The 144,179-nt window shown below is 38.6% G+C and overlaps 2 protein-coding genes across 7 annotated transcripts in view; both read right to left on the minus strand.

The window, feature by feature from the left end:
- Window positions 1-708: 708 nt before the first annotated feature.
- On the minus strand, window positions 709-70,076 carry rnf4 (ring finger protein 4). Of its 6 annotated transcripts, XM_028801630.2 has the most exons (8): window positions 69,921-70,076; window positions 63,571-63,729; window positions 45,222-45,351; window positions 25,643-25,719; window positions 23,141-23,153; window positions 16,678-16,816; window positions 4,226-4,277; window positions 709-2,640 (listed from the first exon to the last, which is right to left on the minus strand). In XM_028801630.2, the coding sequence occupies exons 2-8, from the start codon at window positions 63,577-63,579 to the stop codon at window positions 2,491-2,493; spliced, it is 570 nt and encodes a 189-aa protein (XP_028657463.1). In that variant the 5' UTR covers window positions 63,580-63,729; window positions 69,921-70,076; the 3' UTR covers window positions 709-2,490. The 6 variants fall into 6 exon arrangements, with proteins under 6 accessions (XP_028657463.1, XP_051784363.1, XP_051784362.1 ...); XM_051928403.1 differs by lacking the exon at window positions 23,141-23,153 and having other exon boundaries at window positions 16,678-16,835; window positions 25,649-25,719; window positions 63,624-63,729; XM_051928402.1 differs by lacking the exon at window positions 23,141-23,153 and having other exon boundaries at window positions 16,678-16,835; window positions 25,649-25,719.
- Window positions 70,077-92,152: 22,076 nt separating this feature from the next.
- LOC127527999 (cilia- and flagella-associated protein 99-like) overlaps window positions 92,153-144,179 on the minus strand; it is a 52,369-nt gene continuing 342 nt past the window's right edge. The window contains exons 2-7 of the mRNA XM_051928537.1: window positions 138,246-138,511; window positions 126,001-126,142; window positions 120,973-121,124; window positions 101,666-101,871; window positions 100,354-100,525; window positions 92,153-92,449 (exon numbers count right to left, since the gene is read on the minus strand). Coding sequence (XP_051784497.1) covers window positions 92,339-92,449; window positions 100,354-100,525; window positions 101,666-101,871; window positions 120,973-121,124; window positions 126,001-126,142; window positions 138,246-138,511 — 1,049 coding nt within the window. The 3' untranslated portion in view covers window positions 92,153-92,338. The remainder of the gene's footprint in view (window positions 92,450-100,353; window positions 100,526-101,665; window positions 101,872-120,972; window positions 121,125-126,000; window positions 126,143-138,245; window positions 138,512-144,179) is intronic.

Here is a 144,179-nt window from a genome sequence, read left to right on the forward strand (position 1 = left end):
CATTCATGCCACAATATAAGACCAATTTTTACTGAATTAAGAATGTGTATTTTTTTGCTTACTTAATTCAACTGTTTATGATTTACTAACCATGTTTTCTGAAACACACATTGCCCAATGTTCTGATATAAAACTATACATGGAATCATCTCCAATTCAGGAAAGCTAAAGTTTGCAACCTGAATGAACTTCACTGTTCATTGGTCTCATTTGTTCAAGTTGTGCTACATATTGTTAGAACCTGTCCTGTTAATTATTTTCAGGCTTACAAAAATAACAAAAAAGGTTATCTGCCCTGCTAAAAAGGGTCTCCTATAGTACAAATTGTATTTGCTTGCCTCCTACACTACATATTATTAGCCTTGCTTTGGTGTTATTCTATTCTGTTTTGTTATGGTGGTATATTTCATTGGCATTGGCAAAAAGAAACACAAGTGGATCACTTATATAGAATATCATTGTTAAATAAAATATTTTTGCCTTACATTGGCATCACTGCTCATTGATCAGAACTGACAGTTAAAGAATTGCTTCTAATGTTTACATTGGAAGTAAAAAAAAAAAATTCAAAACAAGTTAATTAATCTAAATAGCACCCGGTATTCAGGTTTCTTCATTTCAAAAGTCAGCTGGTAAAGGCCATTATGAAAGATGACAGAAAATGTAGACTATTTATAAACAGTGACAAACTGATGACTAAGACAGAACCCAAACAACTTAACCCTTTTTATTTTTAATCCCACTGCATTTACATTTCTTTATAAAGACATGAAAAATACAAACACATTAGTAAAATAAAAGACAACTACAATCAAAACAAAAAACAAAGTCACATTTACAAAGCAACTAGTGGCTGGCATCTTTACTTGGAACTTTAACTTTTTTATTTTAAAGATTCATTACACATTTCAGTTGTGATTATATCTCAGTGATGTTTTGCACAGGAGAAAAAAATATATGTACAACATTCAAAAGAATTTGCATCAACTATAAATGGAACCAGACACAAATAATTTTAGATGAGCAAACAATATGAATTTTGAGACCATCAAATCAAGCAGCTGTAATTCAAATAAGATCGATGAAAAGACTGTTATATACAACTCTTAAAGGTTATTATTGCTTGCTAAGGCTTTAAACTGAGTCAGCTAAGGAGAAATGGTTTATAAAAATCGACCTCAGAGTTACTATGAAAGATTAATTTTGAAATATGGCATCTCTGTATTTCCCATAAACGCTACATTAGTTAAGCAAGTCAAAATTAAAACTAAATTTAAAGACAAATTTTAGGCATGTTTTAATGCACACAATGATACTGTCAAAAATCACATTCTGTATAACACCATTTCAAAATCCTGCTGTAAAATAAACAATCATTTTATTTTTGGATAAAAGATTTCATTAAACATACATCAATGAGTGGATCTGGATTTGTTATTTTGCTTTAATTATCAATTTAAATCCACCATAATTAACAAATGAATGGATAATCGTAAGAGAATTTTTATTTTGATACAAAAACTTGATTGTTTCAGCGTACCTACTGATGTAAGAGTTGTACATTAACAAATACCTTCTAAAATCATAATCCAGAGTAAGTCATGTTTTTAAATTGTAATCAAACTGTGAAAATACAAATACATGTGCAAAGGGTCATAAGGTAACTTAAGCTGGATTAAGTTATAAATACCCTGAAATAATTTAAGACCTTTACACAAGACCATAAGGCAAAGCACATGTGAATCTTGCTTTGAAGAAACAGAGGCTATTGCTTTAATGTTTCAAAGATGTAGGTACAAGATAAATTATAAGATAAATCTTTTGACATAAAGGTGTAACACCAATCACTACAATAAAAATGTATAACGAGTTAAATTATTCAAACAGCTGTACAGCTGAACTTGTCATGTTTTTCTTTTAAGGATTTTTGTTTCCCAAATTACAAATGTTTTGTGTTATCTTTCAAAATAAGTATATAAATACATAAAACTAAAAAAGCAAAATTAAGCAAATCCAAAGCCATATACAAATACCACCAGCAGTCAGGAATTCACAATTTGGTAATGCATTTCATGATGTCTGCTTCCAAAACTACGAATCTATACTGCCAAATAAGTGCTTCTAAAATGGTACTGGCCTTTTCTCCTTAACAAGAAAATATCACATTAACTGGAGGTGTTAACATGAAATTCGCATTAAGTAAAATATTTCATTAGTGACACATTTTATTTATATCATGAAATACATTAGCAAATGTGTGTCAGTCTATAAAAATGGCAATTATATCATAAAATGTTAAGGGTAAATATGACTAATTAAGCAAAGATTTTTGCAAATACAAAAATCCAACTATTTCAAAAATGGTGAGTACTGGAATATTCCAATTTTTCAGTTACATAGAACATTGTCAAAGTTCTGTTCCATAAATATCTTAAGTTACCAGCTCTGATAGTTTAATTTGTAAAGTTCTTGCCAGCAAGAAAAATATTGCTATATATAAATTGGATGGTACTGTTTGTGATTTAGCTTCATTCTGCAAGTAGGGCACGTGTGTGCTTGCTTGATTGCATCACGAAGACACTGACTGCAAAATAAGTGTCCACATTTTGTAGACACTAACAAACGTCCACTTTGAATAATCTAACAAAGAGGTAAATAAAAAAAAGACAACAATTAACTCAATCATCTCTTATTGTGCAATCATAGTATAACATACATTCAAAATGAGGTTATCCATGTTAAAAATAGATCCCTTCACTGTATATACACTGCATTCAGGAAAAAATGAATTTAAATGATTTTAGCCTAAGGCTGTATGCAGCATAACAAAATATAAAAAAGTGAAGGGATCTCAATACACTGGTGTATATATATATATATATGTGTGTGTGTGTGTGTGAGTGTGTATAATATATAGACACACACACATAATACTGTATTACTATATACTATATTGCCAAAAGTATTGGGCGCCCGCCTTTACACACACACAAGCTTTAATGACATCCCATTCTTAATACATAGGCTTTAATATGGAGTTGGTCCACCCTTTGCAGCTATAACAGCTTCAACTCTTCTGGGAAGGCTTTCCACAAGGTTTGGGAGTGTGTTAATGGGAATTTTTGACCATTCTTCCAGGACAGCATTTGTGAGGTCAAACACTGGTGTTGATCTAGAAGGTCTGGCTCATAGTCTCCGCATTGATTCATCCCAAAGGTGTTCTATCGAGTTGAGGTCAGGGCTCTGTGGAAGCCAGTCAACTTCCTCCACACCAAACACACTCATCCAATTCTTTATAGATCTTGCTTTGTGCACTGGTGCACAGCCATGTTGGAATAGGAAGTGGGCATCCACAAACTGTTCTCACAAAGTTGGGAGCATGAAATTGTCCAAAATGGCTTTGTATGCTGAAGCATTAAGAGTTCCTTTCACTGGAACTCAGAGGGCCTAGCCCAACCCCTGAAAAACACCCCACACCTAATTCCCCCTCCACCAAACTTTACACTTGGCACAATGCAGTCAGGCAAGTACCGTTCTCCTGGCAACCGCCAAGCCCAGACTTGTCCATTGGATTGCCAGGCAGAAAAGCGTGATTCGTCACTCCAGAGGACACTTCTCCACTGCTCTATAGTGCAGTTGCAGTGTGCTTTAAATCACTGCATCCGATGCTATGAATTGCACTTGGTGATGTAAGACTTGGATGCAGTTGCTTGGCCATGGAAACCCATTCCATGAAGCTCTCTACGCACTGTTGCTGAGCTTTTGGAGGTCTGTAGCTGTTGACTCTGCAGAAAGTTGGCGACTTCTACACAACAGCATGTGCTGCCCCCGCTCTGTGATTTTACATGGCCTACCACTTCATGGCCGACTTGCTGTTGTTCCCAATTGCTTCCACTTTGTTGCAATACCACAAACAGTTGACCGTGGAATATTTAGTAGCGAGGAAATTTCATGAATAGACTTACTGCACAGGTGGGATCTTATCACAGTACTACACTTGAATTCACTGAGCTCCTGAGAGCTACCTATTCTTTCACAAATGTTTGTAGAAGCAGTCTGCATGCCTAGGTGCTTGAGTTTTATACACCTGTGGCCATGGAAGTGATTGGAACACCTGAATTCAATTATTTGGATGGGTGTCGCAATATTTTTGGCAATATGTGTGTGTCAGTTGGGGGGTGGGGGTTTAAAGTAAAACATGCAAGAGTTCTTGTTCTTTACTTACCTCTGTATGAGAATCCATGCAGATTGGACAGATAATGTTTCCTGGTGTGGCCCTGTAAAAACATTATCAATTGTTTAATTTTGTGCAAGAAATAAGAGTAACGTGAACCCTAAATATTAAAAACAGAAACTGAGAAATTGTGTATGTACTGCATAAAAAATTAACACATTAAAAATTTCTGGGTTTTTTTAATACAACACCAAAATACGTATATTAAATTCGGTTAATTTGACTGTGCTTCATACTTGTTAATGAAGCAGCACTAAACGAATACAAGTCAATAGTAGTAGCAGTGTAGCAATGCCATGTAGCTATATTGTACACATATCTGTCTTATGTGTGCTGTTTGTTACTGCCTTTTCTTTCACACATTTAACGTAAAATGAGGTCTTTAACAATTTTTCTTAATTGATTTGTAACAACCTCTCTCATAACCTGCTACACAAACCATTTTGTACAACAACAATGCCTATCTTGATCACTGCATGATAATACTGTGGACACTTGTATCTTAAAGTCATGCAGTCTTGGCAACTATAACAATATAGCTCAGCTTATTACACTGTATCAAGCACAAAAGTTAGGAGTTTGCCTGCTGAAGTGAACATAATATTTTCAGACTCTTTTCTAATCCTTTTGAGTTCAGTGGAGATGCCAACTAGGATGTCACCACTGATGTAAACCAGAACATAAATAAGCATGATTAAGTTTTCTTTATATATTGATTACTCAAAAAAATATATAAAATACAAAAAAAAACACCTGAACAACCACTGAATTAAATGAACATGAGAATTTAAGGAAAATTGGGCTAAAATGTGGGTTTAGCAAAGAGGAGAATACAATCATGGCTCTAACTTACTATACATTCAAGAGGTTCATTATGTCTGTTACATATCTGTAATAGATCCGAATAATTTTATTGGATAACAAATTAAAAAAAAAAAAAAAAGTAATCAACAAAGCAAGGGATATACTTCTGCTCTTGCAGATACTACAGTAACTGCAGATATACAATGGATAGACAAAAATAACAAAAACACCTATTAATATAAAGGAACCAAAAGAGTATGAGCAGACTGTCTTTAAAACGGCTTCAATCTAATTTGGAATACTTAAATACTTATTTTTGTCCAGAATTATGTTTAGTGGGATACTGTAGCATTCTTCAGGAAGTTACTTGATGGGTGAAGGAGGCAGAAACATAGCTTGTACTCTGTGTTCCAGAACTAGAAATCAACCTTATATTACTCATTTTTGAAGCTGATTTTGTAATTTACTTTCTTCAAAGTTAACTTCTTTTTAATGTAGTGTTTGTTATTTTGTCCATTCTCTGTAATCAGATCTCAATTTAAATGTATAAAAATAAGCAACGCTTACAGCCCGCATGGAATCAACTGTAAATTTGTTCTGCACGTTTCAATAGTCTCTTTCATTTGGAAATGATCAAAAATTGTCCCAGTACAGCACACTAAAGGAAATTAATAATCTATTCCAGCTGTGTTCTCTACAGTTCAACTGAAGCATTTTGAGCAGACTGAATCAAAATATTTCTCGCGGGGTGCAATATCCAAACCTGTATACTCACCAGTACAGAGGATACGTTTTTAGGTATTATTTAAATATTTTATGTAACTGCACTAACCCAACCACAGGGGATGCACAAACCAGTGTGTTTCTTTGTGCTGGTCCCAAGCCCGGATAAATGGGGAGGGTTATGTCAGGAAGAACACCCAGTGTAAAATTTTGCCAAATCAATATGCGGACAACAATACAAATTTCCATACCAGATCAGTCGAGCCCCGAGTTAACAATGACTGCCACCAGTACTGTTAGCCAACAGGGTGCTGGCAGAAATTGGGCTACTGTTGGCCAAAGAAGAAAGAGGAGAAGAAGATGGGGGAGACGTGTCCAGAGGCAGGAGGAGAGGAGGAAAGTAAAGAGTGGAACTGAGGGTAGGAACTTTGAATGTTGGCAGTATGACTGGTAAGGAGAGAGAGAGAGTTAGTAGATATGATGGAGAGAAGGCAGGTTGATATATTGTGCGTGCAAGAGACTAAATGGAAGGGGAGTAAGGCCAGGTGGATCAGAGCTGATTCAAATCATTCTATCATGGTGTGGATGGGAGGAGAAATGGCGTAGGAGTTATTCTGAAGGAACAGTATGTCAAGAGTGTTTTGGAGGTGAAAAGAGTGTCAGGCAGAGTAATTATTATGAAGCTGGAAATTGGAGGTGTAATGATGAATGTTGTTAGTGCATATGCACCGCAAGTTGGGTGTGCAATTGGTGAGAAAGAAGAAATTTGGAGTGAGCTGGATGAAGTGATGAACAGTGTACCCAAGGAACAGAAAGTGGTGATTGGAGTGGATTTCAATGGGCATGTTGGTGAAGGGAACAGAGGTGACAAGGAGGTGATGGGTAGGTATGGTGTCAAGGAGAGGAACGAAGAAGGTCAGAGGATAGTGGATTTTGCCAAAAGGATGGACATGGCTGTGGTGAATACATATTTTAAGAAGAGGGAGAAACATAGGGTTATGTACAAGAGTGGAGGAAGATGCACACAGGTAGATTACATCCTATGCAGAAGAGTTGATCTGAAGAAGATTGAAGACTGCAAAGTGGTGGCAGGGGAAAGTGTAGTTAAGCAGCATAGGATGGTGGTCTGTAGGATGACATTGGAAATCAAGAAGAGGAAGAGAGTGAGGGCAGAGCCAAGGATCAAATGGTGGAAGTTAAATTTTCTTGATTAATGTTAAGAAAATAAATGATGGTCATTTATTGCAGAAGAATAAAGATAATGGCTACAATTACTCAAATAATATGCAGCAAGCTACTCAAATTGTAGACTGAGAAAAAATGTTATCCCATAAATATTTAGTACCCTAGTTGTTGATAAAATGCTCTGCCTAAAGTAAAAGAAAATTCAACAAAGGCTATATTTCTACATAAAATGAATTAATCTGATGTTATTTTAAAGTTTTTCATGTACATTTAACTGTATTACAAAGAGTTCTGTCTGTGGAATGATCTATGATTTCTGAAAAATGCAGACTCAAGATGGAAAAAACAACAACACTGAAACACAAATCAAGTGACAAGAATACATGTAGTGCTTGAGATTAATTAAATCCTTGATCATATTCTGCACTATAAACTGCGATACAATACACAATTGCTCTTTTCTTATAACTACAAACCGCATGGCCAACAGAGATGATAATTGTCCCTTGACTTTTCAATATTTTAACACATCTAAAAATACACAGTAACATTAGGAAAATAATTGGCATTTTACATATCAGTTGAAAGTTAGCAATCTGTGGGTTAGCTGGCAATTTGAATTAAAACTTGATCTTTTACATTTTCTATGTACGATATACAGTAGATTTTATACCTACTTGTCACTTTACCACTACTACCTGCTGGGGTTGAGGAGACACCTTCCGTTTGTTTTTGTTTTTTTTCGGGTTAAAAAAAATTACAATGCTATGATTCTTTATGCCTTCTTAAAATTCGTTAGAAAAGGTGATACTGATTTGTTTCTGGAACTGTGGTTTCATTTGCTAGCTATATGCATTTAAAGAAGCTTTGTTTTGGGTAATGTCTTATTTTTCTTATTTTCTATACTTTACTGTACACATTTGCATATACACAATGTGCAATAATAGTGTGAATGTGTCTTATGCCATTCAAGATGATTATTTTAAGGCTAGTTATCTTGGCTCTACATGTTTATTTGCTTATGAAAGAAATATATAGTATTAAAATAAATACAAATAAACATTGTGATAATAAAAGTAACAATACTGTATTGTGCTTTTAGAACATATGCCTTTAAAATAAGTGGTTAGTGAAAAGACTTGTGTTTTTCTTGCAAATAAATTTGCAAAATGAATCGTGTTTCACTTCCAGGAAAACATGCGTCATTTACACAGGAAATGTGGTGAGTTACTTTCTGGAATCATTTTCATGCATTAAGTCCACATGTGTTTGCCTTTAATTTAGTATTTAAATAAAAATCTCTAGTGACGAAGGGGAGTGGAGGAAATCAGTGGACTTGTTTCCTGTCATGTGAAGATACTCTGATGCCATTTCAGCTGTGTGTTGTGGTTCTTCTGGATTTATATCCCATAAATTATCACTTTGTTAATGATGACAAAAATCATGGTGATCGCAATCTTACAATAGAAACAAAAAAGAAACTCAGGGCACAATTTTACATGAAGTGTGCATATCCTTAACCAGGATAAGGTAATTGCCAGGCAATGGCAACTTTCCATGTACTAAGTTTGTGGAAAGAACATGGTTATGTACATGATTATGCATATAAGTGTGCCTTCATAAAAAAAAATAAATAAATAAACTGAATTGATTTTACCAGTGTGTGCCAGATTACAGGCATTACACAGCTGCTGAAAAGAACACAGGTAAACATGAAAGTGTGAGTAAGGCTTTAGGAAACAATATTCCTCATTTTCCACCAATAAATAACCCTTTAGAACCTTAAATTATTTTATTGAATTTTACATTATACAATTACTAAGATCAGTTTTACAAAACTCTATGAGAATTGAAGCTTACCTGTTTCGCTCATCATTACAATTCAGGGTTTCATAAGGCCTCCCTTAGAATGCAAAGCTGAAGCAATTTTCTTTGCCATGCTGCTGTATAATATTTTTCAAGTTTCTTCCATAAACCTTTTTTTGACTATGGCCACTTTTGTTCTTTTCCCTATCCAATTATCTCACACAGCCTCAATTATTTTAAGGTCACGCTCTAAGGCACCCTGTTTAATACTTTTAGTGTTCCAGAATAAGACGAACAAATCCAAGTAGATTTTAATTGTGTGCGTACTGTACTTTGTTTCTTTATCAGGTTGTGAACCAAATTAGATGCCAATAAAATTCAATCTATATTTCTCACCCATTATCATTCTGTCTATTTTGACCTGATCTCCTACATTGCTGGCTGAGATGGACAATAATACCATGACAATGCCGCCACCACCACCTCAAAGCAGGATGCACAAAGGAATCAATGCCCTTCTTTATACATTGGTATAACGGAACCAAAAATCTCAACTTTGCACTTATCACTTTGAAAGACTTGGGGTGTGCCCTAAGCAATAAAACCTTTATTGATCCAAGTACAGTGCATCCGGAAAGTATTCACAGCACATCACTTTTTCCACATTTTGTTATGCTACAGCCTCATTCCAAAATGGATTAAATTCATTTTTTTCCTCAGAATTCTACACACAACACCCCATAATGACAACGTGAAAAAAGTTTACTTGAGATTTTTGCAAATTTATTAAAAATAAAAAATTGAGAAAGCACATGTACATAAGTATTCACAGCCTTTGCCATGAAGCTCAAAATTGAGCTCAGGTGCATCCTGTTTCCCCTGATCATTCTTGAGATGTTTCTGCAGCTTAATTGGAGTCTACCTGTGGTAAATTCAGTTGATTGGACATGATTTGGAAAGGCACACACCTGTCTATATAAGGTCCCACAGTTGACAGTTCATGTCAGAGCACAAACCAAGCATGAAGTCAAAGGAATTGTCTGTAGACCTCCGAGACAAGATTGTCTCGAGGCACAAATCTGGGGAAGGTTACAGAAAAATGTCTGCTGCTTTGAAGGTCCCAATGAGCACAGTGGCCTCCATCATCCTTAAGTGGAAGAAGTTCAAAACCATCAGGACTCTTCCTAGAGCTGGCCGGCCATCTAAACTGAATGATTGGGGGAGAAGGGCCTTAGTCAGGGAGGTGACCAAGAACCCGATGGTCACTCTGTCAGAGCTCCAGAGGTCCTCTGTGGAGAGAGGAGAACCTTCCAGAAGGACAACCGTCTCTGAAGCAATCCACCAATCAGGCCTGTATGGTAGAGTGGCCAGACGGAAGCCACTCCTTAGTAAAAGGCACATGGCATCCCTCCTGGAGTTTGCCAAAAGGCACCTGAAGGACTCTCAGACCATGAGAAAGAAAATTCTCTGGTCTGATGAGACAAAGATTGAACTCTTTGGTGTGAATGCCAGGCGTCACATTTGGAGGAAATCAGGCACCGCTCATCACCAGGCTAATACCATCCCTACAGTGAAGCATGGTGGTGGCAGCATCATGCTGTGGGGATGTTTTTTCAGTGGCAGGAACTGGGAGACTAGTCAGGATAAAGGGAAAGATGACTGCAGCAATGTACAGAGACATCCTGAATGAAAATCTGCTCCAGAGCGCTCTTGACCTCAGACTGGGGCGACGGTTCATCTTTCAGCAGGACAACGACTCAAAGCACACAGCCAAGATATCAAAGGAGTGGCTTCAGGACAACTCTGTGAATGTCCTTGAGTGGCCCAGCCAGAGCCCAGACTTGAATCCGATTGAACATCTATGGAGAGATCTTAAAATGGCTGTGCACCGACGCTTCCCATCCAACCTGATGCTGAACCTGAACCTGGTGCTGCAAAGAGGAATGGGCGAAACTGGCAAAGATAGGTGTGCCAAGCTTGTGGCATCATATTCAAAAAGACTTGAGGCTGTAATTTCTGCCAAAGGTGCATCGACAAAGTATTGAGCAAAGGCTGTGAATACTTATGTACATGTGATTTCTCAGTTTTTTTTTTAATAAATTTGCAAAAACCTCAAGTAAACTTTTTTTCACATTGTCATTATGAGGTGTTGTATGTAGAATTCTGAGGAAAAAAAATAATTTAATCCATTTTGGAATAAGGCTGTAACATAACAAAATGTGGAAAAAGTGGTGCGCTGTGAATACTTTATGGATGCACTGTATCTCACAAAATATCAGAATGTTTTTGTAAAATACATTTTAATTTAATTTTACTTTATATTTATTTTTATTTTCATGTCAAATACAGTTTTCATGAGAAACTAAACACTTACAGGTCATTAGTGGTAGGGCTGCTGGCTAGCAACAAGAGACCAGGTTTCAGGTCCCAGGTCATCCCTACCTGGACAGTGCATGGCCTTCCTGTGTCTGGCTGGCTTCCTCCAACAGCTGCAGCTTCCTCTCACAGCCCAAAGATGAGCATGTTAGGTGAACTGGTGATTCTAAATTCAACCTTGTGTGTGTGTTCACCCTGAACTGGCACCCTGTCAAGGGATTGGTCTCTATGCAACCCTGCACCCTGCTGTAGATAAGAGTTTTGAAAATGGATGGATGACTGGATAAGCACTTATTAGATAATTAGCTTTAAAAATAATTTTCCTGGGTGACCCAATACTTTTGCAGAGAAAGGAGTTTTAACATTTAAGGAAAACACCATTTTTTTTACATAATTCCTGTGAGCATTAATGGAGTTTTTACAAAGTTCATTAAAACTTTTCTATGCCACCCATGTAAATCGTTTCTTCTTGCTTGAATAATCACCCTTCTTTAGCTGACTTGACTACTTGATCATTGGCATAGCACAACCAAAAGAAGCATCCATTCAGATTCGGGGAGAAAAAAAGGTGGCAGTCACATGAGGTCAAGCCTGGAGATTAAGCTGGATGTGCCATCTCTTTGAATCCACAGCATGTCAATACTGCAAAACTTAATTTTGTGCCATTTTATACTGTTTTGTGCTAAATGTTTTTTCCAAGTTGAAACTAAAAGTGTACTGGGCATCACCTAATTGGATAAACAAAAACCAGTTTAGTTGACATTTTTATCTTAACTTTTGCAGAACTTCAGGTTACTGTCATAATGATAAACTTACTGTAAACAGCTGTGGGTATGTAAAGTCACCCAATACAAATTCGTTGCCTTTCTCAAACACAGCATACTGGTGTTCTCATTTGTTACAAGTCCTTCAGTTGATAAGCACAGCTTTTTAAGTAATAAGTGACTAGTGCCTCACTCAGAGCTGGAGTGGTTCCTCACTTGGTGAGACAGTATAGTCATACCAGTAATGCAATGTGTAGCCAATGATTTTCTTTATTATACCAAATATTATGGGATTTCAAGCAGTGTTCATGTGGTAAACAGGAATCCCATTACAGCTCACTGTTTGCTCAACAGTGATATCTTACTCTGGTACTATGAAATTTAGAGAAAAAAAAAATAAAAATCAGGTATGGGGAATGCTGTTAATTATGATATGCATATTTGGGGTTGATGAACTGCACTGTACATGGATATGCACTCTACAATCAAAAATCATGCCACCTTGCATTTCCGACCATCAAGTGTAACATACATTTTTCATGATAAATGTACACTTTGACAGTGTGAGTGAAAAACAACAATAGCTCTACCATAATCCTTTCCTCCAGCTGCAAGCCAACTAACTGCCCGCCAAAGGCTTCTTCCCATCAACCCCTGCTTAACTCTTTTAGGGCTAATTTTTTTTGTTTCTTCTTCTCCCAGGGCTGAATATTTTTTCCAAAAACTAACTTTTTTTAAAAAAAAAACACAAAGCAATTGAAATCAACAAAAAATATTTACTTTTGACAAATGTTACTGTCTTGCATGTTGTATGAGCCTGCATACTCTATGATTTCACATACATATCACATACATTTACACAGCAAAGTCCTGCAAAGCCTGATCTCGCTCAAAGCAGCCAATTTCAGTCATTGCCACATTGCACTGCTTACAATATGTGTTGCTTTGGTGCCTACTTTCAATTGTCTGTTGCTGTACTTTCTCACATATATTGTTAGTGTGTACTGTAGAGAGACAAGTCACCCGTTTGCCATCGTGCCATGCCACTGCCACCAAGTTTTCTGAATAAAACTTTGCAGCAGCATGTACCTATCATCACGCGGCATAACCTGTCCAAAGCCACCAGGGGACAAGCACGTTTGGACCAATGCTCTCTGGAAGTTATATCACCAGTTCTGTCCCATCTCTATTTGTAATGCCACAGCGCGCTTCATCTCGTCTTTGTTGTGGTTTCCACTTTTGAAAAATGAGAATGCGATGCAAGCGCAGCCCGCGATTCAAAAAATTTCTCTGCCTACCTGTTTGTTCTCATCTGACAGTAGCTGAAAAGCAGCATCAGGAGAGAGGGCAGCCTGAAGTAGTTCAGCAAGCTGGTGATCTGTCGTGTCCAACAGCAAGCCATGCCGTCTTGTGAAGTCCGGTAGCCCACGGATCAATGTCTCTGTATTCCTCCCACGCGAACTTTGCCGTAGATGCATTGGCTGCACGAATTGTTCAGCTGGCAGCGGATCAGCTGGCGTGGCATCGGCTGGTGTCCGATCAGCTGATGCCGGCTTCTCACTCTCTTGTTCGATCTCCTGATCGCTGTCAATAAAATCCAATTCTGAAAAATCAGAGTCCGACTCCGCGATAATGCGCAAAACATGGTCTGCCGAGTGTTTTCTTTTCTGCACTCGCTTCGCTCCCTTGTGACATGTCGATGCCATCTTGCCTTTGTTTACATTTCGCAACTCACGGCACACGCAAGGATTAGTTTGCCGAGTCAACGAGTCTAGCATTCCTCCAAGCACAGAGGGAATGCCTGCGACGTGACAGTGAGTTTTGTCGCCATTAACAGCTGATTGTCGCCCTCTATCCCTCTATGTCGACTTTTGTCGACATTCGCCCTCAACCCCTCCTGTCGACAAAAGTCGACATCCGCCCTAAAAGAGTTAATCCTGTTGGCTGCAACAAACTTAAGTTCTATCAGTAAACTATCACAGATTCATTGTAATAACCTCTTGTATTCATATATGCTGCTAAAACAGGTATGACAGCACCACTGCAGCATCATGACACTCAAGAGATTAATATGCAATTGTATATTTATTACATTTATACACCCAACATAGCGGATTAAAAATATTTGAAAATACAAATTGTACTATGCTATTGTGTTCAGAGATCCAGTTAAGTATTTTGTAAGTAGAGTATTTTTATTCAACCATAGTTTTGAGGCCTACAACTAGTGACGGGCAAACCCTAAGGAACTTGCTTTGCCAAGAGTATGGGTAATTGTGGAATTGTTGAGGATTTGGCAAAATCCATTGAAGTCAATGGGGAAGGTGGAACTAAACTAGTTCTGAGTGGATTATACTACTGCAACGGTAACTGTTCATGGACTGATCACTGTGGCCAAAAATCTCAGGCAGCAGTGCTAACCACAAACAAAACCCACAAACTAGCAGTTGGTCTACAATAAATAAATAGTTCCTACATTTTGATGGAAGAATAAACTACAAAAAACAGAAGTGCCAAGTAAAACTTGTTTGCTATTATTATTTCACAGGGTCTCATGTGTTTTCTAACTCTGGGAGCACTGGGATTCTTTAAGAATTGTTTTGACTAGGCACCCCGGCACATTGCTAATTGTGTATGCATTTGAACACACCCCCTTCCCTAATATGGCATAGCTGCTGCCGGCAACAAACTAAAGATGTTCGCAAACCTAGATTATTAGTGCCATTTTTTCAAACTCTGATGAGATCTACCCAAAAACTCAGTTTGTTTATGTTGACATGAACATGACAATCAAAGTCAAGTACAGACCAAAACCACCAGACCAAGATCCTTTGGAAAGGGTGGTCTGGTGCAGTACCAAGCAAACCCTGGAGTGGTTCGATTGACATATGCATGTGTTCCAACACAAGACCAATTTAACTACAAGAAATACTGCATTACGGTTAACTCCGAGTATGCTGTGGTAGTCACGCTAAGAGTCTGCTGTCAGTAACCAGCAAAATTCATTCACAATAGTTTTGAGGGCTAACAAGGAAAATTAAAAACAAATAGAAGGCAAAAATAAATATGCACAAAGGAACAAATGTGACACAATTTGCATAAAACTCCTCACACAATTACCAGTCAATCAGAGCAAGCATAAAACCTGATATATAACCTTCGCACATGAGATGCAAGAAAAAAAAAAAAAAAAAAAAGATGTAAATTCACTTGTGATCAGGTCAATCATGACACATACAGAGGTGGCACAGCAGAGCTCTGTGAGAATGATGATCAAACCACACTGGGCATGTCTCTCAATTTGTTCATATGGTGGCAAGAGGAGTGCATGTAAATAGCAACATCACACAATTAAATGAAACTCACCTGACACATCTATTCCTACAAAGAGAAGAACCTCAGTGTGTAGCCTCAGCAAAAATTTCACTCTTTTGTACACTTAACTATTTAAAAAATGCCCCATGTTTAGTAGTACATAATGTAAGAACTATTTTCCATTTATCCGATAAGAGGTGTTTTGCTCAAGAGCTGTGTTTGGTAAATAAACAAATAATTATGTAAAATGCAGCAGTGCACAAACACAACTATGGCCAACCTTCTATGATTTTTTTTCGGGAAAAATAAATTCCCTGCCCAATAAAAGAAGCCCACAACACATCCACGGGATGTTTAATGATATGTTTAATTTGCTTGAAATTTTGCAGTGTGAAACACAACCAAACAAAGTAATCATTACAGAATTCGAAATAAAGCAAACAAACTAGGAGTATAAAAAACGCCTTAAGATTGGCTTGCACTACTCTGTACTAGAAATTCCCTGCTTGAGTACTGGCAGATCTGTACAAGTGCATAGCAACATACCCAGAGAGCTTGTGATACCAAGGGATCAGCGTTATACATTCAACAGTCTGCACCTGTCATTCACCTACTGATCTACGCTACATAGAGAGGAGCAACACATGCTTAATACAGCAGTGAATATACAATGTACAATGAATCTATGCAGAACTTTCATAATATTATGGTCTGCAAAAATGACCCTCAAATGAAAATAAAGCAAGGTTTGTTTAGTTTTTTCAAATGCATGTGGGGTGCAAATTTGGCTAGAGTAGTGATGTCACGCACATGCAAACCAAAACAGGAAGCAAGATAAAATATGCATGCTTAAAATATGCACATATGAAAACTGTGTATGGCTGATACAGCTCTGTTATGTCATGCTGGCCTCACAAAGCATCATGAGTCTCTGGGGGGGTCAAAAAAAGGTTAATCTTTGCTGGCTGCATGGCACATTTCAAGGAAAATATGCAGCAAACAAGGTCACCAACAAACACAGCATATTCACTAGGAAAAATTCATTTTTCGACAATAAAAATTACCTACAACTTTTCTGTCTGATGACACATTGCAGCAAGTCTTATGGTAAGCCTCTTCATTCTTCTCTAATTCCTGCTAGTGCAGGTTAAATATTATTTAAGCATTATTTCTTCTTCATACTGGTAGTATCAGTCAGATATACTTCTTTTGACCAAGTAAAAGCAGGCTGATGGAATTACCTTCTATAGAAGCTTTTACAGTGCCACAACTTCAATAATGTCTTTACCAAACTATCAGGATTCATCCAAACTTTATCTTTCCATCTTTGATGTTATATTTAATCGGTACACAGGGAGCTACAAATCTTATTTTAAATCTTTCTCTAATATACTTACCTACTTTTGAGAAAGAGACTAACAAACAGCAATACAAAAAATATATATTACTAAAAAATATTTTCCTGTATACCTTGAAGTGCTACTGTACGTAGGTGGTGGAAACTCAAGTCTTGGTCTATCTGCCATATAAACCTCTTCTGCTGCAGTTTCCTCTTCATCACTGCTAACAACATAACTTTCACTTCCACCGGACCGTCTGCTCCTGGGACCTAAAGAAAATAAAGTCATCTCAGTTTTAAACCTTCTTTTACGTTCATATAATTTATAAAAATATATCACATAATGTAAGGGAGGTGAGAGAGTAAATAAGTTACCCTTTTATATTTATTTCATGCAGTTCAAGTCAAAAAAAAAAGTGTTGGTACAGAAGGACTCTAGAATCAGGTTCAATTTTATATTATACTAGTTATAACTCCATATTTGTTCCAAGTGTAATTTATAATTAAATATAAATTGTGAAAAGCTCAACTGTTGTGTAGTGTTTGCTTTTAAATACAATGTAGGAAGTATTCTTGCATTTTATTAGCAGTGGAGAATCTAATAACATACAGGGCTCTAAGGTGGTTCAGTATTTATAAGCTTTTTACTCTACTAACTGAAAAAGTTACTTTACTTTATTATTCTTTCTTTCCCGTTATCTTGCACAATCTCTGTAAAGAATCACTTAACCATAAAATAAAACAAAATTATTGAAGACAGATTAGTTCTTCATATGACAAGAGGCTGCACTAGTGGTTTAAATCCTTCAGATGAGCATCTACAAAAAGCAATTTTGACCAACAGTATCAAATACCCAGACTTTTCTTCTTGTCAAAACAAAAGGTGTGTTTGTGTCATTGTTTTATATTTTCATTATACTAAATGTACAGTAATGTTAATAGCAATATTTCAAAGTGTTTAGTCCATTTAAAATTACTATAAAAGAAAAAAAGTCAGATTGTACATCTTATTTTTCTTTGCTTTTTACAGGGTGTTTGAGGAAACATATATGATATCAAAAGTCTACACAACATACATATACTGTAGGTCAAGTTAGTAAGATAGATGTTCCTTGCTGAACTTTCAGCTTTTGCTGATTTAAGAGACAAAAAGCAAATTACACAAACAGAGGCAGAATGAATCCTAGTAATAACAAGACCAACAAGACTTAATTCAATTGCATGTGTCCTGTGGTGGGTTGGCACCCTGCCCGTGATTGGTTCCTGCCTTGTGCCCTATGTTGGCTGGGATTGGCTCCAGCAGACCCTCATGACCCTGTGTTCGGATTCAGCGGGTTGGAAAATGGATGGATGGATTAGAGAAACTATGATCAGAAATTAATTAGAAGACTATCCATATGAAATTATACCAAATAATAGCCACCATATGTTTAGGAGGAAGAGATCTAGCCAAACTAATTTGTTAAGACTTTTCTGAACAGGCAAAGGCCATGCAATATATTCTGGGCTTTCAAATATCCTCTGATACAGTTCCACACCAAAGATTAGTTTTTAAAACTACAGGTCATTGATATTAAAGGTAACTTACACATCTGGATTTAGAACAATACATTGGGTGAGGTCACTACTGGAGCTACTGAGTGGTTTGTGATTGGCTTAAATGTTCTGTTTATTGTAACAATGAGAAGTCAATCATCTTGCTGCAAAAAGGGGCCTAAGATGCCTTGAAATCTTGCATATGTAATCTGTTTATTACAGGCAATAAAAGGTGTCATTTTGCTTGACTTCTCATTGCATCCATAATGGGTAACATGGTACAACACCCTAGTACTACTGTTTTATTGTACAGAGAGAGAGAGAAACTCTGAATTGGTTAATAAACTACTAATACATAACTGATGAAACAGACCTTTATGAATTTGTGTTGATACAACAATACTCTCTAGATAAAGTACATAAGTAACTGAAAAGAAAAATAAAGGGTGATAGATGAGACCAAAAAGGTTTACACTTGACCTATTAAAAGTAACAAAAAAGTTTATTTTTTAACATCACCCCTCATAAGCACGAATACACTTGTTACAATATTCACAAAGCTTCAGTTTCAAAATTGGCTTCTAAACCTATTGCTCAAACTCAGAAGTTATGTTATAAAGGAGTATGTGAATTTCCCCTAGGGATTAATAAAGTATCTATCTATCTAAAAGCTACTGAACATAAATCAGTAACATAATAGCGTAACATCCTTGTGCAGTATTCAGTTTTATGCATCACAAGGCATACACTATCAAAAAAAAATACTACCCTGTACTATCACATGGTTTAGATTGATCTAATGTTAATATGTGTGTTTTATACATGCTCAAATGTTGTAAAATGTTCATTAATACCCATGAGATGATGCAGGCTAATATACTGTATAGATATTAAAGAGTCCTAGTAAACCCAAACTCCCTGGAAAAACATTAAGCATACAGACCAGTTTTCTAGCTAATTTAGTTAGCACATATTATTTCTATTTGCTATAAAATATAGGTAGGTGGCTTATTTCCAAGACAGTACCTTACAAATTGCCCCATCATTTGCATATACATTAAAAAAAGACTTCCTCTACCTCATTCAGAGGTGTGGTGACAGGACAGGACAGGACAGGCTAGGCAGGCAATCTCCTGGGGTTCCACAAACCATAACAATCCCAACCCAATCGGGGTGGGTGCGGGGGGGTAGTGGTTTTAGGTATTCAATTGCAGTGGCAAATTTACAGGAACCCCCTTTAAACTTAGCATCAACACCCTACAACAGCACTACGACTAGGCAATTACTTGAATTTTAATTTCAATTACACATATGGCTTGTAACAATTATGAAAACAAAACAAACAAGATAAAATGATTATTCTGCCACATTTCATTTTGCAATGATGTTCCAGTTTTGTCTTGTGTTATAAATCCAGTACACTCCTTTCCAGCGGTGCACTTTTGCCCCAGCCTATAAAGCACAAACTTGCTTTCCACCAGGCTGTGGAACATTTAGTTCAGCTCAAGCCAAGATGACTCCAGTCTTTGGTTACCAAGAAAGGTAAAACCAATTCAGTTGGTTGAAAGCAATTCGGTCAGGAGCAACAACAAATTCTGTACAAGATTTGTTACAAGGAGATATTTGCACCACCGGCAATACTATGAATTTGGATGATCCGCTGTGGCAACCCCTAACGGGAGCAGCCAAAAGAACAAGAAGAATAATTGACAATTCAATTACAAAGTGGTCTATAACCAAACAATAAAGGAACAAAAAACAGAGGAAAGAAAAGCCCTGTTGACTTCTTACACTGCAACACAGTTATCGAATAATGACACAAATCATTATGTAAGCGCTGGTGCCATCTTTTCTAGCTCTCAAACACAAAGAAGTAACAGATGCCTTCTCACTCTCCTTAGCTAAAGACGTGCCTGATTAACAATGTTAGCAACCACGGATTCAAGAAACTGGTAAATACTTTGGATGTGTTACGCAATGCCATCACAACACCATTTCACCAAAGTTGCACTGCCTACTCTATATAAAAAATTCTGTGAGAAAGATGCAAATGATTTGTCTACAGCCAAATACTTTGCCACCACAATAGACATATGGTCAAGCTGCACCGTGAATGGGGCTCCTATGCTTTTGGCACAGGCATCTGTACGATTCCTTCCTCCTTATTATTTTTACATATTGACTATATAAAAATTGAGTTTTCAGTAGTTTGTGGAGTGCCTTACAACATAGTTGATCTTATTATTTTCATTTACTTAAACATATATTTATTGCTTATTTATCAATTTTTTTACATGTACCTGTATTTTATATTTCTCAGCTGAATTATACTTAAGCGTTCAAGGAATTCCATTGTTAAAAAGCTTTTTTTTTTTTTTTCCAATAAATGCATGATATTTCCAAATAAGTAATCATTGTAAATAATCATGATCTCAACACTGACCAAAGTAATCGTGATTATGATTTTTGCCATAATCAAGGATTCTTAAACGACACGGTTGGGAACCATCCCTAAGTGGGGTCCAATCTCCATTGTGTGTTTGTGATGAAGGTTACTTTTTAAATAATATAACATTAAATGTAATCAGCATCATTTCCAAAAATGATGTAGAAGATTTATATGTCTAGAAGCAATAAGTGGAACAACAAACAAGAACAGGAGCCATGAACATGAGCATATATAATTGGTAAAGGCTGGAACACAACTGAGGAAGCAGATTGTTGCGGAGTGGAAGCAGAAGCACAGGAGCATCTTAAACACTCTGAAGAAATGGATACTGACAATAGTTGATAACTTAATAGGAGCAAAAAATTATCTGAATCTGTCAGTAAAACAAAAATTACAGCTGGAATAAAAGCCGATATCTGACTAAGAGAAGAAACTAACAGCCCAAACTGAAAACACTTAGGCAACGATAGAATAATCTCAAATGTGAGTTTGTTTACTGCCTGGAGAGTACTTTTAGGTGTTTTGTGTCCTGCAGCATGTACAGCTTAGGTTTTCTGCCTGACAATAGATGCAGCCAAAAATGTAGAATTAACTCAAGAGCTGGATGGGAAAATACATGCTTTGGAGGTCCTTGTTAGGAACCTTTCCTCTGGTAGTGATGAGGCAAACTGATAACTGGATTTGTAAAGTTCCGGTAATACCTTTATGAGCCATTTTTTGGTTTTGAAATTTCTATTATGTGAATGATTTTCATATACATTTTAAAATATTATGATGTGCAGTCTTTATTTTTTACTATTGCGTTTTTACTTATATTTTTAAAATGTACTTTATATAATACTGTACAGAATATAAAATATAGAATATTCTTCTTTTGGCTGCTCCCGTTAGGGGTTACCACAGTTGATCATCTTTTTCCATATCCCCCTGTCCTCTGCATCTTGCTCTGTTACACTCATCACCTGGACATCTTCTCTCACCACATCCATAAATCTCTTCTTAGGGCTACCTCTTTTCCTCTATCTGGTTGTACCATCCTTTTCTCAATATATCCAGCATCTTTCCTCTGCACATGTCTAAACCAACACAATTTCATATCTTTGACTCTCTCTCCAAATTGTCCAGCCTGAGCTGAACCTCTAATGTACTCATTTCTAATCCTGTCCGTCCTCCTCACACCCAACGCATATCTTAACATCTTTTAACTCTGCCACCCCCACCTATTTCCTGTTTTTTTGGTCAGTGCCACAGTTGCCAACCCATATAACATAGCTGATCTCACTACCATCTAGTATACCTTCCCTTTCTTGCCGATACCCATCTGCCACAAATTATTCCTGACACTCTTCTCTACCCATTCCACCCTGCCAGCACTCTCTTTTTCAGCTCTCTTCCACAATCCCCATTACTCTGTACTGTTGATCCTAAGTATTTAAACTCATCCACCTTCGCCAACTCTACTCCCTGCATCCTCACAATTCCAAAGACCTCCCTCTCATTTACACACATGTATTCTGTCTTGTTCCTACTGACCTTCATTCCTCTCCTCTCCAGAGCATATCTCCACCTCTCCAGGGTCTCCTCAACCTGCTCCCTACTATCGCTACAGATTACAATGTCATCAGCAAACATCATAGTCCACAGGGACTCCTGTCCATTGCAAATAAGAAAGGGCTCAAAGCTGATTCCTAATGTAATCCCACCTCCACTTTGACTGCATCCATCACTCCTATAGCAGACCTCACCACTGTCACACTTCCCTCATACATATTCTGTGTAACTCTTCCATACTTCTCTGTCACTCCTGACTTTCTCATACAATACAACTCCTCTCTAGGCACCCTGTCCAATGCTTTCCCAAGGTCCACAAAGACACAATGCAATTCCTTCTGGCCTTCTCTATACTTCTCTATCAACACCCTCAGAGCAAACATCAAATCTGTGGTGCTCTTTCATGGCAGGAAACCATATTATATTAAACATATTAAACAGTATTATATATTCTATAATTTTTATTGTTTTTTAATTTACTATACAACTGTTGCATTTATTATATTGGTTTTAATTATATAATCTGCTTTTCATAAAATCAAAATAAAGGATTTGTGTTTCTTAAATTCTTTCTGTTGATTTTATCAATTTAAACTTTGCGCTAAAGTAGTAATAATAATAATAAATTTTACCATGTCTGGACTCTGGGTATGGAGAGTTGGAAGACCTCATGGAGTTTTTTGTCTGGGGCCCTCAGAGTCCCTAGAATCGCCTCTGACCTTAACTTACAAGAACAACCTCCTTCTTTCACCTTGCTGTCAGCACAAATTTTCTTGTAAATGATATCATCAGTTCTAACTTAAAGGAAACGTGCAACTAAAATATTCTAAATAAAATATTATAAGGTTGAAACATCATGTTTTCTCTAGAACCAAATGAAGCATTGATATTAGGATCTGGTTAAGGAACATTTCTTAAAATGTATCAACAATTTTTGCATGAAATGTCTTTTTTGATCTCAAACACAAAAAGAAAGAAAAAATAACTGAAAAATGACTTAAAAATATACATTTTAACCTTTGCTATTTTTCGAAAGTCCATAAGTTAGTACAACTTACCTTCATCAACAATCTTCAGAAATAAACGAATGACGCAAGAAAAAGAAAAAAAAATTAAAAATTAAAAAACTTAAGAACAGTACAATATAAAAGCTATATATAAAATACAGCATAAATAAAATATTACTCATATAAACAAGCAGTATTCTGTAGGAGCCAAACTGCCATAAAATAAATACAAAATTAGCATATAATGGCAGAAAAATTAAACATGATGGCTCATTCAACACAAAAATACTATGAGCAAAGAAAAACTTTTGATCAGGAAAAACATTTAAAAAATCAAAGGAAGTTAGCATAATTTACCCATATATTTTATGATCCTCATCAGAATAATTATGGAAATTTGATTAAAAATTAAAGGAACATTTCAGCCAAATTAGTTAGATCACAGCTTCCAATCTAGGAATAAATTTACAGTGCAACTTTTATAAAGAATGATACGATTACTTGATTTTGACATATGGACATGTCACATTTATTAAATGACATTTCCATTTGGCAAACTTTTAAAATGAATATTAAGAAAATTAGAATCCAAAAATTACTACAACAAAACAATGTGAAAAACTAAACACCAAGATCATAAGGAACGGCCGGCAGTTTATCCCGACTGGGATGCCCCAGTAACGGAAGGTTTGGGGAAGGCAGCTTATCAAGGACACTGCCTCCCCCAGGACGATAGATGGAAGCTTCCCTTGACTGCAGCAGTACCCCGGATGCCCACAAGGCTGGGTACAGTGGGTGCAGCCAGGAGATGCTGCAGGGAGACTGGGGAATTCCCTACTGTTTACATAGCCCGGAAGTACTTCAAAGTCACTGGGACGGAAGCACAGAAATACTTCTGGGCTGAAGAAATAGCAAATTCTCCATCTGACCTGGAACTGCTGGCAAATCACGTAAGTGGATGAGGAGAAGCACTTCTGGGTCAAGGACTATATAAAGGACTGCTGAAGACCCAGCAAGCGAGCCAGGGTTGGGAGGTAGAGGACAGAGCTTGTTGGGAGATGTGGAGGAGAGATTTGTGCGTTATTGTGATTATTAATGGTATTGTATTGCCTGTGTATGGTGGCGGAGTTGCTTCAGGGCACTACAAGAAAAAGAAAAACAATTAAAAACCTTCTTTGTGATTTTACCGTGTTCAGTTTGTCTGTCTGTTGGGTTGAAAGGGGCAACAGTGACCCCTAGCGTCTTATAACATACAGTATCATTTACAACACCTCATTACAACTGTTTTTGTAATAACACTGTTTAAATACTGCTTATGAAATACTCATGTTGACAGGTTTATGAAATTTACTGGTGTGTGCCAGAAATGCTATTGATTAATGATATACAAAGGACCATTTAATTGACAAGTCAAATTAATTAAAATTTGAAATCTTATGGATTGCTTAATTTTCCAAATCATTCCCTTCATCTCTCCCTGCTTTGGGGCAATCTTTATGAAATCTAACTTGTCAATTTAATATCAATCCATTATTTCAGAATGCCTGTTAAAAACTAAAGACTATTTCACTAAGTTGTCAGATGTTTTCTATTGCACCTACAATTGAAGTGAGAGGTTTATATACACTTAGGGTGAATTCTTTAAAACTCACTTTATAACTCCTCCACAGATTTTATACTTAAAAACTATAAATTTGGCATATAGTTTAAGACATCTACATAGTGCAGGGCAAAAGTTATTTTTTCCAACAATGTTCACAGATGAAGTATTTTACTTTTTATTGACTAATTTTACACTTTTTATGGACTTTCATTTTCAGCTTGGTGAATGATTTAGTGCTGTTCTGTAGGTAGTTCAATAAAAAGGAAGGTATTGATCTGAGTTTAACATATTGTAAACAAAATGCCTAAATACGAATATAGCAACAGAGTTGCTCTTTACTATAAACCTATATGACATTTTGTATGCTGATCTTGACAAGAGTTATACTATACTTTATAATATCTGATCAAAGAATGTTTACTTTTTTATGGAAGGCACAATTTCTCACCAATAGTATTTCAAAATTACACAGGGATGGAGGCATAAACAATAATTATATCAAAATTACATACTTAACTTGGTAAATTATTTGTGTCCTAATTGTATAAAATTACAATCTTCAATTGGGCATATGATGCAGGACAACTTAACTTTAAATATGATGTACAGAGATTTCAAAACAGTATGTTGAATCAGGACATAAAGTATGCATACTGGGGTACCCTACCGCCATTTAAATCAAATATCTAACTCAAATCTGGTTTCCATTCATCATGTGTAGAATTCTCCCTTATGAGCCTATTCCTGATAAGAGCATGTGTATGTGTGTGTGTTAACTCAGTTAGATTAGCAGGTTTGAAAATATTTTATTAAATTGTGGCTTGTCAATATTCAAAAAACACATTATACATTTGAATTTCCTTTATTAAAAAAAGAACCTGAACATAACAGCAGGTTCTAACACACTCATAGTAACATATGCAACAATTCAGATCTTGATTTAGACTTACCACAACAGAATCATTGTTAGTGAGATCTACAACCACTGGCTCAGATGCATCACGCGTAAGGTCAACAACTTCTGCACCTATCAAAGAAAAATTTTTTAAAAATCTACAGTCACATATATACATAATTTGGTATATCAAATTGTACAATAAATCAACCAATAATATTTACAGTAGCCTGTTCTTGAATTAATACAAATCCATGAAGAACTTCAGCACACACATATCTCCTTAGAATTAAAGCAGTTCTGAAAAAACACTTTCCGTAACTGAATCAACATGATCTATTGCTTAAAATCGGGGCTTGACAGTAACAGTTGCCTGGCTGCCACTGGCAACTGGCAACCACCTTTTGGCTCCTGGTTGCCAAGAATGTCATCCACTTTGGTGATGCATTGGTATTTCAGAAATGGATCAGAAAGGGTCAGTTTTTGCTCAGATTGGCATATGACTTGCAAATTGCTGGTCGATTTTATGATTAAAAAAAGTAACCTGCACACATGTATACTGCACTTCTTGGGTTTCCTTTATGCGGGTAAAGCAAGTTAAAAAATAGCGTGGTCACGTAACAGGAATATTAAAAGTTTCCTTTAGAGAGATAAACGTGAAGGGTTGAAGTTCCATAGAACGAACAGACACTAAAATATGTCAGCTATGTAGAAGTATGTGAAAATTTGTGAAGATGAAAGATATACTAACTGAAACATTTACTGAGAAAAAGTCAACCTTGATAGAACGACTGTAAAGTGAAGACATTTGACACTACAAATTTGATGAAACATTCAATATTACATCACACAGCAGCAGGGTTAATATTGTAAATGAAAACTAAAACAAAGATGAAAACAAACTAAATAAAATAACAAAAGCATGATGAATAACTAAAACTAAACAATTAAAGTAGCTGAAAAGACTAACTGAAATAAAACATAAATAATAAAAAATAATTTCAGTTTTCAGTATGATTGGCTAGCCTTGGCCACAAGTGCACTTTTTAGTTTTGCATCTTTGTTATGTGAGAACAGTTATAGTCTCCATATTTAATTCTATGAATGACATTTTACCTTCCACATTTGACTTTCTAAGCTGACACAAAAAACAATTTTAACTTTAATTGTATATTCTCACTCCAGGCCCCCAAATTTAAAGAATATATACATTTCCATCATTCTTTATAGGCCTAACTTTTGCAATTCTAGACATTTGTGATCATTATTAAAGGCTTCGGCCATCCTGCACAATAAATAATTTCTTCTCAAACATTCTGGTAAATTGTACAGGACCAATATCATTCACACATCTGGATTCAGAAATAGTTTTAAAACTCATGACAGATGTTATGTTCAATCAGTGCTCATGCTAGCAAATTAATGAGCATACCTGACCTCTGTTTCCAAAATATCATATGATATTTACTGTATGGTGTTGCATTTAAGGTATTTACTGGTATTACACTACTGAAACTAGTCTGTGAGATACATGAAAGAAACTAATTGTACTTATTGTGTACATATGACTATAAACATCTCATGATTTAGGACCAAGGTAATGTAATAAGCTGAAAGCAAACCACATTTTTAATACAAATGCTTCAGTCTAAAGACAGCCAGCACCTGTTCAAATAATAGTGATAAATCTGCTGCTTCTGAAGGAACAATCACACTGAATCACACTGAAACTTAGTATAGAAACAGTATTCACACATAATGGTCCACATCTGACCTTTTAAATCCAAAGTATCTCCAGACAACAGACGTGACTCCTTTTTCCAGCAAAAGTTCTTCTGTGTCATCATGTTCAACTTTATCGTCTGCTACAGCTTCAGTTTCAGAATGTTCTCTGTCCATTTTCACCGCGGAATACCTCCACTACCACATGTACTCTGTTGTATGCTTGTTTAGCGACGTAGCAGTGAAAAAGAGCCCCTGCGCAACACCTCCACAAACGCATGTACTCCATTGCATGTGTTCAGCGGTGTAGCAGTGAAAAAGGTCCCCCTTAAACAGTTTCCCGCTGCGCCACGTTCTGAACGTTGTTTAGGCAATTTAAACTAGTGTTGCGGTATAAGAAAAATCCATATCATAACAAAAATAAACAGTTTTCGGTATGAACCGGTATACCGCCCGGCACGAAGGAAGAGATACTGAAAAGAGTAGATAAATTTAAATATCTAGGACTAGTAGTAGCCCAAAATGGAAAACTAGATGCAGAGATAACCAATACAAGGCATTGTGGATCGAACAACTGGAAGAAGGTATCAGGAGTACAGTGGTGCCATGGTTTGGGCGCATAATTAGATCCAGAAACGTGCTTGTAATCCAAAGCACTCATATATCAAAGCAAATTTCTACATAAGAAATAATGGAAACTCATATGATTCATTCCACAACTCAAAAATATTTATATAAAAATGATTAATACAAAATATAAAGTAAAAATACATAAAACAAATTAACCTTCACTTTACCTTTGAAAAGAATCGTGACTGGTGTGAGGGAGACAAGAGAGAGTAGAGGAGGGTTATTGTGTAGGACAGGGGTCTGCAACCTTCACTATGAAAAGAGCCATTTTGCCCCCTCTTCCTCCAAAGAAAAATAGTCTGAAGCCGCAAAACATAACACAGCTGATAAATTTTTAAAAGTTTTAATCTTTTTTAAGATTTTACATGTTACAACCACGGAATACAACAAACAGAAGTGCAGTGTGCATGTGTAGGGCTACTTTGAAATAAATTAAACTGAACTATGCAGGCCTATTTGGGTCCTTCCTATACCTGTGTAAAATTAAAATAAAAACTAGCCCACTTTAATATAAATAAAACATTTAGCTGTAGCTTAGCAGCTTTAAAAAAGTAAACATAAAATTCCATTTCAGTGTGCTGAATCAACTGAAGCACCTGAACATACAAAAAAACCTACATCAGCTCCGGGTCCGAAATGAATGTGTTTTGTTTTTCTGAAAAATAATAGCTTATTAAATGCTATTGTTGTCACCTGTTTAAAGTGACTTCTGTTTCTGAAGTTCGCTGCTGATCATCTCTATGTCGGGGCTGTACAATGTGACTTTGACCTTCACACAGGACTGCAGGCTCTCATGTGTGAGGCGGGAGCGATATTTGGACTTTATGAAGTTCACGCTTGAGAAAACTTGCTCACTTAAGTATGTTGAGCCAAAGATGGACAGGACTCCAAATGCATATTTTTTCATGTTCATATACGTTTCGGGAATGGCACTCCATGTGTCGAAAACAAATTTGTCGGGTTTGGGGAGGTTTTAAATATCACTCCATTTGTGCTCTTTAGCGAGAGTAGCCTTCTGACGGGTGACTTCTTCAAGATCCGCTGTCAGGCATTTGAACTTGGACACCCATTAATCTTTATCTGCTATGTCGTCCAGTTAAATTTCTAGATCGGGATTACTTACTCCTGTGAATGCGGATGTGTTCAGCAGGGATGGGTCGACGTCCAGGGGTGTGACAGGGAAGGAGAGAGTGTTTTTTTTTCTTTCTGAACTCACTGAATCTTTCTCTAAATGCAGCTTGCATTTTCTGAACAATTTCCCGTTTGTTTTTAAAGTCGGAGAATAGATGCTCTGATATTTTTATGAACGATTCTTTCATGTATTCTCCGTCTGTGAACGGCTTACCCCTCCTTACGATCTCTTGAGCTGCCACAAAACTAGCGGCTGTAGTTGACTGTGTAGAAGTGATCCACTTTTTGAAAGTATGTTTGCTCTGTTCAGCTTTCCGTTGCAGTTCCGAAATTGCTCTCTTTCGCTTATCTTTTCGCTTATTTTCAGTGAATGCTGAGAGCTTGTTTTGAAAATGTCTTTCAACGTTACATTTTTTGTTGTTCGATAATTTATCGCCACATATTAAGCACACCGGTAAGCCAGCGTCGTTGGCGGTGAAGGCAAATGCTTCTGTCCACGCAGAATTAAACTCTGTAAATTAGATGTTAAAATGTATAACAGTAGTAGTAGTAGTAAATAAACATATATATATATATATACACAAGTTAAATTAAGAAATTGCCATCATTCATTTTCATGGTTTTTATTTTTTTGTCAAGGCCAAAGGGAGCCACTACAAGGAGGCTGAAGAGCCGCATGTGGCTCCAGAGCCGCGGGTTGCCGACCCCTGGTGTAGGATGACTTTCACTATAACTAATGGAATCACTGTTATTTGTTGGCTCAATGGAATCTTTCTTTTTTTTGCGACTTTAACTAGGAACCTATCCCATGACAACTGCTTTTGCCTTCTCTTGAGGATTTCGCAGAAATGTGACACTGCATTGTTGTTAAACAGATTCATCGCTCGTACGCAAAATTAAAAAATGCTTTACGCACACACATATGGTCACAATGCTATAGTAAACAGTATATGCTCGTACGGATTTTTGACTATACGAGTGAGGCACGCCAACTGAGACCAAGCATGGGAGATGATTACCCACAATCCTGCAGAGAGAGAGAGAACCATCATCGGCTCAGTTGTGGTCACATGATACTCGGCAGACAAAGCGTATACATACTACTCATATTACAAGACATTGCTTGTTTATCAAGTTAAAATTTATTAAAAAATTTTTGCTCATCTTGCAAAACACTCGCAGACCAAGTCATTTGCAATCCAAGGTTTTACTGGGGTAAAACAAGCAATGATGTATGGAGTTAAAACATGGGCAATAAAGGGAGCACAGGGAAAAAAAAAAAAAAGATGTGTGGAGTCACAAAAAAAAGGACAGAATAGGAAATGATATAATCAGAAATACAACAAAACAGGCAGAGATAACTAAGAAAGTACAGGAAAGTAGGTGGAAAAAGTATGGATATGTGAATAAGAGACCATGAATATGTGGGCAACACAGTGATGGGAATGGAACAGCGAGGAAGAAAAAGTGAGAGAGGCCAAAGTAAAAGTACATGAATAAAGTAAAGGAAGATCTGGAGGTAAAGGGCTTGACTAGCAAGGAGATGCAAGACTGAGCTGTTTGGAGAAGGTTGATAAAGCACATTGATCCCATATAGAAGTGGGAAGATGAAGAAGAAGAAGTAGTTACATTAATCTTAAAATATATACAGTGATCCCTCGCTATATCGCGCTTCGCCTTTCGCGGCTTCACTCCATCGCGGATTTTATATGTAAGCATATTTAAATATATATCGCGGATTTTTCGCTGCTTCGCGGGTTTCTGCAGACAATGGATCTTTTAATTTCTGGTACATGCTTCCTCAGTTGGTTTGCCCAGTTGATTTCATACAAGGGACGCTATTGGCAGATGGCTGAGAAGCTACCCAACTTACTTTCTCTCTCTCTCTCTCTCTCTTGGGGGTGTGAGCAGGGGGGCTGTTCGCACACCTAGACGATAGGGACGTTTCTACCTTCTGTGTGCAGCTGCTTCCTGAAGGACATGCTGCACAGTGTTTCGCATACTTAAAAGCTCAAAGGGCACGTATTGATTTTTGACATTGTTTTACTCTGGCTCTCTCTCTTTCTCTCTCTCTATTTCTCTGCTCCTGATGGAGGGGGTATGAGCTGCCGCCTTCAACAGCTTTGTGCCGCGGTGCTTCGCATACTTAAAAGCAAACAGCCCTATTGATCTGTTTGCTTTACTCTCTGTCTTTCTGACAGACTCTGCTCCTGACGGGCACTCCTTTGAAGAGGAAAATATGTTTGCATTCTTTTAATTGTGAGACGGAACTGTCATCTCTGTCTTGTCATGGAGCACAGTTTAAACTTTTGAAAAAGAGACAAATGTTTGTTTGCAGTGTTTGAATAACGTTCCTGTCTCTCTACAACCTCCTGTGTTTCTGCGCAAATCTGTGACCCAAGCATGACAATCTAAAAATAACCATATAAACATATGGTTTCTACTTCGCGGATTTTCTTATTTCGCGGGTGGCTCTGGAACGCAACCCCCGCGATGGAGGAGGGATTACTGTAAAAGTGGTTGTTTTGGAAAAGATTTTGGCACTCTTTTTTTTAAGAACTTGAATCCCAAATATGGTCATTGTCTATGACCTGTTTTCTGTATGTCTAAATGGGATTTCCAACCACCTCCACATCCAATACATGTATACAGTGCATCCGGAAAGTATTAACAGCGCATCACTTTTTCCACATTTTGTTATGTTACAGCCTTATTCCAAAATGGATTAAATTCATTTTTTTCCTCAGAATTCTACACACAACACTCCATAATGACAACGTGAAAAAAGTTTACTTGAGGTTTTTGCAAATTTATTAAAAATAAAAAAACTGAGAAATCACATGTACATAAGTATTCACAGCCTTTGCTCAATACTTTGTCGATGCACCTTTGGCAGCAATTACAGCCTCAAGTCTTTTTGAATATGATGCCACAAGCTTGGCACACCTATCCTTGGCCGATTTTCGCCCATTCCTCTGTGCAGCACCTCTCAAGCTCCATCAGGTTGGATGGGAAGCGTCGGTGCACAGCCATTTTAAGATCTCTCCAGAGATGTTCAATCAGATTCAAGTCTGGGCTCTAACTGGGCCACTCAAGGACATTCACAGAGCTGTCCTGAAGCCACTCCTTTGATATCTTGGCTGTGTGCTTAGGGTCATTATCCTGCTGAAAGATGAACCGTCGCCCCACTCTGAGATAGCTCTGGAGCAGGTTTTCATCCAGGATGTCTCTGTACATTGCTGCAGTCATCTTTTCCTTTATCCTGACTAGTCTCCCAGTCCCTGCCGCTGAAAAACATCCCCACAGCATGATGCTGCCACCACCATACTTCACTGTAGGGATGGTATTGGCCTGGTGGTGAGCGGTGCCTGGTTTCTCCAAACGTGACGCCTGGCATTCACACCAAAGAGTTCAATCTTTGTCTCATCAGACCAGAGAATTTTCTTTCTCATGGTCTGAGAGTCCTTCAGGTGCCTTTTGGCAAACTCCAGGTGGGCTGCCATGTGCCTTTTACTGAGGAGTGGCTTCCGTCTGGCCACTCTACCATACAGGCCTGATTGGTGGATTGCTGCAGAGATGGTTGGCCTTCTGGAAGGTTCTACTCTCTCCACAGAGGACCTCTGAAGCTCTGAAAGAGTGACCATCGGGTTCTTGGTCACCTCCCTGACTAAGGCCCTTCTCACCCGATCGCTCAGTTTAGATGGCCGGCCAGCTCTAGGAAGAGTACTGGTGGTTTCGAATTTCTTCCACTTACGGATGATGGAGGCCACTGTGCTCATTGGGACCTTCAAAGCAGCAGAAATTTTTCTGTAACCTTCCCCAGATTTGTGCCTCGAGACAATCCTGTCTCGGAGGTCTACAGACAATTCCTTTGACTTCATGCTTGGTTTGTGTCTCTGACATGAACTGTCAACTGTGGGACCTTATATAAACAGGTGTGTGCCTTTCCAATTCATGTCCAATCAACTGAATTTACCACAGATGGACTCCAATTAAGCTGCAGAAACATCTCAAGGATGATCAGGGGAAACAGGATGCACCTGAGCTCAATTTTGAGCTTCATGGCAAAGGCTGTGAATACTTATGTACATGTGCTTTCTCATTTTTTTATTTTTAATAAATTTGCAAAAATCTCAAGTAAACTTTCACGTTGTCATTATGGGGTGTTGTGTGTAGAATTCTGAGGAAAAAAATTAATTTAATCCATTTTGGAATAAGGCTGTAACATAAAATGTGGAAAAAGTGATGTGCTGTGAATACTTCCCGGATGCACTGAATGTATTAAATTAAAGGGCTGTTGGCTTCGCCTTCTGTGCAGTGTTACATGCAGGTTTTATAAATCAATTTTAACTTGTGGCCTTCATTGTGGTTTAAATAAAAGTTGTGCTATGTGGCCGAATAAGGGTGTTACAGTGCAGAACTACATGATTCCAGTCAAGACAATGAAGCTTGATTTCTGCTTGAGGCTGAGCTTTTGCCCCATGCATCCTTGTGTTAGACTTCAATGACTCCAAAAAAAATGGATGAAAAATTGTTTAAACTATTTATACTTGTTACAACAGAATATATAAAATACACAAAAACAAAAAAGGAACAGCACTGAACATAAGGTAATAAACATCCAAGGCCAGATCAGCACACCATTAACACAGTGAACTGGCAGGCTCTTAAAGGATTATGGGGTCTGCAGCTTTGAACGATGACACACAGAACTGCTAACACTTTTGTGAAAGTCTGCCTTGGTTTAAGTTAATGTGACTAGTAAAACTATGCTACTCATCCAGTGTTCATTTTGCTAGCATTTCCTTGTGGTATATGTTTATTACAATTATCGACATTATGCTATAAGAAGATCTATTTCATGCCCTATGAAAACTACTGTACAGTTAAGACACAGAATGCTCAGCACACAGGAATAACAAAGAGACCTGATGTATCCAAATTTAATGGAACATTTAAAAATGGATCTCCACCTCCACCATGCTCTGGTCTATAAGAAAACAAACTCAGTTTCTTCAACATACACACACACGCGCAAAGTTGGACAATCCCAAAACACTTAATTCAACCAAAAGTCTGTGGTTGGGTAAGAACTGAAGCATCGAACCCAACTGAACCCTTGGTTCCCTTTGTACAAAACTGGAGAGTGTCCAACAGCCTCACAAGTTTGAAATTTACATTTTTTTCATTAGAGAGAGAAAAAAGTATTTTAAGAAATTTTATTTAATTCAGTAAAAAGTTTTATTTGATGCTCACCAAACAATAAGCCTACAATATTAAATTTTATAGAATTTAAAAAAATATTACCTGTGGTCTATAAGTTTATTTTAATTGGAAAAAAATGCTAACCCTAAAAATCTGATTGAAATAACTGATGCAACGTTATGTACAAAATCATGAAGTTGTTGTATATTTAGATTACTAAAAAAGCTCTAATGCCTTACCTTTACTGCACTTAGAAGAGTAAGGAGACTAATGGCACTTCTAGATTACATAAAAAAGCTTTAAGAACCTTTTCTTTAATGCATTTAGAAGAGTAAAGAGTCTAATGGTACTTGTATAATATTTTTTTTATTCTTTAATATTTTCAGAACCCAAAAGATACCTATTTTTGTAAAAGTATTCTGTTCTCCCTTTTGTGTATAAATTGGGCCAATTTTGTTTTCACTTTTCACTATCTTTGTTGCATAAAGAAAGAAATATTTGATTTGGTATCCTTGTGGTCATTCCAATTGAAAAACTACCCTCCTCCTCCTTTCTTTGTTACGGAGATCTGAGCCAAGTGCTCACATACATTATCCACTGACGGAAATAAAGTCAAATGACTCACCATGTCTGTGGTGCAGAAAAATGGCAGCAGGTGCTTTGAAATAATGAAGCAAAATTTTAAACTTCTGGCTCTAACAGAAGGCAGTTTGCCTGCCAAGGACTCGAGAGCAGTACATGGATAAATGTCTGTAGGCAACAGTGAAGTACGTTGGAAGCCCCCTGCAATTTAGAGACTGCATATTTGTAAATTGTTTTGTCAAAATTGCTGGTCCTCTCACTGCTGAGAAGTACAGGTAAACTCTTATCCATCCTGCAATACCATCAGGGAGGCATCTGATCGAGGACAACTTCATTCTACAAAATAAAAATGACCTCAAAACAAACAACCAAAATCGTAAAAAGCTATCTGCAGCAAAAAGAGGAACAGTGAATCTCACAACAGATGGCATGGCCTTATGAGCCCTAATTTCAAAATCCTCAAACCAGTCTTGCATTACTTGTGGAGACAGAAGCAAGTGACAGATAAAGTCTACAGTGGGATTATGCTAAATTCTCCAAGATGCTTGAACTAGTACCTTCAGAAACTGCACGGAAGCAGATGTAAGAAAACTGCTGCTGTTTCAAAGGCAAAAAATTAAGGAATTGCCAAGAAAGTTTCATTTTTTGATAGCAATTGATAACTTTTTATTAAGATACGATTAAACTGATTTTAAAACAATGCTAATGCATTACTAGTGTTTCTACTGGCTATTACAGCTTGAAATGACTGATTTTAAATGTATTAATCACATATGGTATCAGCCACTCCAGTATTCTAATGGTAAATTCCAATTAGCTTATTTTAAATACTAATTGGTTATTAGAGAAACCTGTGTAGTTGCATTAACACAACTGAAACCTGTTAATTTGTTCAATAAAGAAAGTAAATGGTCTTTCCTTGGTTTGCAAGGCACTGGTGAAGAAAGACTCACTGATCTTGACTTAGCTGACGAATGCGCTGATCTTTACTGAGTCAATAGAGGCTCTGATCAGGGCTCTTGAGAGGCTGAGTGAAGAGTCGGAGTGTCTGGGCTTGAGAGTGTCCTGGATAAAAACCAATATCCAGGCCTTTAATGATCTCTTAGGCACAGCTATCAGCAAAGTGTCTGTCTGCGGAAAATGTCAACCTTGCCAAGAGGTTTACTTACCTCAGCAGTGACATTCACCTCTCTGGTGACTCTACTTATGAAGATTGGGAAAGCATGGGTGGTCATGAGGTTGCTGAAAAGAGGTGTGTGGTGGTCCCGATATCTATGCAAAAGGATGATGGTCCAAGTCTTTAGTGTCCTGGTGCTTCCTGTACTGCTATATGTTTGTAAGACAAGGACGCTATCCAGTGACCTGAGACGAAGACTGTATTCCTTTGGTACTGTGTCTCTTCAGAGAATCTTTCAGTACTGCTGGTTTGAGTCTGTGTTGAATGAGCGGTTGTTCACAGAGTACTGAATGAGGCACATTACCTGCATTGTGAGCGAGCGTCAGTTACGGACGGCACTACGGCCACGTGATGAGATTCCCCAAGGGTGATCCAGCTCGGACGATCCACATTGTTGATGACCAGAGTGGCTGGACCAGGCTAAGGGGACGCCCACATAACACCTAGCTGCGGCAGATAGATGGTAATTTCTGGAGGGTGGGACTGGACCGCATGTCTGCCCGGGAGGTTGCCAACCAGGATCCTAAGCTGTTTTATTGTGTAGTTGGTGAGGCAATACGCTGTAACACTGCACGCTCCCCAACCTAACCTGACCTGACTTTTTATCTAGAGTGACTGCAATAATAAACCGAAAATAAAGACACCCGTATGGGAGGCAGCCACAATACCTGCCCATGGGGTTTATCAAGGCTAAGAGGCCGCTGCTCAAAAGAAGAGACAACTGCAGTAAAAAGCAGGGCATATTGTTTGGTTGATAAGTGGCTTAACCAAAAGAGTTGCGCTTTTAACTGTGTAGCAATGTCGTCAGCGCCGATGATAAGTAAGTTCTTAATTAGAGACTCCTATAGAATATTGTGAGATATATTACCGCTCCATTGTCTAATTCAGGATATTTATGCAAGACTACTGTAGAACATTGTGAGACATATTCTCCATTGACATATTCTCCATTGTCTATTTAAGAATATCTAAGTTTGAATGTGAGGGGGTTCTAAGTAGAATGTAGGGGTGACTAACAATTAGGTTTTCACCTATGTGTAAGTGTATCTGTATGTGTGGTAATCTTAAGGTGCGTGAGTAGACCAACGTAGTAATGGACTTGGCGAGTCCTATAAAACCCATGATAATACAACATAAGAGGAGAATTACATTATAGTTTGAAGCTTTGAGAAAAAAAAAACACTTTACAGGTCCTTAATTGGCTTTTTCCATAAATACACAACAAAATACCAGCGTCATAGGCAACAGCCCATAGATAGTTCCAGGATGCTAGCCTTAGAGGCACAGTTTCAAATAAAAACACAAGTATGAAGTTGGTAAATAAAAAGGTAAATGAATAGAGCGCACTGTGATGCTTCATTTGCATAACCCACCCCAGTTCAGAAAGCTTGCTGCTCATCAGCTATGCAGCTACATGGCCCTCTGAACTGAATTGGCAGCCCAGACATTAAAATATGTTTAGTACTTAAAATATTTCAACATAAGAATGTCTCAAAGAAATATGAAAAATACAGTTGGAAACATTTCCTGAAACCTTAAACTTAAATCTGGAACTAACTACACATCAAAATGGTTGGGGTAATAAATATTTTTACGATATGCAGATCAATTTAAACAGTGTGCGCAATTGTAATGGTGCAGGTCAGCTCCATGCCCCCACTCTTGTTTAGGAGACTCTTGAACCCAATACCATTGATAGTCATGATGGGGTAAGTTTGGCAGAGGACAAAACACATATATAGCAAAGGGATGGTGTAAAAGTACTCTTGTGCTTTTATTAAAAAAACAATCAAACAGTGTCCCAAATCAGTGCAGTACAATGATCAATAAATAATCAATCCATAAATTAAGTGATGGTAGAGGTTAAAGCCAACCCCATAAATAAAGCCATTAAAATGAGGTTAAAAATAGTACAGGAAGCTGTCCTTAGAAACATGAGCCCTGGTGTACTTTTAAATTGTCTGTCTCCTCAGTTTATCCTGCCTGGACCTTGCAGCTCAGGGGACAGCTATCCGACTGGCACCTATCATTCTATGGGTCAGGGTCCCTGCCACTCCATGGCTGTATCAAGGCACCCACTCTGGACCCAAGGCTTGAGTCCCCAAAGTCCATGGAGCTCTTAATGGGGCTCCACATCCAACCCTCACTGACTTCTGCAGTGAGCCACCTATACCACCTGGTCACTCCAGCTCCCAAGTCACTCAGCTGGAGAGATCCTTCACAACAGCCCCCTGAGTGGTGGACACCTGCTCCCTGGAAGGGCTCTCCTCACAGCTGCATGCCTCCTGGTTCACTTTCACTCACTCTTGGTCACACTTGCACTGCCTCTCTCACCCATCTTCCTGCTTGCTCCTTTTTCTTTCCTTTGAACCTCAGATATATTTATGTCTTTTTTTTCCTTGTTTTTCCTTGTTTCTTCCCTCTCTTTCCTGCACTCCCCTTTGAAAAGCCATTGCAGGTACAATCACCTGATTGCTGCCCCAAGTTGATAATGAGACAATCAGATTGTCTGTACGGCAAGGTAACGCGAGGTAGACTGACAGCCTCATGCCAGCACAGAGAGAGCCATCTTCTCAGTCAATCACTCGCATCTGCTCCACTCCCCAGCGCAAGCATATCCAATTATTTATTTCAAGTAGACACTTTTTTCTGAGCCACAGACCCGTTATACCACAGTAATGTATATCCAAAACTGCAGAGTAACACTATTTAGTAGGACTTTTTCATTACTCTTTACAGAATCACAACGATTAGGCTTAAACTAGTTTGTGTTTGTTCATCAAATAGGCTCGGGAAACTGTTCTTTGTGAACTCCAGCTGTGTGAAAATGTTGCACTTGTTAATACATTAGAACACATTCATCTTAACTTTTCTCATTTTTACTACAAATGCCATTTCACACCCGCTGGGTTCTGAGCCCATGGTAGATATTAGGATGAGCAAGGGATAAATGCTTGGAAATATTTGATTCATTTCCTTTACCAGTACACGCCTTGTAACACCGTTTGTGGGCAGACAGTGTTGAACCTTCAGGTTCAGCTTTTTAATTTGCCTTACAAACAAAATATTTCTGAATCTCACTTTAACCACTCTATTTACCAACAAGTCAGGGAAGTTTGGCTTTATCAACAGTTTCAATCTCCTTTTTTGTAACCGACTATTACTTGTACAGCAAAGCTCAGCTAACGTGATTTGGTTTTCTGGTAGTCTAACAGTTGGAGAAACTGCCATACAGTTGGATCACTGCCAAAGTTCTATGCGTGAGCACCACTCATTTGGTAGGCATCTAATTCCATACACACCAAGAAGAGAATCGGCACATCTGCTTTGTGCTACCCAACCCTTTTATTTATTTATTTATTTTTTAAAAGAAACTGCTTACTTTTCAATAAAGGTAGCATAATGCAATTTCACTCATTTTCATTTAGAAGGACTATCAAATTTTTCATAATGCAGATACAAGTACAGCAATTATATACAAGAATATCAAATTTTGCATAATGCAGATAAAAATACAGTAATTATATACAATAATTTGGTAGTTTGGTACTTTTTAGAACAGATATACCACACAACGCTAGTAGGGATAGAGGAAATCCACTAGATAAGCCTGTGCAGACCTGTGCAAGGCTTTGAACACAGATACTAATTTCACAGGGAGCCAATGAAAGGAAGCTAACACAGGTGAAATGTGAGGTCTTTTTTAAGTGTCAGTCGAGACTTGGCAGGACCATCTGAAATAAACTGTAGTCGAGATAGAGACGAGTGGCAAAAACCAGTATAAATGGCATTACAGTAATAAAAACAGTATGAAACAAAAGCATAAATAAGCTTTTGCAGATCATTAAAACAAAGAAATGGCTTAAACTTAGTCATTGTCATAAACTGGGAAAAACTACTTTTGACCACAGCATTTATATATTCATCAAATGTGAAATCATCAAAAATGAAGCCAAGGGTTCTATCCTGATGTGTGGAGTTAATAGACTAAGGTTGCTGTTGATACAATTAATGGACAAGGAAGGACCAAAAGGAATAATCTCTGTTTTAGATTAGTTTAGTTGAAGAATGATTAATGCCATCTAAAATGTAATATCCTCAAGACAGCTAGAGAGAGTAATGAGAGTATCCTTATCATTAGGTTTCAGAGGCAGGAAGATTTGGGTATCATCTCCTAGAACAGTCATATTAAATGTTGTATTTATTTTGAATAGTGCAACACAGAAGCAGCACCCTTGTCCCTGTCGTACCTAGAAAGTAACAGGGGCTGTAGAAGGCGATAAGTTGCCAAAGTTGATACTAAGGGACCTTCCCTAAGGAATTCTTCATCACTCAAGGGCAATATCCCAAATGCCAACTCAATGTTCACATAGATCAATAAGAATATCATGATTGACCATATTGAAAGCAGCACTTGGATCCAGCAGAATTTAACAAAGCACAGCTCTCAGAATCAACTGGTAACAGGTCATCTGTCACCCTCACAAGGGCAGATTCAGTGCTATGAGGTGGTCTGAATCCAGAATGAAACTTATCAAGACAGCTACAGTATTGTGAGGTAAAATGGGCTGAAACTGACAGAAAGCATCTTTTTCAAAGTTTTTAAAAAGAAATGATAATTATACAGATAGGACAGAAAATAGTGAGAACTGAGGAGTCAAGATTAGACTTTTTGAGCAAAGGTTAAATTATGGCATGTTTAAAATAAGATGGAGAAGAACCTACCGTTAAAGAACCTTTAATAAAAGGCACAAAACTAGGCTTACTTCAAAAACTTACTCCAAACATCTCTTTAAAAACGTAAGTAGGCATAATATCAAGACAGCAAGAACTTTCCTGCAAGTGAGAGACAAGGATACTCAAGTAGGAAACAGATACTGGTTGAAACTGACTGAAGCAATGATGTATGCTGAAGGTGGATGTTTTCTAAGCTGACGTCAGAACACTGTGTAATGGAAAAGTATTCCCCATGAAAGCTTTATTTTGCCCTTTGGAAATGTATTGCTACAGCAGAAGAGTTTACATTAAAAATACTGAATGGAAAAATAAATGTGTACAAATAATTTGTCAAGGGGATTGAATACTTTTGCACGTCACTATAATAAACCTAATATTGTCAATTTTATTAATGAAAACAATTAAGAAATCACAGCCCAGAAAAGACATATAAAGGATTAAATGCAGCATTAATACTGAATAAAACTCATCTTACTGGGAGGCAAAATTTGACATCGATTGTGAAAGAACAGCTGTTTATTTTATCTGCACTAATTTCGGTATCATGTTAATCCAGACACACTATGAGGTACTGTTCTATTTTGCAGATGCTTTTGTACATCTCTTCCACATGCAATTAGCCTTTAATGAATCTGAACAGCTAGCCTGGTATCATTATAAAATGAAATTTTCTGCTTCTTAAGTAGTACTTATTGCATTACTCTGCTTCTGATCCCGTTTACAATGGACTTCACCATTTTCATTAAGGACACTGGATAAATAACTGCCATATTTCTGATTTCCCTTATGTTATTATAGTAGCTTTAAAATCACCAATTTAAAAAGAGTATTTTTCTAATGTCAGCAATAGCTAGGTCGATCAATGGATTAAAACAATGCCTAAAACAAAGATAAAATGAAGAATATGAATTAAGGTTTACTGGTGTTCTATTTTTGTTGCCACTGTAAATGGGGAAAAAAATGCAGTTTAATTAAAGTACATGTTATTCCAGGACTGCTGGCTCCTGTACTATAAACTTATCAAATCAGGTCTGCAAAATGTATCTTCCACCTTTAAAAACTAACTGTAGCATATGCTTCTTTTGATTTGTCTTAAAATGCCACTTTTTATAAAGAGAAAAAAAGAAATGGACAGTGACCTTGCATCTTTTGTGCTCAAGGAGCAACAAGCCACATAATGGTCAGGTTGGGGTTTTATAATAATGACTGCACAAAATGTGTTTAAGTAATCATGAGAAATTTTTGCTTGGGGTTCACATATGCATTATAGGCTGTACAAAATGTGCCTGACTCCTCTTTTCTCTTTGATTATATCACTTTATATGCACAGAGATGGGCTATGTTTTTAAGTGTCAATTTTGTATGTTTTAAAACAACAGTGCACAAGTCAGAAGAACTACATGCTTTGCAAGCATACCACAAGCAAAAAGCTAAAAGCACAAACAGAAATGAAGCATCTAGATTTTTTAACGTACGCATGAGCATATTTGATATTTTTAATATAAATAAGAAACACTTCGATGTATGGTCAATGTGCCTCCCGCAAAACACAGCACCCCAAGTAACTCAGCTGTGGTTAAGGAAATGACCTTCAATGAAGGCTTACATATGTCATTGCAGCTCTTTATAGATTTCTTTTACAATGCTTGTTGTGTGACCTCATGCATTTGTATGTACACTTTGTTTTGATTTTTCGGTGAGCAGCTGACCTATGGAAAGCGCTTGACTGTCAGTGTTGCGCACATGCGCAGTGCAAACAATCATTGGGCCTGTGCAATGTACTTCACTGTCTGCTCAGCTTAGCACAGCCATTGTATTCTTGTTAGTTAAGGTATGTGCATATATTGCTACTGGCTGTGTCTTTGCCTGAGTGGCTATTGGTTTCCTGTCAGCAAAGGCGTAATACCACACATGCACTTACCATGAGAAGGAACCGCAGTCAAATTTCGCAACTGAGGTACCCCTGAACAGCCAGTTCATGAGTCGTACTACACATCACAGCATAAACTCTTGACTGGAGACCAAGATCATGATGCAAGGCCAGGGGTGCAAGAGTTTTTCCATCACAGACAGACAAATATTGACCTTAATGTTTGGCTAATTTTAATGCCCTAATATTAACTGGCCAAAATCATTTCTATGCAGTTACCTGAATAAAACAGCATTGCCCCCAGCAACACATCTTTGATTCTAAAAGTACTGGCACATTCCTTAAACAGTCTACAATCTGTCTCCCTTTTTACCTAAAATAAATTGCAGGGTATTGACCACAAGAGGTTAAAGAAGGATTTTAAGCAAAGTTAAAATATCCAGCATGTTTTGACATGGATAAAATCCCAACTGAAAAGTGATATGTGATGAAGTTTGTTGCAAAGGAAAGTGCCTGATGCAGACAACTACCCTAGAATGAAAGGAGAGTTTCAAACATGAAGCTGCAGCAGACCAGACAGTATGAGATCGTGGGTGGCCACTGTGAAATGAAAAGTAGGGAAGTTAGGAAGATTACCTAAAAACCTGTAGAATATATAGTGTGTAAAGGAAGATTAACCAGGATATTATTTTGAATTCTAGCACATTTTAAGGTGAACAGTGCAAAGTCTACTTCTGGCTTGTCTGGAAGCTATGCCTAAAACATTAGGAAAATATCATTATTGTTTTTAGAGGTAAAAACTGTCCAGGCTTCCTTCTATTTGTTTAACCACTAAAAGTTGAGGAAGTATTAAGTGGTTTAATGTGTAATTTATCTGGCATAAATTAAGTCAAGTCCCAACCTATTGTAAAAAGTTACACTTCTGTTGATCATGACATTCTAGAGATGCATGTATAGTTGCTAATGTTTAACAAATTCATATAAATAAGTTTCAGCAATATTAATTTAAAAACCAAAGACTGCATTTTGAAATTACTTTAGATCAATAATGGAATGCAAGAAAGAAGAAAGAAGAAAAAAAAAAAAAAAAACAATACCACCACTGCCATATGTCATAGCATATTATTTACTAGCATAAAGGCAGACAAGCACAGCTTGGAAAATAGTGATTTCTCTGAATGATACTAGTATCAGAATCTATTAATTTTAATAATTCCAATTACTAAGTCTGGAATTACTCTATGCATATGTTCAGCAAATGTGTAACCCCAATTATTTTATAAATCTAGTCTGTGAGAAGAACGAGCTCAACTATAAAGACTAAATCACATATTTCTAAAGTAAATTAACTGGTGAGTAATTTGGCACTGCTCAGTAAGAGCATTGTTTGTGCCGGTGAAACAGACTACAATTCCTAAAATGAAGGGACTTTAAACTAAAGCTCTTGCTAAACTCATTCTTTAAAATCTTGCTGCATGTCTTGTTAATATAAATAAAGAAATCAAATATGTCTGACTCTGAAAAAATGCTCACAGTTTTCTGTACTTTGAAACTGGAGCAAGTTACTTCCATTTACACAACATCAGATTTATTTCAGTTAAGAAATTATACCCATTTTTAACAATATGACTGTACAGTATATGCATAACTAAAATATTCATAAACCGTTCTTTCAAAAAGCATATTTTTGTTAACTAATGACAATATAGTTTATGCAATGTTTTTACATCACTGGATTTCCTGTGGAACATAAGATTATAAGTGAAAATGGGCATAATAGCAAGTCCAGTATCTGTGTAACAAAATGACAATGTAAACTAAACATACATTTAATAAGGTACCCATGACCATGTATAAGCACGTCCGAATTTGAGCATGGCTTTAACGGAGTGATGGGGGAAATTAAATAACACGATGTTCAATTGCTAGTGGTAAAATTCTCAAATCCTTGCTTAACATAAACCCCTTACATAAGCTAATTAAATGCATACAGAGCCCTACAAGTCGAACAGTATACAGTCATTTGAAAATTTAAGTAGATCCTCTTTCAATTAAATGGGTCATCAACAAGCATGAAAATGAGATAAATCTAACATCTGGTATACAACATGAATTTACTTTGACATTTTTTTTATTCTATATTAAATAATATGGTAATTTATGTTATACTAAGGTTTACTTTCTCACTGTTTTATATTGTATTTTATTTTACAATAACTTATTAGATCTTCAATTAAACAGCAAAATAAAATTTGTGCTGTTGCAAAAAAAGTGCTATTCATAATACCTTTGACTTATAATTTATGTTAAAAGTGTATTTATAAACTAACTTTTAATTGATATGTTAAACTTAGGAAACAACGCACACAAAAAATTAAAATTACTAAAAACGGACATTATAACTTATTTATTAATACTAAATGTTAAGAAGATGATGGTGATAAACTATGTCTCAAAACAGCTTTTTCTTTTTGGATACAGCAAAATAAGTGAGCACCTCTACTCATTTTGAAAACAATGTTCACTAAAAGAGCCAGATAAAATCTTACAATACATTCAGATGGTCTATATTATACTTACTATCCAACATACTATTGTCTAAAACCTGTACGGTTTCATTTTCCATCCTGGAAGATGTATATCTGTGTCGTCTTCTTTTACTTGTCCGCCTGGAATTGGAAGATGTTCCACTATGTCGTTTTCTTTGAGTCTAAAAAGGAAAATGAGGAAATTAGAGCAGGGGCGCTTCAGACACAAACCCTCACCAGACCCAAACATCTTTGGGGATGTAAGTGGAAAAACAGACTCCAGAAGAAACTTGGGGAAAGCAAACTTCCCACTAACATTTTTTTTCCTTTATAAATGGTTTAGGTAGGTTCAACAAGTCTATATAATTATTTGCAAATTCACTTGCTCAAGGCAGAGGAAGACTCCTTACAGTTCAATTAATTTCCAGATGAATTTACAATTTTTTTTACATTCTGATGCCTGGGTTTAGCATAACACATCTAGGTTAATACTACAAACCATAATTAAATCTTTTGCTTGGATATAAAATAAATTCTACCTTTCTAAAAAATGTTTGCTAAACTATAGGAAATATGCATAACAAAAAAAAAAAAAAACAAAGCACACCATTGTTTTAGCATCTTTTTAAAGTTCCCAAGAAACAAACACACACTTGTCTGTTACTATTGAAAATAAGAAGCAGGTTGCAAGTGCAGAACCTAAAACTAAACAACTTCTTCACTTCTGCATAACTTGCTTTCACTGTGCCACAGAAATACATGGACAAATTTGTTGGTAAACCTCCATGAAAAAAGAACCCACAATTGTTTATGAAAAAACAAGATATTGACAAAAGTAATTGTTACCCATCATTGTTTATTCTATATTTAACAAAAAACACACACTAAAGGTTGTGAAACAAAATATTAAGTTAAGGGTCCCATTATTTTTGTCCATGCCATTTTCATGTGTGTTATTTGAAATATTCTGTTGAATAAAAACTCTAAAGCATTCACTGTAGCACTGTAATTTGACCCACTCTTCCAGTCTATAATTTTCCTTCTGATCCACTCAGACAACTCTCCCCTTTTCTTTATCTGGTCCATGTTCAGTATGGGACACACAATGATACCAAATAGCAGAGTGACTATTTCTCCCAATTGAAATAGGCTGAATGACTGATTAAACGATTGAAGACATGTAATACATGTGGCAGATGATGCTCAAGGGGTTGATCTGCTCCAGCCAAGTGTCCAGGTGTAGGAGTGACCAAGGTTATTATAATTAACAAAAACTAAAATTAAAACAAACTATTATTAAAAAAAATTTTTGTAAACTGAAATAAAATAATTAACAATACCAAAATGAAAAACTAAAACTAAATGAAACTATTAAAATAACTGGAAAAACTAATAATATACCCAAAAATATTTTTAGTTTTCAGTTTTGAATGAATATTCTTGACAATAGTCTTAAACCCTTGTAACTTTTAACTCTAAAACAGAAAGTCATCCACCACGAGCCGCCCACACATTCATCCAGTGAATGGCAACTGGTGAAAGAGGGCGACTGTTCACACAGCATTTGCGGTGACAGAGCAAGCTGAAAACGCATGTAAAGCGTGTGGAATAGAAAGCAATTTATGTGCCACCTTTCTTTGCACTTGTTGATTATCAAGATGTCATTCAAATGCCTGAAATCGGAATGTGCTGGTCAACAAAAACTTTAACGTATGGACAGAAAAATCATGAGTGAGTAATGTTTCAGTTTATTTCTCAGGTGCCTGCTTTTTGTCGACAGTAATTCACTTGCCACTTCTCACACGAAGGATAGAGAAAGTATAGTAATCATAAAAAAAATCGACCGAGATTTTGACGAATGTTGACGTTTTAGAACTCCCCGAGTCCGAAAATAGTTTTTTGGAATTATGTATGTTTGTGTATATATAAAGACGATAACTCAAAAACACAACTAAATAGATGGATTAACCACCAAGTTACACCAAAACTGTAGATCTGTATTACGTTTTGGGCCAAATCCATCAACAGGAAGTGGTACTTTACCTGAACACATACTCAATTTTTGTTTATTCATGCGACTGCAGAGTCCGATTTATTCAACTTTACTTTTATAATAATTACTCAATACATTATTAATTTGACTTGATGTTGATGGTTCTTTAATGTACATAATATAATCATTGTCTTGTTGTTTACTCCTCAGATATCCATCCCCATATCTGAGTACACAAGAAAGTCTAGGGGAGACCACTTCACATTTCTGAAAACACTGATCGTGACACTAAGTCATCATGCAAGATCAGCATATTGTTGCTGACCAATTACATTTGCTTTAAAAACATCGTTTAACAACGAAGCCATACAAACCTTGTAAAATTCCGGAATTGTCTCTGCTGAACTACAAGTAGGTAGGCGAAGAGCGTCTGCCAAGTGATGAAAAGCTAAACATAGTAATGTGTTTTTGCATTTATTCTATATTAATTTCTCTTTTAGTTAACATTCACAGCTCAAAATACCTGATATTGTGAAAATAATCCAGTAGCAGAATTGTGTTTTAAAATATGAGAACTATAAGATAGTTGAAATCATCACTTTTTGTTCTTAACATCAACCATATCATACGTATTGCACACCAAGGATTTTTCCTTCCTTGTATCCAGATCTGCTGGGGCAGGTTCCAGGTTTCCCCATGATCCTGCTCTGGATAAACTCGTTTAGAGAATGTGTATATATACAGTAATCCCTCCTCCATCGCGGGGGGTGCGTTCCAGAGCCACCCGCGAAATAAGAAAATCCGCGAAGTAGAAACCATATGCTTATATGGTTATTTTTATATTGTCATGCTTGGGTCACAGATTTGCGCAGAAACACAGGAGGTTGTAGTGAGACAGGAACGTTATTCAAACACTGCAAACAAACATTTGTCTCTTTTTCAAAAATTTAAACTGTGCTCCATGACAAGACAGAGATGACAGTTCCATCTCACAATTAAAAGAATGCAAACATATTTTCCTCTTCAAAGGAGAGCGCGTCAGGAGCAGAGTCTGTCAGAAAGACAGAGGAAAGCAAACAAATCAATAGGGCTGTTTGCTTTTAAGTATGCGAAGCACCGCGGCACAAAGCTGTTGAAGGCGGCAGCTCACACCCCCTCCGTCACGAGCAGGGAGAGAGGGAAGGGAGGGAGGGAGGGAGAGAGAGAGACAGTTTGTTTTTCAAACAAAAATCAATACGCGCCCTTCGAGCTTTTAAGTATGCGAAGCACCGTACAGCATGTCGTTTCAGGAAGCAGCTGCACAAAAGATAGCAACGTGAAGATAATCTTTCAGCATTTTTAGACGAGCGTCCTTATCGTCTAGGTGTGCGAACAGCCCCCCTGCTCAATCCCCCTACATCAGGATCAGAGAAAGTCAGCGCAAGAGAGACAGAAAAGTAAGCCGGGTAGCTTCTCAGCCATCTGCCAATAGCGTCCCTTGTATGAAATCAACTGGGCAAACCAACTGAGGAAGCATGTACCAGAAATTAAAAGACCCACTGTCCGCAGAAATCCGTGAACCAGCAAAAAATCCGCAATATATATTTAAATATGCTTACATATAAAATCCGCGATGGAGTGAAGCCGCGAAAGGCGAAGCGCGATATAGCGAGGGATTACTGTATATATATATATATATATATATATATATATATATCGTTATTAATCTCAGATGCGGTCGCTGTCATTATGTGCCTGTCCATACTCTTATTAACTGCTCTTGCTCCACCCATTAAGGGTTTACCATTCTTATACATTCTTATACAGTACATGGGCTGTTCAAGTCTCACTGCCCCTAACCTTGACACTACATGCTTGTTTTTCTTTATTTCCCTCAATACATCTAGGTGGGGTCTGCACACTGATTCAAGCATGTTCAAGCTTGTTCTTCCTAAGCCCCTAAGATTTTTGAATGCAATATTGAAGGCATTCATTGTGTGGTGTAGACATTTACAGTAAAAAACCCTCACACCTTAAAATTCACCTAAATTTTATTGCAAATTGGCCCATTCTGGGCAATAAAAGAAAAAGAAAAAAGTGCCAACAGATTTGTTCAGCACAATCCAGTTAAAGAAGTGACAATGCCTACCAGAGGGCATCCTCTGCAGCTGAGAAGACCTCATAAAGGTGAGCTACAGAGGTTCAAAATCTGTAGGACACACTGGGGGCTCAGGTCTTTAATAGTGTTTTATCCAGTGTTTTTAACTGTGATTTTAATCGCTTTTGGATTATTCATTGACTGGATTTTAACTTCCATTTACACACTGTTTACATCTTGTATTTTCCTTGATTGACTACATGGCAGTTTTTGAGCATTTTGAGGAATAAAAAGCATTTTGCCCTTACCTTTGCTTGTTAGGAGTTTTTATTGCATTGTCTCATCCTCTATGACAACAAATTTCCCTGCACAAGGAAGTGACGTAAGCTATAGCCATCAAGGACACCTCACAAACTTCTGTGGACATTTCATTTTATCAAAATTATGACCAAGTATTTTATTTCTGTTTAATTTTCTTGCTTTTTAGTCATTCTGTGTGTATGTTCAGAACATATTGTGTGCATGCTGTATATTTATTATTTTTTATTTATTTATTTAAAGAGCTTCTGTAAAAAGCCAAATTTCCCCTTGGGGACAAATAAAGTCCACCTACCTAATCTCTTTTATACAATTTGTGTATCAAATGAATGTTGCATGTACAAGTGATATTAATGAAAAAACATTTAAGTAAATTGTACTTTTTGTATGGTTACTGAACCATAAGACTATAGTTTGTTAATAAAAATAATGAACAGGCAACACCTGTAATCTGCAGTTTATTTTACTTGTAGAAAAAACAAGGATTAACACTTTAATATAAAATTTCAAGGGTAATTTTGAAATTGTTCAAGTCAATATTAATTCTTCAGAATCATGGTACTGCATATATTAATTTGCCACATGAAATTGTGTTTTAAAGTGAACCATATTTTAAGCATTTAAAAAAAATTGCCTGTTCTTGCATTTTAAAATGGAGCTAATTATTACCAGGTTGATATCAAATGTAAAAACTAGTAGCAATAAAAGTAAACTAGAAACAACAAATTTTACCATGGATACCTGGTAGATTTCTTGAGTTAAGGTTATGTTTCTTGCTCAATTGAGAGCTTGCAGCAGGTGTTACTCCATACAAAATTCTGGATTATATATACGGGTGATGAAATGAGCCACTTCATTCGTTAATAACAAAATAAAATGTATTCATTGTTTCAAAACACAAATCACTGCAATTATGCAAGTTAGCTGAGTAGACAAAATGGCTTAATGCACTGTTAATTGCTAATGTGCAAACACTAAATCTGTATCATTCTTTTGGTTTCTGAAGCAAGATTATTTTCAGATTTCATTGGTATAACCCCTAACATGTACTCTTACTACATTCGTCATAGGTCATATATTTGAAAGATAAACTGCATTACATATGCCTGTGTATGTTACAGTGCAGATCCTGTTAATACTATAATTCTGAACTAGTACATAGCCATAAGCAACAAAGTCTGATCACTCATGTAAGACACCATGAAAACGGCACAAGAAAGTCTGTTTTATAAGTGTTCTGAAAAACTGGATAAATGTAAAACTGATAAGTTTGGTTTCATACAAGAAACCTTACAGCTTGGACAAATGAAAAAAATTAGGGGCAGATATTGAAAATTAAATCACTACGATTGTGACATTTGAAAATGGAAGCAATTTGACTCACCTGCTAAATATTACTCTCATAAATCTTGTACTAGTGAATGTTACGAACCTAACAGAGAGATTCTCTGACAAACCAGATTGCAAAAGCATGTAATAAGAAAAAAAAGGTTTGGACATGTTTGTTAAATGAAAACATCCTAGTTAGTCTTGTAATTCACCAATTCAACAGTACAAATATAACAATGTTTGGATTTTTGTTTTTATTATCGATTTTAAGCCTTATTTTCAGCGTCTGCAAACAAAACAGAGAATAAATTTGGGATATGCAAATGGTAGTCCATGATGATATCAACCTTTACAAAACTTTGTTTTTTTTATTCAATTTTAATTTCTGGCAATTAGTTTTTAGTATTTGTCACATTTTTATTAGTTTTGAATTACTAACCAAAAATGTTGACACAGACACAGTTTTGTAAGTGTAAAAAGTCAGTGTTCTTTATAGTTTCTTGAAATGTATATCACTCATGTTGTACCAGTCGACTTAATACATATAATCTAAATTTTCTCATGATAATGCGATAGTTCAGATCTTTCAGTATAATCAAAAAATGTAAGAATCAAATAATAAGCATAATCTTATGTCATTTGTTATGTTAATTTGCAACAAGTTTAAACAAATGTGTTTTTTTTTTTTATATATCAAAAAGGCTTTCCCCTTAGCAAGCACTGCAAACAAATACTTTTTATTTTATATATAACTTTGATATCTCCTGATGTTGACTGTATGTCAGCTATCCATTTCAAAGTGCATTTTTTTAGGGGACTTTATTTTTGCTTATTTTTTGAAATTCAGTTGAAGTCACTACTTGAACTGTGTTAATAACAATAAACAGCAGAAATAGAGATGAAAGTTTTTCCATGTATAAAGTGCAGTTCTACAAGCATACCATTTACCTTAAATAGTGAACATCTGTTAGAGCAACACCTTCGATCATTCACTTATTAAGCAACATGGCAAAACCTGGGTAGCTCTCTGTGAACCTAAGCTGTTAAGATGTAAGTAGTGCTTGGCGGTATACCAGTTCAAACCAAAAACCGTTTATTTTTCTTACGATATGGATTTTTCTTAAACCGCAACACCAGTTTAAATAGCCTAAACAAGGTTCAGAATGTGGTGCAGCAGGAAACTGTCTAAGGGGGGGGACCTTTTTCAATGCTGCACCGCTAAACACACATGCAACGGAGTACATGCGTTAGTGGAGGTATTGAACAGTGAAAATGGACAGAGAACATTCAGAAACTGAAGCTGTAGCAAACGATAAAATTGAACATGATGACATAGAAGAACTTTTGCCGAAAAAAGTTGCTGTGTCTGTAGTCTGGAGATACTTTGGTTTTAAAAGGTCAGATGTGGACCATTATGTTCAAATGTGTGAATACTGTTTCTATACTACTGGATAATACTGCAAGCCAAGTTGTACTTGTTTTATTTTTTTTCCAATACTGTGTAATGTACTTGGGTACTGTGTAATGGTGTGACGACATGTTGACTTTATTCTCGACGCTTATGACAAGAATAAAGTCAACATGTTGACTTTATTCTCGGAATTTGTTATTAAAGTAGAACGTCGTAAACTAAACTTCATCTTAAAATGAACATTTAATTTACTAGATTTTCTCAAATCCCATCATAAATTATGCAGCACATTAAATGCTTTGTGTTAAGTGTTCCCCAAGCCATGTTAATCGCTATGTGCTTCTTAAACTGACTTCCTTTTGCACTAAGAGGAGGCATAGGCAGCGATCACCACTATATTCCTGCTCCCTGAACATTTACAATGCTAAGATAAATACTTGATATTATTTTCATGATGAAATGCATTAAACCATGTATTAATCATGTGGGGGCACGGTGGCGTGGAGGCGGTACTGATGCCTTGCAGCAACAGGGTCCCGGGTATTCCCTGCATTGAATTTGCATGTTTTTCTGGTGGGTTGACTCGGCGTACTTCAGTTTCCCTTCAAAGTCATGTAGGATGTGGGGTTTTGTTATGCTATATTGACGCAAGTGTATGTATTACTCGTATTCACCCTGTGATGTGCTGGCGTCCCCTATTCAGGATTTGCTCCTGCCTTGCACACAATGCAGGCTGAGATGGGCACAAACCTGAATAGACGGCATAATTAAACATGTATAACGAAGATTTTTTTAAAGTTCTGAACACTTCGTGGTCTAAGTTTATAACTAATTTTAATTTCATAAAGATGTTTATCATGTGGTGATTGGTTACGTGGAGAAAGAAAAAGGAAGGACTGGAACTGGGGGTTTGGTACGTCAGACAGAGACAGCATGCATGCAATAAAGAAAGCCCACTCAGAAGAACATCCATTGAATTCTGTGTTTGTATCTCCGACCACCAGATCACAAACCCAACATTTACACAATATTTAAGTTAAACCTGTGCGATACCCATTCATACATCCAGTTTTTGGAGCCTCGTCTCACATGCCATAAAGTTCTCTACACTGAACATACACCTGGGGACCCCTTACTGCGAGGGAGCAGCACTACCGCCACACTAAAGCAGGTATTAAACATTCACAGTAATGCATTTCATCATGAAAATGATATCAAGTATTTATCTTAGCATTCTAATTTTTCAGAGAGCAGGAATATCATGAAGTGAATGTATTCTGTGCGGCGATAGCTGCCTCCGCCTCCTCTTAGTGCAGAGGAAGTCAGTTTAAGAAGCGCATAGCAATTAACAACTGGGTTGGGGAACACAACACAAAGTATTTAATGTGCTACAATAGTTATGACGGGATTTGAGAAAAGCTAGTAAATTAAACATTGATTTTAGGATAAAGTTTAGTTTGTGACATTTTACTTTAATGACAAAATAAACTATGAGAATAAAGTGGAAATGTCGAGAATGAAGTCAGCATGTTGACTTTATTCTCGACATAGTTTTTTTTCTTCACTGTCGCCCTAATACGCTTCCGTAGGGCTATACAACAAATAGCATTATAAATGCAAGTTGCTGTTTTATTATTTATGCATATAGCTTAGCTTGAAGCAAGGTCCATATTAATGCAGTTTGCCTTAATGATGGTTCAGTTGGTAAAGATGTCATCACCAAGTTGCACTTGCTTTTATTTTATTTTATTTTTATTTGGTGAATACTGTGTAAAGCACCTGGGCTTGAAGTCTTGAAATTATAGCATTATTACTGGAAGTTGCACTATTTATTTTATTATTATTTATTAGTTTAAATATTATGAAGTTTAATGATGGTAAAGTTGTTTAAAAAGTCAGTTTAACGTGTCAGTGGACAGAGATTGTTAACATTAACAGAAAGTGTAGTTGGTTTACAAAAAATATTTAGTATTTACTCCTTTTCTAAGACATGTTCAGTGCAATACAACTTTTGACAAGCACCCCTGAATACTTTACTGATATCTAAATACCTCTTTGGATGGTTGAAAATATGTTGTCAAAATTATAATTTAAGTTGTTTGCAAAATTTGTTCAATAAAAAGGTTCTATATTTTGACTACAACTGTCATGCAATGGGATTCCTTCTCTTCATTAGTGCTACCCCCTTGAAAACTATCAATTTATGGGGCTATGCAAACCTGTATTAATACTTGTGTGCACAGTAAAATGTCTTTTTGTACAATGTATAATTCTCATGACAGTGGATTGGTTATTCTTAGCCAGTCTACTGCAGTAATTGCAGTGGACAATGTGGTTAACATCCACTCATGCATGGGGAAAAAAATACTGTGGAATACCGTGAAACCAGCATAATTTTGAAAAATACCATGATATAGAATTTTGGTCATTCCGCCCAGCACTAGATGTAAGTTAGTAACTTAACAACATATGTAGGAAAAAACATTTATTACAAATTGAGAGCATTTAAAAATATATGAGGTTAAACAAACTCGGTTCACATATGACTTGATGACTCTGGCGCCACCGCAAGTGGCAGCTTTTACAGCAGCTCCGTGTACGACTTTATCTTTCTACCTTTTTCTCTATTTCACTGATCACTCCTACCACTCTCTTTTATGTGGACTCGTTTCTTGGACACTTTTTACTACTTGGACATGGATTTTTACACGGCGGCAAAAGAGCAGTACATGAGGAAGCTGGAGCAGAAGTTGCAGAACAACAGCATGAAGGAAGTTTGGGACAGGATGAAGATCATCACTGGCTGCAGCTCGAAGCGGGGTGCCACCATCGAGAGAGACGTGGAGAGAGCAAACCAGATGAACAACTTCTTTAACAGGTTTGACCACCCTAACCCACTCTCACCTCCAAGTACTTAGTATAGGAGAGGGTTTCCCCCCACCCACAATTACAGCACCTCAGGTAAGCAGAGAACTGAGGAGACTTCATGCCAGCAAAGAAGTGGGTCCAGATGGAGTATCGCCCCGACTGCTGAAGGCCTGTGCGCTGGAGCTGGGGAGTCCTCTACAGCACATCTTCAACTTGAGCCTGTAACAGGGGAGAGTCCCCAGGCTTTGGAAAACATCTTGCATCACCCCAGTCCAAAAGGTATCACATCCTAGTGAGCTGATTGACTTCCGGCCTGTCGCTCTGACGTCACATGTGATGAAGACCATGGAGCGGCTGCTGCTACACCACCTGAGGCCACAGGTCCACCACGCCCTCGGCCCTCTGCAGTTCGCATACCAGGAGAAGGTGGGAGCAGAGGATGCCATCATCTATATGCTACACCGATCCCTCTCCCACTTGGACACAGGCAGTGGTGCTGTAAGAATTATGTTTCTGGACTTCTCTAGCGCCTTCAAAACAATCCAACCTCTGCTCCTTAGGGACAAGCCGACAGAGATGGGAGTAGATTCATACCTGGTGGCATGGATCGTGGACTATCTTACAGACAGACCTCGGTATGTGCGACTCGGGAACTGCAGGTCTGACATTGTGGTCAGCAACACAGGAGTGCAGCAGGGGACTGTACTTTCTCTGGTCTTGTCCAGCCTATATACATCAGACTTCCAATACAACTCGGAGTTTTGCCATGTGCAAAAGTTCACTGACGACACTGCCATCGTGGGCTGCATCAGGAGTGGGCAGGAGGAGTATAGGAACCTAATCAAGCACTTTGTTAAATGGTGCAACTCAAACCACTTACACCTGAACACCAGCAAAACCAAGGAGCTGGAGATGGATTTTAAGAGGCCCAGGCCCTATTGGACCCCGTGATTATCAGAGGTGACTGTGTGCAGGGGGTTCAGACCTATAAATACCTGGCAGTGCAGCTGGATGATAAATTGGACTGGACTGCAAATACTGATGCTCTGTGCAAGAAAGGACAAGGCCGACTATACTTCCTTAGAAGGCTGGCGTCCTTCAACATCTGCAATAAGATGCTGCAGATGTTCTATCAGACGGTTGTGGCGAGTGCCCTCTTCTACGCGGTGGTGTGCTAGGGAGGTAGCATAAAGAAGAAGGACGCCTCACGCCTGGACAAACTGGTGAGGAAGGCAGGCTCTATTGTAGGCATGGAGCTGGACAGCTTGACATCCGTGGCAGAGCGACGGGCACTTAGCAGGCTCTTGTCAATCATGGAGAATCCACTGCATCCACTAAACAGTATCATCTCTAGACAGAGGAGCAGCTTCAGCAAGAGACTGCTGTCACTGCCCTGCTCCACTGACAGACTGAGGAGATCGTTCCTCCCCCACACTATGTGACTCTTCAACACCACTCCGGGGGTGGGGGGGGGGCCTCGGTAAACGTTAACATTATATAAAGTTATTGTATGTTATACTTGCATTTTTATCACTCTTTAATTTATTGTTTTTTATCAGTATGCTGCTGCTGGAGTAAGTGAATTTCCCCTTGGGATTAATAATCTATCTACACATGGAGAGAACATGCAAACTCCATACAGAAACTACCCATGCTAGCAATCAAATCTGAACTCATGGCACCGCATAATAATAATAATAATACTACATTTAATTTATATAGCACCTTTCCCATGCTCACTGCACTTCACAAATAGTCAAAGAAATTCAATAGGAATAAAAGCAAAGATAACCTTTAAAATGCAGGATGCAATCTAATATCAAACTTTAAAGAACACATGACAGGCTGCTTATGACAGCCAGTGGTACAGAGAGGACCCCATATTCTCTTTTTTAAACTCCAACAACTCTAAAACACACCCTTTTTGGACTGCAAGAACAGCCTCGCTGAAGGCCAATACTTGTATGTGTTGGGACTTCTAGCTCACTACGATGTAGAAGTGCTCATTAAAATCAGAAAATGAATGCCAAGTTTCCGTTTATCAGGACTGTGTAGCAGACTGTCTTAAAAAGCAATTCATCTCTTTATGAACTAATTCCATTATGGAATAAAAGTGGCAAAAAAAAGAGTCTGTGCGTGGTTTATCTTTTCTTTTGTTAAAATAAGTACAATTCCTGTGCTGAAATTCTACTGCCTCAAGCTCAAAGCATTTTCAGACATGACTTCTGCAATTTGTCTTTGACATACAGTCACATGAAAAAGTTTGGGAAACCCTCTCAATTCTTTGGATTTTTGTTTATCATTGGTTGAGCTTTCAAAGTAGCAACTTCCTTTTAATATATGATATGCCTTATGGAAACAGTAGTATTTCACCAGTGACATTAACTTTATTGCATTAATAAGATAGATAGATAGATAAGATAGATACTTTATTAATCCCAAGGGGAAATTCACAAATATGCATCATAACAAAATTACACAGATACATAAATTTGGGCACCCCAACACAGATATTACATCAATACTTAGCTGAACCTCCTTTTGCAAATATAACCACCTCCTATAGCTTTTGATGAGTGTCTGGATTCTGGATGGAGGTATTTTTGACCATTCTTCCATATAAAATCTCTCCAGGTCAGTTAAATTTGATAGCTGCCGAGCATGGACAGCCTGCTTCAAATCATCCCATAGGACTGTGACGACCATTCCAGAACATTGTACTTCTCCCTCTGCAGGAATGCGTAACTTCAACTTTGTGACTGATTCTTGAACATTATCCTGAAGAATTTGTTGATATTGGGTTGAATTCATCCGACTCTCGACTTTAACAAGGGCCCCAGTCCCTGAACTAGCCACACGGCCCCACAGCATGATGGAACCTCCACCAAATTTGACAGTAGGTAGCAGGTGTTTTTCTTGGAATGCGGTGTTATTCTTCTGCCATGCAAAGTGCTTTTGGTTATGACCAATGTGGCACGCGGCTGGGGGTGGCACCCAGCTGGGACGCCCAGGAAGACCGGAGGAGGGCTCATGCCTCCTCCAGACCACGAGGGGGCGGCCGCCCTGGTTCCTTTGGGGGCCACGGGTACAAAACTGGGAAGCTCAACCCTGTAGGGGCCCGTGGTCACCACCAGGGGGCACCCCCATGCCTGGAGAACCCTGAACCCCAGCACTTCCACCACACCAGGAAGTGCTGGGGGGAAGAAGAGTGGGGACACCTGGAGTGCTTCCGTGTACGCAGCCGACACTTCCGGCAATCTCCCACTGACACGCCCCAGTGTGGCGGAACACACCTGGAGCACATCCGGGTGCTCATAAAAGGGGCCACCTCCCTCCACAGGATGGCTGGAGTCGGGTGGAAGAAGGATGAGGTCTGTGAAGGGAGACAGAGGAAGAAGGAGGCGGTCTGAAGAGAGGCATAGTGTGGTTTGGCCTGGACTTCGGGGGAGTCTGTGGGTTGTGTGGCACTTATAGTTGTAAATATTAGTGTATAAATAAACGTGTGGTGGTGATTATAACATGTCTGCCTGTCTGTGTCCGGGGCTCGTTCCACACCAAATAACTCAATTTTTGTCCAAAGCACTTTGTTCCAAAATGAATCTGGCCTGTCTAAATGAGCATTTGCATACAACAAGCGAATGTGCAGAAAGGGCTTCTTTTTCATCACCCCGCCATACAGATGTTCTTTGTGCAAATTGCGCTGAATTGTAGAACGATGTACAGATACACCATCTACATCAAGATGTTCTTGCAGGTCTTTGGAGGTGATCGGTGGGTTGTCTGCAACAATTCTCACAATCCTGCACATATGCCGCTCCTGTATTTTTCTGGGTCTGCCAGACCTGGGTTTAACAGCAACTGTGCCTCTGGCCTTCCATTTCCCGATTACATTCCTTACAGTTGAAACTGACAGTTTAAACCTCTGAGATAGCTTTTTGTAGCCTTCCCCTAAACCATGATACTGAACAATCTTTGTTTTCAGATCTTTTTAGAGTTGCTCTGAGGATCCCATGCTGTCACTCTTCAGAGGAAAGTCAAAGGGAAGCACAACTTGCAATTGACCACCTTAAATACCTTTTTTAATGATTGGACACACCTGTCTATGAAGTTCAAGGATTAACAAGCTAATCCAACCAATTTGGTGTTGCAAGTAATCAGCATTGAGCAGTGACATGCATTCAAATCAGCAAAATTACAAGGGGACCCACATTTTTGCACAGCCAGTTTTTCACATTTGATTTAATTTCATAGAATTAAATACTGCTTCACTAAAAATCTTTGTTCTGGAAACACCTCAGTACTCAGATGTTCCTAGGTAATGAGACATACCACTGTTATCTTTTTGTTGAAAGTAGAGTAAATTATTATGCAGGCTGAGAGGGGTTCCCAAACATTTTCATATGACTGTATGTTGATGCAGTGCTTTATCATCAGCAAAGCGAGTCACTTTCATATGTAGTTTTTACCCATGATTTTCTCATGTAAATTGATCTGTCTACAGTACGATAGAGCTTTGGTATCAATGCACGCCCCCTGACAATCCTATATATTTCCCCTGAATTCAAAGTAACCAAAGTTTAACATACTCATTAACACATGCACTATGTACAGCACATCACTTTTTCCACATTTTGTTATGTTACAGCCTTATTCCAAAATGGATTAAATTAATTTTTTCCTCAGAATTCTACACACAACACCCCATAATGTTAACATGAAAAAAGTTTACTTGAGATTTTTGCAAATTTATTAAAAATAAAAAAACTGAGAAATCACATGTACATAAGTATTCACAGCCTTTGCTCAATACTTTGTCGATGCAACTTTGGCAGCAATTACAGCCTCAAGTCTTTTTGAATATGATGCCACAAGCTTGGCACGCCTATCCTTGGCCAGTTTCGCCCATTCCTCTTTGAAGCACCTCCCAAGCTCCATCAGATTGGATGGGAAGCGTCGGTGCACAGCCATTTTAAGATCACTCCAGAGATGTTCAATCGGATTCAAGTCTGGGCTCTGGCTGGGCCACTCAAGGACATTCACAGAGTTGTCCTGAAGCCAATCCTTTGATATCTTGGCTGTGTGCTTAGGGCCGTTGTCCTGCTGAAAGATGAACCGTCGCCCCAGTCTGAGGTCAAGAGTGCTCTGGAGCAGGATTTCATCCAGGATGTCTCTTTACATTGCTGCAGTCATCTTTCCCTTTATCCTGACTAGTCTCCCAGTCACTGCCACTGAAAAACATCCCTACAGTGAAGCATGGTGGTGGCAGCATCATGCTGTGGGGATGGTATTGGCCTGGTTTCCTCCAAACGTGACGCCTGGCATTTACACTAAAGAGTTCAATCTTTGTCTCATCAGTCCAGAGAATTTTCTTTCTCATGGTCTGAGAGTCCTTCAGTTGCCTTTTGGCAAACTCCAGGCGGGTTGCCATGTGCCTTTCACTAAGGAGTGGCTTCCGTCTGGACACTCTACCATACAGGCCTGATTGGTGGATTGCTGCAGAGATGGTTGTCCTTCTGGAAGGTTCTCCTCTCTCCACAGAGGACCTCTGGAGCTCTGAAAGAGTGACCATCGGGTTCTTGGTCACCGCCCTGACTAAGGCCCTTCTCCCCCAATTGCTCAGTTAAGATGGCCAGCCAGCTCTAGGAAGAGTCCTGGTGGTTTCGAACTTCTTCCACTTACAGATGATGGAGGCCATTGTGCTCATTGGGACCTTCAAAGCAGCAGACATTTTTCTGTAACCTTCCCCAGATTTGTGCCTCAAGACAATCCTGTCTCGGGGGTCTACAGACAATTCCTTTGACTTCATGCTTGGTTTGTGCTCTGACATGAACTGTCAACTGTGGGACCTTATATAGACAGGTGTGTGCCTTTCCAAATCATGTCCAATCAACTGAATTTACCACAGATGGACTCCAATTAAGCTGCAGAAACATCTCAAGGATGATCAGGGGAAACAGGATGCACCTGAGCTCAATTTTGAGCTTCATGGCAAAGGCTGTGAATACTTATGTACATGTGCTTTCTCAATTTTTTTATTTTTAATAAATTTGCAAAAATCTCAAGTAAACTTTTTTCACGTTGTCATTATGGGGTGTTGTGTGTAGAATTCTGAGGAAAAAAATGAATTTAATCCATTTTGGAATAAGGCTGTAACATAACAAAATGTGGAAAAAGTGATGCGCTGTGAATACTTTTCGGATGCACTGTATATTCTTTAGAAATGTGTATCAGAAGTTTTAAATGCAACATAACAGTGTACAGTAATATTATTTTGGGGGGGTGAATGACATTTTTTAATGATCTGTGCCAGTTCACATAAAGTTGAACTTGTAAATTGAGGTTCTACTGTAGAAGAAAAAATTCTATAAGGACTAAGAGAGAAAGATTAAAAATTCTGACTGAAAGGGTTATGCAACCTTCTACATAATGTGCTACTAATGTACTGGTACATTTGAGCTCGATTGACTCACATTAGTGCTCACATGAAGGGAGTAAATATAAACTTAATTTAGGGAGACAATGTGGATATGGTAGTAAGGGCACATACAGATTTCTGGCATATTGTTTGTTTAGTTTATCCACACCTTAAAAACAGTTAAGGATTAAAAAAAACATTTTAATCAAATACTGTATTTCAGATATGTTTTGTTTATAATAAATTTCACTTGAAATATTTTTCTAAAAAATGAAGCTACAGGGCATTATAAAGCAAAACTTTTCTCTGTAGTAAAGGTTAGCCGAGAGTGAAATAAAATGGCTGAAAACATTTAAAAAATGCTTTAAAGAAACTATCAATCTTTTATTCTTGTAATGGAAATATTTTGAAAAAGGGAACATTTAGGGTCACTTTACAATTAAGCAAATAGTATTCATTTTGCTACTATGAATCAAATGATTTTTGTCAAATCAGCGGTATTCTAGCCTTCAGTGTGCTAAATCTGAATTCATGAAGCTGACATATTCAAATTGAAGGCTGTTGAAATTTCAACCTGGTTAATATACTACATATGAAGAAAGTAAGAAAGGCTTGAGCAATGTGAGAACAGTTAGAGAACACAAAATGACAGAAAGGCTACTTAGGGTGCAGACCTATAAATACCTGGGAGTGCAGCTGGATGATAAATTGGACCGGACTGCCAATACTGATGCTCTGTGTAAGAAAAGACAGAGCTGACTATACTTCCTTAGAAGGCTGGCCTCCTTCAACATCTGCAATAAGATGCTGCAGATGTTCTACCAGACGGTTGTGGTGAGCGCCCTCTTCTACGCGGTGGTGTGCTGGGGAGGCAGCATAAAGAAGAGAGATGCCTCACGCCTGGACAAACTGGTGAGGAAGGCAAGCTCTATTGTAGGCATGGAGCTGGACAGTTTGACATCTGTGGCAGAGTGACGGGCACTGAGCAGGCTCCTGTCAAAAATGGAGAATCCAATGCATCCACTAAACAGTATCATCTTCAGACAGAGGAGCAGCTTCAGCGACAGACTGCTGTCACTGCCCTGCTCCACTGACAGACTGAGGAGATTGTTCCTCCCCCAACACTATGTGACTCTTCAATTCCACCCAGGAGGGTAAACGTTAACATTATACAAAGATATTGTCTGTCTGTATACCTGCATTGTTATCACTCTTTAATATTGTCTTTATCAGTATGCTGCTGCTGGAGTATGTGAATTTCCCCTTGGGATTAATAAAGTATCTATCTATCTATCTAATGAAAAAGATCCAAGTTTTATTTTGTCACTTTTAGAAAGTATGCCATTTTAAAGACTTGTTTTGTTCAAGGTTCTGTATATAAACTGCCTTTAAAAAGAAAACTAAACACTTTAAAATTTTGATTAAATCATGAAAATATTTCTAAAAAACAATCTATTTTTATTATAGAGAAAGAAAAAGACTAATCGCCATTGCTATTCAACATGTTACCCTCAGTATTTAATATAAAACACCCTTGACATTTTCTGGCTCTCTTCCTGAGAATAACAGAAGACAAAAAACAATTTATGTATGAAAGCACTGGGGGAGCCTCATAACTGACAGTTAATTTATTTTAAGTACAGAAATGATCATGTTAAGGACACACAAGTTAGCAAAATCAATTGAACAGAAGACATTGTCAAATTGGCTTATGAGTAATGTCAGCAGTCTTCATAATTTTTGAGCTTGAAAAATTATAGGATGCTATATACTTCAATAAAAGCAGTATACAAAGCTAAATCCCTTTTATTTAAAAAAAATAAGTATAGGAATCAACTAAAGAAAAAGGCTGAAACTGTTCAGTTTTCTAGAAATGATCCAGTTCTATTTAAAATAAAACCAAAATTAACCATGTTATTATTTCTACTGTAAGTTTCTGATTCTGCTACTTCTAATGAACAAACACAAAATTAAGCCAAGCAATACTTACTGTGCTCATTGTTTATGAAATGAGTCTAAATAAAGGTGCAGAAACAGAAGTACCATTTAATGTATAACAAAGGTAGCTGGGAAGAATGACTGTCAACATTCAGATGTCTAAATTGTAGATTTGCACCTTTCCGGCAGTGCACAAGTACTCCAGTTTAACCTGTAGAAATATAAGTACACAAAAACAAATATTTCCTTTTATGAAATCCATTTACTGTTATACATAACAAATATTGTGGTGCATATTTGAGATTTGCTTAAAAACATGTGAGTCTACACTATAAAAATAACTATTTTCACTCAAATATGTACAGGAGGATGAAAGAAGACAGCAGATGAGATTTCCTTAAGACAGGAATGGTTCTAGAAGAAAGTAGGTAATAGCAGCCATGTTAATGGCAAAAATGGCTAAAGAAGCACATGTTTAGCCTAAGTATGAAAGGGAAGAAGCAATGTGTTTATGATTAGTGACAATGAATAATAGGAGTATCACTGGAAGAAGTATAGAAGTAATGTAAATAAAAGAATAAAAGAAAAAGTAGCATACTATGTTTACAAACGATTAAATGGAAAGGCAGCAAAGTGAAAAAGCTAGGTATTGGATATAATGTGTTCTACCAATGGCATAACACTAAAAGAAGTGAAGTAGGAATAATTCCACAACAAGAAATGAAGGAAAGAATTGTGGACGTGAAACATTGTACTGATTGAATGATGTAGATCAAAGGTTTGCAGAATGGAAACAGGCCTATCATAAAGTCAGCTGCTATGATAATGCTGGGACCATTAAAGAGGAAGTTATTTCCCCAGAAGATGTTGTCTATGGATTAGGAGAGACAAATGAGCAATGCAGAAACATCCTAAAGTTTGCACAGAGACATGAATTAAAGACTTTAAACTCTCAACTTGAAGAGAGACAACACCACTTAGTAATGTATAGCAGTGGAGGGAGGAGAACACAGGCAATATTATGATGAAAAAGAGTTCCAAAAATAGCTGAGAAACTGTAAATACTTGCCTTCTGAAGCAGTAATACAACAGAGTAATAAAAGCAGATCTAGAAATGGTGACATTTAGGAAAGGTGAGAAAAAATGATAACCTGGAAGGGACAGATGGTGGAAACTAAAACAGCAGAGATGGGCTGGCTGAAATAAAGGGAACTGTCCAAAATTTGCAAGGCTTTTGGAGCAGATGGCTAAAAATGATAAGGGATGTGGGAAATGCAGAATATCAAGTAAGAAAATGAATGAAGAAGAAACCTTGTCATGCAATTAAGAGACGGAAAGAACTGTTAATAAAAAAAAACATGAATGAAAAAGAGAGCTTCCATGGATAATGCTTTTTGCAGATTATCTTGAGTTATGTGAAGATACAAGGAAAGACCTGGATATAGATTATAGAGATGTGGAGAGATGCTGCAAAGGGCCATGGAATGAAGATAAGTGAATCAAACACTCACATTTTCTGCAACTATGGTGGAGAGGGCAGCAATGGAAAAGTGAAGTTAGGAACAGCAGGGTTAGAAGAAATTGAATCCTTTGTTACTTAGGATTAATGGATGAATGGGATAGGGCACTAGAGGCTGAAATTAGGTGGATAACAGAAGCAGAATGGAAAAAATGTTAAGAATGGGTAGCAGAATGCTCTAAGACAAAAAATAGTATTTAATTAAGATGTTAGTGATGCCAGCAATGTTGTATAATGCAGAAGACTAGGACACTACTACAAGGGAAACTGAAAAAATGGATATTCCACAAATGAAAATGATGCTATGTAAGTACAGGGCAAAAAAGATAGATCAAACATCCATCCATCATCCAACCCGCTGAATCCGAACACAGGGTCACGAGGGTCTGCTGGAGCCAATCCCAGCCAACACAGGGCACAAGGCAGGAACCAATCCCGGGCAGGGTGCCAACCCACTGCAGGACACACACAAACACACCCACACACCAAGCACACACTCACACACCAAGCACACACTAGGGCCAATGAAACTAGGTAAATCTGGGGAAGCGTAAAGGTGAAAGGGATGTCATGATAGACATTAGAGAAAGGACACCAATGAGTTGGAAACTTAGGAAGACAAGAGGAAAATGGTGTACTAAGGACAACTTTAAAGATGGAGCTGACAGACTGGGAAAGGAAGACAAAAACCGTAAGGAAGGAGTGAAGAATATGTAGGAGAATGGGTGTAAAAACCAGATGATCTGAAACACAAAGATGGATAGATACACTTACCCCAAGAATAAAGGAAAAAAGATAAATTTCTAATTTGTTTTTTATGGATGAATGAATACTAGATGAGAAATGGGGAAAACATTAGGTAGGTTTGGGCAAAATTTGATATTATTGGGTACCTGGACACATAGAATAAATGCTGACTTTTTTCCTTCTTGCCAAATGACATCATATCTCCCGACTACATTTTAAAAGTAATTTAAAATATTCTTTCGTGTAAGTGCAAACTGATCAAGACAATGATTATTTCTGTCTGTCTAGATTTTACTTAATTGTATAGTGGCTTTTCCTTTCAATTAGTTTTAACCTTAGAAAACCATATTACCTTTCCATTACTCACACTACCTGGTCATAGTCTTTCCTTTATACAGTGGAAGGAAACAGGCTAAAACTAATACCAAACCAAGACAGAATGTACTTGACACAGCTAGATGTAGGAAACCAGTATTTTAGTTAGGCTTAGCGGGGGACGGTGGTAGCACTGGTGACTCCTAATAAGCAGACTGGAGTTCTTGTCCCAGGTGCTCCCTGTGTGAAGTCTGAATGTTTACCCCATGTCCACAGTCCACAGACACGTAGATTAGGTGGATTGGGGCTACTAATTTAGCCCGTGTGTTTAAGTATTTGTGTATTAACCCTGTGATGGACTGGCGTCCTGTCCAGGGATTGTTCCTACCTTGGGACTGAAGCTTGTTGAGATAGGCTTCAGTTGCCCCACAACTCTGCCATGTATAAGAGGGTTAGGAAGACAGATTAACAGTTAGACTCACATTTTCCAGTTTCATAGTCAGTAATTCAGAAAGTCCAGATTGGTTTTGTTGTAGGAACATTTTATTCTTTGCTTGCATAATGCTGAATACGTTTTGACTAAAATTACACTATTGTGCTCTAGCTGTCAACAATGATGCAGAAAGCTCTAAAGAGATGCATCTTCAGTGTTTGAATTGGTAATAATTATTGTTTTTTATTACTTTAATTTGTGCCAGTTCTGTTTGTGGCATAGCAAAAGAATGAAATTTATAGAGTGTCTAAATAAATTCCTATTTTAATTACTTTAAGTCAAGTGCAATTATGGTCATGACACATTTTGAACATGGCCACACACAATAAGCAAAATACATATACTAACCCCTGAAAGGTCCTGCAAATATCAGTGGCATATTAAAAGACAGTCCTAGACTGACACAACTGCAGAGTGGAAGATGAAACTTTATTTTACATTTTGTGAAGAAACAGTTAAAGCCAAAGTATTGTCGTATAAACTATAAACACAGATCCAAAGGTCACTGTGGGTTATAACTACCAAGTACGTAAGTACATTTAGCTTACTAAAACTAATTTAAAATTGTCATTCATGTAGTTAAATGTTCACTGCATGCAAAAGACTAAATATACACTCACAGCAGATGATCTCTTTTCATTATATTTTTGTCTGATGTTATAAGTGTTAATGACATAAATATTTGACTAACTTTCATCCTTTAATATTCCTTTATTTATTCTCTGTGGCTATTCTCGACAAGGTTTAGCACAGTACATGGAATATTACAAGCTCTTTGCCTAACTGTTTTTGCTGCTGTGCAAACTTTCACAGCAAGAGTGAACACTAAATATTCAGACTGTTCTTTTTTAAGAAATGAACAAGCTGGAATAGAGAGAGTTATTTTTCTGGTTTAAAGCTACAGTATTGTTTGGCAAAATCCTAATTTGAAATAGGAACACAAATTGACCAACCCATGTAGCAAGGTCAATGGTGTGTATATTTTATTATTTTAATATTTCTTAAATGTGGCCTTTTTTATAATAGTCCATGCAATTCATAAAAGCACAAAACCATGGGCTCGGGCATCTGATTAGGATGCCTCCTGGACGCCTCACTGGTGAGGTGTTCTGGGCACGTCTAACCAGGAGGATGCCCCGGGGAAAACCCAGGACACGCTGGAAGAACTATGTCTTTCGGCTGGCCTGGGAACGCCTCGGGATTTCCCCGGAAGAGCTAGTAGAAGAGGCCAGGGAGAGGGAAGTCTGAGCATCTCTGCTCAATCGGCTGCCCCCACAACCCGATCTCAGATAAGCGGAAGAGGATGGATAGATGGATGGACAAAACCACGGACAGACTGGAGACAAAAAAAAAATGAATGCTCGTGATGCATGACATGAATACATTATCTCAGCTATGTGCCTTTTGGAGCAGTTTGTATTTTCGTTCCTCAATGAAGGGGCTCAACTCAGTTCCATAAAATATAGTACGAAACTAAACAAATACAAAGATTAGTAGCTGGTTTAAAAATAAAGAAAACATGGTTTAAGAATGCTAATGTGCAAGTGCCTTCAGTTTTATCAAATGTGGTAAGTTTCTAAAAAAAGAAACAATCCACAACACAGACACAATCACACTGCTAGGAATAACTAGGAATGAGCAAGGATGGGTCCTAACAGCCTATTCTATGGTGAATGGTGCAAAAAAATATAACTAAACATTTACAAGCACTCAGTCCAACTTAGAGAAAGGAGCAGCAGGAGACAATTATGTGAGCAAGAAGTGCAAGGTGAAATGAGGCCCTGGACAGAGCAACAATTATTCTCAGCACAAAAAAAAAATAATATATATTAAATAACAACAACAACAAAAAAACAACAGACTGCTGCTTTCCTGGTTTAACACTTTGAAATCCAAGCAATGTGGTAGGTTTTTAAATCCATGTTTAAAATGATCATAAAGTAATTTTTCTTCTTGACCAAAAATGAAGAGATTTTAACTTAAAAAATACAAGTAATTAAAATTTTTAAATCTATTAGACCTTCAGGAGGATTTCCCCATATCAAAATGCCAAATGTGATGGAAATTAATTTGACATTTTTCAGCACATTTCATTAGTGCAACTGATAAAGTTCTTTTCTAAAGTATTTTAAACTTTTATAGCATTTTACTAGTCTATTGTCTCTGAATGCACAATATTTTTAAATGAACATTCTAAGCACTACAGACAGTACAGATACTGGAAAAAATTCTACCACCACCAGAACAAAGTCCTGCGCAGACACCTGTGATGTTGCATTGAATCCTCAAAGATGAAGCTTTAAGAAAAACAATAAAGAGCTACTTATTTACATTTATGTTTGACAAAATGCCCAGTGGGGGGCTGGGCAGTCTTTTGGCCAGGAATTTCTACAGATTTCGTTTTTTTTCCATCTTAACTGGATTTTTTTTTTCCTGTTTACACTGGCCAACTGACCTTATCATCGTACTGTCACTTTGAGTCTTTAAAAAAACAATTACATATTTAAAGACCCAATTTATCTTACTTATACATCTGTCTTATGCAAATGTGCATTCTTTTTGTATACTTTTTCGTTTCTAATTTTATTTTGCTTGGCATATAATTACTTCTTTATCATCTTGTAAAGCACTCACCGTTTATATGAAAACTTTCTATAGATATAAATGTTGTTGTTATTATCAAAGAGGCAATGTTACTGGAATAAAATGGCACCTTGAAAGTAACAAAGCCCAAGCTATATTTCACTTGTATAATCCACCACTTATAACAATTAACTGGGCACTATGAACGGCAGATCTCAAAAGAAGCAGGGAGTGTTAATGGGCAGCTAATTAAACAAAACAATACAAGAAAAATAAACTCCGATCAAGACGACGGAGGTCGATGAGCAGCACATGAAAATGGAACACTGGAAAATAACACATTCGAGAGATGACATACATGCGATCACTCCATTCAATTACTGTATTTTGCTATTCTAAATAAACGTAACCCTAACAAAACAGACATAGTCGGTCTCGCACATTTCCTCACTAAACAGACGCGGACACAAACATGGGGGCATTCGCTGAATTCTGAGCATATTCGGGCAAATTTCATTTGTCGAAAACTGTCACAAGTTGGACAATTTTAATAAACATTGCCTTACGGTGAAGTAACAATTGAGAACATGCCAACTAACAAAGCGCTAAGGCTTTCTGCGACATACTGTAAAAATAAAGAAAGCAACCTCGGTCAAGATTTAAGTATATCTGTAACAGTGTTAAAAAAAAACATCTGAATGAAAATAAACTAGATTAAGTCATAGTTTAAAAATTACATAATTACCTAGCCCGAGCCTCATTCGCTTCCGCTTAGCTTAAAAGCCGCTGTTACTCCTCAATGCTGCAAGAAAACGCTTCCGTTAAACATGTCACGGGAAACCGCATCATGACGCTCAGCACGATGGGTAATGTAGTCATTGGACACCCAAATTCACTGGTAAAGTCGCATTCTTCACGTTATTATTCAGGATGCGGATGCCTCTGCTATGGTAGTCATATAAAACACCTGTTTCGTAAGCATATTTTACATTTACGTGTATTTATATTCACCCAAAACGTTACATGCTGTGAAATTAAGAGATATTACATAAAATTAATTAGGAATTGCCAGTCCATTTACCAGAATGTCTGTGGGATCTGAGAGAAGACCACAGTTCCTGCGGAAACCGTCATGAGAATCAATCAAACTGTAGTCTTACGATGTGGTAATAGTAATAGAACTGCAGCTGCATCTTCTAATAGTGACAGAATACAGAAGGTTTGTATGGGCTGGCTGCATTTCTTCAGTGAAAGACAGAGGCGTGACCACGGGGGGGTGGGGCTGGGGTGGGCACTGCCCCCCCCAGAGACAAGCCGTGCCCCCCCTGCGAAATGCTCTGTCAGTCCAATGAAAACTCTGGCGAAGAATAACATTTGATTTTCAAAACTGAGTTGCTTTCCAATCGGCCCGTTTGAATTTGTGGCGTATCCGTCAGTGTCTCCTCCACTAGAGAGGCACCGTGCTGCTCACGGTTCACTTCGCCGCACATTTTGCAGCACGTTTTGAACCTGTTGACCGCATTCTTTAACTAAAACAGCGTATACGTTCCATTCTTCTTTTATTTTCTGGTTGGTAACACCAAAGGCTATGCATAGGTGGCTTATTAAAAAGCAGACATCTTCAACCTCTGTCCCTCCTCAAGCTGCTGGCTCCATGGTTGAGCCCAGCACCGCTGGTACCAACACGGAGCACAGCGCACCCACGTCGGCAACTGAAACTCCAAAAGATGTAGATAAGCCTACACAATCCTCCAGCTCTGCGCCCGTGTCGGGTACTCCAAACCTCTGACTTCAACAAAATATACAGTCCGGTCTGCCTGACTTAAATATGGATAGCCCATCCCAGCCTATTTTAATTAATTATCCCAAGAGCGCGTTCGGAAAGACACTCAGATGTTTTAGTGCAAGCTGGTATCAGTCTCGACCATGGCTTGAATATTCTGTTGTCCGTGATGGCAGCTTTTGCTTTGCCTGCCACAAATTTAGTGTTTCCAATTCGGACCAAGAGGACATATTCACCAAACACAGCTACACTAATTGGAAAAAAAGCTCTAGAAAAAGACGGTGGCGGCTTCCACAAACACGCGTCTAGTATCCCGTACGTCAGAGCCATGTCTGCATCACAGCACTCACTCACATCACTGCATTCAGCGGCATGCGAAAGCTCTTTCTCTACTTTGAACCGCATTCTCACTCCACTCTGCCGAACAATGTTGCATTCAAGGAAGATAAATTTAGTCATTCTGGCACATGAGAAAAACATCACAGAAAATCTAGACATGAATGAATTTATTTCAGAATTTGCCAAGAGTAACCGCAGACTGGTCCTGTAGATAATATCCAGGTTAAACACTGGAAACTGATGTCCTATAGCCTCCCATGACTACAATGAGCCACGTTTCTGTTCTTGCTCTCATATGTTGTATACATTTGACTTTATTGATATTTACCTTGTAGATGTACAGTAGTTCTATATTTGTTCACAAAAAATAATACAAGTTCCATTGCCTCTGTTAATTTTATTGAACAATAGGTTATGATTTATGCCACAATTTTTGCTTTTATATGTTATATAAAACTATGTTGTTATTATTATTTGACCCAACCCTACAAAAACGGGGATGGATGGATGGATGGATGGATGGATGGATGGATGGATGGATGGATATTTTTTGCCCCCCCAGACAAGCCAAATGCCCACCCACACATGATGTTCTGGTCACACCTCTGGTGAAAGATGAAGTGTGTATCTCTTATAGGATAACATATTTTTTTACAGCATAGAGGCATAGCATATAGCAGTATTGACTGTCCATGGAGTTTACATGTTCTTCCCAAAATGTCTGCATGGGTTTTCCTGCAGGTACTCTGGTTACCTCCTACATACTAAGTAACTTGTAGAGTCTGTTAAATCAGTGAATCGAAAGTGGCCCTGAGTGAATAAGAGTGGTAGGGTAGGGGTGTGTGTATTTGACAATGTGGGTTTCAAGATGTTACATTATCTGTCAATGATCATTATGCAGTCATATGAAAAAGTTTGGGAACCCCTCTTAATTCTTTGGACTTTTGTTTATCATTGGCTGAGCTTTCAAAGTAGCAACTTCCTTTTAATATATGACATGCCTTATGGAAACAGTAGTATTTCAGCAGTGACATTAAGTTTATTGGATTAACAGACAATATGAAATATGCATCATAACAAAATTATACAGGTGCATAAATTTGGGCACCCCAAAAGAGATATTATATCAATACTTAGTTGAGCCTCCTTTTGCAAATATACAGTAACAGCCTCTAGACGTCTCCTACAGCCTTTGAAGAGTGTCTGGATTCTGGATGGAGGTATTTTTGACCATTCTTCCATATAAAATGTGACAGCCTTTCTAAAACATTGTACTTCTCTCTCTACATGAATGCCATTGTAGATTTCAAACTGTGTTTTGGGTCATTGTCTTGTTGGAATATCCAACCCCTGCATAACTTCAACTTTGTGACTGATGCTTGAACATTATCCTGAAGAATTTGTTGATATTGGGTTGAATTCATCCAACCCTCGACTTTAACAAGGGCCCCAGACCCTGAATTAGCCACACAACCCTTAGCATGATGGAACCTCCACCAAATTTGACAGTAGGCAGCAGGTGTTTTTCTTGGAATGCAGTGTTCTTCTTCCGCCATGCAAAGCGCTTTTTGTTATGACCAAATAACTCAATTTTTGTCTCATCAGTCCAAAGCGCTTTGTTCCAAAATGAATCTGGCTTGTCTAAATGAGCATTTGCATACAACAAGCGACTGTTTGTGGAGTGAATGCAGAAAGGGCTTCTTTCTCATCACCCTGCCATACAGATGTTTTTTGTGCAAATTGCGCTGAATTGTAGAATGATGTACAGGTACACCATCTGCAGCAAGATGTTCTTGCAGGTCTTTGGAGGTGACTGTGGGTTGTCTGTAACCATTCTCACAATCCTGCACATATGCCATTTCTGTATTTTTCTTGGCCTGCCAGACCTTCTGGGTTTAACAGCAACTGTGCCTGTGGCCTTCCATTTCCTGATTACATTCCTTACAGTTTAAACTCACAGTTTAAACCTCTGAGATAGAATTTTGTAGCCTTCCCCTAAACCATGATACTGAACAATCTTTGTTTTCAGATCTTTTGAGAGTTGCTTTGAGGATTCCATGCTGTCACTCTTCAGAGGAAAGTCAAAGGGAAGCACAACTTGCAATTGACCACCTTAAATACCTTTTCTCATGATTGGACACACCTGTCTATGAAGTTCAAGGCTTAACGAGCTAATCCAACCAATTTGGTATTGCAAGTAATCAGTATTGAGCAGTTACATGCATTCAAATCAGCAAAATTATAAGGGGACCCACATTTTTACACAGCCAGTTTTTCACATTTGATTTAATTTCATACAACTAATACTGCTTCACTAAAAATCTTTGTTTGGAAAACATCCCAGTACTCAGACGTTCCTAGGAAATGAAAGACATACCACTGTATCTTTTTTGTTGAAAGTAGAGTAAATTATTATGCAGGTTGAGAGGGGTTCCCAAACTTTTTCATATGGCTGTACATTCAGTGCTTCACAGTGGAAAATCCACCATGCTTGCCATACCATTTAGAGATTTCTCTCCTTTCTCCATTCTGCAAATTTAAGAATGTGTTCTTTTTTATTGAGTTGGATCTCCACTTTACCCAAACACTTGTAAAGTCCATGACTTCAATAAACTCCATGCTCTGCAACAGAAAACATACCAAGGCCAATACAAACCTGAAATGAACCAATCAGGAGGATGGAACAAAACTTCTAATGGCAAGTTTATTCTGTGCACACATATAGTGAAATCTGTTGTACTCAAATGTTATTGCTTCTAAGAGTGTAAACCTATTGTACATCTGGACAGATCTGATCATTTTACTGTCACCTACAAGTCTATTTTTGACAGTGGCAGCTCTTACTTATTTACATCAGGAGTTCTTAAATGTGTTTGGGGGAATGTTTTTTGTTTATTATAATACATGTGTTTTTTCTTGAGCTTGTAAAGTTTTAATTTCACCTTTAGGACAGATGAAGTATTTACAGTGCATCCGGAAAGTATTCACAGCGCATCACTTTTTCCACATTTTGTTATGTTACAGCCTTATTCCAAAATGGATTAAATTCATTTTTTTCCTCAGAATTCTACACACAACACCCCATAATGACAACATGAAAAAAGTTTACTAGTCTCCCAGTTCCTGCCGCTGAAAAACATCCCCACAGCATGATGCTGCCACCACCATGCTTCACTGTAGGGATGGTATTGGCCTGGTGATGAGCGGTGCCTGGTTTCCTCCACACGTGACGTTTAATTTATTTTTAATAAATTTGCAAAAACCTCAAGTAAACTTTTTTCACGTTGTCATTATAGGGTGTTGTGTGTAAAATTCTGAGGAAAAAAATGAATTTAATCCATTTTGGAATAAGGCTGTAACATAACAAAATGTGGAAAAAGTGATGTGCTGTGAATACTTTCCGGATGCACTATCTATCTATCTATCTATCTATCTATCTATCTATCTATCTATCTATCTATCTATCTATCTATCTATCTATCTATCTATCTATCTATTGTGAAGGGTGCTGCCCAGGAACTTTACCCGGCTGGGATGTCCACAGCTCAGAAGGACAGGTAAGGACAACTGACCCACGGCTTTGTCTCCCCAAGGGCCCTTGATGGCAGAAGCATTGCAGCATTGGCATGGATTCCCACGGGGCATCATGGGGCTTTTCAGCTCAGCCCTGTTGGGTTCTGTGGGAGCCACCAGGTGGTGCTGCAGAGACTGAGGAGCCCTACTTCATGGGGCTCCAACTTTACCTGGAATTGCTACTGGGCCATGCCTTGGGGACACCGGAAATACTTCCAGGGATGAAATAAAAGGAGCTGCCTGCAATAGCTCAGAGAGCTAGAGTTGGGAGGAAGGAGGACAACATTTGTGTTATTAGGGGAGATAGTGTCTGGGATAGAGAGTGAGAGACAGAAAAGGAGGCAAAGAGTTGTTGTGTGCTGCTTGTGCTTTATGCTGTATTGTGGCTTTGGTGGGAAACGCTAATAAAGGAAGAGTTTTCCATAATAAACACTCTTTTGTTCATTTTATACTTGTGTCCGAGCCTTTGTGTCAGGTGTTTGTGGAGCTGGACCACTCCTTGGTGGTCTCAGTATCTTATTTATCTATTGTGGGTGCCCAGAAGGATGGACAAGCATCTTGGCTGGATAACCGAAGGTTTCATACTTGTCAGGGAGTCCATAATGGAAGGACCAGGTGAACGGGCTTACTAGGAGCAGGTCATTCCTCCACACGGCAGGTGGTATTGTGGCAGAAATACGCGGCTCAAAGAAGGCACTCAGAGACCTCAGGATGTGCAGGCAGAATGGTACTCTTTTATTATAAAAAGTACAGAACTTTCTCAATTCAGTGAAATGAGCAATTAGCAGGGCTGCCTTACTTTTTATTACAGTTCTTATCAAGAGTTTACCTCACTCAGTTCATTTGTCTCCCCTATCTGACTCCAAACTTCCTGTTGCCTCAAATTAGCTCCACCAATATTTCCCAACCTAATGAGCGTAGCACTTCCTTCTATCCATCATGGACATCTGACAGGCCCTCTCCCCACCTTGAACCCATCCAGTTCCTGCCACCATTATCTCTAGTCCTGAGCTGACGTTCACCACATGGAGAGAAGGGAGGGTTCTGCCTGTTAGCCTCTCTCTACATACCTGACCTTGACTCATGAAATATTGGTGTTTCCAGCTTTCTAAGAAAAATAAAAAATATACAGGCACATACTAACTTGCATTATGATATAATGCTTATTTTAATATTTGCTTATGATTCTTTTTGAATATATGCAAATCATCAACTTTAAGAATACAGTAATCCCTCCTCCATCGCGGGGGTTGCGTTCCAGAGCCACCCGCGAAATAAGAAAATCCGCGAAGTAGAAACCATATGTTTATATGGTTATTTTTATATTGTCATGCTTGGGTCACAGATTTGCGCAGAAACACAGGAGGTTGTAGAGAGACAGGAATGTTATTCAAACACTGCAAACAAACATTTGTCTTTTTCAAAAGTTTAAACTGTGTTCCATGACAAGACAGAGATGACAGTTCTGTCTCACAATTAAAAGAATGCAATCATATCTTCCTCTTCAAAGGAGTGCGCGTCAGGAGAGAGAGGAAAGCAAACAAATCAATAGGGCTGTTTGGCTTTTAAGTATGCGAAGCACTGCGGCACAAAGCTGTTGAAGGCGGCAGCTCAAACCCCCTCCGTCAGGAGCAGGGAGAGAGAGAGAGACAGAGAAAAACAAAGTCAAAAATCAATACGTGCCCTTTGAGCTTTTAAGTATGCAAAGCACCGTGCAGCATGTTGCTTCATGAAGCAGCTGCACACAGAAGGTAGCAACGTGAAGATAATCTTTCAGCATTTTTAGACGAGCGTCCGTATCGTCTAGGTGTGCGAACAGCCCCCCTGCTCACACCCCCTACATCAGGATCAGAGAAAGTCAGCGCAAGAGAGAGAGAAAGTAAGTTGGGTAGCTTCTCAGCCATCTGCCAATAGCGTCCCTTGTATGAAATCAACTGGGCAAACCAACTGAGGAAGCATGTACCAGAAATTAAAAGACCCATTGTCCTCAGAAATCCGCGAACCAGCAAAAAATCCGCGATATATATTTAAATATGCTTACAAATAAAATCCGCGATAGAGTGAAGCCACGAAAGGCGAAGCGCGATATAGCGAGGGATCACTGTATACTTTTCTATAATGGGAGTGTGCCTCAGGGCTAAAGCCAATTTTGCACACCCACATGGTTGCATGGGAAATTGAGCCCAGAAACACAACCCTGTCGGGGTCTTATGGGACCGCCAGAGAGTGCCGCCAGGGTAGGACTGCCCAGGTTTCTGCACATCCATAAATGCTACAGATGACTGGGACAAGAGACTGGAAGCAATTCCTAGGTTGAGTTTAAAAGAAGGCCCACTGCCTCATTTTGGTTGAGTCAGATTCAAGAGGCAGCAGAGAAAACTCAACTGGAGAAGAAAAGGAGTAGTGATTGCTTTATTTTGTTGGTAATTGTATGAAGAAGGTGTTGGGGCTTAATAAAAACCCTTTATTTGGGCAAAAAGTGTGTTTGGGCATTATTGTGTCTGTGGTTTGGGGCTCAGTGGCGCCACCTTGTGGTCACACTATCAATAAGCAAAAGGTTTGGTGCCCCTATTATCTAAATGAGCCACAAGCGAAACAGATGTGTCCACACAAAGACCCTCCTCACTAAACTTCATTAAGCTCTTCAGGCTTTTGGTATAAGGTCCGTTCTTTGAATCCTAACCAATTATGTATGCTACATTAAGAAACAAAGATGGAAACAAAAAGTCTTGTACTTAACACATTTTTCAAGTGCAAATGGAACCTAAACTCACTCCTATGTGTACAAATGTGTGTCTGTCTGGAATTGATTCATACCTTGCACCCAGTGCTGCCAGGATAAGCACTATAGCTGCTTCATTCCAGAACTGGACTATAAAAGTTTGGAAATAGATGGATGTACATTTCATCTCATACCACTCCTTTTTGCCACTCTAATCTAGGATGACTGAACAAGGGAACCACATTCAGTATGAGACAGTAATGTAACCAGGACCAGTTATCTTACTACTGAATTTTAAATCTTGACAAACATTAATGGAAACAGAATTACAAAGCTATTGTGTGGATAGATCTGGGGCATAATTAATGTATTTGTCAAATTTCCCTTTTCTAAAATTAAAATAATTATCCGTGTAATAGTATGCAGCTTTGGTTTGGCTTCATTTCACAGCTGGCCAGGCCTGACATAGCAGTAATTAGGAGTTTAATCTGCAGTCCTTTGTTGTAAATAAGACAGAGGAATAACTGTCAGAAGATTGAGGTTTATCTGTTGTAGGCTAATAAAACACACATTGTTAGAATTTTTTGCCATCTGTTGTGTGGGATTGATAAGGACAATGTTTCTGGCTGAGAATAAGAAAGAGAAAGAGACTACATGATTTTCATGACCAAAGAAACGAAAGCCTTGAAATTATATTATTATGAAGATGGACACATGAAAGAAGACAGATAAAAGAAAAGTCTTATAACAGGCTGGAGTCTGATACTAAAAAATAAAATGCCAAAATCAAAACACAAGCCAAGAATCAAAGTCAAAAATGAGCAAAACTAAGTCGCAAGACTAAACATTTTTAATCCATAGGTTGGATACCTGAGCTGGTGAATTGTCATCAACACAAAAATGTGAGACAACATGTCCACCAAGAGAATGAAGGAGCAAATAAATCAAACAGAAAATAACAAAAGAAGTAAATTTTCCCTGTCTCATTTCTATGCGTACAGCTGGGTGTACATAAAGCAGTACAAATTAACGCTCTAGCTCTTACCTATTTCATCACATTATTCTCCTCTGGAATAACAATGTACAAGTGTATGTTGCTTGAAATTGTTCCAGAACTTTGGGAAATACTGTATCCAGCCCAACGTCAGAGGCCCCCTCTCCACTCTCACCAGTTCTTACGATTTAGGCAAAAAGATCTTTGTAGAATTTTGCGTCAGGATTATTTAATATTTGGGAAGGTTTTTGATATCCTGTACGCTTATTTTCATAAAATGTTAATAATTGTTATTGTTTTTATTTTTTCTGACTTTGTTTATTATGGGCACTGCTATTTTTGTGGTTCTCTTGCTATGATGCAATGCTGAGTTGTTAGGGCTGTGGCTCTAAACTCTCACCATGTGACAGCACTGGGGTGACACGTTATACGCCGGTGACACAGGCTCAGTGAAATCTGTGGTTGTTCTGGGTTCTTTGTTAGTACGTCTGACTCTTCTTAGTGATTAATGAGTGCAGGACTTTTGTTGCACACAAATATTGTTTGTAATTGGACTCCTAACCTAATTAAACAAGGTGTTATTTCCCAGTTTCTGTGTTTTGGGGTCATAATAGAAATTACAATACAATAATTTGATAGGTTTAGTTTTATTGTGGCGCAGTGGTAGTGCTGCTGCTTTGCAGTAAGGAGACTGTGGAAGATTGTGGGTTCGCTTCCCGGTTCCTCCCTGTGTGGATAGCGCTTTGAGTACTGAGAAAAGCGCTATATAAATGGAATGAATTATTATTATTATTATTGGAATGTACCAAACACTCATGTTTTTTACATGGGGATCAATTAATGTTCCTTTAAGATGATTTTTAAGATTTTCATAATCATTGTGATTTTCATTCTGCTCTTCTGGTTATTTAATCCATTATTTAGGATGTCTCGATGCATGCTCAATAATCCAGGTGAGGAAATTCTAGAAAGTTAATTCTGTTCATCTGGACATCTGTTTTTTTCCCTGAGGGAGATACGTTACGTCACTCATCCAAGTGACTTCCTCAGTCTCAAATAGAATCAACTTTCTAGCATTATTTAGCATATTAGTTACTTTAATGCTGAAGTAGTTGTAGCCTTTCAGTAGTTAGGGTTGTTTCCCCATGTATCCATTCTGCTTATTGCCAATTGTCATTAGTAGGGCGCAATTAAGGAATCAATCTACACAGAGAAAGGGGAAATGAATAGCACAACAACTAAACAGAGACATTCATTTAAAGCTATAGCCAAAATAAACATGGAGTTCTTCTAAATGTCTTAGAAATGCAGAATAAAAGAAGAGAAAAAAAGTAAATGAGATCAGGTAGAGGTAAAATGACTCACTGACTGCGAAACTGGTTGAAGCAAAAACCTACAGCTCCAGTTCTTAGTTTGAGAACCACTGGTTTAGAATATTAGTAAGCAATTTTGAATATAACTTTGCCTAGCATTTTGTTCTTGGCACATAGTGTTCTTCACCTGTTTTTGACTTTTGTTACGTGTAAGGTTTCAATCCATCTCCCAATTCCTTTCTTGCCAGCTTCATTTTCAAGCAGGGAAATTTGAGTTTAAAAAAGAAGATGGATTTGCTGAAATAAAATTTAAACTCGGGTTATAATCCACAAATAAACGATGAAACTAAAGTAGTTAATTGGGATCTGGAAAAGTATCTTAGGGGTACCATTGGTGGCCTTTCAATATAATTGTGTTGTATTTCAGCCAGGGTTTAACCCCTGACTGGAGCTCAAATTCTTGTCTTGTGTCTTCTTTGTTCATTTTTGATTGTTTTGTTTGGTTTTATTATTATTTTTTTTTATTATTTGCATTATTTAATTTTGTCATTCTATGTCTGTCTGCCTCTGTTAGATTCCTTGTGTTTTTTGGGTGTATCCCTGAGAGGCAGGGCTCCCTTGTCAATCTCCTTTGAAGGACTGCTCCCAGCCCTTTAACGCTCATAGAAATTGTATCCTCCATGACTCCATAACTACATCTATCCCAGTCACTCAAAATTGGATCAAAGATATTTCTTTATTAACCCCATTGTGTTGGAATACTATTTTTAAAAACATTATAAATTCTTCTAGGAACTCTAACCACCAACATATCCCATGTAAAATTGTCCATAGAATTTATTATTACCCTAGGAATTGTTTCCTGATGTGTTTAGGCCCTGATTCACTCTGCCATCAGTGTGCCCTTGATGCTCAGTTTTGCTGTTTTTTGGGCTTCAATTGCTAAGGCCTGCTTCTCCATCTTATCTACTGTATCTCTATCCCTTGCTCTCCTATTCTAATTCTGTTAGATTTCCCTACTCTCTCTCTTTCCCTTCACTATTAGCACATTATTTCATTGGTCACAAAGCAGCCAAAGTTGTAATAGTCTCCCAATGGAAGAATCCCAAATCTGTCACTTTCTCAGTCCTCTTTTTACAACCAGCTTTATTAGAACTGTCAGCCGGGCGGATTAACGAGCTACCTGCGCGTACTATTAGTAAATGGGAAAATACTCTCTCCCTGACTGCATTCCTTGATTTCAATCTGAATCTTTTCTATTAGATTTCTTTCCTCAGCCAGGCATGTGGTCCTCTTACCCAGGTCAGTGACCTGTGTATCCCATTAGTCCTAATCTGATATCCGATTTGTTAAATAGATAGATAGATAGATAGATAGATAGATAGATAGATAGATAGATAGATAGATAGATAGATAGATAGATAGATAGATAGATAGATAGATAGATAGATACTTTATTAATCCCAAGGGGAAATTCACATACTCCAGCAGCAGCATACTGATACAAAAACAATATTAAATTAAAGAGTAATAAAAATGCAGGTAAAAACAGACAATAACTTTGAATAATGTTAACGTTTACCCCCCCGGGTGGAACTGAAGAGTCGCATAGTTTGGGGGAGGAACAATCTCCTCAGTCTGTCAGTGGAGCAGGACAGTGACAGTTATAAATTGTTCTGGGTTATTCCCTGGTGGAGGGTTTTTCTTCAAAATATGAATATGAAAATGTCTTTCCCTTTTTTTGCTGCTTTATTATTTGTTTGACATCAATAAAAAATGGATTACAAAAAAAAGGGTGAAGAACATAAATGCTTTAACTAAGAAGATTCAAGCTGCTGTGTAGGAAGTGGAAAGATGGGGTGGTCAATGGGGATTTCAGCTTTCAGTATCAAAGGAAAAGGTTATTTATTTTAATGAACAAGCTACAAAGGCAGTAGATATTAACCTAGATGGACAGCCATTAGGGCAGATTTCAGAGATTAAGTTCTTTGGAATGTGGATGGATGAGAAGCTAGACACCATGATCATAAAATAATTGGGAAACGAAAGACTATCCTTAATATGTCTGGCGTGGATTTAATTGGGGGGAGGCTGATAGGATATGTATGGTCATCTTGTACTATATGTGAATTAGATCAGTAATAGATTATACGGGTCTGCTGCAGCATCTGCTTTGGGAGAGTTAGATAACATACAAGCCCAACCCCTGCGTTTGTGTTGTGGGGCAGTAAGGTCTACCCCTATTGCTGTCCTGCAAGTGGAAGTGAGACAAATGCTGTTATATTTAAGAAGAATACAAATGTGAATTATCGGATACATCTTTATGGTCATCTGAATAATCACCCAACTAAAAATGTATTAAAAGATTGCCGGGAACATCAAGAACAGAAGATTTGCAGTTTCAGATGGGTAAGAAATAAGCAGACAGAAGCCATGAATTCAATTGGAATAACATCTGCACATAGTCTTCCTTTATCTGTCATTCTACCTTGGTTATTTATTTAGCCAGGTTAGACTTGACTCTTCTGGAAAAGCTGTTGGAATGTACACAGGGTACTTTCCAATTGTAAATACATATATGACTCAGCAATATTATGGTATGCTTCCAAGTTGAACAGATGGATCTAAAGATCCAATTTCACACCATACAGGGATAAGCAGTATATATTCCAGAATTTCAAATTTCAATTAGATTAACATTACAGTGGGTAGAAGATGTTTAGGCTAACCATACTGTTGTCTGTTCTGACTCATTTTCTGTACTGTGAAGTCTTAAGGTAGGTGTACCTGATAGCTATGAAGATAGTGTTATACGTAAGACAGACATTATTAAGGCTGCAGTTTCTGGGAGTAAATGTCTGATTTTTGTTGATACCGGCGCATGTGGGAAGGGAGGGTAATGAAATATTTGGCAGGCTGGCCAAACAGTCGGTGAAGTTCAAAATGTAGAAATTTCAAAGCCCAGTTAGGAAGGAGTAGGCATAGGTTTTAATTAAAGATTATGTTTGTGGACTTTGGCAGAGGGATACGAAAATAAAGGGCAGACATTTAAATGGGATCCAGAAAAGCATTTTGGAAGGGAGGTGGGTCCAGAAGGGAGTAAGTCATAAAAATCCACATCAGAATTGGACATACTGGTCTGATTGTAATGTTATTTTAAATGGGAAGGCATGCATCAGGAAAATGCAGATGGTGTCAATGTCCAGAGACAATTTTATAGCATTGTTAGACTGTAAAGATTATGAAAAGGAAAGAAAGCAGACCATCAGAAATAAACATGTCACACTGGATACTGGTTGGATATGATTGATCCCAGCTGGAGTCTTTACAGTTCATCTCCATGGAGGAACATACATTGTGTTTTTTTCTGTTTTAATTTAAAGCCTTGTCCACATTTTGAGGCCTAGTCAGGCCTTAAGCCTCCCATTTTCCTGGAGCAGATTGTGGCCTGCATTTTGGGTCTTTTTGAAGGCCCCACCTTTTTGCCATGTGTGGGCTGCTGCAATTCAATGAATAGGAGTGCTGCCTTTCTAATCACTGAAGTTACTGTGAATGTGCTTTGTCATTCTTTTATAGGCATGTGTCAGAGGGGGACACTTTTACATTTTTTTGTGCACTGGGTGGTTCCATTAGGCACCCACTGTTGGGACTGGGGGGTGAGAAGTTAAAAGGCTGTCTGTACTTATTAATGGTATTTGCTGTCCTGCAAGGGAGTCACTGTTTTGAAGTTTGGCCTTAGAAGAATGTCTGAATTTACCTGGCTTGGAAATATTGCTTCCTAATCAGCATGTCTGTACTTATTAATGTTTGGTAACCATACATTTTGTTAACTTGTGTTTTTATTAATTGTTAAACCCAGGCAATTTAGATGTGCCATTGATTAAACTGTTTGTCCAGGACTGACAACAGCAGGGGCTGAAGTAAATATAAACTCCTGGCCAGCAGAAGGCAGGAGGGACAGTCCACAGGAAATGCTGCCAAGACACTCGGACAGGGCGCAGGGGCTCGCAGGCAGACAAGGGTACCTGGCTGGCACGACGTGAGGCACAAGGACGGCAACACTTCCAGGGAGGAAGAGACAGCTCCACAAAGAGACGCCAGATGTGGGTTCAGCGAGGGAGGGAATCTGCATGAAAGGACCCAGCAAAGCTGACAGACAAGAAATGAGGCGTGCCTAGGTCCCAGCAACACAAGGAGCCCAGAGTGGAAGAAAAAGGAACAACGAAGAGACGCTGACAGGGAGTCAACAATTTGACACAACTTCTGTAGGGGAACGAGTGTCCGGGGAACAGAGTGCATCCATGGACAGTTGAATGATTAAGTGTTGGGGTAACACAGTGAGCAAACTGGACTCTGCACCACTAAAGGTTGTATCCTCCAATTCTTGTTTTTAACGGACTTTTAGAGGGTGGACTGTGTATTTTCCTTTTTAAAAAAGGGAAATTGATTCCTGATATGTTTAGTTTTTGTTATGTTCGTTTATCTTTTTAATGTATCTTATATTATTTTGTGTAATAGAACTTACTGTTGCTTTTTTCTAAATTACTGTTGTGTCTTTCATTGTGTGTTTACTCACCGCCCAATTTAAAGAAACCTGTGTGCTATTATTGGTAAATTTCAGGAGTTCCCAGTCTCTTAATAAAACTGGGTGGCGTAGTCGGATATTTTAATGGTGTCTAAGTTAGATTACCTATAAGTGTGACCAGACACCTGTGACATAATTTTGGCAGTAGTCGGCAGGATTGGGCTTGTGAGTAACATACTTGAAAGTACTAGGCATTTTTTTAAATCATTTTTATTTAGTTATTGACTTTGTGGGGTAGTTTTACTGTGTTTTTATTATCATCATGATGATGCCTATTTTTGCCGGTACACCTTGGATTGCCAAGTTTAGTGGGGAAAAAGGTGATTTGAAATATACTGAGTGGAAAGAACAGATGCAGGGATTATTAGAAGCTGCTGAATATGGGGAGTCTCAAAAAGTCAGTATTGTGATGGGAGCCTTGACTGGGGATGCCAAACGGGAAGTCCGTGTGTTGAGTGTGGAAGAAAGAGATAGGGTTATAAAGATTTTTCTTGTTCTAGATGGACTATATGGTGACCAAGTCCCATTAGCTACTCTGATGTCCCAGTTTTACAGTTGTGCACAAAGGACTAATGAACCTTTCAGGGCTTTTGTCCTTAGATTGAGAGAACTTCATTGCAGGTTACAACAGCGTAGCCCAGCCCAAGCCCCCTCCGATATACAGCTGCGAGATCAGCTCTTGTTGGGCCTCCATGACAGTGGACTGCGACAAGCACTTTTGTGCGCCACAATCCAGATAAAACTTTTGGGGAAGTGCATCAAGAGGCTCTGCTGCTGGAAGGAGAATGTAATTATATGGGACACAGGGAAGCATCTTGCGGAGCTATTGGTGAGTTCTCCGCAACTAATTCTCATTCACAGGCAGACTGGAGACTAGCATTCAAGGTCGAGATTCTGGGTGACCTGAAAACACAGATGAAGGAATGGACTCAGGAGCTGCTGAAGGAACTGAGGCCAGCAGTTCCACAGGTTGATGCTGCCCAGCCATTAGCATACTCTCAGCCAGATAGGAGGCCTCGCACTAACAGCCGTTATGCCTGGGATTCACAAGGTAGGCCCATTTGTAATCAGTGCAGACAAGCAGGTCATTTGGCACGGAACTGTCCATCCTCTAGTGGGCGCCCTACTTTTGAACTTGTGAACCCTGCAGCTGTGGGCCAGATAGCAGGGTTGGACAGTGAAACCCAAAAGGCCATATCCCCTCTTATTGGTGAGTGTCCCGTGGTACAGGTCACCATTGAAGGGAAAACCTTAAATGGACTGTTAGACACTGGATCCCAGGTTACCCTGATGCAAGAGAGCTTTTTCAAGCAGCATTTTGCAGATAACATAGAAATTGGGCAGGCCCCGTTTCTTCTAACCCTGAAAGCTGCCAATGGGTTGGATATCCCCTATACAGGGTATGCCACAATGGATTTTGAGGTGGCTACTGTGAAGTTACCAGCCAGAGGGGTTGTAATTGTGAGAGACGAGGTCCAGACAAGCCTATTGCTGATTGGAATGAATGTAATCTCTGCTTGTTGGCATGCAGTTTTTCAGGCTCCAGAGTCACCAGTGGTACTGTCTCAAGCAGCCCCCAGTACACAGGAAGCAGGGTGTAACAGCTCTGCTGTGTGTCGACATGCCAAGGCACACCGGAAAAATGATGGATTCAGCAGCTCCACAGCTCCCCTCTCTGGGACATCACTATTTTTTCTAGAGGCTGGGTTTCCCATTGTCCAAAACCCATATATGGGAAGTCCAGGTGGAGATGGTTCGGCCGTTGGGGTAGCTGAAGCACCTGGGACCTTCAAACAGGAGCTGGGCACCTTTCCATTACAGGGCACATTCATGTATACAATCACACTGGCCTTCACGCAACACAGTGTCAATTTACAGTGTCCAGTTAACCTAACCACATTCTGCTATTGAGCAGGACTCTAACAGTAAAGGCTGTAGAGCTTTTTTTGTCATCAGTATTTTCTGCTGATTGGCAAATTCAGATATGTGACTTTGCTTTCGATGTACAGCGGCATGAAGTAGTTGCAAGGACTCCAACCTTTACTTATATCGATAGTGTTACCTTGGAAACATCCTCCTCCTACGACAAGAATGAATCTTATGATGTAAAAAAATGAACTTTGTTTTTGACAAAATTTTAAAATGACTTGCTTCCTGTTTTCAGTGAATGATATGGTGACAAACACAGCCATCTCACATCTCCAGAGTTCTGAGTTTTGAACCTTGTCGGGTTTTGCCTGTGTGTAGCTTGAATGTTTTTTCCTCTGGGTACTCCAGTTTGCTTCCATATTTAAAGGGCACACATGCTAGGTGAATTCTTTTCATCCATATTCTAAACCACTTACCCACAAGGCACTAGACCCCATAACTAGCAGCACTGGGGATAAGAAGGGGAAACACACTCTAAACAAAGTGCCAGTCTGTTGTAGGGGCCGTTTAGCAAATTAAAACTGAAAATTGGCAAAAAATAGCTGAGTGTGGGCATGTGTGTCAACGTGCCCTGTGATGTACTGGCACCCTATTCAAGTATTCATCCATCCATCCATTTTCCTAACCTTTTGTAATGCTTATCCAGGGTCCCAGCTGGAGCCTATCACAGTTAGAACCCAAGTATTCATTTAGGTAAAAAAGTACTTTGATAAACAATGTCTAAATAAAGAATTCTATTACCCTACTTGTCCCTATTAACCTAAAGTAGATGACAGGTAGTTTTATTTTGGTCCATTTCATGCTTATCCACAACTGATGCCTCTTCGGTCTCAACTTCTCCTTCATTACCCACATTAAATTATCACTTCATGCCTGAGTCTCCTAATCAGTAATTCTCGTACATGATTATGTAAAGCAGGCAAAGACAGAATCAGTGAATGCTGTTTCGAGTCTTAGTTTTTAACTCTTCTGATTCTGAATCTGTAGTACCCTTTTACACTTAAATAATATTCAATGCATAGATATTTTTGTAGATATTGTGGCTTTTTCATGCCACCATTTTGTTTCGCAATTCGGATAGCAGGTATCGCCATTTTGTGTGTTTTTGCATTGGCCGCTTCCTTGTAGTTTATGGTCACTATGCCCATTGCTGGGTATGTGACTTGAAGGTTAAGTGACATATTGTGTCATTGTACCACACTACTCTCAGTATCCTACTTTCTGGATATTTTAACAAATCTGTTTCTCATATGATACTTTAAGCTGGTGCTTGTCATGATTAGCAACTCTTTGTCGATTTGTATGAGGCTGGAAAATTCCTCTTTTGTAACTATTAGATTTCTTTCAGAAGTTTTGAAGTGAGTAGAACCTATTGTTTTATTTTATTGTAATGTGTGGAATATTTTCATGAGCACTGTCATTTTAGGTGCTTTTTGGTGCAAGTCAAGCTGAGTGTGTGGCCTCAGAAGTCGCACTGCATGTCATAATTGGTTTGACTCTATTTTAACTGATGCTATAGAGAGACCCATGTCCATAGATATTTAATCAAAAGCATTTTTGTGTGTTCAGTGACTAATTCTGTTTGGAGTACAGACTTTTTGCTAGGTAGTTCTGGTTCTTGAAATACTGGTTACGCACTTGGATTAATTACACGATTGTTCTTTCTCCTTGGTTTGACTTTCATCTTCATCACCTGCTCCTTATCTATTCCCATAGCTCTGAAATATTTTCATCCTGTGGCACTGCATTTTGATATTTCTGCATGTTTTTTTGATAACAGTTTTTAATCAGTGTTCTGGCTTTGATATTTTTTGTTTCATTTTAATTTATGGCTTTTGGCATTAATGGACCTTAAGTTTTCTTTGATCTCATGGTTTTGCATTTTTGCTGTCTGCCTTCTCACCCCTGGCAGAACAATATGTTCTAATTTCTAACTACCATATAAGGATTTTTCTTAATAGGTAAAAACATTGCACACTTCTAAAATGTCACTTAATGGTTGATAATGTTTAGAAAGTTACACTTGCACAATTTTTGTTATTTATCATTCTTTAGCCCATAGAATGACACAATTTTGGGACTGTGAACATATCTTTCAGTTCTTTTAGTTGCACCCAATGCAATTAAATATCTAATAGAATTTGGAAAAAAAGATATTGATGATATAAAAATTTAAAACAGTAAAGCAAGAAAGACCTGCACATATTTGATTTGAATTTACTGTTAGAATACTTATTACCTCAATATAAATTTAATGCTGTATGTGTCCTTACTAGCTGTGTGTGGTCTTCAGGACAAACCAACCTGAAGACTCCCTAGCAGTTTTACTATATTTGTAAGCTTGGAGAGGCATCAGTGAACTCTTAAGAATTACGAAGCCAGTCCCACTGGCTTCTGTAAGAAGACACTGACAATACCATATCTTAGCCGTATCACTGGCATATGAGTTCTATTATTCTTTGTCTCGAGAAAATACCCTACAGATAGACAATGTTTTAGTGAAAACTTCAGGCCTTGCCTTCTGTTGCTGAGGTGTTTCACTTGCATGTTGTTGAGCCATGGCGTATGCTTCGTTTTGATGTTGTGTCTCTTCATCTGTGTCATTAGCATGATGTTGTTTTTGCGCGGAGGTGTTTGCTACACACAGGTCTTTCATAGTGAGAAGTGAACTGCGTGTAAGCACTGAAATAATTTAAAAGTGCATGCATTCGCCATCTAGTGTCTGTGGTTGAGCATGAGCAGAACGAACCGCTCCCTACACACAGGTCTTTCATTTATACTGTATATGTCTAAAAAGGAAACTCAAAGATAAACCTTAAAGATAGGGTGAGAAGCTCAGTCATCCGGGAGGGGCTCAGAGTAGAGCCGCTGCTCCTCCGCATCGAGAGGAGTCAGATGAGGTGGCTCGGGCATCTGATCAGGATGCCTCCTGGACGCCTCCCTGGTGAGGTGTTCCGGGCACGTCTAACCAGGAAGAGAGCCCCGGGGAAGACCCAGGACACACTGGAGGGACTATGTCTCTCGGCTGGCCTGGGAACGCCTTGGGATTCTCCCGGAAGAGCTAGAAGAAGTGGCCGGGGAGAGGGAAGTCTGGGCATTTCTGCTCAAGCTGCTGCCCCCGCGACCTGACCTCGGATAAGCGGAAGAGGATGGATGGATGTCTAAAGAGGTTGTCCATTTAATGCATGTTTTAATAATTAATCAAATTTTGCAAAAAAAAAAAAAATTCTTTATGTTGCATTCCAGTGTTTAAGACCCTACTCATGCCTATGCATATGCAGAGTCATCCTCCACATATTTTGTGTGAATTGATGCCTGTTTAAATTAATATTATCACAAGCTGAGTTTGCTGTTTTAAGTATGATACACACACAATGGCTTTCTGTATGACAATCAAGAGGTAGAGCACAGCCTTGTGGGCCTGCAATGGTTTTTCAAAATAACTAAATGTGTCTAATTGTGGAAAATACACAGCTTGTGAGAAGAACTACATAATATGAACAGGAGTCACAGAATATTATTGATTTTATGGTGAAATAACACAAAGACAGATGGGAGTGTGAAGATACCCTGAGTACAGGAAGAACCGGTACAGGTACCAGAAAAAAGGTTTAAGATGAGAAGAATGGCCTGCTATTCTGTTGTTTAGGTGTGATGGTCTATTGGAAGTCTCTAGAACAGTGTTTCCCAAACTCGGTCCTGGGGACCCCCTGTGGCTGCAGGTTTTTGTTCCAACCGGATTCCTAATCAGTGACAACACCTGATAGCACTGATCTCATTTAATTAGCTGTTTTTTTTTTCTTTTATTCGACATTAAGAAAAGCACAGCAGCATGATTTTTACTTCTATAAGACATTTAGAAATATTTCTGCTTTTGCTATAGATTTAAATGCTTAACTCTCTTTTATTGATTTCATTATACTTTGCCCTTTCTCTGTGCAGTTTTTCCCCCTTCGTTGTATCTTAATAATGACAACCAGCAGAGCAGACACCCAGGCAAACAACACGGAATAATCAAAGGCTACAACTACTTAAGAGTCAAACCCACTAATTAGTAAATAATGGATTAATTAAACAATTAGAACACCATGAAAAGTAGAATGAAAATCAAGATGAAAATACTGTTAAAAAGAAAAAAAATACATTATTCCTATATAACTGCTTGGTACATTTAAAATTTTTTTTTTTTAGCAAACTTAGTTTCTACTTTCTATATTGTTCCCTAAACACAGAACTTGGGAAATAACACATCACTTACTTAGCCCAGGAGTCCAATTAAAAACAGAAGCTGGTTGGAACAAAAACCTGCAGCCACAGTGGGTCCCCAGGACCGAGTTTGGGAAACACTGCTCTAGAATGTTCTTTGTGCATAATGGTGCACTCTTGGTGAGTTGTGATTTACAACAAACAAATACCTTTCAACTCTGCAGATGTTGTAATGAGAAAAGTATTGCATCAATCCATTCAATCATCTGTTATCAAGCCCACTCTATTCCAGGGCCATTTGAATTTTCAAGGCGTTCTTTTCACATTGAAACTATTTATAGTTATGGACTTTCACAAATGTAACAGACTATCTAGTATTTGCCATATTCTCTTTTCCTATCCATTTGTTGTATATATGACTTTATTTTTCAGTTAGCAATGAAACAGCAGTCACAATGCTTTAAAAAAAAAAATAAATTTTAATTTCAGAGTTTGAGATAACATTGAGATAACAAAGTCTTCACATCCCACACAAAGCAAATTTCTGCCTTACATCTGTGACGTCCAGGACAAGCTCAGGGTCCCACAAGCAGGCAGCGTGGCGTGGTGGTTAAGGAGTTGGCCCTCAGACCCAAACGTGGTGGGTTCAAATCCTGATACCAACATTGTGTGAGGATGAGAAAGTCACAAATTGGACTAGCAAAAGAAATACAACTAATTGTATCTTAAATGTTCTAAGTCACCTTGGATAAAAGTGTGAGCCAAATGAGTAAAAATAAAATAATCTTACACTGGAGAAAGCTGTTTCAGAAAATAAGGTGAATGGATTATTTGACTGAGATACAAAGACAAAGAGTTACATTAATTACCATTTCAAAAAACATTAATTCAGGAGCTTAAGTACTAGGGTGTGGTACCGTGTTAGACATTCTGGATGTAGTGAGAAGTTAAGCACAATGACACCTTTATCTGGCTAACTAGAAAGATTACATCTTGCCTGAAGAAGGGGCCTGAGTTGCCTCGAAAGTTTGCATATCGTAATCTGTTCAGTTAGCCAATGAAAAGTGTCATTTTGCTTAACTTTTCACTACATTCGGGAGCTTAACAATAACACAGACTTTCCTCAATCCATTCAGCAAGCAAATGCAGATTAATATACACTTCCCTTATCAGTTTACATTTCTGGCAGATAAAAACAGTTTTTTGGCAAATTAGGGAGGTGGTTTTAATTTACTCTAATTTTATATTAGCCACATTCTTAAGGAAAACATACTCTAAAGTGGATCGACTGTTTAAACTTCTTAGTGTTTTCACCTGTTCACGTAAAATAAACAGCATTGCACTGAGCATTGTAGGTTCCAGTGGGGATGCGTGTGATGGTCTCCATTCTCCATAATGGCATGCATGCTCCTTTGAACACAGTTCTGAGTCTTCACTACAGAATGTGCCTGCTTCTTCACAATGAAAAGCAGGATTCAATCATTTGTTCCTTTGTTTTTCTGGTTTTTACAAAAAAAAAACTAGCATCCTTTTTTTTAGTGCAGCCCTCTTTGTTGTCCCTGAAGGAGAAAATTCAATTTATGAATAGGCATGATGGATTAGTTTAGTCAGAATACATTTTATTGATTTAGAGAGAACTTACTTCACCAGGGACTGCATTTAGCTATCAAATTCATTGTTGCTTTCGTGCATAGGGGATGGTGGTATCTGATGAGGCAGCTAGATGAACAGTTTCTTGAATACTTGATTAGTTATGTTACCATCTTTCATTAGGTGTACCTTTTCTTCCAACTTTTTATGCAGGTCATACAAACGTTGGTCCTCTGGAGACTAGATTAAAGAAGCAAAAGGAGACAGTTAATCCATACATGCCAGTAAATATACTTCAGCATATACTGTGGACACAAAGAAACATTGAATGTAAAGAGGGATGTGAATCTTTCAAGCATACCCCTAAGGCAAAAGTTGAGTCTGCCTTGACAAATTCTGTAGAGAAGAGAAGGGAAAAAGCTCAAGAGAAAGGTGACAAAGAAACAAAAGAAAGGGCAACCAGCTCTGTCTCTAGGCACGCCAGGGGACTGGGACTCTGAAATGTCTGATCTCAGCCTCAGTCGGATAGGCAAGACAAGGAGAGGTGTGGGGTTGGGGTGCACAAAGTTATTTTCTTTCGTTTTGTCTTTTTCCACACAGTTTTGCTTGTCAATATATTGATCAGCTCTCTGATTACGAGACCCAGCAATGAACATGTGATATTAGTGATAAAGCTAAAATTTACAACGTCTTTCTCCTCATGCCTGTTATGTAAATATCAATGAATGTTCCATTGATGGCAGAAGCAGTAAAACTAAAATCAATAAATAAAGTTGGATCATAAAGAGATGTCAGTTACAACCTCAAGAGAAAAAAGTGTTGTCCTATTTTTCATTCTTAAAACGCTGAGATATTTACAGAAGACCCTCTTAACAAGTAACAAAAAGTTATGACTTAAAAGACATCAGGTTGATCATTTTTTTTCAGTTTGACTATAGCAAGAAAATCAGAAATGTTGGAATTTTATTCCATAAACCAATTTTGTTTTTGGTGATGGAGTGCTGGATTCTGAAGAGACATGTGTCGTGTTGGTGGGGAACCTATATCAATGTAAATTAATTTTCTCTAACATATACACAACAAATATGGACAACAGATAATTCATTTATTTGCAATGTCTCTGACCTGTGGAGACATTTGTACCCAAATTTAACATAATATTCTTTCATTTCTCAGTACCTCATAGTTACTTAAAAATTGACTATTTCTTTATCAAGAACATAATGTCATTGCCATCTCATACCATCCTCATCTTATTTTTGAGGTCAAATCATTATTCCCCACAAACTCAGCTAAAAACTGTCGACTTAAGCCATTGTTGCTAGTGCATGGGGACTTTATAGAAATCATATCCATCAGAGTAACACGTTTTTATCGAGACAAGTTCTTCCCTATTTGGAAGGACAAAATATATGTCGTATGCTTCACATGAAATTAACTCTTTCAGGGCTGATGTCAACTTTTGTCAAAAGGAGGAGTTGACGATGGTAATCAATTGTAAAGTGTGACAATTACCAACCGTTATGTTTTAGTTGGATTCTCGTTGCTAGAAGGAAAGTTAGCTTCATTGGTTTGACCGAGATTTCCTGCGCTTGTGTGAGTAGTAAGGTACAAACAATGGCAAAAATGACACTGACATAATGGCGAGAGATCAAAGCGAATGCGTAAAGCAAAATACCCCGCAGGCGACATTTTGCCTGTTATCTCTGAACTGGACTATGACTTGTTGGACTCCGATTTTGATACAAGTGATCGAAAACGAATGTGAGGTTCCAGCTTCAGCTGATCGGTCCCCAGCTAGTTGTGGTGCTGACAATGTTCGCCAGGAGAACTGCCACTTAACAATGAGAAGAGGTATAAACGACATTGCAATGCACTGCAACCATGACTGCTGATGCTGCCCCAGCCATGCGAAGACAGCCTGGCAGCAAACCTGCTGCACATTCTTGGCAAACTGGCAGCCACTGCATGCAGCAACAGACGTTTTAAGTTGATTTCTGTGTGAAACCATTGCTTTTCAGAAACTATGTTTTTTGGAAAAAATATTCAGCCCTCAAAGAGTTAAAAAGACATCAAACCTGATTATGGCGATTTCTAGAATTAATCGAGAATATGCTATGACACCAAATGAGGCAGTCTTTAGGAATAAGTTGGTTTCTCAGTCAAAATTTAATCTTTTGACTACAAGAGAAGGAGAGCAGCTTATTTTAAGTTGCATCATCAATATTATGTACAATGAGAACACTCCAATTGTACAGTATTCTAGTTCAACATATACATTGTCACAGGTGGCTGGGTGTGGTCGGCATTCGGCTGCCTATAAAAGGGTCCGCCTCCCGACAATCAAGGCTGGAGTCGGGTGAGGAGAAGGACGAGGTCGGAGAGGAGGCGGCGAGGAGAGGCCTGAAGAGTGTGAGAAGCCTGGACTGTTGAGAGACTGTGGGGATGTTTGGTGGCGGTGCACATAGTGACTGTAAATAATAGTAGTGTGAATAAACGTGTGGTGATGGCTGAATACGTGTCCTCCTGTCTGTGTCCAGGCTGTACCCTTTCACAACATACACGGGTTGTTCACAATGCAATAATTGAGCTTAAAAATGTAGCAAGAAATAACATTAGGGAGTACAAAGAATGAATAAACATATTTAAGGAATACTATAATTCCTTATGAAGCAATCAGCCACAACATATACACCACCTGACCAATATTGTGTACATCCCCCTCAAGCCACCAAAACAGCTCTGAACCATTTAGGCATGGAGCCCACAAGACCTCTCAAGGTGTCCTGTGTTATCTGGCACCAAGACATGAAAAGCAGAACCCTTAAGTCCTGTAAGATGAGAGGTGGGCCTCCGTGGAGCAGATTTCTTTTTTTAGCACATATCATAGATGCTTGATCAGAATGACATCTGAGGAATTCAAAGGCCAAATCAATATCTTGAACTCTTCGTCAAATTCCTCAAATCATTCCTGAACAATTTTTGTAGTTTTATAGGGTGCATTATCCTGCTGAAAGAGGCCACTGCCATCAGGAACTACTGTTGCCATGGAAGGAGTATGTGGCCTGCAACAATCTTGGTACATGTAAAAGTAACATACTGTATATATGAATGCAGGACCCAAGCGTTCTAAGTGGAACATTGTCTAGAGCTTCACACTGTCTGCCTGTCTTCTTTCCATAGTGCATCCCGCTGCCATCTCTTCCCCAGGTTAACAGCGCACTTGCACCCGGCTATCCACATGATCTTAAAGAAAATCTGATTTATCAGACTAGGCCACCTTCTTTCATTGCTCCATGGTCTAGTTCTGAAAATGAATGTGCCCATTGTAGGTATTTTCGGTGGTGAACAGGGGTCAGCATATGCACTCTGACCGGTCTCAGGCTAGGCAGCCCCATATGCAGCAAGCTGCGATGAACTGTGTGTTCTGACATCATTCTCTCATGGCCAGTTTTAAATTTTCAGTAATTTGTGCTACAGTAGTTCTTCTATGGGATCAGAACAGATGGCCATTGTTGCCCATGACCCTGTTGCTGGTTCACTCTTTGTCCTTGGTACTTGGTACTAACCAATGCATACTGGATACATATCACAAGACCTGCTGGTTTAGAGATGCTCTCACCTAGCCGCCCAGCCATCACAATTTGGCCCTTGTCAAAGTTGCTCAGATCCTTCCACCTGGCCACTTTTCCTGCTTCCAACAGATCACCTTCAAGATCCAACTGTTCACCTGCTGTCTAATATATCCCACCACTTGGCAGGTGCTATTGCAACAACATAATTAATGTTATTCACTTCGTCTGTCAGTGGCTGATCAGTGTATTCCTCACAGTGTAGAGAAGGATAAGATTTAAGTCAAGGATTTTTTAATAAAATACAGATACAGACAGACAGCTTTGTGCTCTGTGCAGATCTTGGTAAATGTCAGAAACACTGAAATACAAGATGTCACAAACTCACTGTCACAAGCTCAATTAATGCCACTATTGTTAGCAGAATCTAGAGAAAATAAAATTCTACCCAGAAAATTACATTAAGCATCAATTACTGTCTTTCCAAAGAAAGAAAAGAATTATTAAAATGAGAATCATGCAAACCAATTAACCATAGACAGAGCAAGGAAGAGACCTGTCATCAACCAAAGAGCCCTGGACAGTCTGACATGGAGTATACAGACTTTTTAATAAATCTTTAAATGACCGTGGGAGGAATATGCCCTACTAGAATTCAGGCAAGTCTGGTACATTTAGTGTCTTTTTAAATTAGGGAAAAAGAGGCATTGTAACTTGATTGTCATTGAGATGACAACATAAAGAATATTAAACACATGTTATTAAAGATGTATAAATAGAGTCTGAGATAAAAAAAAAAATCAAGAAACTATTAATAAATGATCAGGGGTCAGATTTATAAAAACCTGCATACACACTAATAAAGGGCAGAAATGTGTGCATACGTGGTGAAAATTTGAAAGACAAATTTATGACAACTCTGACCTATCCATACACCATATTTCAGAGAAACTGTGAAATGATGACACCTTTGATCAGGTAAGAAAATGCATCAAAATCAGCTAAATGACAGCTCACATGTATAATAATTCACTGAGCCATTAATATAATGAAAAGCAAAATGATAGTGGCTACCTGCTCATACGCTGGTGCCTCACGCCTTTCCCCGATCCTCAGAATGCAGAGTAGGGGTGTGACATGCTCTTGTGTGAACAGTTGTGGAGCACACCATAGAATCTGATGTGTCAGGAGGCAGGATGCACTACCAGGTGATGAAGGTCTGCAGCATTTTGATTCCATATATACCAGGTTGATTAGCATAGTTGTTTCAGAGTTTGAGGCACGTTCACATCATTCATAAGATGATTGTGATTTATAAATGGTGAGTTGCATAAAAATGTATGCATGCCAGGTTTTATTAAATCAGACATTTCGTGGCGTAATCATTTTCTTGATTTTTTGATGTGCACATATTTTCACACTTGAATCCTCACAAAGTTTTCAAAAGGAGACCCCCCTGGATTTATGTATACATATGTAACCCCCTTGCAACACCCTTCCATTATCGGTATGCAAGGTCCTGAGCTCTTTTATAATGGTGTCGCCACCTCTATTGTGGGAAGGTACACTATCACCCACCTTCACCCTTATAATCAATAATCAAATCAGTTACTCAAATATATAAACAAAACTCTCTTTACTAAATTGAAAGTGAAACAGTTTTTTTTTAAATTGATCATTTACAATATATACACTATACATAAAACACAAGCAGTAACTTATTTATAACCTGATATATATACAGTATATTGGTCCCGACACTATTGGTGAGCTCAACCGGACATATTTCCACAGTCAATGAATATTACTCAATCCGTTGGGGGTCCCAAACGTAGCTCGGGTGCGTAGTGGCCAAACAAAAAAAAAAACAGAAACTGGCCCCTTGACTTGAGAATTTACTCAAGCCACTTTAAAACAAATAAACAAAAAAAAACACACCGACCTTGTTTTGTATATTCTTCCTTCTCCTTCTTTCTCAACCACTCTCTTTACTCACTGATCACCATTTCTGCACTTGTGTCCTGCCTGCCGTCTTTCTCTTTATCCAACAACTCTTCTTTTTGTTTTATCTGCTTGCTACATTTAGTCCTTCTTTCTTTCTCTCTGTCTTGCATCGGCGTTTTGCTTCAACTGCGACTCTCTTTTCTCTTTCTGTCCGTCTTAATTCTGCGTGCTGCCTCAACTCCAACTTTCTCTTTTGTTCTGTCAGTCTTGCTTCGGCGTGCTACCTCAACAGTGACTCTCTTTCTAGTTCTTTCTCCGTCTTGTTTCGGCGTGTTGCCTAAAACTCTCTTTCTTCTGGTCTCGGCGTTTTGCCTGAAACTTTCTTTCTTCTGGCCTCGGCGTTTTGCCTGAAGCTCTCTCTTTCTTCTCGCTTCGGCGTTTTGCCTGAATCTCTCTTTTCTTTTTCTTTCTCTCTCACCACTCCCGTCTTCTCCTCTTCGTACCGCGACTCTTCCTAACTATCTTACAATCTCTTGTTTAACTATCTTACAATGGCGTCTCCCCCCCGACCAATCCGAGGACACCTACATATATACTCAACTTCAATAAACTTTATTTACACAAAACTCGCAGTTATATATATTCCTTTTGAAACCTGACCCAGGTTACACATATAAACAAAGACGGATTAGTTAAAAATATAACATGTAGTGAATAATGTTAACCTGGGTAGCCTAATTGGACAGTGTTTGGTATAGCCCTAGAGTTCTGAGTTCAAATTCTGACCATTCATTGTCTTTGCAGAGCCTACATACTCTTCTACTAAGAATTCTAAGTATTCTAAGTAAGTATTCTGAGAATACTGCATATTCTTCTTCATACTCATACTCTTCTGGTGTCTTCTTTTTTTCTGTTGTAGCAGTAGAGGTGTGGAGCCACCTCTAACACCCTCAGGTACCACTCCAGACACTGGATAAAAGTCCAAGACTCCTTTATTAAATAACAATAACGTGCACAAAGCACCCTCCACTCCACACTAATAAATCACAATTAACTCTTACAAACCAATCCTCCTCGCCCAGACACTTCGCCACCCTACCTCCCAGCTCAGCTCCATGTCTGGGCTTTCCCACAATCCTTTTATACACCCTGACTCGGAGGTGTTCCTGCCCAATCAGTCCACAGTTCCTTATCCCTTCCGGGTCAGGGTAAACAGTCCTTTTCTTCAACCCGGGAGCACGTCGTTCCTTCCTGTCACGTGACTGTGACGTACTCCCGGGTTATAGGGCACATAAGAGTCCGCGAGCCCCCCTACAGCGACTCCCCGTGGCCCCCAAGGTATCCAACAGGGCTGTGTATAAACACTACATAGTCCATGAGGCCCTGCTGGAACTCGGGGCACAATCATGCTATCAGGAGAGCTCCTCCTGGCGGCCTGGGGGTGAGGGCCGGAGTAAAAAGCCGGCAATCCTCCACACTGTCCATTAATAACTTAATTTCTCTCCATCCATCCATTATCCAACTCGCTATATCCTAACACAGGTTTCACGGTGGTCTGCTGGAGTCAATCAATCCCAGCCAATGCAAGGCACAAGGCAGGAACAAATCCCAGGCAGGGCGCCAGCCCACCACAGGGCTTAAGTTCTCTCCCACATCCCAAATGCAAGTGTTAGGTGAACCTCATAATTACCTCCACATGAGTGAACCTAAACTACAAATGTAAGAAAAGCCATCCAGGATCAGAGCCTACCATGTGTCTAATACTTCCTTGGAATGACAGCCTATCTTAGAGCATTTACCTAGAAAATGAATAAATTAAAATGAATAAAGAACATCAACTGTGTCTGCTCATGTACCCAAATTTAAAGTATAATAAAAAGATCAATCCATTTTACCATCTATTACCTGGGGCAGGGGGACAACAGGTAGCATTTAAAAGTCATTCACATATACTGACTGACAAATATGACATATATGACTTAGTAAAATGAAGGAAGAGAGTAAAAATGAGAAAGAAATTAAACTTAGCTATCTGATTAAAAAATGGCTGCAATGAAAACCAGCATCCCAAGTAGAAATCTAGACCTAAAATGTGGGAAACCAGATGTATTGAAAACATTGATCGTTTGAATGTGCTCCACATTCATTGTCTACTGTGACTCACTAGAAGTATTTACAATCTTTAACTATATTTAACAAAAGATGCATGCTCTTTGGATGTTGTTGGCATATGACTGGAAAATGGACGTGCGGAATATGCAATACGAGTAACCTGAGACTTTTGTCACAGACATTTTCAAATTACGTGCTGTTGTTCATTATTGGCTCCCCACTGGCGTCCATTGAAGCCTATTGTATCACAAATTTTTTGATCTCCACTCTCCAGGAAAACATGACTTTAAAATTTTGCTTTTTTGCCATCACCACAAACAACACACCATAAGTATCAGATATGGAAAAAAAAATTTTGGGTAGTGTATTCTTTAAAAATAAAATTAAAAAATTATTGGAACTGCCAAAAGTAAAAAGCTTTTTTTTTTTTTGAAGGCAACAAAAGATTAAAATGTAATTATATCTTTCCTAATAGTAATGGACTGAATTTAGAAAAAGAATTACACTGCAACAAACCTTTGAATTTTGACCTCCCATGGTCTCCAAGTCTCTCTTTTCTTTAATCTTCAGTTCCTCACTCATTCTTTCACGTTCCTGTCGCTTGTCCTCTAATTTCCTCTGAAGTTCAAGTATACGCTCATTGATTGCTGGGGATGTTTCCAGCTCACGCTTGGTTTCATTTTCTTTCCTTAGTAAAAATAAACAAACACGCCTAATGTTAATGTATGTGCCCAATCTGGCTGGTACAGATTGAAGAGGTCCACAGACTGAAGGGCCTTTGGGACTTTGTTGAACTTGAAGGCAGACCACACTGGAGCTGTCTGAGAAGGCTCGGAGATGCAAAGAAAAGAGGAGACATTTTAGAATGGTGTCCCTGAAGGAACACAGATAACCCAGCCATTGGAGGTGACTTTGAGGCTTCACAACAACAGAGGATTTTTGAGGTAGAGCTGGAGGAAGAGACCAGAGTTGTGTTTGTGTGTGTGTTGGTTGGTTGAGAGTATGCACTGATAAAGCGCGTCGCCACACCTTTTGTGACTAAAGTTAGGACAGATATGCAGGAGACAAGAAATCTCACTCAACGCACCTTGCAGCAGACATTTGTTCTGAAGTGGGAGGAATGGGAGTATTCATCCCATTTTGAGGGCAGTGTGTGTAAGTGTAGGAAGGACCAAAGTTTTTGCTTTCCTTGTGTTACTTTGCGTTATCAGTTTGTTAATACTTTTTGTGTCCTCTACTAATATTAATCTCAAAATGTAGTATACCTTGGCTATAAATGCACTTCTTTGGTACACAAAATAGTAGCCAGTAGATCAGGTGTACACTGAAGACTAAGAGGGAAAAAAATAGCAAATATGCAGAATTTGGAGAGCACCTTCTTGCTGACAATAATAATCAAATAAGTCTTTGACAATATCTAGACTCATTTGGAAGAGAACCTCTGCTTCTGTTTAGCTTCTTGACAAACAAAAGTAAAAAAAAGAATTAAAGGGCTTAGGATAGGTTAGGTTTAGCTTTGAAGTATCCTACTATATTAGTATGTGACAATATGGGAAGGAATGCTAAAGACCTCCAGGATCACAATCTTCCTGTTCCTATTTTAACATTTCTTAACACATTTTTTAATATTGGATGACATAGTACATTTCCACCCAAGATTTGGACCCATCTGTGGGGCAGGAGCAATAACAAATGGGCCATTGTACAAGCAAAAAAGCAAGGAAAACGTCTGTTTTTACACCTAGTTAATACACCTTGACTAAGTTTAAGAAAACTATTAAACAGAGATTTTTTTTTTTTTAATTATATAATTGAGCAGGTGGCATACCTAAATGAAGCAAACTCTTTCATGGCTGTTCTGTGCTGAGATATCTGTTCAAGCTGGTCCATCAGCATCCTTTTTTTTGATTCCTTTCTATCCAAAATCATCTCCCTTTTCTCCTCTTCCTCCTTCTTTTGAGCTTCCTTCAGCATTGCCAGCCTTTCGTGTAGCTCCACCAAGGACATCTCATTGAGAAAAGCCGGTCCAAGTATCTATAGAAAAAGCAAAGAACCCCATTTTCGCCTTTAAATTTAATTCAGTTCTTCCGATTCAAAGTTACCATTTTTTCCAGTTCAAATGAATTTAACTTACTTTGATTATTCATTACAATACAAAATATGTTTGTCAAAATCCCAGGGTCTCACCTGAATCCTTTATATTGGCAGGTTCCAACCATTAACATTCCAAAAGAAAAGGAAGGCAAGTAACAACACCCCTGCCCCCCTGGCTGACCCCCAATTCACAGTGCAGGTCTTTTTAAAACACATGGATTTTGCCCAGAATCCCATGTTGTATGAAGATTTGATTAGATAATTAGACTTTAAATACCATTCATGCCAAAATTAAATGTAATCCAATGTGTTACCTACAATGAAATGCATTACATATGCAAGTGGGACATTTGATTTTGGCACATTAAGGACATATCAACCAAACAATCAATTACTTTTCACTACGGCATGCAAGCTTCATGTCAGTTTAAAATGTAATACAGAAGAGCATTGCATTTTAATTCCTGTCCATAGATCATGTGTCATAACTAAAAGCAAAGTAGACGTACGGCAGTTCACTTAGCGGTAGCTTCATGTGTCATGCATTTCGATTTGAGATCACACTTTAATCATGCCAAAGCCAAAAGTAATCAAATGACCAATCAGTATCGAAAGGTAGGGCAAGGGGCATCAACAGTTGCATTTAATTTTCACTTTAACATATTTTCTTAAGTCCCTCCAGGAGCTGGTGTCCCATCCCACACCCTGTGTTGTCGAGATACGCAGTGCATTCCTGTGAACTTGAACCTGATGAGAAGCCAAGAAAAGGCCCAATGAATAAACACTGTCCTATTACTTCCAGTGTACACTTGTATCTGATGGCACTGATCATGGAATTCTTTCATTTGAAAACTAACTCATTAATGCATGCTTTTTGTAGCAGAGGAGTGTAACAGAAAAAGACAAGGAAAAGACCTGTTTGTAAATACAGCCTGGATGTTGAGTGAGCTGGCAAAGTGCACAAAAGGGACAAAAAAAAGCACAGAAAAATATACATGGAAAAATGGATACTAATGGAGTTTGTACACAAAACAACAAGTGCAGTAAAGGAAAGGGAACAAGTCACAGAGCAACAGTGAATGACATGGATGAGATTGATTTTGGTCATTGAGCAAGTTGCTGGCCTAACCTGAGAGTTCTAAGGATTTAGATGATTCTTCAGAATTATCACGGTGGGGCACCTCAGTTTGGCAGATTGATATGTCATGGAGAACAACAACAACAACAAGAACATTTATTTATATAGCACATTTTCATTCAAAAAAGTAGCTCAAAGTGCTTTACATAATGAAGAAAAGAAAAATAAAAGACAAAGTAAGAAATTAAAATAAGACAACATTAGTTAACATAGAATAAGAGTAAGGTCCAATGGCCAGGGAGGACAGAAAAACCAAAAAAAAAAACTCCAGACGGCTGGAGAAAAAAATCAAATCTGCAGGGGTTCCAGGCCACGAGACCACCCGGACCTCACTAGGCATTCTACTTCATGCAGACTTCTGGCTTTTAATCCATCAATGTAAGAACATCACGGTGATTTGATTAGGTGGTGGTGGCGCAAGCTGCCACCACAAAGAAACCGGAAAAAGAAACAGAAGAGAGAGTAGGGGTTAGTACGGATTTTAGAGCCACCATGAATAGTTATTATAATGAATTGGATATACAGAGTATCAGGATTTAAAGTACAGTGAAGTTATGAGAAGGCCATGTTAAAGTAATGTGTTTTCAGACAGTTTTTTAAAGTGCTCCACTGTATTAGCCTGGCGAATTCCTACTGGCAGGCTATTCCAGATTTTAGGTGCATAACAGCAGAAGGCCGCCTCACCACTTCTTTTAAGTTTTGCTCTTGGAATTCTAAGGAGACACTCAGTTGAGGATCTGAGGTTACGATTTGGAATATAAGGTGTCAGACATTCCGATATATAAGATGGGACGAGATTATTTAAGGCTTTATAAACCATAAGCAGAATTTTAAAGTCAATCCTGAATGACACAGGTAAACCAGTATAGTGACATTAAAACTGGAGAAATGTGCTCGGATTTTCTTTTCCTAGTTAGGATTCTAGCAGCTGCATTCTGCACTAGTTGCAAACGATTTATATCTTTTTTGGGTATTTCTGAGAGGAGTGCGTTACAGTAATCTAGTCAACTGAAAACAAACGCGTGAACTAATTTCTCAGCATCTTTCAATGATATAAGAGGTCTAACTTTTGCTATGTTTCTTAAGTGAAAAAATGCTGTCCTAGTGGTCTGATGAATATGCGATTTAAAATTCAGATTACAGTCAACAGTTACCCCTAAGCTAAGAATGCTGATGCCAGTCAGGTCCAGCTAAATCAAAATCAACAAGTTCATAATGTGGCTATAGGAAATACCAAGTAATGAAGCATAAGATGGGACCATTATTTTCAGTGCTAGATGAACCCAGTGTACAGCATGTAACGTACCCTCATTTTTGCATATTCAGATCCAATTTAGTTCATTTTTGTGAATTTTTAACGAGTCGTTTTTTGTTTGTTCATTTTATTGTTATGATGCTAAGTTGGGTGGTTTTATTCATCAACATTGTGTTGTGTTTTCTGATTTCCAAGGCTATGCTGCTCATGTGGTTATGATGTGTGCGTTACATATGCATCTTGTGACATCCTCACGTCACCCTACATAAGATGGAGGCATGCTTCATACAGTTGAACCAGGATAAAACAAGGAAGTTTAACGTTAATTAAGAAAAGATAAGACGATTTCAGAAATTTTTACATCTTTCTAGTTTAGTGTTTCATTCTGTTAGTGCTTTTGGTATTTTGACCCCTGCCTCTTTAAAGACCATACAATTGCCTTTTCTTTTTTTAGTTAAATTTAATCTCTTTTTCAAGAAAACAACTTTTGCAATCTCTCTTGGCTCTACTCATGTTCAGTTCAGAGGTGAGCAAGCAGTAATTTCAACTGGTTTGAGATGAGACATTACACAGGAAATACATTTATCACATCAAGGTACTGAAAGTTGCCTTTGTAAGCCAGAGAATGTGAATATTTTCCTGGTATGTGTGACCCCTTAAACTCCTACACATGAAAGCCATTGATACACAACAGCAGAAAGAGACAATGTATCTGCATAAGATTTCAGGCAGACCTTGGGCAAAAGTTGCAACTCACTTATTTATATTTAATAACATTATTGAATGAGATTAAATAATGAAATTCTTTTCATTATTACAAACACTGTTGTGCACAAGCTGAAAGTTCACTTTGCATGTCATGGCATTACAGGTATTGCAGTTTCAGATAACAGACAATAGCATTGTTCCCGGCAATTCAGTCAGTTCAGTAAAGATTTACCTGATTATCCCCAAATTAATGACAAAGCAGAACCTGCTATTCAAACAAAGTGGAAATGGTGAAGGCAAAGGAGCTCAAAACAGAGTCTTATCTTTCTATTTTGGAACGCAGAAACCTTCCTTCTCAACAATTTGGTATCATTCCAGCACTGACAGTCATGAGCAGAAAAACATGACTACCAACACATGCAGGTATTCTACAAACATCTGTGTTGGCCAGTGAAATCTAGGAAAGTGTAACCACAAGGGGGTGCCAGAGGTCCCCCAAACCACAGACACAGCAATGCAGCATACATTGATGTGGTAAAGTAAGTAATATTTATTCACTCCAAACACCTTTTCCAAGTATCTCTCTATAATAATCAGCCACAATAATACAATAAATGAACAATAAAGCACAATTCTTCTTCCTTCTCTCCTGAGTGCTGCCCACTGCCTCCTGACACGGACTCATCCATGTGCAGCAGCAAGCTCCTTTTTAAGCTGGATCTGGGAATACTTCTGGTACCATTCGGTCTCCTCAAGGAAGCATTTCTGGGCCATAGACAAAATAGGGTGGTCCTCCCCTGCCAGCGTCCTCTATTGATCCCTAAGGGACCCCTACAGTGCTGCACTTCAGGATTCCATCTCCCTAGCACCCTTGCAGGTGTCCCGAATGGGTTCTCATACAAGGACCACTGCCTTCTAACACATGCGCGATGGAACCACTCCCGCTCCTCGTCTTTCTCCACCCATCTGATATAATATACCAGCCTGGTGTAAAATTATTTCCTTGTTGTTCAGGGCCAATTGCTTGAGTCCTCATGTTGTCATCCTGTCCGGGTGAGGGGAAATCCACTGTTCTGGTTAGGATGCTCGTTCTCCTCCTACAAAAGCTAATCACTACAACAACTGAAAAACCTTAGGAATCTAAGGATAGCTTAGAGTGTGATGAGAGTCTAAACAGAGACATCATCCACATAGAGTATGAGTGACGTTCACAAAGTTTCTGCACTTTTATATTTTCGTTGGAAATGGTGAAGGCGGAAGTAGTAGTAATTGGGCATTAAAAAGCTGGTACGACGCTGGGAAAATTGCATTGCAAACGAAGGTGACTATGTAGAAAAGTGATGTAATTGGTTTTTGAAATTCTTAATAAATGGCTCACATTTGTGGAAGAGAGTGCGGAAAATTTTTGAATGTCCCTCATATATTGGAGGCCTAGCACAGTGATGAGACAAGTGAACAACAGTTCACATACTGTGACACTGGACATAGGTACCACTTTTAAAAGAACAAGAGGAAGGTTCTGGAAAGATCAAACACAGTCGACATGCTGAACAGAGCAGCTGAAAAAACTCACACAAACAGTCAAAAGACATATAAAACAGGACAGAAGAAAACCTGAAGCTTGTAAGAACTAGAAATGGCTGAATACAGACCAGTCATATGAGGTTTACACCCTGCTCTATTACACTGGGCCTTTCCGCCATGTGGTATCTAACAATAAATTGATTTTTGTTGTATTTTTGTTAGGCACTTCTATAATAGCATCGTGGTTCGGAATATTGATTCATGAACACGTGAATATCCTACCTCAGTATATTTGCAAGAAGCAACTGGGGTGACAAAGAGAAGTAGAGAGGTGTTAGAGAAGAGAGAAGTTAATGCCCAGAGGGGACTGGGCAGTCTCGTGGCCTGGAACCCCTACAGATTTTATTTTTTTCTCCAGCCTTCTGGAGTTTTTTTTTGTTTTTTCTGTCCACCCTGGCCATCGGACCTTACTCCTTTCTATGTTAACTAATGTTGTCTTATTTTAATTTCTTATTTTGTCTTTTATTTTTCTTCTCTTCATTATGTAAAGCACTTTGAGCTACTTTTTGTATGAAAATGTGCTATATAAATAAATGTTGTTGTTGTTGTTGTTGATGTGTGACAGCTGTAGATAACTATAATAGATAGATATGTGTGTCACCCTGTTATTTTCAGAGTTGATGAAACGTTCAGATTTCTTTATCGAAAGGCTAAATTGACATGCTGTTGTCAGATTCCTCGTTACATCTTACTACACTCACCTCCAGTCTTCCATTATTTTCTGTACAGGTCTATACTCCTTTTTCGCTCTAGTCATGATGCAACATCAACGATCATGAGACGACGTGCTAATGAACTCGATGGCACATCAAAGTCTAATGACCCTCACGCAGCACTGTGGCAGTACTGACTGTGTATTTTGAATGAGCTTTCAGGGGTTAAGTGACACATGGACAGCTGTAGCAAACTGCAAACTTCCTCCTGAAAATTTTGCTTAATTTTATGTAAAAATAGTTTTTTCCTTTTATTTCCTATTACTTTAATGCTTGAGTATAACAGTGCAGGAAATCCTTTGATCTGTTAAATGCCTAATTGGTGTTCCGTCTGTATCTTTGTCTAATTCGGGCTTTTGACATATGAGGTTTCCATTTCTGGCAAATATTTCATGACTGGAACTGAATTAACAAAGTTAATACTTTTTCTTCCTTTACTCGACTCTGTTTATAATTATTCATCTGACCTTGTTCATCGTGTTGATGATGTCAAGGTTGCAACAATAGAAGTATGGTGCTGTTTGCACTGTGTGTCATCTCCTGGTGAATAATGACATCCTAGAGAATCTTTAGTGTTAGTTAGCTTGTTTTTTAACATTAGGATTGTGATGATTTTTGAGTTTCTATTATAGTTAAGTTAATTATGAGCGGAGTGGTGGCTCTAAGGCTAGGGATTTTGCCCTGGCAATCGGAAAGTTGCTGGTTCGAATCTTGTAAACGCCAAAAGTGGCTCTACTTAACCTGCATTTGCTCCGTCCTGGGTATGACATTAATCTGCATCCAGCCCTGCATGTAGGCCCTTCAACCTGCAGGGAAAAACCTGGGGATTGGTGGCAGAATTGGCACTCCAGTCACCATAAAAAACCTCACACTGGTTCCATTCCATTTGAACTAGTGTGGTGCTGAGGTGTCACCCGTTGCATGGCTGCACTCGGGTCCTAATCTGGGATCCTGAGTTGGTTTGTCATGTGGTGGGTGAGGCAATGCGCTGTATCAGCGTGTGCTCCTAACCTCTCTTATAGTTAGACTGAGGTTCCTCCCCTGATTGGGGTTCATATTCTTGTTTTTTGTATTTTTGTTCTTTTTTGAGTCATTGTTTTATCTTAATGTTACTTTCATTTATTATGTGCTATGTTCCATGTCTTTTGTGGGTGGTCCCACAAGGCTCACGCCACCTGTGATTCACTGCTAGGAACTACCATCCAATCTATAAATCCAGGGGGTCTCCGACATTTCCTGGTGATTCATTTTGAAGGCACTTGGGAGTGTGTTGTGAACGGAGCAGAGTACAATAATTAGTCACCCATGGGTAACTTAGAAACATTCACTTCTTTATTTTTACAACCAGCACATGCTGATACTCAAAAAAAATGACATTCTTTCCCCCCAGGACTCATTTCCTAACCTTTCATCAGGTAATACACAGTTCTGGCAGAAACTACAACTGAACACAACATTTTGCTCGTTTTTTTTCTTTTTTTTAAGAAAAGCTTTGCTTCTGCCTGCTAATGACCACTTTAAATTAGTCAGTCAGTCAGTCAGTCAGTCATTAGTCATTTTCCAACCCACTATATCCTAGCACAGGGTCACAGGGGTCTGCTGGAGCCAATCACAGCCAGCACAGGGTGCAAGGCAGGAACAAATCCCGGGCAGGGCACCAGCCTACCGCAGGGCACACACACACACACACACACACACACCAAGCACACACTAGGGACAATGTAGGATCGCCAATGCACCTAACCTGCATGTCTTTAGACTGTGGGAGGAAACCCACGCAGACACAGGGAGAACATGTAAACTCCACACAGGGAGGACCCAGGAAGCGAACCCAGATCTCCTTAAAATTAATGCCACAAAATTTACTGGACCTTCAATGGAATCAAGCAATGAAATAATTAAATAATTAAAATCTTACTGTAGGTTTTCTCAGAGGAATGTTTCTGAAGTGACGGGTGTAAATGCTGTGGGGCAAAATTGAAACTGATAAGCCAGTGTTGACAATCAGGTCCTGTGAGCTGGAATCACTGCACAGGTAATTTTAGCAGGTGCATGTATTGTATTTTCTGTATATAGTACAGCAACTTCTGGCAATTCAACCTCACGCACTTCCCGTGTACTGGGTTGGGCAGAGCGACACACTTTATCAAAATGCCCAGTCTTTTTGCAGAGCCTACAAATTGCTTTTGCGGCAGGGCAGCTCACTGAGTTAGCCAGGTGTGACTGTGATCCAAATCGAAAGCACGCTTTCCCCAGAGTTAGCAGACATCGTGGTAACAAATCCCGCAAGGTTCCGGCGCCATTGATGACATCACCTCCGGGTCTGGCATCACTGATGAAGTCACTTCTGGGTCTGGCCATTACTGAAGACATCACTTCCTTTTCTCAGCATATAAAGCCGCCATCTTAACTACATAACAGAGTTCTGTTTTGGACTCGGATCTGTGAACACCTCTGTTCAATTTCAACCAATTTTGCAGCCAAGGAACAATATGTGGGTGGCTGCTCCAAACCTTTTTGATGACTTTGTGTTGTTCTTGTGACACAAGTAAACCTATATTTATGCTGCACCGTCTGTACTGGCATGATGCTAGAGTTTGTAGAAATAGTTTTAGCCTGATCTGTAGCTGCTTCTATCAAGAGTAGCAAGAGTTACTGCTTTATCCAATGTAAGGCCTGGCTCCAATAGCAATCTTTCACATATGTGTGGACTATATGCATGCTCAATCAATAGGTCACAAATCATTTCATCCACGTGTTTGACAAATTCACATGTGGCGACAAGATCACATAGTGCAACCACGTATTGTAAAATAGTCTTTTGTGGTCCCTGGGTTCTTTTATGAAACGTATGGCGCTCAACAATCACGTTAGATTTAGGCATAAAAGTATACTTTCAATGCTTCTACAGCAGTATCGTACGTAATACCTGTGTTAGGCACGGTGTAAAAAATTCGCTGACCTTCAGTCCTGAGACAATGAAGTAGGACTGCTCCCTTCCTAGCGTCAGGCCAAGCATCCCTAAGTAGTGTCGATGACCAGTAGATACTTAACTGAACATCTGAAGCCACATTGTGAATGGTACTGCAGGCTCACCAGGGCTCAGAAGAAAAACATTTCGAAAAGGCACATTAGCAACAGCCATTTTCACTGCAAGCATGCACAATATATAGAAGAGATCCTCATTGCCAATTTTGTTGTGACCGGAGCAGAGCATGATAATTAGCCAGACATGGGTAACTCAGAACGTTCACTTCTTTATTTTACGACCAGCACAATCTTCTTCTACTCCTGTTAGGGGTTGCCACGGCGGCTCATCTTGTTCCATATCTTTCTGTCCTCATCATCATACTCTGTTACCACCCATCACCCACATGTCCTCTCTCACCACATCCATAAACCTTCTCTTAGGCCTGATATTCAAAAAAAACAAAACAAAAAAACAACGACATTCTTTCCCCCAAGACTCATTTTCCATCCTTTCATCACGTAACACACTTTTTAACACTCCCCCTAGCATTCTGGCAGAAACAACAACTGAACACGACAGTGTTTGGTGAGTTATGTGCTTATTGTAATTACTGGATTTTTGACCCTGTGCTCAGTTTTTGATTTTTCTTTGGATATACAGTTATGTTTGTTTTGGATTGCCTTGTTGTTTCGGGCAATTGAGTTTTGTACTTTATGGAGCGAGCTTTTGTTTAAAATAAATCATTTATTTTTAAAAAGATACTTCAGGGCTGTGTCTAGCCAGGGTTTTTTGATGGTGCCCTGCCCCACTGTGGGCATTTTTGGAACTGTTAATACTTGCATGCTTTGGGATCCTGAGCAGTTACGTTTTACCTTTGACTTCAGATTAACATATTGCCCTTTATTTCCTGGTTGCCTGGGTATTTTTAGTCTCATGGTTTTGGCCCTTTGCTTTGCCTTACCATTTCTTTGTTTTGTGATTCACCTCCTGCTCTTAATTATTCCATCCATCTATCCATCCAGGGTCACGCTAATCCTAGCAAGCATGCAGCACGAGACAGGAACAATCCCTGAACGGGGCACCAGCTCATGCGCCACCGAGTTCTTGCATGTTTAATCATTAACAATATACATTATTTAAATGAAGTGAACAATTTATCTGTATAATGAAATATACATACTTTAATGCATTTCATCTGAAAAATAATATCAAGTATACATCCAAGTATTCTAACAGTACACAGCTCCAAGAGGATAGTTCTTGGAATCTGAATTGACTTAGAAGCCAGTCATCATCATCTGTAAATACAGATCTCTTCTATTGAATTGAATTGAATTGAACTGAATTCCTTTATTCTCATTGTATGGTACATTGAGATTCAATATACAAATCCTCCATAAACTTACTTTCCTACAAAATGATAAAATAACAACAGAATCAACAATAATAATAATATGACAAAAAACAATTAAAAATATGTAGTATGAAAGCATAAGTACAATATACAAATACATATTGTACAGATAGTGAAAATGGTTCACTAAGTGGCTTAGGTTGTGCAATATTACAGATGTAGTGCAAGTTTACAGTGAGGTAATTGTAATTATAAGTACAAACAGATCTATTGGAAGCACTTGATGGAGTGATTTGAGTGCATTTACAGCTTTTGGAATGAAACTGTTTCTGAGCCTCAAGATCCGTGCAGGAAAGGCTGTGAAGCATTTGCTGGATGGGAGACGTTCAAATAGACTGTGCACATGGTTGAGTGGAATCCATGCAGATGCTGCTGGCTTTCTTTAGGCAGCGTGTACTGTAAATATTCTCCAGAGCTGGAATCTGTATCCTGATAATCCTCTACGCTTTCCACACAAGCTGCTGTACAGTTGTGATTCTACACTCAGATACACTGGCTTAAAATACTCTGAGTGGTGCACTGAGAGTAACAGCACTAAAGCAGCTATGGTATATGGAATAGTTTGGCCATTCCATGAACCATTATATTGTTAGAGGTTGATTACAATCACGTGCCTTAAATTTATAAACGATATGCAGTTAATTTCAGTCTATTTGATAAAGCCTCATCATGGATATGAATCTAAAAAAGAAAGGGAAATCATACAGGAACAGTAGCATTGCTTTGATGCAGGGTACCACCAGTTTGCAAAACTGAGTAGAAACGTACATACGAAAGGGGGGGTGCTGGCGTGGGTATGTGCGTGGCTTTATGCCAAGTTTAGTTTTTATAATATGATGTGAGGGTGGAAACGGGCATATGCAACATTTTTGTGTGTATGCACCGTTTATACATGAAGCCCCTGGAGAAGTTAATGGCTGGAGCACCAACAGCACCTCAGCTAATAGAGAAAGAGACTGAGAATGAACAAGGCAACTTTCAAATGAGGTTGTCCTAACAGAGCCTGATGTGTATTGCATGCTGAATGATTTCTTAATAAAAACTAAATATAAAAGCATTATTTGTAGCATGAATTGTTATTGTTGTTGAGAATTTGGCCCACAAACTATGAAATAAGCTAACAACATACTCTAAGAGTCGTCTGATTCGATGAATATCTGTTTTTTTTGTTACACTGGCTATGTGAGGATGTTGGGGAATGATACTTTGTTTTTTGTCTTGATGTTTGTATTGCTGTTTTATTTGCATGAACTTCACCAACTGAAATTCCAACCAGCGTTGTTATGGCAATACAGTAAAGTTCATTAATATGCCTGGTGTTGTGTGCCAACCTACTCACTGCTTCTATAAGTTTAGCAGATTAGCTCAGCTTCATGCACTCATACAGTCAGTTTGGCTGACTTATCATTTAACTACTGGAGAAGTGTTAGTGATCATCAGGATAAGCAAGGCATCCTAAAGCACAGAGATTTGTATATTACATTTACAGTATGTGACAGATCACTGCAGAAAACACATTAGCAAAGCTGAAAATTGCTACGTTTGGATTTAAGGTATGCCCCAGTCCTAGAAGTACTCATGTCCCAAACTGAAGTGGGTGCATAAAAGATGTAGTGGTGTGAAGGGGAGCCTGCAAGTGGCGAGTGAAACCTTTATTTGTAGAAAATGTGTGGGGGGTGCAGAATGCTGATTCAGTAATTGTAAATTTAGATTATCAGCAATGGAGTTGTTTTGGAGGAAATGGGGAGTACAGAGAGAGAGGCTCTAACAGTGTGGATAATGTTGAGGGATCTGTGAAAGAAACTCTAAGAGCTGTTCCCCATTTTGAACTCTAAAATCCTCTTTGCCACTGAAAGGGAGAGTTTATGTGAGCTATGTGAGGAACAGTATTATGCTCTATGAAAGTGAGATGTGACTGATGAATAAAGACCATGAAGAAGAGCTGGAAAGAACTGAGATGAGAATGATCAGATGGATCTGTGGACTGTCAAGGAATGAATTAAGAGAAAGACTTGGTGTAGATGTAGTATGTGTTGTGCTGAGAAGAAACAGACTAATTTAGTTTGGGCATGTGGAGCAACAGGAGGAAGATGAGACTGGGTGATGAGATGCACCAAGATGGGGTGTGGAGGGGATGAGTCCAATAGAACTGCAGAATCAGTTGTGGAAAGAATTGGTCTGATCCCATAGGATGCAGAGGACTACAGAGTCGGGGTTGGGGTTGGTTTAGGAGCAACTGGCTAACCTTGGTAGACCTGGAAAATGGACACTTAAACAAATGTACCTCTCTATTATATAAAAAGTCTTTTGACATGACAAGACTCTTTAGGAAATGAGATTTTTTTGGAAAAGCTTTTTTCAAGTCCTGCAAAATGAGAATATTGCCATAAGATTCTTTCAAGTCACGCCCTCCTATCAATCATTTTCAAACAAGACCACGGTACTCTCATCTCTCAGTCTTGTGAATGCTTTTGTCAGACACACTTCCTGTGCTCTCAGCTCTTATAAATTTTAACATTTTCCTCACTTGAAGATCCCAATTAAAAAAGATGCATTACTGTATGTCCAAATCTTATTGAAGAATTTCATCACGAAGGGTTATCAACAGAAAAAATGAGTACACGGGCAATCCTAGCACCGAGAAACGATGAAGTCAAACAAATTAACGCCAAAAATGTCGATTGGTTACACGGCAAATTGGTTAAATGCATATCAATAGACTGTGTTGAAACAGTTGATGGTGATGGTGCAGAAGATGAAAACAACAGCATACAATATCCTGAAGAATATCTATAACCGTTAACACCGTCTGGTCTTCCACCGCATGAATTACTGTAGAAAGAAGGATGTATCCAAGAAAGGTAATGTAGTACATCTTCCGTAGATAACATTACACAACAAATTTGATTTATTGTTTATTGTGGTGCTTTGGGGCACAACATTGAAAAAAGAAGAACTTAAAATTAATTCTTAATGATTTTATCCAGTGTCTTGCGTACTGTCTGTTGGGGTAAAGGTGAGCAACAGCGCCATCAAATGTCCACTTTGTAACAGAGTATATATTTAGCTAGAGTTCCTCTTCTGGATGGGGTTCAAATCCATGTTTTATGTCCTTTTGGCACCTTGGTTGAGACATTTATTTATGTTAATTTTAATTCTGTTAATTATCTGTCTTATTGTCTTTGCCTGTATTATATTCCATGTGTTTTGTGAGTGGTCCCCCAAGAGACAGGGCCACCTGCCAATCACTGCCAGGAACTGCCCTCCTCCCTATAATACCAAAGGGTTTTCCCCCACTAGTGGGCAGTTGTGGAAGTGCTTTTTGGACTTAGGTGCTTTGGGACTCCCAGTCATAGAAATACATATGTGTGTGTGTGTGGGTGTGGGCACTGAGGAGAGAGACAAAGCTGTACTTATGCCATTCAATGCCCATATAGTAACAGTAATAGTGCAATCAACAAAATAGTACAATCATTGGCAGGGCTCGACATTTTACTGAAAAGTTAAAAACGCAAGGGAGATGTTATTTTTCTTCTCCCATATAGGAAGATGAATTTTAGAAAACAAAGACCACAAAATATCAATTGCACATTCAAGTTAGTAAGTTGGAATGTTAAAGTTCTCAGTCATAAGTCCTGATATAACATTTTTGCCAGAGACTCATTTATTCAAAGTTTCACTTGAAAAGTGTTTAGATTGATCAAGTGCTCGGTCTGGGGACCTTTCTTTTGTTTTCTACTATATGTTCATGTTGGCTCTGTGATGGGCTGGTGCCCTCTCCAGGTGGTGTTCCTGCCTTGTGCCCAATGATTGCTGGGCCCACAACCCTTTCCTAGATAAGCAGGTTAGGGCAATGGATGGATGGATGTTTATGTTACTAGTGTATGTCATTTTTTTGTATTAACTTGTGAATTAAAATTTGTTTTTGAATTTCCTCCTTTTTATGTAATTGTTTTTCATTAAGTTTTCTAGTTCTGTAAACTATTTTGTAATTTACTTCTCTTCTGTATCTTTTCCTTCTTTATTGGTGACTCCTCACAGTGCTGCTAGTGAGTGGCTGATGGGGCTGCAGGCCCAGGTAGCAGTTTTTTGTTGCATTTTTGTTTTTAATTTCTGCAAATCGTGTCTTGTCTTTGTTTTTGATTCTGTTTTTCTAATTTTCTATTATGTCTGTGTCATTTGTCCTTTATCCTACTTTCTGTATGTCAAGCCCAAGGTGACACTGCAGCTATGTGTATGAGATAAGACATAAAATTGCGTAAAGGGTTGAGATAAGACGCAAAAATCACAAAAATGCAAAGTCACAAAACCACTGGGCCAAAATAACAAAGCTGGAAATTATATATTTATTTGAAGTTATTCAATTAAATCAAAAAAATGAAAATAATTTCAAACATTTCTAAGTTCAAAACTATATCAAATAACTAAAACTAATACAATAAATCGCCAAACATTCACCAGTCCAAAATCCGAAATAAGAGCAGTACCACCAGATCAAAATGAAAATGGTCAAGGACCAGCAAACTAGGAGTGGGTGTTGAGGTTGGGGAGTCGTGAAGTTACTGGAGCCAGTAAAAATGTACCAACTGTGACTCCTCTTTTTTAATTTTGCAAGTTTTGACTTTTAATACTACTCAATATTTGTAGCTTCTTTAATAAATAGTATAAAAAAAGCCACAGTGGCATCAGTTCTCCCTTTAAACACAAACGTTAACAGGCTGGGGTTCTAAAAAGCAGCCTGTTGAATAAATCTATCAGTCTAATTACAAATAAAGAATTCAGAGACAATGGGACTATAAATTGAGGGTTGGAGTCGGAGTCAAAGGTTCTGTGTATCGACTCCACAGCCCTGAAAAATATACAGAGAATATTCAGAAAAGCACAAAAGCACAGCTGAAAAACAGAAGAAATGAGTATAGCTAATGCCGCAGAAAAAAACTGAGGTTAAAAGGTGGTTTAAGTAGGGCTTTTTAGGTCATCCCTGAAGGTCCTATGAGAACGTTAGTGGTCCAAAGGAGCCAAGGAAGAATTACAAAAAACACATTATTATTATTATTATTTCTCAGGAATTCATACAGCATTTTTTTCTGGCTCTTGGAGGCCCCCTTAAGGTTTGTTGTCATCCGCACTGCTCCACGTGGCTGTGTTTCTCAACCTTTAGGGTCCCCCGACCCAGTTTGCCTTTTTTTTAATGCTGACCCACTAGCAGCTATTGAAAAATATCACCTTGGGGAAACAAGTGAGATCAGTGGATCCCCCTAGTGAAGCAAGCTCACTTAGAAACAGGGAAACATCAAGCAGCACTGCTGATCGCTTACATGAACTACTGTGACCCACTCGCGGAATCAACAACAGAAAACTGGAACCCACCAGTGGCAGGTCGTGATCTAGTGGTTGCGAAACACTGGTTCAGGTGATACACCGTGACTCACTTTCAAAACTATGATGGCAACCCTCCAGCCTTCAGGGGGAGCAATCCAGTGGTTGAGAAACACTACCTTACACAAACCTAGTGTGTGGACACCAAGACTTGAAGATCAGATTGGGATAATTCATACAGGCCTACACCAGACACACAGAGCCTCAACTGCAACGACATGTGCGCTTTGTAACCAACATATGGCCAATCTGACATCTGGTCACAAATGGAACCATAAGTCAGCACAAGCCTGTATTTTGCACTTTAAAGGCCTGTTCTCCATTTTCACCTGCCAGTAAAGCTTGGGGTCATGCTGCCTTGGATGAGGTCTGTCTTAAGCAGGCCAGTGTGAAGATGGGCCTGGTTCTGTGGGTCTTTTGGAGGAGTCAAATCTTTTTGCTGTTTTTCCTATAACTGAGCCTGCCTTGTTAATTTTCTGTTGATTTGTTAGGCCTCTTTTGAAGTGATGTTACCAGTCCAGCACAACACAGCACACTGGGCATCGCAGACATTTATACAACATGTAAAGGATATTAATACCCACATTAAAGGAATGCAATCTCTTAAGAAAAATGTCTGCACTACCCTTTCTTATACAGTATAGTCCAACCTGTCATTGATATAGACCCCCAAATACTTGCAGGAGTGAACCAATTTCACTTCCACTCCCTGAAAAGTGACAGGACATGGTTTGGGGTATCTTTGGTGTGGTAAAATCAATAACCAGTTCCTTGGTTTTGCTGATGTTAAGATGTAGACAAACTTTTCCAGTTGACTCATCCCCTTCATCAATATAACCCATAAGTGCAGAATTTCGGCAAGTGACGTGACCTGGTATTATATTTACAGAGTGAAGAGAAAAGGAGACAGGACTGTGCTTTGTGATGCTCTGGTGTTCTTCACATCCATATAATAAATAAATAAATAAATAAATAAATTTTTTGGTGTCAGAAAAAGCAACAGTGATTTACATCATAACTAACTAAAAAACAACAAATCCATCAATAAAGTAAACTTTGTTATACTGTATAGCAAGGGTCGCCAACTCTGGTCCTGGAGGACCACCACGACTTTAGGTTTTCATTCTAACCCTTTTTTTTAATGAGTGCTCTGTTTATGCTGCTAATTAACCTCTTTGGAATTCATTTGAATTGAATTGCTTTTTCAAGATGTGTTCCCCTGAATTTCTTCATCATTCCTCTGAATTGCTTCATTTCTTTCCTTAAATGGCACCCAAACAGAAATGAAATGTGAAGTGAGGGAGCCAACAGAAAACCAACTAAGTTAAGGCCTTAAACTCCAACTAATTTCACTCCAACCAGTTGCTTAATGAGGTGCCAATTCTTGTCATTAATTAAACCCATTCTTTAATACCGTGGCTTGTTGCTGCTCTCTTGGTGCATTAGCAGACATTTCTGAAATTGTTGATTTTCTCTTTTCTAAGAGCTCTTTTAAAATGTTTTGGGGACCTGAGCAGACCAACATTCCTGAGACCTTCATCATTCTTTATTTTCAGATATTGTAAGATGGACACCAGTTGTTTTGGCTCATTTTGTATCTCATTATTGTTTGGCTGCTAATTAAGGTGTCTGAGTCTTCAAGAGCAAGTCAATTCAAATTAGTTCAAAAGAAGTTAATTAGCAGCAAATACAGGACACTCATTAAGAAAAGGGTTAGAATGAAGACCTGCAGCCACTATGTTCCTCCAGGACCGGAGTTGGTGACCCCTGCTGTATAGCACCATTAATAGAAAAACAAAATGCTTCATAAAGGACTACAGAAAAGAATTCACAAATATACTGTGCCATACAAAATAACTTAAAAGTTAAAGTGTAAACTGATTGTATGAAGTCAAATATGTCCAAAGTGTAAGGCAGAATAAAGGAGTGATCATCAATAGCCTGGACAAACAGCTTACCTGGATGTGCCTCACAGAACAATCTAGAGGGTTAGTAAAAGGTCGTCTTCTTATCACATTTCCTTGTGGTGTACAGTATATAAGGTTCTGCTTGCATTATCTTCATCATTGTGATTTTTTTTTCAGTCATGTAATGGCCTATAAAATGGTGTGCTAGTGTCATATGGAACTCCGCTCTTTTAGATTAATTTTCACATCAACTATATGGCCATTATACAGATGGCTGACTGCAGATCTTTAATTAGCTTGGTCCACTTCTGTGTCTGGCAGCAAGTTCACCCTTGATTTACAGGGTTGTCCCTTCAAGGTTGTTACATTGCTTACTATACCAAAAAGCCATGAGGAGACATCCAATATGCTAGCCTCTTTGTTTCCTAGCTGCCCAGGAGAACCACAACTGGACAGTGTGGTCATACAATACATGGCGCCCTGACAGTAAGGAGAAGCACGTGATGTGAGAGGCAAACACTGCAAGGCTGTTAGTGCTGAATTCTCAACTGTTGAAGCAATGAAAGTTGTTGCTGTCCCACAGTTTTTGGAGTGTGTTTTATTTCCTCACAAGGATTCAGTTGTGTGAAGATGGCACATTTTATCAGCCTTCATGCTCACTTCCTCCAGCGGTCTCAAATCTCGAATAGTTCAGATGGCAGCTCTGAACTGGACTCATGTACTGAACCGATGCCTCTTCACGTGTTTTACTCTTGGTTATTACTTGCATAAAATATTTCACAACTGTTTTCACAGTGTTCATAGGGAACTAATTCTATAGCAAATACTCCTTGGTTTATCAGCCCCATGGCAATACGTTCTAGTTGGGCCTGGGTTAATGGATGGCATTCAAAGAACACATGGCAGCAGGGTTAGAGTTCACAAGGAGCCAATTTTACATTTAACAGAACAATGGAAAAATCATTCAGATCTTCACTAGGAAAAAGTAGAAAATTAAAAGAAGATAATTAAAAAATTTTGTTATACTTTCGCAGATTTTGAGGGTCATGTGAGAAATATTGGGCCTTTTGGGGGTTCTGTATAAAATTTGGATCAGAAGTGAATTAACCCTAACCCTAGGTGAGATCTTGCACACTTTATAGTCGCTGTGGACTTGGGAATGTTCAACTACAGATTGTTAAGATTGGTCATCTCTATTGGTCTTGCACACAACAAACTCACAACCTTCACATTAAGTCTCAAAACACCAGTCATGTTGAGGGTATGCCTGTGATATATTGGTAACCAGTTTAATTAATTTCTAAAATAATTAGATTTGTTTCTCTGGTTGTTTTACAAGGTTATCATTTTTTTTGTGATGCCAGTTTGTTTTTTGGCTTTGGTGTGCTCCCAGCCATTTTGTGTCAATTCTTCGTGACCACAGCCATTATCATTTACAGTTGCTACTCTTGTTGCCGATCACGTCACAAACATCATATGACATATTAAGTCATCATGTCTGACCTATTAAAGATGGCTACGTCCAGCTTGAGGCATCTGAGGTCTGAATTCTCTACTACTAATTACAACTACTATTAGTTAGAGAAAGATAACTAAGGATTTTTCGTTTGTATTTTTCGTTTGCCAGTTGACTTTGTTTGTTTTTTTCCTGCCCCTTTTTGTACCTTTGGTCTCCTAGCCATCTTTGTATGGTCTCAGATCCTGTGGGACACCACAAATACTGATCATCAAGACCTAAGTACATCCATAATGATATACATGTCTGCTTTCTTTCTTTCTTTCTTTCTTTCTTTCTTTCTTTCTTTCTTTCTTTCTTTCTTTCTTTCTTTCTTTCTTTCTTTCTTTCTTTCTTTCTTTCTTTCTTTCTTTCTTTCAAAATATACCCCATTGGACTGATGCTAAGTGAAAAAAAAATAACCAAACTTTTGATATACTGGAAATGTTTCTTCAATTGTAGTATGCACAGTTTTACCTGAGTGTGGTCAACAAACTTCTGCCTTGTAGCTGGTATTGGCTCAACTGCTCGTATCTGGCGCATCACTTCAAATTTCCGACACAAATCGGCCTCCACTTTCTCCAGGGCCTGAGACAGCATCTTCTGTTTTTCCTCTGTCATTTCTTGCACTAAAACAAATTGTAACCATTAATCCCTATCACTTTCATTTTGTATCAACTGCAGTCTTTTTATTTTTAAAAATGTATATTTTCTTATAGGGCGGCACGGTGGCGCAGTGGTAGCGCTGCTGCCGCGCAGTTAGGAGACCCGGGATCACTTCCCGGGTCCTCCCTGCATGGAGTTTGAATGTTCTCCCCGTCTCTGTGTGGGTTTCCTCCGGGCGCTCCGGTTTCCTCCCACAGTCCAAAGACATGCAGGTTAGGTGGATTGGCGATTCTAAATTGGCCCTAGTGTGTGCTTGGTGTGTGGGTGTGTTTGTGTGTGTCCTGAGGTGGGTTGGCACCCTGCCCAGGATTGGTTCCCTGCCTTGTGCCCTTTGTTGGCTGGGATTGGCTCCAGCAGACCCCTGTGACCCTGTGTTCGGATTCAGCGGGTTGGAAAATGGATGGATGGATGGATATTTTCTTATATATATATATATATATATATATATATATATATATATATATATATATATATATATATATATATATATATATATATACCGTCTTTTTCTGAAATTAAGACATCCCCCGAAAATAAGCCCTATCAAGATTTTCGGAACTTTTTGAAATATAAGCCCTCCCCCGAAAATAAGCCCTAGTTAAAATAATGTGAAAAAAAGAATTCGTTAAAAAATGCTGTTGATTTATTAAGTATGTTTAGCTTCCCTAATACTCGTATTTCAGAGAAATGTTTGAAATAAAATATTCCGAGAAATTCATTGTTTACCTCTACAGTTTCAAATTAATTCTTGGAATTTATCTTAAAAATACAACATAAGGCAGCATGAATACATAAATATTGTGTCCGCTCTGCTCTGCTGTGTTGTACTGCGTCGCGCGTATCGCAGAGTATGGTCGAATGAGGTGGGGAGGGGGTGGAGGGGGGCATGCATATGCGGAATGCGACGGAACGCGTCGTTGGCGCACACTATAAATAATTGTTCGTTAAGGCAGCAGTCTACATTGAGCGACAGTGCAGATACAGTGTTTGTTCATTTCAGTCTTGTAAGTCTGATTATTTCCTCATACGTAATTTTATTTTTTATAAAGTGAATAATTTTTAACCGCAGTTAAAATGAGTACAAAACGAAAGAGCTATTCCATCGAGTACAAAAAGGGAATTGTGGAAGACTCCAGGGGTGTAAATCTTGATTTATGACGATGTTCCAGAAGAAGATGACATGACTGTAATTGAATCAATTTTAATTTCTGTATTCTGTGTAAAATAAATAAATATTAAATAAAAATATATAAATATACTTTTATTTTTGTCCTCCCCCGAAAATAAGCCCTAGTGCGTATTTTGGACCAAAAAAGAAAGTAAGACAGTGTCTTATTTTCGGAAAAAGACGGTATATATATATATATACACACACACACACACACACACACACACACACACACACACACACCCACACGCACACACACACACACACACATATATATATATATATATATATATATATTGCTATATAGAATAAAGTATTTCAACTGCCTGCGCTAAAATTGCCACACCCTAAAAATTGGCCATGATTTAACCATGTAATAAGTTAACTTTAAGTTTCTAACTTTCCATAAGTTATAGGATCATTCAATACTTTTTAACTGTCTTTCTCATCTTTACCTATAAACACTGAGGACTGCCTTTGTCTAGCCAAGAGCAGCTTAATAGATCTCCCTGAACAGCTCAGCTGAGGTAAGCAGTTCCACTCCAGGATGAGAGGGGGCGCTGTCACTAATAGTCTCCTCTCCTTTTTCAACTGCCAAGAAAACAATTATGGTCAGAAGAAAGTCTCACCCTTTCTGGTCCCCAGGAGGGTGGCATTACCTTGAAAGGACCATGGAAGAGAGGGGAGATTAACTTGATTAATGTTACGACCATTTCAGTTCTTTTCAAGCCTGTGTTATGTTATTGTCTGTTATTGTTTTCACCTTTCTTTTGAATTAAGAAGTAAACAGGGTTACCGGGTTGTTACCCCAAATTTTTGCATTCTCTCAACTTGCTTTCCTGGCTGCCAGTCACGATATATATTGTGAGGTTTCTGAACTCTTTTGGAACTCCCCTCCCAATGGGACAACACGCCGAAGTGTGATTGCCGTGTCTGTGGAGGACTGCTTGTTCGTTGCCGAAGCAACCACAGGTTCGCAGCACTGCAGCATAGCGCACATGAACCTGGAACAACCAATCACTCCGAGCATCATCATCATCATCATCATCATCAGTTGGCTGCTCGTTGCTACTGTCATTAGACAGAATTCATAACGTGAGAACAAATACTCCGCTGCACAATATTGTTTGGGTCGTGCAGGTGATCAGTTGCAGTCATCAGATACTTGTTCTTGTCAAAAGTTGATTGGTTTCACAACCTGGGAAACTACCCCTGGGTCAACCCCATGGCATATAATAAACTGGCTGTACCAGTTAGCATTATTACAGTACTCTGAATGATTCCCACCAATTGCAAAAGGTGGCAGAGACATGAGCCAGACTAAAAGAAGACTGCACTTGTCTGGGGACGTCTTCTCTTGCAGAGCAAGACAAGCAGAGGAGATGTCAGTTTTAGATGGATGCACCAAGGTTTGTGTTGGGTTTTATGGATAAGATCCTGACAGTGGCTTTAATCTTTGATTTTAACCTATTTATGGATTACTTATTAATGACATTTGGGTGGCACGGTGGCGCAGTGGTAGTGCTGCTGCCTCGCAGTTAGGAGACCCGGGTTTGCTTCCCGGGTCCTCCCTGCGTGGAGTTTGCATGTTCTCCCCATGTCTGTATGGGTTTCCTCCCACAGTCCAAAGACATGCAGGTTAGGTGCATTGGCGATTCTAAATTGTCCCTAGTGTGTGCTTGGTGTGTGTGTGTGTGTGTATGTGTATGTGTGTGTGTGTGTGCCCTGTGGTGGGCTGGCGCCCTGCCCAGGCTTTGTTTCCTGCCTTGCGCCCTGTGTTGGCTGGGATTGGCTCCAGCAGACCCCCGTGACCCTGTAGTTTTGATATAGCGGGTTGGATACTGGATGGATGGATGGATTATTAATTACATTTTAAACTCCACTGATCACTGTTTTTATGAATTATTTATTTAAAGAAGACCACACTGCACTTTGGACACTGTTTGATGTTTTGTAGATTTGTAATAAAAAGCTCTGAGCACTTTTACACCTACCTTTGCTGCGTATGTGTGTCCTCATTGCCCAGTTCATGTCGATTTACAACTATTGATGTCCGGGTTCAAGGTTAGTGTGTCAGCTGTGGGCAATCTGGACATCACAGTTACTTGAAACTTTGAAAAGTAATCGGACCAAGTAACACATGTTATTTTAAGCGCATTACCCCCAATGCTGCTTAACACAGGGCTGGCTGGCGCAAATACACAAACAGAATTTATCATACATTGCATATACAGTTTCACTTTCTAGAAACAATACATATACATTGGCTCGCTGCCCAGTGGCTTCTTGTGCTACCCAGCTACCTTCTGTCCTTTCAAAAACAAAACTGCAATCAGTGATTTGAAATCATATGGTTTCAAACTGTATGACAACTTGTAACAGTAGCTGTCACTGGCCTAACAGTTTCAAATTGGTCACACAGTTTCAGGATTGGTTGCAATCCTGATCACTGCTTGGATTGGTAAACGTGAAATGGTGGGAATATTTGGAACAAAAGGGAAGCTACTTAGGGGCTCAGTGGCCTTCTGGGATATCCCGCCCACTCCACGTGGTTGCTCCAATGGCACAGACAAAACCTCAAGGTTTCTGTGGTGACAGTAGGGATGGAGACTGTTATGTCATGTGGGCTATGTGCATGACGATTTGGTGACCAGAAGGACTATTTGTTCAGGCTATGCCATGCTGCTTAATGCTACCAAAAAGGAAATATCCTTTTAGAGACATTCTTAGACTTCACTATACCTGAGCATGGAATCACTGAGGGCACCAGCTGTTAATCAGAGAACCAAGTGGTTAAAAGGCATAAATCAAAAAGTCATAAATCATTGGGTGTCTTCGGTTCTGCTGTATGTCACCCACTTGGAACATCTGCTGTGTACATGTTTCTGTAGCTCATCCTAAACTGATATCTTATGATAATTAAGTTTTCATGGATGTATGGTATATGTTCTAAAAACAGCTGCAGAAAAGACACTCAGTGAGGGCATCTCAAATGGGTGTTCAGCACAGACAAGATCAGTCATGTGGAATCAATAGTAATGAGGCCGAAGCCAAGGCAATGGCTGTAAGCTCAGCGTCTGAAGGCAAAAGAAAAATCAGAAGTAAACAAAACCCTTATTTATTGTTTTCTTGTTGCTAACTATCCTTTTTACTATCTCTTATCTCTCCGGTTTTTATAAAAGTAACCTTAAAGCGCAAAGTCTTGCTGATTCAATTATGCATTTTATCCTGGCAAAAGAGTGACCAGACAAAGTAGTTAAAGCCTCTACTGCCAAGAAGCCTCATAAAGATCACGTTCTGACATTGACACGTTGTACAAATTCTTAACAGAACTGAGCAATACCACTCCAATTCTAACATTTGTATTTCTGTTATACAGTTAAAAATAATTAAATCTTTTTATTATGGTCATTTTCATATCTTGAAATCTAAAATGCCTTTGTCTCTCTATATAAATTTTTGAATCATTTATCCAGTTTGGGGTCACAGGGAGCCAACGACTTGAAGACTGAGATGAGGACTGCAAGCCATCATTGGAGTTACTTTGTCAGCACCAGTATGAAAACGGCCAACAAATAAATCAGCAACTTGCACTAAACTATGCAAACGTGGAAAGGATGGTTTCTCTTTTATTTTATTTTTTCATTGCCATTACACATTTAGCAACCTACCTGTTCGCTGCTTATGCTTTTGGACAGCCTCTTTGGATTTCTGAACATTCTTTTCTCCTTCTGCCACCTCTTTTACGAAAGCCTTCTTCTCTTTTTCTTCATCTTTGCACTTCTCTGCACACTGCTGTAAGAGCTCAGCAGTCTAACAAGAGAAAACCGAGAGAGTGACTCGACAGGGTGCTCCGAGGATGTGGAGTATCCATATCCTATTTGTCAAAACTATTCAGAGGAGAAACATTTAGGGGAAAATGCAAAAGACATTTATTTCATTAACACAATAAAACACATTTTATTTCACTACCAGTAACGCTGCACTGCACGATAATGTGCAGTGAGTACACTTGATTTGACCATTCCTAGTTGTCATCCTCTTTCTCTGTATATTTAGTATTCGTTTGCTCAAAGGCTGATGCTTCCTGAGCAGCTCTTCCTTTCTTCACCATAGCAGCTCGCTTCTTCTCTTCTTCCGTCGGCATCTTTTCACGTTAAAACTGATTAAGTCAGTGTTTGTGTTGCAATTGCTTAGTACGTTTTTCACTTAAGCTGGCACTTACTGTAAGTCTTCAATCTGCCTCAAGAATGATTTAAGATATGAAGAGGTAGAGGAAGTGATGGCAAAGGTGGTTGGGATTAGAACAGCGCCCGTAACGCATACACTGCGTAGAGGTGATTCTACAATAAAATAAAATAAAAATAGAAAGAGGAATAACCTTGGAGGTCAATCATCACCACGAAAGTGGATAGTAGACATCACGTAGTATATGTGTACCAAATTTCAGGTCAATCGGTCAAACGGTTTGCGAGCTACAGGTGATTTAAAATCCTGGACAGACAAACAAACAGCCACGGTAGCGTATTATATATAAAGATGGTACAGGCCATGCAGCCTGGAAGCACAGTGATTAGTGCTGCTGCTTCCAGGGTTTGAATCCTGTACGGAGTTGTTGTCCATGTGGACCTTGCACATTTTCTTTGTGTCTGTCTCTGTATTTTCCACCATGCTCTCCGACTTCCTTCACACATCTTTTAAACCAGAATGGCTTGTTAAATAAAGTGACAATTCAAAACTTACCCTGGCATGGTTGTGTGGACGAGTGGGATACGCTGAGGCCCCCTGTGACTGGAGTAGGTTTCCGAATTTCATGCTATGTTGTAGCAGATGTTTGGTATGGTGGGGCACCAGTTAATGCTAATGTATCTAATAGCTTCAGGAGACTGACTTTATGTCCTGGCCCCAGTGTTTCTCTGGTCTCTCCAGAACCCAAAATCAAGCATGTTAGGCTAATTGGTGACTCGAAAGTGGCTTGGTGTTCAGTGAATATTTTGTGTGTATGAGTGTGCCCAGCAACAGACTGGCATCTCATCCTGCGCTGGTCCATGCCAGGCACCCATTGAGGCTGGGATAGATTCTTGACCTTGTGATCCTAAATTGTATAAAGGGGTTGCAGAAATGGATGACAGAGTGACGCACCAGTTCCTCTAAATGAAGTGCTTTCTTCTTCATTCCACTAAAATGCTGATATATTGATTGATGGCCCTGTATTTGATGATGCTGATGTGAGTGCAACACAAGAACAGTGGCCATCAAAATGTACTAAAAATATACCGGACAATGGATGCCACCAAGTGTGTATTTTATGGAAAGTAAGTATTAGTTCAATGGCTCAATATGGTAACTGGATTAATATTTTGTTTGGCATATTCATACATCTTTTCCACATATCCTTTAACTTTGTTAGAAGTAAAAATAGTTTGAAAGCTAGTCACATGGATATTCTGTAATTTTCAACATATACATTTCTTTTTTTTAATTATTGATTTTATTTGAACAAAATAACATTCCATATGATCAAGTCTAACTTGACAAACCAGAATTCAATTACATTGTCATCATCGTCATCAGAATCCCACCAACACTCACTACCTAGTCTATAAATCAAAAAATTACAACACTAAAAGACACACTAGTCCATCAATTTAGAGTTTTACATTAAATTGGTGGGACACACTGCTCCTGGGGGTTTCTTGTGGGACCTATAGCCCTGCCTTCTGACATTTTACTGGTGCTGTTGTAGCAGTGCTACCGTGGGGAGAACTTCACTTCCCAGCAGCCCAAGGGGATTACTGACATAGGATAACGGGAACCGAAGTAAGGGCTGTTGGGGACGAAAGAGGCCAGCGGGAAAGTTTTAAAGGGAGGCCTGATGGAGCAAAAGGAGATCGGTATTTTGTGTTTCCTGTCCAACATGTTGTCTAAAAAGTCAATTGTGCCCTGGATCATTTCACATTAGATGAATGGACTGTCTTGTGCCTGCCTGTCATGTTATAGTGGTGGATTAGTCGCTATGCGTCTTCAAAAGAAGCGTTATGGAAATCTCACCCCTTGCCGCTCAGGACTACCGGTAGGACTGTTTCATTTATTTTCTACGGAAGCTGTTCTCAGGATTCTCATCTTCACACCAAACCATTTCACCTGCTTTTGCTGTATTGGACTGTATAAGGACATTATTGTGATTGTTTATTGTTGTGGTTTGTTTGTGTTTATTATACAACATCGTAAGGAGACTGGGGTGGGATTATTTAGCATGTAGTTATATTTCATTTATTAGTGTTTAATACATTCTTTAATTGTTTAATTACCTGTTGTTTTTTGTCTCTGCTTGTGAGTGTGTGCGGGTCGGGCCAAGGCTGGGTGTGTCCCTGGAATCTCCACCAAAAAAATGAATAAATCACTGTGTCTTCAACGATGTGAATCTTAGCGGCACCGGACCACTAAACTCTTATCCCCGACTAAGCTCTAGACAGCCCAGCATACACTCATAGTCATCCTCAGTAAGTTTGGGAACAACCAAACTTTTAGATCTAAGCAAGTGATGAAGTGTGCATTATTTTTTTATAAGTGTGCAGCTGGATGATAAATTAGACTGGACTGCCAATACTGATGCTCTGTGTAAGAAAGGACAGAGCCGGTTATACTTCCTTAGAAGGCTGGCGTCCTTCAACATCTGCAATAAGATGCTGCAGATGTTCTATCAGACAGTTGTGGCGAGTGCCCTCTTCTACGCGGTGGTGTGCTGGGGAGGCAGCATTAAGAGGAAAGACGCCTCACGCCTGGACAAACTGGTGAGGAAGGCAGGCTCTATTGTAGGCATGGAGCTGGACAGTTTAACATCTGTGGCAGAGCGAAGGGCGCTCAGCAGGCTCCTGTCAATTATGGAGAATCCACTGCATCCACTAAATAGTATCATCTCCAGACAGAAGAGCAGCTTCAGCGACAGACTGCTGTCACTGTCCTGCTCCACTGACAGATTGAGGAGATCGTTCCTCCCCCAAACTATGCGACTCTTCAATTCCACCCGGGGGGGTAAACGTTAACATTTAACAATACAAAGTTATTGTCTTTTTTCACCTGCATTATTATCATTCTTTAATTTAATATTATTTATTGTATCAGTATGCTGCTGCTGGAAAATGTGAACTTCCCATTGGGATTAATAAAGTATCTATCTATCTATCTATCTATCTATCTATCTATCTATCTATCTATCTATCTATCTATCTATCTATCTATCTATCTATCTATCTATCTATTTACAGTAAGAACAAGGTAGAGTCTTATTGATACCATCTGAAAATTGACCAAAGAGCTATAAATGATGAATTTTATATGCTGAAATAAAAACAGTTGTGAATAAATCAGTGGAATAGCTTTATTAGTTGGACTGTTAGGTCTTTCAAGTTACTGACCCTTACCTTTGTCAAGGTTTAGCTTTTCTGTTGGCTCTTGTAGATATAATGATGTTATCTTGCACTTGAATTGGGGATTTTTTAGGTTGAAGATTCTGTTCATGTCATTAATACATTTGCATTGGTTTAGATGGTGTTTTGTTTTTGTAATGGTCCTTGATAGCCGCCATTTTGAGTACCCATGTTAGGTTCATGTTTCTAGAGGCGTGGCCTAAGAGGTCATGACCTGTTCATAATTGGTGTTTTACGTCCTTGATAACCACTGTTTTGAGTGCTCGTTGTTAGGTTAATGTTTTTAGGGGTGTGGCCTAAGAGGTCATGACCTGATCGTAATTGGTGCTATGGGATAAAAGGACAGCTAGGGGTTCTCTTCCTCATCCAATCTGTGTGTACTTCCTTCAGTTTTTGAACTTTGGCTTGTTTCATTGGACTACAAATTTTGTCTCATGTTTTGGCTTTGGTTACTATTACTGATCTCCCAGCCTCAACCCTTTTATTGCTGTCTTTACACACATCTCCCAGTTCTGCTCAAAAGTGGGACACTGACAGGGCAACCCTTGAGTTAGGCGACAGTGCTAACTAAAGCGAATGTGAGGGCTTTGAACCAGCACAAGAACGTACCAGCCTTTTTTCCTTAAATTTGGGTAATCAACGAGTTGAATATGTCAGAAGGGCAGCTGGCTAACGTTACTCACTTGAAAAAAAAGGGTTATTTTTTATGAAAAGGACCAGGAAATATGCAAAGTCAAAAAAGCAGCTGAGAGTTACTAGATTAATCAAGAAAGCTAAAAGAAGAACAAAAATCAACAGTCAAGGACAAGAGCAAAATTTTTGAGAAGAAGGAAATTAAAAATAATGGTCTTCAAAGATGCAATACAAGATAGGTTTGTTATCTTCAAATTCAGATACAAAACGCCCAAGAAGATGAACTTTAACCACCCACCAACTGAAGTCAAGACCCTAGAGGCCATGCCCCTAGCAGTCAAAATCTGCATCATATTGACAGAATCCACAAAAAAACAAAACGGTATTGAGGCAGAGCACTAATAAGTTATAAGTTCCGGAAAAATGCATTAAACCTAAAATCTGACTTCAGAATCAGAGTCTCTGAGTTTTAAAATCACAGGAGAGACATATAATTAACCAGAAATATAAAAAGTATATGAAGGCTAACAATCATAACAAGAACAAAAGACATTGTTCAGTCTAGAGCAGTTTTTTTCTTGATTCACAGGTCCACACTGGCACCAGTCTGCAGAAATATTTTGCTTGTCCCCGGAGTGTCAGATATTTCAATTGCATAAACGCTGTTAATTTCTGAGTGCTTGTCTGCAAGGCGGTGTCAATGAAACATGGCCGGTCAGCGGAGCACTTCCAGTATTAAACCTGGAAAAAACATGCTGTAATATGTTTATTTAAAGGTTTGCACTGCTCAGAACTGTGATTGGGATGCCTCCATCGATCTCAAGCCAGTCAAAACTAAATAGTCCTGCTAAATACTCCTCCAATGGGGACCGGAAGCATGAAAAACTCGATACTCCAAAATGAGGTGCTAGAAACTCTGCTGGTCCACAAGCATTTATTAAAATAAAAAATGGTCCACTTCACAGAAAGATTGAAAACCACTGGTCATGGGTACAGATCAAGAGTGAACAAGACCAAAAGAACAGATATGGATGTGACCAGATAGAGGAAACATGCTAAAAAGGTGGCAAATATAAACCTTAAACCAAAAAACATGCGGAAAAACCAAAACCATGGACAATTATGAGATGGCTGGACAAAACGAGAGGAACAAGGAGTCTTGGCATTCTCAGGAGGACATGTTTTTCACACTGTTCATCATATTCTCATCAGTTAAATGGCTTACAGGACAAGGAGACTGGATGGACGCAACTACAGGTGCTAGAGCTCACATTGGCTACCAGCCTCCAGTCAAGGCCTCAACATGACGGACTTTTGGGATTTGGTTAGACCTAGTTGTCCCTAGACCCTTCCACCCTTCAAAGAGACCAGTAAGGGGACCACTATGCAAGGCTTTATCTTTAGCAATATTAACTGAGCAGTGCCAGTATCCATTAAAGCAATAGTTGAACACTCATTTGCTGCTTATTAATAATTGATTGTTAATGCAGATGGCCTGCTCATTGAAACAGCCAATCATAGGGCTGAAACTCAATATATGGAGCATGCAAACATGTTCAAAAAGTTTACTTGTTGTTTGACTAAATATTAAATTGGGCAAGAAGCGAGAATGAGCAACTTTAACTGCAGTATAATCGTCGGTATCCTGTGTGGTGTTTTCATTATTGGCCTCACAAGATTTTCATGCACTACAGTATCCAAAGTTAAAAGAGAATGGTGTGATAACAAAACATTCAGTGAGTGTTAGTCCTGTGGTTGAGAACACCATTCTAATGAGGCGGTAAGTAAGACAAAAATGGGTAGTAACACTGAAGGTAACAGAAAGGCCAGAAATATTCAAAAACTTTATCACAGAGGTATCCGTAGGGCACAATTCACTGGATTTAAAAGCAGATGAGCTAAAGTTGCAAAAGACCACGCTTGGTCTCACTAATGTTAACTAAGACCTAGAACATGAGGTTACAGTAGACATGTGGGTGATTAAAGTTTGGAAAACTGTTATCTAGGCGGATGAATCTCAGTTTCTGCTGTGACATATAAATGTTATGATAAGAGCATTCATTGATCCATCCTGGCCTGTGTCAATGGTAGAGGCTGGGGGTGGTAATGTAATAGTCTGGTAATGTGTTTTTGGCACACATTAGGACTTGTCATAACAATTAAATGTTATTTAAGCATTTCTGATAATTGTAATACTTTAATGGCCTCAGTGTGCTTTTCTAAATGGATGCTTATAGCAATATGAGCACACGGCACCTTAAACTGATTCCACAAACTGTGACTTTAGTTTTTTTTTCCCAGTACCTTGCACTGTCCTTGGATATATATCCAAAAAAGAGTCTTTGTGAATAAAGTGGAATGGGAGGTCCAGAGTATGAAGAATTGTTCTTTGCACCCTGTAGTCCTAGAGGCCATCTAGACTGATGGCGGGAGCCTTCTGTCTTGACTGGGATCCCTTCGTCTCTTGAACCAAGTGTACCGTACTTTGAATATGCATTGTAGTTCATTCCCAGATATCATCCAACCATTTTCTTTTCTGTTTTCTTCTTTTCCTTGATCCTTCAGTTCGTCCGAGCATTACTATCTTTATCAATCTGTTATCCTTCATCCTACAGACATGTCTAAATATCATCAGTTTTCTCACTCTGATCTTAGTTTCTATTTTTACTCTCCTGTTCCAGCCCTTTCGAATGTCTTTTTTGCTGACCAAGTCCCTCTAAGTCATTCCCATTATTTCTCTATAGCAATTCATTTCAAACATATTCAATGTAATGGCGTCAACTTTCTTTAGAGTGCAAGACTCACATGCATATAGTAATGTAGACATCATGCATGCATCCTGCAGTTTGGTCTTTATTTAAATGTTTCTGCTTTTCTGAAATGTGGTTTGCCTTGCAAAGACACTACACAATTCTCCATTGTATTTCCTTGCTACTTGAAGTTATCATGCTTCCCTGGTGTATGAACTGGTCTACACATACAAGTTTATCTCCCACTATGAACACCTCTGCTGCTTTATTGTTACCCTTACCGTCACTTTTGCCTTTTTCCGGTTGATGTGCAGTCCATAGTCTTTGCCAGCCTGATGGATTTCTGTTAGCGGTATCTGCAAGTCTTTCTCTTTTTCTGCCAACAGATCTATATTGTCTGCAAATTTCAGATCCTTAATGTTCCTTCCCTGAATTACCACACCTTCATCTTCTTGCACTTCATGATCTCCTCCAGAATTGTTACAGACAGTAGTGGGGACACTGGATCTCTTTGTCTGCTGCCTGTTGTTGGTCAGATCTATTCATTTACTCCTTCCTTGGTCTTCAGAGCTACCTCTTGAGTATGAAAATGTAGGTGGAATTCTTTAGGAACTGTGTGATACTATTGGACTAAATTGGAGCAGAAAACCATAAGGAATTTTTTGAAGCACCTTGTCGAATCCACGTCTTGAAGAATTCAGGCTGTCCTGGAGACAAAAGGGGATTGTACCCAGTATGACAACAATAGAAGGGTGTACTTAATAAAGTGGCCACTAAGCGTACAACTGTTAGGATCTGGGTTTCTTTTTCTGATTTTTTATGTCATTTTACACTTGTTTTAGGTTTTTTTAGATCACTGAAGTTATATCTGAAATCAATTTTTGGCAATTCCTTTTTCGTTTTCATTGTGATACATTTTTTGGACTATTTCATCCACCATTTTATGTTTTCATGATTGCCACCATTTTGGTCTCCCATTGTTAAAACAAATACGCTAGTTGTTAGCGGTGTGTCCTCTGAGGTTGTGACCTTTGATAATGATGTCATGGGATTAAGGTCATCCAGAGAAACACTTCCTTATCCAAGCTGCATATCTGAATCCTATTTTTCAGATCATCCTTACTCTAGTATTTCAACTTTTGCTCTTGTTTTTGATCACGATTTTTGCTTTTCATTTTGGCCTTGTTGTACATTCTTTCTGTTCTCCTAGTTTTGACCTGTTTCTTGCTTTTTGTAAATCTTGTGTCTCATTGTCAAATCTTGTCTACTAACAGACACAACAATAATATAAAGGATCAAATGAAATAAAGTGACTCTTTTAATTCTATCAATGAGCAGTGTGTTGCTAATCAAACAACATAAAAATATCGTGAAGCCATTTTGTTTTGTTGCAGATGCCACCATTTTGTCAGCGTTGATAAGCACAGAAGAACTGAAATAAATGTATGGTGCATGACATCACAAATGCAACAGTATAAAGGTTTGTGGATAAAAACCTTAGCTCTTGGCAAGTTTGTTTTCTTTTCGGAATGACTTTTAAGAACTTCTGTACAGTAATCCCTCCTCCATCGCGGGGGTTGCGTTCCAGAACCCCCCGCGAAAGGTGAAAATCCGTGAAGTAGAAACCATATGTTTATATGGTTATTTTTATATTGTCATGCTTGGGTCACAGATTTGCACAGAAACACAGGAGGTTGTAGAGAGACAGGAACTTTATTCAAACACTGCAAACAAAACATTTGTCTCTTTTTCAAAAGTTTAAACAGTGCTCCATGACAAGACAGAGATGACAGTTCCGTCTCACAATTAAAAGAATGAAAACATATCTTCCTCTTCAAAGGAGTGCGAGTCAGAAGCAGAGAATGTCACAGAGAGAAAAAAGCAAACAATCAAAAATCAATAGGGCTGTTTGGCTTTTAAGTATGCAAAGCACCGCCGTATAAAGCAGCTACAAGGAAGAGAGCAATGTGAAGGTAGTCTTTCAGTATTTTTTAGAGGAGCGTCCGTATCCTCTAGGCCAGTGTGCGAACAGCCCCTCTGCTCACACCCCCTCCATCAGGAGCAGAGAATGTCAGAGAGAGTGAGCGAGACAGAGAAAAACAAACAATCAAAAATCAATATGTGCTGTTCAAGCTTTGAAGTATGCGAAGCACCATGCGGGAAGCATGTTGCTTGACAAAGCCGGAAGGGAGCAATGTGAAGATAATCTTTCAGCATTTTTAGACGAGCGTCCGTATCGTCTAGGGGTGCGAACAGCCCCCCTTCTCACACCCCCTACGTCAGGAGCAGAGAATGTCAGAGCAAGAGAGAGAGAGAAGTAAACAATGAAAAATCAATACATGCTGTTTGATCTTTTAAGTATGCGAAGCACCGTACAGGAAGCATATCGCTTGACAAAGCCGCCACATGTAAGCCCAGCAAGGATGGCAGCAATGTGAAGGTAATCTTTCAGCGTTTTTTGAGGAGCAGCCGTATCCTCTAGGGGTGCGAACAGCCCCCGTGCTCACAATATATTTGAGGAGTTTTATTTAATACGTAATACGCGCTCTGGTTGGGTAGCTTCTCAGCCATCTGCCAATAACATCCCTTGTATGAAATCAACAGAGCAAACCAACTGAGGAAGCGTGTACCAGAAATTAAAAGATCCATTGTCCACAGAAATCCACGAACCAGCAAAAAATCCGCAATATATATTTAAATATGCTTACATATAAAATCCGCGATAGAGTGAAGCCGCGAAAGTCGAAGCGCGATATAGCAAGGGATTACTGTACTATGAAATATTGACTGTTTTTAGCTGCTGATCTTTGGCTTTGGTGAAAGATAAGACAGATTTTTAAGTATAGAACTTTAGTTTGGCAAATGATCGCGTCTCATCCCAAAACAAAATTATTGTTGTCTTCCCCTTTTTGTATTTTATTGTATTCTAATAAGTATTGTGTGTGTTTATGTTTCAGTATAGATCTAGTATTTCTAATCAGTTTCTACTTTGGTTTTTCGGCTCTCTTTTGCATTTTTGATTTTTGTGACCATTGTGAGTACTTTGTTGTGTTTCTCTCTCTGAGTTTTGGACTTTGATTTGTTTTTTGGATTCGATTTGGACTGCTTTTGCTCTTTTTGGTTTGCCTTGTTAAGGCATACTCCTTTGAACTTACAGTATTTTTGCCTGTGTTTTTCCTTATTTGAAATTATTTTGTAAATAAATTGTAGTTTTCTGACTAACATTGATTTTATTTTAATTATATTTAATATCATTTTGCTTTAGTCACCCTTTGTTTTTGATATTTTTTCCTTGACTAGTTTTTACTTTATTTTGTGTTTTTTGTATCTTTGATCTGTTATTTTTAGATCACTGACACCTGAAAGAGTTAGATTTGTTAATTCTGTGTAAGTGACATCACCTCTTGTCTACCTTTCTCTTCAGATTTTTTGTTAAGAGTTTCATTGCTCTCTAAATGTGGTGGCCAGCGGTGATTCAGATGGCCTGTCAGCTCAGTACTCAGTCTGGGCTTTGGCAGGGACACTCAAGGATAGTTACAGACTTGTCCCAAAGCCACTCCAGAGTTGTCTTGACTGGAAGCTTCAAGTCTTTTTAGGGGTGATGAAGAGAGAACTGTGGCCCCAATCTAAGGTTGTGTATACTCTGAAGCAAGTTTTCTTTTCTTGGCTGCATTAATCTTTTCCTCACTAATGACCAGTCTCCCTGGGCCTGCCACTGAGAAACACTCACATAGCATGATGCCACCACCACCATGCTTCACTCTAGGGATTATATTAGGCAGGGGATGAGCAGTGCCTGGTCTTTGTCAGACATAGTGCTTGGAGTTCTGCCCAAATTGTTCGATTTTTGTTTCTTCAGACAAAAGAATCTTTTTCCTCCATCTCTTGAGTGTTTTAAATGCTTCTTGGCAACCTCCAAAAAGACTGTCATATGTGCCTGATTGATGGAGTGCTGTTGAGATGGTCATCCTTCTGAAAGATTCTGCCATCTCAGCAGTGGAATTCTGAAGTTCTGTTAGAGAGACCATTGAGTTCATGGTCACCTAACTGACCAAGGCCCTTCTTGACTGGTTACAGAGTTTGGCCAGATGGCCAACTCTAGTAGTAGTTGGGGTGGTTCCAAATTTATTCCATTTCACAATTATTGAGGTAGCTGTGCTCCCAGGAACACCTGAAGCTTTGGAAGTTGCTACCCTTACACGATCTATGCCTTGTGACTTGGGAGGTCTGCTAAGAGTTCCTTTCAAGGTTTTTGTCCTAACGTACAGTGTGAATTATGGGGCATCATATGCACAGGTGTGAGCCTTTCAAAATGTCCAATCAATTCAGTTGGCCACAGGTGGACTCCAGTCACATTCTAGAAATGTCTCAAGGATAAGTAAAGCAAACAGGATGGACCTTTCCACAATTAGGAGTTCCCCAACACAGGGTCCGAATACTTACAGAAATTAGAAATTTCATTTTTTGATGTTTTAATAAATATGAAAACATTTTAGAAAACATGGACAAAAACTGCAAATTTATCCATTTAAAAGGAAATCTACAACACAATAAAGTGTGCAGAAAGTGAACAGGTCTGCAAATTTTCTGAATCCACTGTTTGTGGGTGAGGTGAATCTGGATGGTCAGCCATCAAGCCTCTTAGTTTCTTCTTACTATGAATAAGTTTTCTTTTCTAACAATTCTGTCTCTGTTGAATTTCAGAATAGATTTTAACATTGTGTTTGTTCAATATTTGTTTATTACTGAATACCACATACAAAAAAGCCTTGTGCAAAAAGACAGGATAGCACCGAGTACAGGGTGAAGTGTGATGGTGAAGTATGATAGGGAAGTTCAGAAAGCATTTGCATTTTTTTCTGAAAGGGAGACCTCATTGGCCATAGAACAATAGTTTCTTGAGCAATTTTTTTGTTTTAGGGTTTGGTGTTGTCTGCTTTGTGATTTCAAATTCAATTTGACCTTCTGTTTTGGTCACTTATTATTTACTCTGCAACATTCGACCAGTTTATTGCTTAAAGATTTAATGCCACTCACAAATGGAAATGACTTGTTTTTTTCATTTCATTTGTTATAACAGACTAAAATTGTTACTATACTTACTTGTTCTTTCTGAAGTGTGGCCTTCATTTTGTTCTCCTCAATGATCTTCTTACGGGTCAGCCATGCTTCCTCATACCTAAGTTTGTCTTCTAAGCGCCTCTGCTCCACCTTGGCTAATTTCTGCTTCATTTCTCTTTCCCATCTCTGTTTTTGCTTTTGAAGAAATTCTGTAGGGTCTGGGGCTCCTTCCAGCAATTTTTCAATTCTGTAAAAAATAATAACATCCTTGGACTCACCACTTGGTTGGGGATGGCCATCATCCTGCCCTACAGAAAACAATGTAAGTTCTAAGAATGCCCTAATGCCTTAAGGGTTCTTCCTTCTGTAATATCACAAGACCAAACTGGATTTATTAAAGGCTTCTAATCTTCAAGGTTTGTTTAATATAATATATTCACCCATAAAGTCTAACACCCCAGAGATCTTATCATCTTTGCATGTAGAAAAAGCATTTGCCATGGTTAAATGGGACTAACTTTTCACCACATTGCACAAATTGGGGTTTGGCCCAAACATATGTGCATGAATCAAACTACTGTATACTAGTCAAGAAGCCTCAGTTTGTATTTACAACATCATTTCAGACTAATTCAAACTAGAACGCGGTACTCAACAAGGATACCCCTTATCACCACTGGTCTTTGCAATCAATCACCATCACCATCAGCCATTGGCTGTTTACTTTTGAAATGCATTACAGATAAAGGGGATTTTCAAGGAAGGACTTGAACAGAAAAAACACTATATGCAGATGATATGGTATGGCATGTATCAGACCCACAAATTTCCAGATTTTCAAAAGATATCTGGACTCAAAATGAATTTGAATAAAAGTGTGCTTTTTCCAGTGAATTTCAAGCAAGTAATATCGGACTGGACATCTTTCCATTTAGCTTAGTAGATCAGTTTAAATATCTCGGAGTAAATAACACAAGTAGATATAAAGCTCTTTTTCAACAAAATTTTACTGTCTGCATGGAAAAAATTATACAAGATGTAGATGGTCCACCCTCCATCTCACATTAGCAGGGACAATCAATATTATTAAGGTGAACATCCTTTCCAAGCTTCTTTTTCTATTTCAAACCGTTCCCATACTTCTGGTCCACCATAAATCACAACCTCATTTATTTGAATTCTAAACATCAACACACCCAAAGGGCGACTCTACAATGACCTAAAGCAGAAGGTGGCACGGCACTACTTAATTTTCAATTTTATTAATGGGTGGCAAATATACAAACTATAAAAACCTGGGGCATCATGCATTATGCCGTGCATATACTTCACACTAAAACATAGCGTAAGGACAAAAGCAGAAATGTTCGTATGCACAAAAAAATCCAGATGCATAAATCTACGTGAATGCCAACTTCCATGTTCTTCTGCTCCATAAATCCCGTTCAGTATGAAAAGTAATGCACGTGCATGCGCCTGCTGCCCTACCCCAGCTCCCCCCAGAATTACGCCTCTTTGAATATGCAAATCAATATAAATAGCCCTTAAGCTTAGCATTCTGTGAAAAGGCAATGGCAAAAGCACAAGGGAAAATAGAAGAATGTCAGCGAATACCAAGAGGAGGCAAGGAAAAACATATTATATGTTGGTTTAAACAGTGATATAATCAACAAAAGGAACTTGATCTAGTGACATAGAGAGTCGGAGAAACTCGAAAGCTCAAGTTCACAAAGTCATACAGTGCCGTAATAAAAAAGGAGTTATCAGATATCAAAGTCGCCATGAAAAGGTGAGTCATAGCCCACCATCTGAGTGTCATGTGAAAGCTTATTAGGGTACAGAGAAAAGAAAAAAAAATAGGGACACAGTGGAGAAAAAAGATCGAAATGTCAACTGTAATCTTGAAATTTTCACTTTAATCACGTGGTTTATTTTGTCATTAAAGTAGAACATAATAAACTTCATCTTAAAAACGATTAATTTACTAGTTTCTCAAGTACCATCGTAACTAAAGTAGCACGTTAAATGCTTTGCTTTGTATGTGTTCTTTTATGTGCTCTATGTGTGTGAATCACTATGTGCTTCTTAAACGGGCTTTCTCTTCCTCCGACAGAACACAGAATCCATTACATTCATGATATTACAGCTCTCTGAATAATTAAAATGCTGAGATGTATACGTGATATCATTTTCATGATGATAGAAGTTAAAGCATGTTATTAAACATGGGAACATGGTGGCGCAGTGATAGCGACAAGCTGGCGCCCTGTCCACAGACTGCCTCATGCAAGATGCTTGCTGCACCATGTGCGACCTTCGATGAAATTATTTATTGCAGCAGTACTGTCTCTTCCAAACATACTAACCCCAAATTCCTGTCCTTCCTGTTCTTTCTCCAAGTAATCAATCACCACACAATCAGCTCTGTAATAGATGTTAGGCCATCTGTAAGCTTAGAACACAGGATTCTTCAAAACTTTTAAGGAACATTGAAATATCTTCATAGTACGTGTTTAATTATTCTGTCCATCTATCCTTCCAGTGTCGCACCAGTACCAGCAAGAATACAGTGTGAGGCAGGAACAATCCCTGAACTAGCTAGTGCTGCGACACCATGTCCTCATATGTTTAATTATTAACAATATAGATTATTTAAATGATGTTAACATTTTATCTGTATAATGTAATAAACATATTTTGTTGCATTTCATCTTAAAAATGATATTGTCATAATATGTAAATACGCTCTTTATAAAGTGTCTCAGGTTGTGCAATATTATAACTGTATCGCATGTTTACAGTGAGGTAATTGTACTTCTAAGGACAAACAGTTCTATAAGGAGCACTTGATAGACTGATTGAGTGTGTTTATAGTTCTTGGGATGAAACTGTTTCTGAACTGCGAGGTCAGTACAGGAAAGGCTTTGAAGCTTTTGCCGTATGACAGCAGTTCAAATAGGCAGCATGGCTGAGGCAGCGTGTGCTTGATGCGGTATACCGATAATTCTCTTTCCGATCAGCTGCTATAGAGCTGTGATTCCACACTCAGATACAGTGGGATAAATACTTGAGAGTAACAACGCTATAGCAACTATGGTATTTGGAATAGTTTGGCCATTCCGTGAACCTTTATGTTGTTACAGGTAACTTACAATCAGATGCCTTTCTGCACTGATGCTTTCTTGATTGTGTCTGAATACTGATAGTTAATGCTGAGCAGAGCAGACACTAGTACAAATGACTCTGAAAGCTGCTGCTACTTCAGTGTACCCATTAGTGTGCATATTAGTAAATAATTGTCTATTTAACCATGATAATGAAAAAATAAATAAATATATTTAAAGGGAAAAATAATGAATTCTTACCTAACACATTTAGAGCACACTGCTGTTTCATTTGTTAAAAATGTACCATAACCAGTTTGTAATTTCTGAATGGATATAAAAAACATCAAAACTGAAAAATAACAGTTTGTTATAATGATGTAGAAGACCCATTGAAAGAGGAAGTGGGTTTGGACAAAAACCTGCAGCCACAAGTGGGACCCAGGACTGAACTTGAGCACTGCTGAATTAGTTGACCAAAATGAGAATAATAAAAGTATTGCCACTGGATATATACCATGAATCCCTGTATGCTGGCAGCACCACATGGCTAATTGGCCTGTTTAGGAGGAATCGAGGAATGATGCCAATTCCAGTAAATAAGTTATTCAAAGCCTAGTGAAAGACAGTGTATGTTAACAAATTTTTAAAATATCACCAGGGTGTTGGCCAATCCATATGACATTACCTTATACTGATAATGTCCATTAGTTGTTTACATTTCAGTTTTTTACTCATCTGCCTCATATTCTAATTCAGAAGAAGGCACTATGGAGATTTGACTCAGTAAAAACTCTGGAGCCAGCTACTTGATTGAGAATGGTGTAACGAACAGCCGGGTCCCATGCCCAGCTGGGACGCCCCTGCTGCATATGTTCTGGAGTAGCAGCCATGGGCTCCTCAGAGTGTTTCGTGGCAGCCTCCCTGGGTGACGATGGTGCCTCAGTTTCTCCCAGGGCTCCATGGGAGATGGAGTTCTCCACAACTCCGTGGGGATCTGGGGTGGCCGCCAGGGGGTGCTGCATGGATCCCGAAGCCTTTATGGACACCTCTACAGCCCTGCCCGGAAGTGCAATTAGCCACAGGTGATCAAGCACCTGGAGCACTTCCAGGTGGGCTATAAAAGAGCCAGCATCCACCACTCAGGAGCCAGAATCGGGAGGAAGAGGACGAGGTTGCCTGGGAGGAGTGGTGGTGCCAGAGGAAGGATTGGTTTGGTTGTGTTGAATTGCTTTGGGAGTGTGTTGGGCCTGTGGGACACGGGGATGGCGTGCCCCACGGCTGAAGAGAAAAATAAAAAAGTCTTGTTGATTTTACACGTGCCTATGCGTCAGTCTGTGCTGGGTCGGGCGCAATATAGGGCCTTATTACAATGGATAATATGACTGGAAAAGGATATTTTTTATTCTTGTTCTAATCGATTCACTGTACTGTATATGATCCATGGTTTTAACCCCCTGTCGTTTTTCTCAACAACAAAAAAAAATTTGAGCTCCAATTAAACTCAAACACAGTTCAATTGATCTTTTTTTCAAATTCTCTTGAAAATATTCCTCCAAAGCTTTAGTTTCTGGTTTAGATAAAGCATATATTTTACATTTAGGTATACAGACATCTAACAAGAAGACAATGGGGCTATCATACTTCCTATGTGGTGCTAATTATAACAAGAGGACTTTACTACAAAACATCTTTGAACTGAAGATATTCAAGAGGTAATAAATTGTTATTACAGCAGAAAACTTTGTGACAATTAACCATATCCAAGCAATGGCGCTTAAGAAGGGATTGATTTCAATTGCTCGGGGTGCAGGTGACTCTACTGCAAAAATGGTTGTTAATTCTTTCTGTAAAGCTGCTGTGTGAATAGAGATTAGGAGGTTAGGAGGTGTGACATGTTTGAACACTCCCTCCCCAGTGGGTTTTCCATTAATCGCTCTTTAAATAATGGATCATTAATGGCACTTTATGGTACATTACTGGTTTGTATGGTTCCTCATAGAATTATTGCTTGACAAAGTACCATTTCATTCTAAGAAGGGTCCTTTGCATATCAAGTTGGTTGTTTGTGCTTTGAATAACTTTGTAATAAGTAGAAAATATTGTAATCTTTAACGTATGGTAGGTTACCTAGCAGGGTACTAACAGATTAAGAAAACTGGAACTTAGTATGTGTTGTTATATGCAGCAAGAGTTCTTTTAAAATCATGATTTTACAAAGCTGCTACCATCCATTCATGGTTATTTACTGTTGAAAGCTTGTAAAAGATCCTACTGAAACCTTCATGTGTATGGGTCTTTTCTATGCCATAGCTCTGGCACCGTTATTGTTATGAATGTACCCTAGAAGTGTGTTAAAGAGCTACTTTCTCAACTTCAATTTGAGAAGAAGGGAATAACTAATAATATTTTCTGCTGTGTGGTCAAATTGACACAATTAATAGCCACAGGGTCCGTAAATAAACGCTTAAACAACGAGTGATTGCCTAAAGATTCTTTCCTAACACTAATAGAAGTCAGAGTTTCCACTAAACCATTTGTTTCTTCAAGCATTTTGATTTCCAAGCTAGGGATACATTACATCGAAGCCTGGTAGCTAGTTCATTCATTTGCTCCCCTGAGCTCATTGATTCAGTTTTAGGGTTGATTTGTTTCATCTCAGGTTTGCACATTTTAGGATGATACTGTGATGGTGCAGATTGGCTCCAGCTCCCACTTCCATTCTGGGAGCCTCTTGAACCCGACACTGATGATAGTGACCGGATGAGCCGGCAGATGAGGTCACTCACATAAAGGAAGGGAATGGTGAAAAGTGCAAAAGTGCTTCTATTAAGCCCTTCAAAAACCAAATTCAAAACAAACAGTGCCATTA

This window comes from Erpetoichthys calabaricus, chromosome 5 (genome assembly GCF_900747795.2).
Source record: "Erpetoichthys calabaricus chromosome 5, fErpCal1.3, whole genome shotgun sequence".
Lineage (NCBI taxonomy): Eukaryota > Metazoa > Chordata > Cladistia > Polypteriformes > Polypteridae > Erpetoichthys > Erpetoichthys calabaricus.

What these genes read in the sequence shown, in the direction of transcription:
- rnf4 (XM_051928402.1), bottom strand. An exon ending in ACGTACAGTAGCACTTCAAG is followed by an intron (nt 4,278 to 16,677) that starts GTATACAGGAAA and finishes ATGTTTTTACAG; the next exon opens with GGCCACACCAGGAAACATTA. An exon ending in GCATGGATTCTCATACAGAG is followed by an intron (nt 2,641 to 4,225) that starts GTAAGTAAAGAA and finishes CCTCTTTGTTAG; the next exon opens with ATTATTCAAAGTGGACGTTT.